The 144,179-nt window shown below is 38.3% G+C and overlaps 6 protein-coding genes across 8 annotated transcripts in view; 3 read left to right on the top strand and 3 right to left on the bottom strand.

Annotated features, from left to right (window-relative positions):
- LOC140231385 (ras-related protein Rab-40C-like) overlaps positions 1 to 38,354 on the bottom strand; it is a 70,600-nt gene extending 32,246 nt beyond the window's left edge. The window contains exons 1-2 of one of the 2 annotated variants that reach the window (XM_072311512.1): positions 38,311 to 38,354; positions 37,711 to 37,790 (exon numbers count right to left, since the gene is read on the bottom strand). In XM_072311512.1, the coding sequence (XP_072167613.1) occupies positions 37,711 to 37,768 (58 nt within the window). In that variant the 5' untranslated portion in view covers positions 37,769 to 37,790; positions 38,311 to 38,354. Of the gene's footprint in view, positions 1 to 37,710; positions 38,025 to 38,310 lie in introns of those variants that run through there. The other variant, XM_072311511.1, reaches the window with a different exon arrangement.
- Positions 38,355 to 43,530: 5,176 nt separating this feature from the next.
- On the top strand, positions 43,531 to 50,343 carry LOC140231545 (cytochrome c oxidase subunit 6B1-like). 2 transcript variants are annotated; one of them, XM_072311679.1, is made up of 3 exons: positions 43,531 to 43,627; positions 47,849 to 48,052; positions 49,633 to 50,343. In XM_072311679.1, exons 2-3 carry the CDS (start codon positions 47,858 to 47,860, stop codon positions 49,684 to 49,686), a joined length of 249 nt encoding a protein of 82 aa, XP_072167780.1. In that variant the 5' UTR covers positions 43,531 to 43,627; positions 47,849 to 47,857; the 3' UTR covers positions 49,687 to 50,343. The 2 variants fall into 2 exon arrangements, with proteins under 2 accessions (XP_072167780.1, XP_072167781.1); XM_072311680.1 differs by having other exon boundaries at positions 43,537 to 43,631.
- A 4,998-nt stretch (positions 50,344 to 55,341) lies between these two features.
- On the bottom strand, positions 55,342 to 92,420 carry LOC140231724 (katanin-interacting protein-like). The gene is made up of 40 exons (XM_072311877.1): positions 92,263 to 92,420; positions 91,857 to 91,927; positions 91,000 to 91,169; positions 90,473 to 90,585; positions 89,200 to 89,263; positions 87,436 to 87,620; positions 85,387 to 85,635; positions 84,781 to 84,837; positions 84,073 to 84,268; positions 83,180 to 83,207; positions 82,753 to 82,856; positions 81,796 to 81,983; positions 81,121 to 81,344; positions 80,618 to 80,774; positions 79,996 to 80,226; positions 79,099 to 79,248; positions 77,502 to 78,372; positions 76,823 to 76,973; positions 74,118 to 74,180; positions 73,014 to 73,063; positions 71,998 to 72,085; positions 71,255 to 71,358; positions 70,358 to 70,606; positions 69,802 to 69,871; positions 68,776 to 68,917; positions 67,791 to 67,988; positions 67,512 to 67,606; positions 66,994 to 67,036; positions 66,171 to 66,317; positions 65,155 to 65,350; positions 64,416 to 64,593; positions 63,246 to 63,411; positions 62,156 to 62,334; positions 60,924 to 60,988; positions 59,960 to 60,070; positions 58,788 to 58,927; positions 57,766 to 57,867; positions 57,016 to 57,176; positions 56,145 to 56,245; positions 55,342 to 55,552 (listed from the first exon to the last, which is right to left on the bottom strand). Exons 1-40 carry the CDS (start codon positions 92,368 to 92,370, stop codon positions 55,500 to 55,502), a joined length of 6,018 nt encoding a protein of 2,005 aa, XP_072167978.1. The 5' UTR covers positions 92,371 to 92,420; the 3' UTR covers positions 55,342 to 55,499.
- A 7,073-nt stretch (positions 92,421 to 99,493) lies between these two features.
- Positions 99,494 to 108,737, top strand: LOC140231723 (cytochrome P450 2J4-like). The gene is made up of 8 exons (XM_072311876.1): positions 99,494 to 99,499; positions 99,967 to 100,130; positions 100,510 to 100,706; positions 102,960 to 103,216; positions 103,999 to 104,238; positions 106,296 to 106,529; positions 107,777 to 108,005; positions 108,553 to 108,737. Exons 1-8 carry the CDS (start codon positions 99,494 to 99,496, stop codon positions 108,735 to 108,737), a joined length of 1,512 nt encoding a protein of 503 aa, XP_072167977.1.
- A 3,769-nt stretch (positions 108,738 to 112,506) lies between these two features.
- LOC140232065 (uncharacterized) lies at positions 112,507 to 117,557 on the top strand. The gene is made up of 3 exons (XM_072312217.1): positions 112,507 to 112,977; positions 116,219 to 116,381; positions 117,088 to 117,557. Exons 1-3 carry the CDS (start codon positions 112,522 to 112,524, stop codon positions 117,282 to 117,284), a joined length of 816 nt encoding a protein of 271 aa, XP_072168318.1. The 5' UTR covers positions 112,507 to 112,521; the 3' UTR covers positions 117,285 to 117,557.
- A 4,909-nt stretch (positions 117,558 to 122,466) lies between these two features.
- Positions 122,467 to 143,916, bottom strand: LOC140231722 (AP-5 complex subunit zeta-1-like). Its single transcript, XM_072311875.1, has 18 exons — positions 143,870 to 143,916; positions 142,603 to 142,740; positions 141,594 to 141,798; positions 140,351 to 140,495; positions 139,318 to 139,424; positions 138,510 to 138,879; positions 137,971 to 138,008; positions 137,061 to 137,211; positions 135,551 to 135,738; positions 134,720 to 134,803; positions 133,388 to 133,593; positions 131,897 to 131,983; positions 130,952 to 131,074; positions 129,190 to 129,322; positions 126,432 to 126,509; positions 125,177 to 125,287; positions 124,161 to 124,315; positions 122,467 to 122,948 (listed from the first exon to the last, which is right to left on the bottom strand). The coding sequence occupies exons 1-18, from the start codon at positions 143,914 to 143,916 to the stop codon at positions 122,822 to 122,824; spliced, it is 2,493 nt and encodes an 830-aa protein (XP_072167976.1). The 3' UTR covers positions 122,467 to 122,821.
- Positions 143,917 to 144,179: the final 263 nt, after the last annotated feature.

Genomic DNA, 144,179 nt, shown 5'->3' with positions numbered 1-144,179 from the left:
GTAAAACATGATATTTTCGCGACATGAAATTTTCGCACGTTGCCTCTAACATTCAATGCATATAATGTAGACAAGAACTTTTGCATGCATTTTAATTTCGGGAATCTTGGCTCTCGCGAAATTCGTGAAATAAAATGCACGCAAACATTCCTCGATTTGCAGTATGCTGTTCTTCAACCCTACTTTGTAAAAATGGGCAGCCTTATCTCCAATATATATTCCTTCCAGTTTCCCTTAAAAAAAAAACGAAGCTAAAGACCCAGTGGCATGGGGGTTCATGTGTGGCTGGATTCCCTCACTGCCCACCAGGGTACATTCGAAAACCTCAAATAGCATCAATCAGAAAATATGGGCATGGAAGCATGTATCAGGATGCTCATCAGTAGAAACAGTCGATTCCAGTCAAGATTCTCTGGCTGTGTGCGTAGTTATATAGAGCTTAGTAATAAAGCTGTACACAATTTGTTACTGGGGTTCTCCAATATATCTGAGCCAGGCCAGCCTTCGCACTTCCGTGGTATCCCCACGTTGCTGCTACCGGGTCTTTAACCTCCACCCCGTCCTGCATACATTTCATCCAAATTCCCATCACTCCCATGCATTGGTCACCTTGAGTCTTCTTGTCTCCCTTTCGGTCGTTTGTGATGCAATAATAAAATCTCATCTCGTCAGTTACATGATAAATCTCACTTTATCCTTCCTCAAGACACATGGCATCACCACTGGCACCCAAGTGGCATTAATGATGTCACCTGACATTTAATGATGTCACCTGACATTTAATGATGTCACCTGGTCTTTCTCCAACCCCCCCCCCCCCCATCCCCCTGTCATGGAGCCATTTCAGATTGGCAAAATATCTTGTTCATGGTTTGAACACATGTTCCACATTAATCTTGTAATTATTGATGGTCTGCATTTTAATAAGCAATGCTTAACAGCATTCTCTCATAACATGTCATTCATAATTGGTAAATCACAGTATGAAAGAAATCCCCGCACAAATTTTTCTTATACTTCTGGGTGTCGAGTTGCAGTCTCAACGAACTGATTTCCAAAACATGATAAAGTTCGATTCCCCTACAATCCGTACATTATAGGTAACAGTGGATCTAGAGTTGTGTATTTGATTGACTGATCATGGACTTTGGGTAAACAGTTGTAGTACAATCTTGTATGTAATGTTGTTTGCAGCAAGTGGGGAAAAGGGGTGGTAGACAAGAAACATGACTAAACCCATTGAGGACAAGTCCCGAGTATACTCGAACAGGGGTCTACTTCTATTGGAAATGCGTGTTGTAGCAAATTCAGTCCGTCCGCAACGGGTTGAAGTACCCGAACATACTATACTGCACTCACATTCAATCTCAGAACACAACCAAAAGCATGTTACTAATACAATCCCTGAGCATAACTTCAAACGAGATCTTTTCGCAAGTGTGAAAACCCCCTCTGCATAGCCAGCACCCCAGTGGCAAAAGATTGTCACCTGTCCTTCCTGTCAAGCATTCTCTTCGTTTTGTCAGACAGGCCCTGTCCAAATTACTGTGTCAATACAATCAATTTGCATTTCTTTTTCCCTCATCCAACTCTCCTTGCTTCTGTTCTCCTTCTCTCCTCTTACGCTCTCTCCCACTCTCTCCCTCTCTTCCTTTCATTAAGCAAGCTCACCTCAGAATGGGATGCACATTAGCCCCTAATGAAGCTGATTGTGTGGGGATAATTAGCACAGCAAAGGATGGCACGCTATTGACAGTATAGTGGTAAAACTTAGAGCACACACAGCATTTAAAAAAAAAAAAAATGAATGGGGGAATAATGTACATTACCAGGAGCCTAATGCATAATATCACATCACATGCTCTTTACTGAAATGCAGTGGTTAATTAATCATAATGCAATCAAATAACTGGATATGTTCAAAGATCAAATCTATTCAAATTTCACACAACATGTTCATGGATGATCTTGCTGACATTGAGAATGATGCTACAGCTATATAAAGTAATGACGAAAGAGAAAACTTCCTGGAAGCTCTGACGACAGGTTTGCCAAAAAGTCAAAATAGAACTGTCTGGGCTTGGAGGAAAATGAAACTACATGTATGATGTGATGTTTAATACTCACGTAGCAGATGGACATGATTTCAAATGCGGATTCAGAGTCTGACTCAAAACTTTTTCTGAATTCAAGACCTTTTACATAGAACATTGTCAGGTGATTGTTGCCTTATGATTTGAATGTGGAGGTCATAGCTAATTAATAAAAAATAAAAATTATGTCAAACCAGGAAGTCATTTCACACATTACTTTGATAATCGTGTGGGCATCCTACTAGCAATTCAATACTTTCATCATCAGCTACAGTTCTGCGCACATGGTTTCACAGCGATATCTCAAATGACAACAATTGCATAGGACAATTCCAATAGTTGAGATTTTGCAACTGGCACCCAATACTTCTCACATCCCTCTAATAATTGAAACATATTGACAATGACTCACAAAATTGAAAGGGAGAGGTACAATTTTATTGCTGTGGATAGCAAATGTGCCAATGACGTGCCAATGACGATATGCCATACACAGATATTTTTAAGTGATGAGAGCATTTCAGTATACTTGGGTGCGGGTGGCTGGGATGCCTCTACCTTCTCACACAATCACACAATCACTACACTCGGCCATGTGGCCCTTCATTTACATTTCAGATTAGTTCACTGATCCTGACCACTGAACTGAGGGTTAACATACTGCTTTCAAATTGATTGTAGTGTGCACCATACAAAATAAAATCATTATCAGAGTTCCTAAATTCATGTTATTTACCTGAAAAATGACAGCTCTAGGTAATTTCAGTAGCCTTTGACCTAGACCTTTTATTTCCACCAGAACCTGACTGAATGATATGAAAACTTAATTGTCCACTGAATGTATTATAGCTTCATTACTTTTATTACATAACACACATACACACACACACACACACACTCACACAAACACAAACACACACAAACACACACATACATACAAACATGTACATTATCATCTATATAGGACGTTTTAGCAGCGCATCAAAAACAGGTATTGTAGTCCGCTCAATTTTTACCGTTCAATATCAGAGCATATTGAACGGAACGCATAGGCCAACGTATTAATTCCCCATAGGCTACCGTTGTTACTTGCCGTTCAAGATCATTACCATATTCAATTCTGTCTCGTCTATTGCGAGAGCGCTTGCTGAATGCGCAAACGTTTGCTACTAGTGCACGTCGTTTTTGTTACAATTCACAAGCACGCAAGCATCTTGCTAATAAAAAATTGTTTGTTTCATGTACGCAGTTTTAGGGGCTTCCCCTTTTCAGCGCTCGGATGATGCGACTGCCGAGTCAACTTCAAAGACGAGTAGAAGCCGGGTAATTTTGTGCAGTTTAAATGCTTGCTCTACTTGATTGTATAGATGATAATAATTATATTGGATGGCCTTGATTCATGGAATACCAGGGAATATTGCACTCGTTAGGGCCAATATTGCACTCATCTTCGATTCGTGCAATATTGGCCCTAACTCGTGCAATATTCCCTGGTATCCCATTCATAGCCATCCAATATAATATAAATACTGCATTACAGCTACGAGTTATGTTCTTGTTATCTTGGGGAGTATTCTTATGGTTTATTTTGACAGCCCAGTGAATTATTGATCGGGAGGCAGAGAGTGAGGGGGAAGAGTGCCTTTTTTTACCCACAATGCATCTCACGTGACAGGAGTAGGGTGTCAAAATCAGTCCGTGCTCTGCGGACAAAAATAGGGTCAATATCCGATCTCCCGGACGTACGGGTGGAATCCGCATGTAATTGGGCAGCGTCCTCACTGCCTGAAAGCCTGGAGGCGATATTGGCTTGTTTGATTAGATTGGGCACGATTTTGGCACGCAAGTCCACAATATACAGCACAAACGAACAAATGGACTTCTATCTGTACTAGTGGTCAAATGGATCTCCTTGTGTAGGACATAATACAAGTACATTGTATATATCTACTATACACTGTACTATGTCTTCCAAATATACACACACACACAAAAATACCATGCCACAGTAACAGAGTACATACAATATACAGCTGTATATGTGTATGAATGTGAAAGCAAAAGTGCCTTGTCTTTTAAAGATATAATGGTATGTTCCACACCATTTAATGTCAACATTAAAGATTGGTATAGTACACCTGATATGAGGAGATATGAGAAAGCTGATTACGGTGTAAATTCGGTACAGTAGAGTACATAGCTCTATGTTTAGGGTGTGTGTTTTGTTTCTTCAATATTCACACATATGTCACCATTTCCCTGATTTATGGGAGAGTGGAACTTACTGATAAAATGTGAATAAACATCACATATCCCCATCACTTCAACCAGGTGCATTTCATTTGCAGCGGATAGAAGATGAAATCAAAAGCATGGTGATTTCCTTTCCATCCCCTTTTCTTCCATTCTTCCAGTCATTCCTTCCTTTCATTCATTCATTCATTCATTCATTCATTCATCTGACTATAATGTTCCTCCTATCTCTGCTGTTGTTTGTTCTGATGGGATCAGGAAAGGGGGAACACATTAATTAGGAGTTATTGACAGAAATGGCGGCCTCTCTTGGCATCTCATCCAAAGCAATCAATGCATTTGAGTGGAAATAACTTCAAAGCAAGTATGAGTATAGTCGACACTGCTCTATTGGGACTGTTACAGGTAACACTGCATCGATGGTGTTACAGGTAACACTGCATCGATGGGGCAATATGTTTGCAAACTTTACAACACGCTGCTCTCATACAGGAACTGTAGCATGTACATGTAATTCGAACAAGACAGGTTTAACGTAACATGCTTTATACAACATACTCAGAGGCAAGGCATTCTATTGGCCCATTCACACACAAGATTTATCTGTTACTGTAAAAGTGGAAATTTTCGCGGTGTTGAAATTTTCGCGCATTTCGCGCAACCAGAAACTAGCGCGAAAATAAAAACACGCGAATATTTTTGCTTACCATACGTTCCTGTGCGTGATGTCTTGATTCCGCGGAATTAAAAACATGCGAAACTCTTCTGACCCGGCCTAGCGCGAAAAATTAGTCGCGCGAAAATATCCACTTTTACAGTATTGCATTGCTATGTGAAAATCAATTTAACACACAAACCGTTCACACATAAATGAAAAAAAAAAAACTTATTGAAATATAAGCGCATCACTTTTAACTGAACCGTGTACATTGTATGCCTAAACAATGACTGGAGGGTGGCCAAAGGCACACTAGCCTTTGGACCAGGTATAACAAGATGCATCATGGGATTGAAAAACTCAAATTTTTAACAACTAATTGCTGTGCATACAAACTGTATATAAAGGCAAATCATCGCGAGGGATAAATAAAATTAATACAAGACTGACTGACACTTTTATTGTGATGTGAATGGAGATAATTAACATTTTTGTGTGCGTGTCCACACATAAAAATTAACTTTATTGTGATCTCATTCAAACCAATGATGGCAAACCAATGATGGGACTAGGCCTGGGATGGGGGTGCATGTATCATGCTCCAATTATCACTTTTTTTAGGCAAGTTTGAGGATTTAAAGTGCTTCATTGAATGATATTTTCGGCCCTGTGCAAACCATTGCAAATTTAAATAAAAAAATGATATACATAAATTCTTGCAGTCATAAAATAAATTCTCAGGCCAGTATGTTCCTAAAATAACTTGGGGTTTATCTACTTCAACACATAATGTCATTTCCTAATCAGGGCATGGGGCTGCATGTTTGAGGTTTTTTTATCTCATGTTCAAGGGGGGGGGGTGGAGGGGCAGGGATGTACTCTCTTCCTCCTACTCTTCCGTCTCCTCCCTCTCCATCATTAGGCAGGCATCAGCGGCGATGCGGTGATCAATCTTGCCACGGGTCCTTGACTGATGCCATGAAGAATGCCAAGCATCTGACTGGCACTGAACCTTGGGGGGTACAACAATTCATTGCTGTGGGACCAAGGGCTTCATCTCCGAACTTCATCCCAATCAGTGAGTGATGGGCACCCCAATGCATGTGTGTGACACCAGCATACACCCCACCCCCCCCCCCCTATATCTTGTCTTCATCTTTGTTTTCGGAGTGGGGTTAGAATCCAGATGTGGGCGGCTCAACCGCATCATCAGTCTCTTTTTGCTTGTCAAGATTGTCATCTCTGCAATGGATAAATGCTTTCTCCTGAAACAATCTTAAAATCTTCACAGTTATGTAGCCTGGCAAGGAACTGATGGTTGTCTAGGTGTGACCTCAAACTGAAATCTTGGGTGTAGTTTACAAGGAAAACTCTAAGAGCTGTCTTCAAGATTATTTGATAGGAATAAAGATAATATAATGGAACTAGCAATGCTTCAATAGAATAGCCCCTTAAAATGTCATGAAGGCATTTCTAAATTCAGCATGTTTCCTTGAAACAGCAATATCTAGAGGGATGGTACTGAAGTTTTTCGAAAAAATTGGAAATCAAAATTTTCAGGTGATTTTGATACATGAAAATAGCAAAATGTGTACAGACTTGAGAGAAAAAAAATCTGAAATCAGATTTAAATCCACAGAATATCACGCCTGTATTTATCATAATCACATGATATGCGATGTGCAAATTAAAGGAAAGTCAATGATGTCACCTCATGACTCACCTACTGTTTGTCCTAAATAATGTCACTTTCCTGAGCTGTCAAATGATTTCACCATACATTTTTTTTTTTTTTTTTTTTTTTTTTTTGGGGGGGGGGGTCATAATCTACTTTATTCTGGAGAGAATCATCACATCAAACTGATCCCACCCTTGAGGCAACTCCAAGTTCAAAAAAAAAAAAAAAACAGATATAATTTCAACAATATTGATAATGTTTACTCAGCAAATCAATCACTACTGACTTTTTAAAGGACAAGTTCACCTTTATTAACATAAGGATTGAGAGAATGTAGCAATATTAGTAGAACACATCATTGAAAGTTTGAGGAAAATCGGACAATACGTTCAAAAGTTATGAATTTTTGAAGTTTTTGTGCAGTTACTGCTGGATGAGAAGACTACTGCAGTGTATGATGTCACATGCGTACAACAATATAAGGAAAATATAAAGAGAATTTCACAAAATTTCATCTTTTGAAAAAAGTACACATTCCGTTGACTCGTTACTGACACATGTTATGGGTAATATTATTCCCATTGTCTTTAGAAAGAGGCAAGTCAAGTGCTCTTTTATTATGCGAAAAAAGTGAAGATATGTTGAATTTTCTTTACATTTTCTTTATACTGTTGTACTCATATGACATCACGAGCCTTAGTAGTCTCCTCATCCAGCGGTTCCAACACAAAAATTTTAAAAATTCATAACTTTTGCATCGATTGTCCAATTTTTCTCAAACTTTCACTGATGTGTTCTACTAATATTGCCGCATTCTCTCAATCCTTATGTTTATGAAGGTGAACTTGTCCTTTAAAGAGAATCTAAACACGCCACGACTGTAACAAGGTGTGATAAAAATGTGTGTAGTGTGTCTGATTAAACTTTCTTCAAGCAGTAAAAACTACAATTCAATACAAATTTATTTACAGGTACACTCTGTACACTTTGTACATGTCATACTTTGAATTAGCAACATGAAACAGCTGGCAAGATTGAATTTCATACCGGTTGAGAGCGACAACTACATACAAACGTAATTAACCTACCATGAGAAAGATTATGAGTTAGAACTGTTAAAAGTGCTTGTAGGGTTTTGGAAATGAACCATATTGAATATCCTCTTGTTATATTTAGCTTTTATGTCATAATAACAGAATGGAAGGCATCATATTTCATATCCGTGCAAAGTAGAGGGAAAACTGGTATTATAAGAAACACTATCATAAACATTTATGTAATGGAAAAAAATTAAAAGAAATAATAATGATAAATATCATGTGTGTATTGTTTGAAAGTTTGCATGATGATATAAATGAGGAGGAGAGGTTTACAGTATTTAAACATTGTGAGTTTGTCGTCCTTGAAAGGACCGCTGTTTGGCAAAAGAAGAACTAAGAATTAAGGAGGAGAAGGAAGAAGGGAAATGACATGAAGAGTGTGTAGGCAAGCTCATTGGTGTAAAGGAAAAAAGATAGAGACAGTGAACAAGCAGCGGTGAGCTGGAAGTTGAGGTTGTAATGAAGGAGACAAGAGGATAGGAGACTAGGCCAATTGTAAGGAAGAATAGAGTGAGAATCAGTTGAGAAGTCAGTGCAGTGAGAATCAGTTGAGAAGTCAGTGCAAGGAGAAAGATGAACCAGAAAGAAATGAAAAGAGAAGGAGGTGAAGGTTGGAAAATCATGGAGATAAAGAGAGAGAAGTGAACATGTGAATTTTTCCAACAATGTTCTATTTACAAAATGAAGCAAAAAAAGGAAGTACATGTAGATTAACAATACGGAACACAGAAATGGAACAAAGTTTCAACATAAAAACAAAAAGTAAAAAGGGGGTAGAACTACAAGGAGGTCAGGAAGTTAGTATTACGTGATAGCTGTCAAACTTAAAGCACTAGAAAATCAACTACACAAAACAAATTTATTACTTTTTTGCTCTTTAATATGAGAATCAAGTGATATAGCTTCATCAGCCTCAATACACTGGGCTTTCACTTCTTGTATAGTGGCTATAAGGGCTCAATGTCTACAACTCAAGCATTACATTGCTGAGGAGGACTACAATCTTTGCTGTAATACATGAAAACATCAACATTGTGGCACCATGTTTACAACAAGCATCTTCTCTACTTTTGATTATAAAATCATTCATTTTTAAGAGAGATAATGGGACATCTAATATTGATTTATATCTCTGCTGGTGATACAAGTACATGAGAAAGTAGAGTGAAGGTAAAAGGAAATGACAGCTTGTGAGTGCAATCATTAGTACTACTGTCAAACAAAAATTACTTGTCATCTTTAACTTGCTTCGCAGGCCCATTTTGGGATTTGTGGTCTGTGGTCAACAAGTTTATTCACATCATGTCATCCCAAATAAGTTTATATTTTGCTCATACACTCTGCACTGTACATCATTATAAAGGGGAAATTAGCATTATAATCAGGAACTAGGCGAAATGAATTTTACAGGTTTTATGTCTGTTGTTTTTGTTTTGTATTTTTGTCTTTTTCTGCAGAGTACACCATTTTATTAGCCGCAACTTGTAATGGGCTTCGCTCGCTAGGTCTCAGCTTATGGACAACTAATTCCCATACCAATTTTAGGTTGCAGTCGCAAGATACTATCGACATCAAGCCTAATGAATCCGTCATTATCGCATAGTCAGCATTACTGGCATCAAATCTAATTGTCTTTGAATGAGCAAAGGATATGATACGTCACTATAGCGTGAAATACATTCTGTGTCTAATGGCAAAAAATATCAAGGGGAAGTTGACGACTAATTTGATCAGTATTGCAGATTCCAACAACAGCAAACAAAATTCTAACTTTTCAATTGTCCTACATCCTACATATCCATGTGTTCGTGCACTAAAAGTGGTTTTCAGTGTGATACAGAAGCCCTTTTCTTTTTCTTCTTGATCAAAGTGACACTTACATTTTAGATTAGAATTTGACAAGCAGTGTATACATGTACTTGCATATCAACGACTGAATAATACCAAAAAATAAAAATAAAAAATCGAGAGAGAGGGAGAGAAAAAACAAAAAACATTATGATTAAAATTTAGTGCCTTGTGAAACAGAAAAATTTTGTAGTGGGGGATGAACTTATACAGTACCTTTTGGCTGCATGGCATTTATAGTTGTTTGTTATGATCAAATAATTGGACAAGAAGCAAAGTCTTTGTTGCTTTGCTTTTAGACACATTATAATGCACTGGGTATTAGCACACAATAAAGAATGATGGACTATCGTACATATTGTACATGTGTGTACATTGTACCTACAATGTAGATAAGATACGATCAAACTGAAAATCATTTGGAACATGATGTCCACTGCACCAATTCTCAAATTCAGAGATTTGAGCCTTATCCCACAAAGTCACTGCTGTAATGTGTCATTCATATTAATGACCATGAAAAATATGACACTGGAGAAATCATAATATTGTGACAGCAGTTGCTAGGCAATTGTACCAAACACCATCAAAAACATCATGCAATAACAAATAATAACGAGACATGAAAACTCGTCACATTGAGGACGAGTTAGGTGATACGCTTGTGGTCATCAGATGACGGTCATCTGTGATCGACAAAGAAAAGAATGTGATATAGGCACCTTGAAGTTATATTGAGCGTGCATGCGAAACCGTTTCTGTAACCACTCGGCCACGGGTCATCCACGGAAATGGTAAGACAAAAAAAACTAGAAATGTCGCTACGGCGACTGATGCCTCCGCCATAATGCATGATTCTCCCAATAGGTGTATAGTACAATGTCTTGACAATGTGTGATGACAGTTTCACATAACTGGCAAAATATCGAAATAACAGGTTTGTCAGAAATATCTTGAATGTTCACTTTCCACGAACTGGGTTTGCTATAATTGTCTATTAAAGAGTGCAGGTACACATATTTGGGGAATTGAAAATTTTTACTTGACTTCTGACCGACCTTATTATAAGTTTATGCATTGAGTATAATTTTCAAGGTATGAAGAAAGAGTGTAATTACAGTACAAAATATTTTTTTTTCATTTAAACCTGACCTTTGACCCTTAACCTTTGACCTTTGACCTTCTGGCTGGAAATTTCCAAGAGAATCTCCATCAAGTAATACATGTAAATATATTAAACACTTTTAAAACAGTGTGTTACTAATAATGCAATCATTGCATATACTAGTATACATGTATGAGGGAAATACAGTAGTAACATTTTGAGGAGTTGACCTTGACCTTTGAACCCCTGACTATTGACCCATGACCCCTAAATTCCCTAGATAATCCCTGCCAGTCAGTACATGCATATGTACCATGTTCCATGAAGATACATTGAACCATTTGCGAGAAAAGTGATATTGCAACATTTTCACCTAACCTTTGACCTTTTGACCTTTGACCTTATGACATGAAACTCTCTCTGGAGAATCCTTGCGCAGTAGTACATGTCTACACTAAGTTTCAAGAAAATAACTGCGGGCATTGCATAGATATGGGGGAAATAGCAACATTTTTAGCATTTGACCTTGACCTTTTGACCTTTGACCTCTTGTCAATGTCACTAGAATCTACTCAACTAATTGTCCCATCATACTGTACATAATCCTTGGACCAAGTTTGGTGAAAGCTGCTTCATCCAGTTTTGAGTTATCACATAAACAGATAAATTTTAGGATTTGACCTTGATCTTTGACCTTTGACCTCTGTCCGATTTCACTGAAAAACTAATCAAGTAATTGTCCCATCATACATCATCCTCCAACAAAGTTTGGTGAAATTTGCTCCATACAGTCTTGAGTTATCGCGTAAACGGATACAATTTCATGATTTGACCTTGACCTTTGACCTTTGACCTTTAGCCGATTTCACCCAAAATCGTATCAAATCGTCGCCCCATCATACTTCATACTTGGACCAAGTTTGGTAAAATTCCAGTGAATATTACTCAAGTTATCGCGTAAACGAAAGCGTACGGACGTACGGACGTACGTACGGACGGACGGACAACCCGAAAACATAATGCCTCCGGCACCACTTCGTGGCGGAGGCATAAAAAAAAAACAATGTATAGATATAACAGGGGGAAAGTCAATGCCCACTCAACTAACGTGGCCTGGTGAACATCTATTGCATTGCTAGACGGAGAAGCGGCCCTGTAACGACTGAGGTCACTATGCCATTTCTGGCAACTTGGGAAAAATACGTCCGGCAGACATAAAACCTATAATCGACTGGTTTTGATACCTTGCCTTTAATCACAATTTTCAGTGTAATGACGTCATCAAATTACAAAACAATGACATCGTCTTGAAAGACAATTGTTCAAAGTACAACACCTCAGTCGTCGTCATTACATACTATGATCGGTTTGACAAAGTCAACCTGCAAAATGTTGCTGCAGTCGAAGCAATGTGGTCTCCAACACACAAAAAAGAGGGATATGGCGTGTGTGTGTGTCTCTGTGTGTGTAAAGATGAGTTTATATACGAACGTGATTTCTACATGGACGAATATGTAATACAAAATTGAAGAAAAAAAGTAAAATAAAAAAAAAATGTTTCGTGATCTTGTGGGGTTCGAACCCGCAATCTCACGTCTCTGAGACGGCGCCTTTAACCACTCGGCCATACGTCTCGACGAGAAAATATGGGGAACGTAAGCTTATGTATGTGAAAGATACATGGGGAATCGTTTTGTCCACATTCCATTTTCATTTTCAGTTTTAAACTGCAAAATTGTCAATCTGATGAGGAGATTTCAAAGAATAAAATGCATGATTACTGCAGCTTATTGTCTCAGCTACAACATATTAAAGTTTCAGAGGAAATGAAGCAAAATCAGCTGAGATAAAGGTGCTTAAACGTTGTTAAGTCAATTGATGCTTTTTTAAAAAATCACCTCCCATAGACAATACACGTAAACTTGTCCGATTTTGCGTCTTTACCTTTAATCACAATTTAAGGTATGATGACGTCATCAAATATCAAAAGCATGACATGGACTTAAAAGGCAAATGTTCAAAGTACAACATATCTGAATTTTGGATAATATTGAGCTTAAACAACAGAGATACGAGCAAATGAATGTCAGAAACAGTACCTTAAAAAATTAATTCCACTTTTTTGATTTCAGATGACGATATGATGACGTCATATTGTAATTATGGAAATAATGATACTTGAAACGTTATTTTCAATTCATATGCTTTTGTAATATGCAATAAAAACATAGGGTCACCTGACGTTTTAAAGAGCTATGGCGAAATAAACAAAGACATGTTTTTTCACTATATTTGCACATAGATGCGCACGCGAAATTTCAACTTTGACGCCAGTGCATTGCTTTGTTATTTGTCAAAATCGATCAGAAATCAATGGATATTGTTACTCAAAGTATCAGGAATCCAGATCAGTCAAAAAATGTGCATTTTCATGTTACTGACGCGCTGTGCGCACGAAAATGCGCGGACGGACGCGCACGCGCAAAATTGTTTGAAACGCTTAAAATTGTCTGAAACTTCGAGATTTCCCATTGGAAAGTTGTTTTGAGCCTTTTAAATGTTTGACGCGCGCTTACGCGTCCTAGATGACGTCCTAGGTAATTAGCATCAGAGAAAGAAAGATAGAGCGTGACCTGAACTTTATGTCCTCAAAAACTGATACAGAAAGGACCTTTAGTTATGAAGTTATGATCGATCATGTAACATGGTCCGAAAATCACAAAATGGCGCCTAGATGACGTCATAGATACGTTACTGTCATGAAAACCTTATTGTGGCTAGATATTGTCATGAGACATGTTGACTGAAAATGTCATGTTACTCCGTAATGTCATTCTTGAGATATTGACGACACAAAATAGGCCAGAAAGAAAGAAGAACGAGACATGAAAACTCGTCACATTGAGGACGAGTTAGGTGATACGCTTGTGGTCATCAGATGGCGGTCATCTGTGATCGACAAGAAACGAATGTGATATAGGCACCTTGAAGTTATATTGAGCGTGCATGCGAAACTGTTTCTGTAACCACTCGGCCACGGGTCATCCACGGAAATGGTAAGACAAAAAACAACAACAATGTATAGATATAACAGGGGGAAAGTCAATGCCCACTCAACACAAAAAAGAGGGATATGGCGTGTGTGTGTGTGTCTGTGTGTGTGTATAGGTGCGTTTATATACGAACGTGATTTTTACATAGACGAATATGTAATACAAAATTGAAGAAAAAAAAAACAGTAAAATAGCTAAGTATATTGTTTCGTGATCTTGTGAGGTTCGAACCCGCAACCTCACGTCTCTGAGACGTCGCCTTTAACCACTCAGCCATACGTCTCGACGAGAAAATATGGGGAACGTTATGGACTTGAAAGACAGTTGTTCAATATATAACACATTCATCGTACGTTGTCAGTTTGCTATTGACATGACGATCTATCGCAAGAGTATGAGGCAGATATTAGTACCTGTATGAAATTATTATAGGCATGGTTATCAAATTCCCCTAAAATTTCCTTATAATTGCCTTATTTTTACACACAGTTATGCTATCCCTTTAAACTCGTCACAGTTTAATTAGAATCATTAACATCATACATCAGTACCATATTCAGTTCCATAGCTGATCACGTTTGCTAATTAATTAAGATTATTTGTCTAGAATGTGTCATATGGCCAACCTGTATACACACGTATATACACACACAATGCTAAATGCATGTATCAAACATCTGTAACACAACTTTGAACTAACTGTAGGAATTATCGCTGCACTTATCATCCATACTTTTTATCACTATCTGAAACTCCACAAAAACCACTAATTGACAAATAATCATCAATACAGAAGACTGACTTAAAGGAACAATGCAAATGCCTTTTTTACAATGTATAGCTTGTTACATGTATAAATCAGCACAAAGTAACCATGACTACATTGTGTTACTGAATTGGTATGAACAAATTTCATTTTGTTACAATATACTATATCAGTTTGAAAAGCCCAGCCTGCAAAATTTTGCAGCAGTCGAAGTAATGCAGTCTCCAACGCAAAACAAAGGTATACTGTGTGAGTGTGTGCGTATAGGTGTGTTTACATGCAAATGTGATTTCTACATGGACGAAAAGCCCAGCCTGCAAAATTTTGCAGCAGTCGAAGTAATGCAGTCTCCAACGCAAAACAAAGGTATACTGTGTGAGTGTGTGCGTATAGGTGTGTTTACATGCAAATGTGATTTCTACATGGACGAAGGTGTAGTACTCCATTGAAGAAAAAAAAAGTAAAAAAAATAATACTTATTTTCTTTCGTGCTCTTGTGAGGATCGAACCCGTACGTGTGCAACCTCACGTTTCTGAGACGACGCCTCTAACCACTCGGCCATATGTCTCGACGAGAAAATTAGAGGAACGTAAACTTATGTACGTGAAAGACGAATCAGGAATCATTTCGTCCGCATTCCATTCTCATTTTCAGTTTTAAATTGCAAAATTGTCAACCTCATGAGGAGATTTCAAAGAATAAAATGCATGATTACTGCAGCTTATTGTCACAGCTACAACATACTTAAGTTTCAGAGGAAATGAAGCAAAATCAGCTGAGATAAAGGTGCTTAAACGTTGTCAAGTCAATGCATGGTTTCTAAAAAAATCACCTCCCATAGACATAACACGTAAACTTGTCCGATTTTGCGTCTTTACATTTAAACACAATTTAAAGCATGATGACGTCATCAAGTTTCAAATCTATGACATGGACTTGAAAGGTAAATGTTCAAAGTACAACATATCTGAATTTGGGATAATATTGAGCTTAAACAACAGAGATACGAGCAAATGAATGTCAGAAACAGTACCTTAAAAAAATCAATTCCACTTTTTTGATTTCAGATGATGATATGATGACGTCATAATGTATTCATGGAGATATTGATACTTGAAACGTTATTTCCAATTCATATGTTTTTGTAATATGCAATAAAAACATAGGGTAACCAGACGTTTTAAAGAGCTATGGCGAAATAAACAAAGACATGTTTTTCGCTATATTTGCACATAGACGCGCACACGAAATTTCAACTTTGACGCCAACGCATTCCTTTGTTATAGATCAAAATTGATCGGAAATCAAAGGATATTATTGCTTAATGTATCAGGAATCCAAATCTGTCAAAAAATGTGCATTTTCATTTTGTCTACGCGCACTACGCGCGAAAATGTGCGGACGGACGCGAACGCGCGAAACGCTTAAAATTGTCTGAAACTTCGAGATTTCCCATTGGTAAGTTGTTTTGAGCCTTTTAAAAGTTTGACGCGCGCGTACGCGCCCGTAATAATGTCCTAGGTAATTAGCATTAAAATGTAAGATAGAGCGTGACCTGAACTTAATGTCCACCGAAAATGATACAGAAATGACCTTTAGTTATGAAGTTATGATCGATCATGTAACATGGTCCGAAAATCACAAAATGGCGCCTAGATGACGTCATAGATATGTTACTGTCATGAAAACCTTATTGTGGCTAGATTTTGTCATGAGACATGTTCCCTGAAAATGTCATGTTATTCCGTAATGTCATTCTTGAGATATTGATGACACAAAATTGTCCAGAAAGAAAGAAGAATAAAAAGAAATAAAGAGAGATTTTGACAATCACAATAGGTGATACGCTGATAGCGTATCACCTAATAATGACTGCATTATGAAGAATTTGATATTTACACCTTTGCATGAACTTTGCTGTGATGATTCTCAATGACAATGTGGTCATGTGACCTCTGACGGATGTTTGGATCCCTCACTGCAGCCACAGACAAAGTTTGCAGCCAGCCAGCCAGGGTCCCATATCATAAAGTTACAATAGTTGTTATAAGCACTGAAAGCTACTGAAATCCCTGCATCTGATTGGTTGAGAGCAAATTTGTCATAAAAATATGGCAGTTGTTATACTGATAACAAGTTTTATGAAACGGGACCCCAGCAATTGTTGACATCGTAGCCACAATTGCGTGCAGCAGACTACCACGCCAACTACAAATGTACGTTGTACACATTACCAGCAGCAAAAACTGGAAGTTTTTCTTGAAGTGCGGTACCACAACTTTGCGATTTTTCATAACAGTGTAAACAGAGAGGTCAAGCACTGAGATTTTGATGGCCATGATACTTCCCAATGAGAACAGGCCTTGTGACAATAATTCTACTGGTCAATATGATTTATTTTGTTTATATTACGTTAGGCAAAACAAACCCATCATGCAAGGAGATTTACAGTTACAAAAACATCAATCATTCTGATCAAATTCTATTGAGTTTGAAAGCCTTCTACTGGAATGTAAAGTTTCATGAAATGTAAAAGTTTATTGGGCTTTAACTGCTAATTCTTAGTTCTAGGGAGACACATCCACTAGCAATTAGAGAGTTACTGTCTCAGGCTAATGTAAACACCAGTCATGTACGGAATCTGTCCATCAATTTTACTTTGACAGAAATTACAGCATCAAAGTTATTTGTAATTCAGCGTGCAAGCAAAGGACAATAATCTCATCGGCACGGCATGCTCTCTCCAGGATTGGGAAGAAGCAAGTGGAAACGGCTGGGCAAATGACGTCAGTGGCACTAATTCTGAGGGCGAACGGAGGCATGGCGGAATGAAATCTGACAGAAGTGATGTCACGCCAGGTATTTCAATCATGTTAAGCCGAAATTAGATGAGGAAGGGGTTAGATTACACCCGGCTGGAGTAGTTCCTTGAACTGCGGAAGGACTGAGACTATTAGCTGGTTTAGAAGGGAGCTGCTTTGGTGCTTAGATGTCAAATCTCTGTTTACTTTAGGGGAACCTTATATGATACTTGTGAGGTGACAACTGTAGTTCTCTTCAAGAACACTCCCCTTGCAACTTTAGCACTAGCAGTATGAGCTCTGATCATGGAGCTACTGTAGCTCCATGCTCTGACAAACCATTTCAAAAAGAAACAAATATAGATCTGCAATTAGTGTCTTTTCATTTCAAATCACAGTCAAAGAATTTTATGACATATAGTAGACATGCAAATGAACATGATACAGATGCACATGTGGAAGCTTGTAACATGACTATTCCTTCTTTTTCTTCACAAACATTGTAATGTTAAAGGGTGTGTACAGTTCTGGTCGAGGTGAGGATTTAGCATTTAACGTTTTGCGAGATATTCATAAACCATTCTATGAGATGTCAAAGAGCATGCAATTCTAAGGGGTATCAAAAGTTTATTTGAATTTGATGAAATTCGGCTTTGGAATGGTTGAGATATCCAAAAACAAAGTGACACAAAGAGATCCTAATAAAAGGCATGGCCTGTCGCCTTTTATCATTATCACTTTTTTGGATATCTCAGCCATTTGAAAACCAACTTTCATCAAATAAACATTGAATCCTTCTTAAAAGTACATGCTCTTTCATACATTTATTTTCATAAGAGGTTTCTCATTATCTCACTTTCGACAAACATAGGAATGTTCAAAACATGAATCCTCACCTCAACCAGTACTGTACAGTCCCTTTAACTCTGACTACGAAAAATGCTACAAAATAAAATGAAACAAAGCAGGTAATGAGTTCATCAATGCAACAAGATACTCCACTCAGGGAAGTGACATCTCACCTCCCTGCTCCACTCAATACTTCATTTTTATTTTTTTAGTCAAAATATTACTATTTGAAGACAAGATTTAAGATGGACAGATACTCCCCCCCCCCCCCCTTCCAAAAAAAAAAAAAAATAGAAAAAATGCCTCTTCTGGCACCTTTCAGGCTGGAGGAACATAAACCTAATGAGCACCAGCAAGTCAAATTCTGCATGAATGACAAAGTGTATATATACAAATGCTTTTGTGAGGCACTGCAGACACATCATTTCATCCATATCCTGCTGAATAGAAGCCTGGCGGGTGCACCGTATACAATACTGTTTCCTCAATGGGAACATAAATACTGGAAATATTTCACCTTTAGCAACTCAGCAATTATCCTCAACAAAGCAGCCACAAGGAATCAAGTCTTAAACCTAATGATTGTATTAAAATGTACGGACGGTGATACACATACTGGCTACCTTGGCTGACTATAGACCTATCAGGGAGATTGACTGACTGACTGACTGACAGAATGAATGAATGAATGAATGAATGAATGATTGAATGAATGAATGAATGAATGAATGAATGAATGAATGAATGAATGAATGAATGAATGAATGAATGGATGGATGGACGGATGGATGGATGGATGATACCAGGAACTCTGGCATTTATGAGCTTTAAAAATATTGTGCCTAAACTTTCTGTTTGCAGTTAGCAGTCCCAAAGCAAGAATGCACATTTCAGTGTATGAACACTTCCGTAATTCTGAACATGATTGTAGAAACAACTTTTACAGGCATTTCAATGATCAGAAATGTGTATCAAAAACGTGACCATAACAAAGAATATTAGATAGTCTGAAACCCCCTCTGACTGTCTGACAGACATGATGTTCCACTCCAGTATTCAGCAGTGCATCCCAGAATAAATGCATCATAATGACTGAGGCTGGTTGAGTAATGGAATATTTGTTTTGAGCATACAAATATTGATGTGTACATACACAGACCGAGCTTTGGGCTACAGCAGTGTACTGTACTGTACTGTAGGCCCTACATGATCTACACTGCACTTGTGTGGGATTATGTCTCGACTTACAATGTGCAATTCAAGTAGAACCAATGACAGATGTGGACCTCAAGTGTACATAGTGCACTTTGTTCATTCATAGTCATTATAAAGCATGGACCATTAGGCTACAAAGCCTTGAATATTTCCATGCAACTCATCCTTTCTGTACACTATTGACAATTCATACTTTAATGGTCTTTGAGAGCACCAATTATACATTTTATTACTATAGCATGTACAACAAGCAACACAAATGGTGCATATCACAGAAATTGCATTGCATTTATAGCCCATTTCAGAGAGTTCTAAATGAAGCCATCATTTCCAAGTCACAAAGGGGGACCTCAAGACAAATAGTTGCTCATTTTAGCTTACAATATTCGTAAACTATAGGCAAAACTGTCATATCCATCATTTCAAGTACAGGATTGACTATGTGGCATATTAATGGGTCCCTGGTGGATAAGTCCACTGTACAATGTATCTATTGAACAATGCCTAAAACCATTACCAAAAGGCAAACCATTATAATTTCAAATAGTTGATGCGTGATATTTTGACATCAAATTTCATCCTCAGATTATAGGCCTACAATGTAGAACCTGGGTTGATTTGACAGATATGTGGAAAAGGTGATTACTTTCAACCTTTCTCTAGTGGTCTGTGGAGGGGATCTGAGCAAATTTCCCACACAATTTAGTCATGCTTGCCATTGTTGATACGAAGGTCATTATCATTAAACACTGACAGAAATAATTCATGCAACCCATCGGTTTTCAAAAGGGAGTGAGCTTCAACTTAAACAACGAGGCTGAAACAGACATTTAAATGCACCTGTACACACATGTGGCAGATTGACACAGTAACTGGGTAGGCCTACCTTGAAGATAGCTTTAGCATGGGAAGAAAAATCTTACTGATGTTTTGATCTTTCTGTTGCACTTTTTTAATTATCTTTCAAAAGTTGTATCATTCTTTGCAATTAAAATATAAATGCCCATCAGAGTTTAAATATCAATTTTTAATCACAATATTTTGTATCTGCTGACATTGGCCCATCAGAAAGATACAAAAAGTGCAAATCATGGTTTACAGTATATATTTGCCTGCTGTAGGCTGTTAATGTTTGCTTATGCTTCACATAATAAAATGCAGATGTCAGTCAGCCCTGACAATTTCTACATGGTACCTTTGAGGTACAAGTGTAACCATAATGAAGTGGTAGAATATGCCTATTTGTTTGCTATAGTATGAGTACTACATGTAATTCGATATGCTTGCTTTGTCTGTTTTTGGTTTTTGGTTTGTTTGTTTGTTTGGGTTTTTTTTTTTTTTTTTTTTGCTCTGTCACCATTCATCATTTTAGACAAATTTGTGTAAGAAGGGCACAAGGTATAGTTACTGAAGCAAGGAGAATTCAACGCAAACAATAGTACTTATTCATGAAACATATAGGCCTACATAGCAGTCATTTGTAGTCACTGACGTGTCTGAACATCACCCTGTGAAAATACTATCCAGAAAATGTGAGAAGTTTCCTGTACAGGCCAAAATGAGATTTGTACAGCAATAGCACCAGCACCTCCTCAAGCCTGTTGCATGTATTGTGTAGTAATGCATTTGTATGATGAAGTTGCTCTCAATTCCTTTGTTCCATGAAAGCATGCCAACTCTCTTATTTTCAACCAATGCTGATGAAGCACCTACTTGTACACTGTACCACATTGCTATTCAAATGTATTCGGTCTACATGACTATGCTCCACTACAGTAAAGTTGCACTAGAAGTGGAATTTGAGTGGCGTTGATCCAAAGTTGTTGTTGTTGTTTTTTTTCTTCTTCTTCTTCTTCTTTCTTTCTTTTTCTAATTTACATTGTACCTGGTATAAATATGTTTTATTGATTTCAAACTACAAGTTGTATTCTCTTAGTTTGTCAGGTTACTGGATACCACTGCTACCAAATGCACTACCTGGTATTTATCCTGTCACCCAGGTCAGCACAGCTGCCAGGCAGCAAAGCATGGATTGATTTTCAGTATGAGTTCACTGATGGAACATACCCATCTTTACCTCTCCCTTCAAATGGAGTAACTTGCATAACATATGGTGCTCCCCCTAACCATCTTGTCATATGTTCACATAAAAAGGGGGCCTTGTTTCGTAAATCTTCAAGTCTTTTCTATCAATACTTAAAAAGCAAAAACACATTTGCTCCAAGAAAGCCATTTGTTATAACTAAAATGTGCCTAATGAACTACATTTGCATTCCAGTAGATAATCATCATCAGTACAGGCACATGATTGTGGGCAGCATGAAGGGATGCTCAGAGAATCTTCCACAATGCATCATTTGTCTGGACCTGTTTTCTTGAGGAAGGGGGGTCCCGTGGAAAAAGGAACTGTGCTGCCTTATTTGCTCATATCATCTCTGTAAGTCAGAACATGTGGGACCTCTGACGCCTGTGCTAGCGTACACTGTATACATAGAGCTGCACCCTAGACCACAGGGGTTGTGGGTTGTTTGACAACTGCCAGGGGAACTGATGGCCAGGGGAACTGATGGCAAAACACATTACATGTATTTACTTCTAATACCCCCAAGACCTCCCCCCCCCCCCCTCCCCCCATTTCCTGTGACATGGGCATGAGGTATTTAAACAAAGCCATGAGAGACAACAATTGCAAATTTCAATATGTTACACTGTAAAACCAGACATATTTGCAGCATGAAATTTTTACAAATTGGAGCAGACGGCCTTTTTCATGGCATGAAATTTTTGTAAATTGCCACTGGCATTCAATGCAGAGTGCAGACAAGAACTTATGCATGCCTTTAAATTTTGTGAATCTTGGCTCCTCACAAAATTTGTGACAATTTCTGATTTTACAGTAGTTAGTAGTCTCTGATGATTGCTATTACCCACAAGAAATGCTACTTGTAACTTATGTACATGTACAATGTATAAATTAGCATACATGTATGTACACGTGAACATATCGATATGGTTTCTTTTGTTTACATTTTCATCATCACTAGTATTATCTTAGTAAAGTATTATCAATAATACATGTACACTGTACAATGTATGTAGTAGTACTACTGTACTTCTGCTAAATAAATGCTAATAATAATGATGAAAATAATCAATTGAAAATGATCACAATAATATACTTCTTCTTAAATTACATGTCGGCCTACTTGATAATGAAGAAACAGGAAACTAGATCGTCTTAAAATGCTTTCACATTAATGTTTCTGCACTTGAAATGGTCTAAAAGTGAGAAATTCACTGCATATTCACTCCTGGCACAGTCTACTGATACGAGACTGCCTATACATGACAGAGCTTCAGTCTGGTGTATTGTAGCCCGCAAACTCACACCGAGTTGAATTGAGTGAGGGGGTACCTTTGTACTTGCAACATGATTGAAATTTTACCCGTCTCTCTGAAATAACAGTCAGCTGTTTGATATTACAGCCTTTTTACTGACTCTCTAGCGAGTGCAAAAGCATTTCAGCCGCTATGCTCACACTCCTCTTTTGTCCAAACCAGCTGTGAAATCTAGAGCAGCAAATGGAATGGGACACATCAGTTTCAGCATTGTAGCACTAACCTAGTTTTGAAATAATCCCATCATCTATGCCACCCACCCCCCCCCCCAAAAAAAAAAGAAAAAAAAAGAAAAGGAATTTGTCATCTTACAATAATGTATCCACTGTACAAACACAAAATCTAATGGTCTCCACATGTTTTTCCGTCTAAAAATAAAAGTAAAGTTTTGTTCTTTGCGCAGGTCATTCAGATTTTACCTTCTTTGGTCTACTTTACATTGTATGCAGGCTCGAAGAAGAATCTTGTGAACCATCAAAAAAAAGCATGTTTACCCATGATGCATTCAAGTGCACTGCTACAATTTATGTCACCTTCAAATCAATATTTGCTTCCTATTAAAAGAGACATGCAAAGAGAAAAAAAGTATACTTCTGGTACTTTGATATAGGATTCTTGAGTTTCAAGTTCTTTCAAGAAAAAGGCATTTGGTGGTAAAGGTGCTGTTGATGTATCACACCTTTTCTGAGTGGTTTGTACACAAAACTAGTATAAATACACTGTAACTACAGCTGTAACCTATTGTTGGTCAAGAACTTTGGAACAACAACCCTGAAAAAAAAAAAAAAAAAAAAAGTTTTTGGTCAGTGACTCCACTTACACAGCATAGGCCCTACATAACAACCACAACTAATACAGCAAAAAAGGCCACTTTTGTTACATTTGTACAGTTTGTTATTTGATGCAAGGAATACACAGTCAATATTTTTTCTATGTACTTTTTATATGTTATTTTAAAAGCTCTTTGTGTTGGTAAAGTGGAGATTGAATATGTACAAGGTGATGTATCACCTCATCTCATCTACATGCTATACTGTAGGTCTACTGTATGTAGGTACCTACAATGTACAATGTACAATGTAGACCCTACAGCGAATGTGCTTGCAACCAATTATCAATGGTTCATAATGGAATATTTTTGAAAATGGTTCAGAATCTCATAAATTTATAGCTGATGTCGCAATTTTCATAGAACCTCTAAAATTCTCGATGTGGATAACACTATTGATCAAATTGTTTACTACTGTACACGAATAACACTTCATTTCAGTGAGGTAAACTCGGTGTGTACAATGTAGCCTGACGATTAATTGAACTTAAAGATATCAGGCATTCTTCTGTGTACCTCGCATTATTTTCTCTCCAGCGAAAGTGTTCACACGTCATTAACATTCGGCTTCCCCTGTCCTTGGGAGAGACAGGAAATTCTCTACATGAGTGATGGGGTCAAAAAACTTTGAACTGCTACATATTGTATCATTATAAGCTACTGCATGTACTGTTCATCACGCACAATGTATCGAAGAGATGCACTCCTCGGTTGCCATGTTCACACGTAGTATGCCGGTACAACCATTTGTATTCCACCTTCTCGTTTCTTCGTTTCTGAATAATGCACACTAAACAGTGTAAGCTGTACAGCTACAAGAGCACACTGTCAACGAACAAGGGTCAAAAATCTTCCTGGGAGATTTCAAGATTATTCGAGGCCAAGTCATAATTCTCTATGTAATGACCATACAATGACCACAATGGAAATTATACAGGTCTGCTTTAATATCATACAGTATAGTGGCTTACTACATTTTGTACAGTGTACTTGCAGCACGCACCAGGGAAAGCCTGACATCTTGTATCCTTGTAGTTTGCTTGTTTTGTCTGTTTATCTGTTCCATTTGTATTGTCTTGCAAATACAGAATATAATGATAAAGTTACATAATAATAATGATAATAATAAAAATAACAATGATGAGGATAATAATAACAATAATAACAATAATGATGCTGATAATAACAATAATAATAATGTTAATAATAATAATAATAATAATAATAATAATAATAATAATAATAATAATAATAATAATAATGATAATAATAACTACAATAATAATAATAAACTAGACTTGGAATTTGTCAAGACTGACAAATTAGGTGATCCGATCTTTTGAAAATCAGTGGTTTGAGTTTTGATCCCAATATAGGCATGACTATACAGGTTTCATCTGTGTTTAGGGATATTGGCTGTGTGATGTTTGGATACTGATTTTGAAAAGGGAGTCAGGTCTGCCATCTATGGTACCAAATTCCGTTCACACTATAACGAGGATACAGAATGAAGTATATTTGATCATTGAGCCCACTTTGCACAGCCAAGATGGGATCTGAACAAAATGTGATTACTTTGTGAAATGATCGATGTGACATGGTCTTTGCGTGTGCAACATATGGGAGAGATACATAGGACATATATTGACTAAAATACAGGATGAAACATTTATGATCTTTGACCCTTATTTACATGTCAAGACGGTGTCTGATCAAGTAGTTGTTATTTTATGAAATAATGTACGTACCATGAACTAAACATGTGCAAAATATGGGGGTGATAGGGGCTATTCTTCTTGAGTTATTGCAAAGAAAATTGGAGAAAGAAAGAAATATGAAAATACATCGAAGATAACCTTTAATTTTAACCACATTTTTGGACGTGATCCCGACACCGTATGAAAAACAAAGGGGACACGTACGATAGCGCAAAGTCTCAGCTACAACATATTAAAATCTGGGAGAAATTCACCCAAGGGTAAGTGAGCTAGTACTCTTTTCGAAAATCAATGATTTGAGTCCTGATCCCAATAGGCATGACCGTAAAGGTTTCATCTGTGGTTATGGACATTGGCCATGTGATATTTGGATTCTCATTCAGAAAAGAGAGTCAGGTTTGCCATCTTTGGTACCAAAGTCGGTATACACTATAACGAAGATACATAATGAAGTATATTTGACCATTGACCCCACTTTGCACAGCTAAAATGGCATCTAAGAAAAAACTGGTTATTTTGTGAAATGATCTTGGTAACGTGGTCTTTGTGTGTGCGAAATATTGGAAAGATAGGACATGTATTCACCAAGATACAGGATGATAAATTTATGACCTTTGACCCTAATTTACCTACCCAAGATGGTGTTCGATCAAGTAGTTGTGACCTTATAAAATAATGCACGTCACATGAACTAAACATGTTCAAAATATGGGGGTACTAGGGAATGTCTTTCATGTGTTATTGCAAAGAAATGTGCAAAAAGAAAGAAATATGAAAATACATCGAAGCTAAGCTTTAATTTAAGCGAAGTTTTTCGACGTGATTTCGACGTCGTATGAAAAAAAAAACAAACGGAGGACACATTACCGATAGCGCAAAGTCTCAGCTAACACATTAAAATCTGGGAGAAATTCACCGTAGGATAAGTTAGATAGTGCTCGATAAAGACAGTCATGTTGATTTTCATTTCAAGAAAAACTGCACTCCTATAGAGATAACTCGCAAATGGATCAAATTTGACGAGGTTACCTTCAATCTATTTTTACGAGGTGAAGACTTCATCCAGCGAAATTTTGGATTGATTAAAACTGATAGAGTATTAAATAAGCTAGAGCATACTGAAATCTGGGTGAAAATTGACTAAGGATAAGTGAGATACGCTCGAGTAAACTTGAAATTTGATGACGTCATTTTGAAAATTTACTTTTTTAACTTTATTAAGAAATTTGATATATTTTAATCATTTTTCCAGCATTGCCAACCCATGAAATGACATGTACAACTCATCAGCTTTCAGAATATGTAAAGAAAATGGGGGGTCACCGTCCATCCTGACGAGTAAAATCGGATTTAAAATTGGCAGTTTTTTGGCATTGTTGCACTGTATATCGCCATTGACGCGCGCGCGGAATTTCAACTTTGACGGACCCGTATGACGTCATTTTGAGTGGGATTGACTTGAAACTTGGTAGAAATATTCCTTGACATTTCAGACATCCGATCAAAGTGAAAAAACGGGAAATTTTCATTGCATATGAGCTGTGCGTGCGTATATGTGCGCGCGCGTACGCGTCCGTCCGATTTTTTCAATTTTTCAAAAAATGCTCCAAATGGTCTGAAACGTGTGCAAAAAAATTTTGAGCTCGATTTGAGCATACAAATATTTCAACGCGCGCGTACGCGCACGTTTGAAGTATATAGATGAATTTTGAAAACATGAGTAGAATCACGTTGACTTGAACTATATGTGACGTAAATTTCATTGAAAAATTCCATTCCATAATTGAGATATAATTGAGAATGTGTTTTCATATAATGACGTCATAGTGACGTCACGGTCAACTGATCACTTTGATTTTAGTTCGATTGTCGTCTTTGGGACACGATACATATATGGTATAAGTTTGACATTCATAGGCAATGCACTCTCTGAGCTAATCTCTACACAACTTTTGTAGAGAAATAAAGAAGAAGAAGAAGAAGAAAAACAAAGAATCAGTACAGATACAGAAGGTGATCCGAGAGGATACTCGGATCACCTAACTAGACTTGGAATTTGTCAACACTGACAAATTAGGTGATCCGATCTGTTCGTAAATCAACGATTTGAGTCTCCTGATCCCAATAGGCATGACCATACCGGTTTCATCTGTGTTTAGTGGACATTGGCCGTGTGATGTTTGGATTCTCATTTAGAAAAGGGAGTCAGACCTGCCATCTATGGTACACAATTCCATATACACTAACGAAGATACAGAATGAAGTATATTTGAACTTTGACCCACTTTGCACAGACAAGATGGCATCTGAGCAAAAAGTGGTTATTTTGTGAAATGATCCTTGTAACATGGTCTTTACGTGTGCAAAATATGGGAAAGATAGGACATGTATTCATTAAGATACAGGATGATACATTTATGACCTTTGACCCTAATTTACCTACCCAAGATGACGTCTGATCAAGTAGTTGTTATTTTATGAAATAATGTACGTGACATGAACTAAACATGTGCAAAATATGGGGGTGATAAGGCCTGTTTGTCTTGAGTTATTGTAAAGAAAGTTGCAGAAAGAAAGAAATATCTCAATACATCGAAGATAAGTTTTAATTTTAACCACGTTTTTTGACGTGATTCCGACATCGTATGAAAAATAGAGGGCACACTTTCGATAGCCCAAAGTCTCAGCTACAACATATTAAAATCTGGGAGAAATTCACCGAAGCATAAGTGACCTAGTGCTCGATAAAGACTATCATGTCAATTTTCACATCTACAAAAATTCCCTCCCATAGAGATAACACGTCATAACGAAGATAAAGAAAGAAGTACATATGACCTTTGACCCCACTTTGCACAGCCAAGATGGCATCTGAGCAAAAAGTGGTTATTTTGTGAAATGATCCTTGTAACATGGTCTTTACGTGTGCAAAATATGGAAAAGATAGGACATGTATTCACCAAGATACAAGATGATACATTTATGACCTTTGACCCTAATTTACATACCCAAGATTACGTCTGATCAAGTAGTTGTTATTTTATGAAATAATGTACGTGACATGAACTAAACATGTGCAAAATATTGGGCTGATAGGGCTTGTTTTTCTTGAGTTTTTGTAAAGAAAGTTGCAAAAAGAAAGGAATATCTCAATACATCGAAGATAAGCTTTAATTTCAACCAAGTTTTTAGACGTGATCCCGACACCGTATGAAAAAACAAAGGGCACACTTACAATAGCCCAAAATGTCAGCTACAACATATTAAAATCTGGGAGAAATTCACCGAAGCATAAGTGAGCTAGTGCTCGATGAAGATAGTCAAGTCAGTTTTCATTTCCAGAAAAACTGCACTCCCATAGAGATAACACGTAAACTGGTCAAATTTGACAATGTTACTTTTAATCCCTTTTTACGAGGTGATGCCGTCGTCCAATCAAACTGTTGTTATTATATGACTGAAAGACCATTAAAAAAGCTACAACATATTGAAATTTGGATGAAAATCAACAAAAGATACGTGAGATACGCTTGAGTGAACTTAAAATTTGATGACGTCATTTTGAAAATTTACTTTTTTAATTTTATTAAGAAATTTGATATCTTTTAATCATTTTTCCGGCATTGCCAACCCATGAATTGACATGTACAACTCATCAGCTTTCAGAATATGTAAAGAAAATGGGGGGTCACCGTCCATCCTGACGAGTAAAATCGGATTAAAAATTGGCAGTTTTTTGGCATTGTTGGACTGTATATCGCCATTGATGCGCGCGCGGAATTTCAACTTTGACGGGTCCGTATGACGTCATATTGAGTCGGATTGACTTGAAACTTGGTAGAAATATTCCTTGATATTTAAAGCATCCGTTAAGTGTGAAAAAACGGGAAATTTCTATTGCGTATGAGCTGTGCGTGCGTATACATGTATGTGCGCGCGCGTACGCGTCCGTCCATTTTTTTCAATTTTTCAAAAAATGCTCCAAATGTTCTGAAACGTGTGCAAAAAAAATTTGAGCTCGATTTGAGCATACAAATATTTCAACGCGCGCGTACGCGCACGTTTTAAGAGAAAATATGAATTGTGATTATATGAGTAGAATGCGCTTGACCTGAAATATATGTGACGTAAATTTCATTGAAAATTTTCATTCCATTAAAGAGATATGATTGAGAATGTGTTTTCATATAATGACGTCATAGTGACGTCACGGTTGAATAATCACTATGATTTTATTATAAGGATCGTCTTTGGGACATGATACATGTATGGTATAATTTTGACATTGATAGGAAGAGGACTTTCCGAGATTAGCGTTACACAACTTTTGCGGAGAAAGAAGAAGAAAAAGAAGAAGAAGAACAAAGAATCAGTACAGATACAGAAGGTGATCCGAGAGGATACTCGGATCACCTAACTAGACTCGGAATTTGTCAAGACTGACAAATTAGGTGATCCGATTTTTTTTTTTAATCAATGATTCGAGTCCTGATCGCAATAGGCATGACCATATAGATTTTATCTGTGTTTAGAGACATTGGCCGTGTGATATTTGGATTCTCATTTAGAAAAGAGAGTGAGGTCTACCATCTTTGGTACCAAATTCGGTATAAACCAGGGAGGTACCTCCCTGGTATAAACTATAACGAAGATACAGAATGAAGTACATTTGACCATTGACCCAACTTTGCACAGCCAAGATGGCATCTGAGCAAAAAGTGGTTATTTTGTGAAATGATCCTTGTAACATGGTCTTTACGTGTGCAAAATATGGGAAAGATAGGACATGTATTCACCAAGATACAGGTTGAAACATTTATGACCTTTGACCCTAATTTACATACCCAAGATGGTGTCTGATCAAGTAGTTGTTATTTTATGAAATAATGTACGTGACATGAACTAAACATGTGCAAAATATGGGCGTGATAGGGGCTGTTTTTCTTGAGTTATTGCAAAGAAAGTTGTAGAAAGAAAGAAATATCTCAATACATCGAAGATAAGTTTGATTTCAACCAAGTTTCTTGACGTGATCTCGGCGTCGTATGAAAAAATGGAGGGTATAGTCACGATAGCCCAAAGTCTGAGCTACAACATATTAAAATCTGGGAGAAATTCACAGAAGAGTAAGTGAGCTAGTGTTCGATAAAGACCGTCATGTCAATTTTCAATTCCAGAAAAATTCCCTCCCATAGAGATAAGGTTACATTATATCTAATTTCACGAGGTGAAGACATCATCCGATTAAAACTTTGATTGAACAAAACTTAAAGAGTATTACATTGGCTACAACATACTAAAATCTGGAAGAAATTCACCAAAGTTAGTCGTCGATAAAGACAATCATGTCAATTTTCACATCTAGAAAAATTCCCTCCCATAGAGATAACACGTGATAATGAAGATAAAGAAAGAAGTACATATGACCTTTGACCCTACTTTGCACAGACAAGATGGCGTCTGAGCAAAAAGTGGTTATTTTGTGAAATGATTCTTGTAACATGTTCTTTACGTATGCAAAATATGGGAAAGATAAGACATGTATTCACCAAGATACAGGATGAAACATTTTTGACCTTTGACCCTAATTTACATACCCAAGAAGGTGTCCGATCAAGTAGTTGTTATTTTATGAAATAATGTACGTGACATAAACTAAACATGTGCAAAATATTGGGCTGATAGGGCTTGTTTTTCTTGAGTTATTGCAAAGAAAGTTGCAGAAAGAAAGGAATATGAAAATACATGGAAGATAAGCTTTAATTTCAACCAAGTTTTTGGGCATGATGCCGACTCCGTATGAAAAAACGAAGGGCACACTTACGATAGCCCAAAGTCTCAGCTACAACATACTAAAATATGGGAGAAATTCACCGAAGCATAAGTGAGCTAGTGCTCGATAAAGATAGTCATGTCAGTTTTCATTTCCAGAAAAACTGCACTCCCATAGAGATAACACGTAAACTGGTCAAATTTAACAATGTTACTTTTAATCCATTTTTACGAGATGATGCCGTCATCCAATCAAAATGTTGTTATTATATTACCGAAAGAGCATTTAATAAGCTACAACATACTGAAATCTAGGTGAAAATTTGCAAAGGATTAGTGAGATACGCTCGAATGAACTTAAAATTTGATGACGTCATTTTGAAAATTTACTTTTTTTACTTTATTAAGAAATTTGATATCTTTTAATCATTTTTTCAGCATCGTCAACCCATGAAATGACATGTACAACTCATCAGCTTTCAGAATATGTAAAGAAAATGGGGGGTCACCGTCCATCCTGACGAGTAAAATCGGATTTGAAATTGGCGGTTTTTTGGCATTGTTGGACTGTATATCGCCATTGACGCGCGCGCGGAATTTCAACTTTGACGGGTCTGTATGACGTCATATTGAGTCGGATTGACTTGAAACTTGGTAGAAATATTCCTTGACATTTCAGGCATCCGATAAGTGTGAAAAAACGGGAAATTTCTATTGCATATGAGCTGTGCGTGCGTATATATGCGCGCGCGTACGCGTCCGTCCGATTTTTTCAATTTTTCAAAAAATGCTCCAAATGGTCTAAAACGTGTGCAAAAAAATTTTGAGCTCGATTTGAGGATACAAATATTTCAACGCGCGCGTACGCGCACGTTTTAAGAGAAAATATGAATTTTGAGAATATGAGTAGAATGCGCATAACTTGAAATATATGTGACGTAAACTTCATTGAAAAACTCTATTCCATTAGTGAGATATGATTGAGAATGTGTTTTCATATAATGACGTCACAGTGACGTCACGGTCGACTGATCACTATTATACATTAGATCTGTCGTCTTTGGGACATGATACATATATGGTATAATTTTGAAATTGATAGGAAGAGGACTTTCTGAGCTAACCTCTACACAAATTTTGTCCAGAAATAAAGAAGAAGAAGAAGAAGAACCAACAAAGAATCCGTACAGATACAGAAGGTGATCCGAGAGGATACTCGGATCACCTAATGAAGCTAAGCTTTGATTACTTAAGCCGAGTTTTTCGACGTGCTTTTGACGTCGTATGAAAAAACGGAGGACACATTACGATAGCGCAAAGTCTCAGCTACAACATATTAAAATCTGGGAGAAATTCATCGAAGGGTGAGTGAGCTAGTGCTCGATAAAGACAATCATGTCAATTTTCACATCTAGAAAAAATCCCTCCCATAGAGATAACACGTCATAATGACGATAAAGAAAGAAGTACATATGACCTTTGACCCCACTTTGCAAAGACAAGATGTCATCTGAGCAAAAAGTGGTTATTTTGTGATATGATCCTTGTCACATGGTCTTTACGTGTGGAAAATATGGGAAAGATAGGAGATGTATTCACCAAGATACAGGATGAAACATTTATGACCTTTGACCCTACTTTACATAACCAAGATGGCATCTGATCAAGTAGTTGTTATTTTATGAAATAATGAACGTGACATGAACTAAGCATGTACAAAATATGGTGTTGATAGGGTATGTTTTTCTTGAGTTATTGCAAAGAAAGTTGCAGAAAGAAAGAAATATTTCAATACAACGAATATAAGCTTTAATTTCAACCACGTTTATTGACGTGATCCCGACATCGTATGAAAAAACAAAATGCACATTAACGATAGCCCAAGGTCTCAGCTACAACATATTAAAATCTGGGAGAAATTCACCGAAGCATAAGTGAGCTAGTGCTCGAAAAAGACAGTCATGTCAATTTTCATTTCCAGAAAAACTGCACTCCCATAGAGATAACACGTAAACTGGTCAAATTCGACAAGGTTACTTTCAATTCATTTTTATGAGGTCATGCTGTCATTCAATCAAAATTGTGTTATTACATAACTGATAGAGTATTAAATAAGCTACAGCATACTGAAATCTGGGTGAAAATTGACTAAGGATAAGTGAGATACGCTCGAGTAAACTTGAAATTTGATGACGTCATTTTGAAAATTTACTTGTTTTGATTTATTAAGAAATTTGATATCTTTTCATCATTTTTCCAGCATTGCCAACCCATGAAATGACATGTACAACTCATCAGCTTTCAGAATATGTAAAGAAAATGGGGGGTCACCGTCCATCCTGACGAGTAAAATCGGATTTAAAATTGGCGGTTTTTTGGCATTGTTGTACTGTATATCGCCATTGACGCGCGCGCGGAATTTCAACTTTGACGGGCCCGTATGACGTCATTTTGAGTGGGATTGACTTGAAACTTGGTAGAAATATTCCTTGACATTTCAGACATCCGATCAAAGTGAAAAAACGGGAAATTTTCATTGCATATGAGCTGTGCGTGCGTATATGTGCGCGCGCGTACGCGTCCGTCCGATTTTTTCAATTTTTCAAAAAATGCTCCAAATGGTCTAAAACGTGTGCAAAAAAATTTTGAGCTCGATTTGAGGATACAAATATTTCAACGCGCGCGTACGCGCACGTTTTAAGAGAAAATATGAATTTTGAGAATATGAGTAGAATGCGCATAACTTGAAATATATGTGACGTAAATTTCATTGAAAAACTCTATTCCATTAGTGAGATATGATTGAGAATGTGTTTTCATATAATGACGTCACAGTGACGTCACGGTCGACTGATCACTATTATACATTAGATCTGTCGTCTTTGGGACATGATACATATATGGTATAATTTTGAAATTGATAGGAAGAGGACTTTCTGAGCTAACCTCTACACAAATTTTGTCCAGAAATAAAGAAGAAGAAGAAGAAGAACCAACAAAGAATCCGTACAGATACAGAAGGTGATCCGAGAGGATACTCGGATCACCTAATAATGTTGATGTGCAACACACATTGTACTTCTTGTGCACTGACATGGTGGGGGATATAGTTGCTCAACATGATACATTGTAATATTAGCATCTTCTCATGTCAACATGTTTATCAAGTTCTTCTATCAAACACTACCCACTTAAAGTCTAAAGAGGTTGGCAAGAAGCCGACATCATTATGAGCTTCAATGAAGTCAAAAGCAATGTGCCCTCTATCAAGGTACAGCACTGTAGGCATGCTGATGACACCACCACCTTGTCTGTAATGAAAGCATATCATTGGAGGCCCCTCTATATTACTGCCATATACATTGTAACAGCATTGTGCCTAGTCTTATGATTACCTCAATATGACAAGCAACCCTATCCCATAGCTTTTCATAGCATGAACACACCGTCCAAGACAGAAAGAATACCATGTTGATTAATTAGCACATGATATAGTTGTAAGTATTAAAAGTTCAAGTCTATTTTAAAGGTGCAAGCTCCCCAAAACAAATGCAACCCACAGCCAGCGGGGGATGCATGTATTTTTGGCCGGACACAACAGGATGTCAACAATCAGACAGAAGAACGGAGGCAGTGCGGAGATTAGCTTTCCCTTGGCACAAAAACGGACATGGCATGAATATCATCACAGAGGACATTGTTTCAGTCATTTGCAAGACCTGTTGATGGCCGATTGTCCAGCCCAACATTGGTGATAGATGACATGAGCCTGTATCAAACACACTCCCGATCCCTTTCAGCTCTTTTCCAGAAAGTGCACAGAAAGCAAAACATGATCCTTCCTGTTAGACATACACTACAAACCATGTCAAAAACTTCTACATGGAATGGACTTCATTTCATGTAAAATGTACATGCACATACAACAGACTACAGAAGAGGTACTCAATTTATTCAAGATATCATATAGACGAGATCCAAGTACATATAAAATTTCAATGCTCATTTCCATCGCCAGATTGGATCTGCAACCTGCAACTTGCAGAAGGCTTGTATCAGAGGGCTAATCACTTTTTGAGAGACAATAAAGTTGGCATTGGCAAGTAACACTCACAAGGGACACTCACAAGTTATTCTAGTCACACTTCTGGAGTGAAACAGGAAATTATTTGATTGCATACAATGTACACAAGCCAGGTACCTAAGGTAGTCGTTTATCACAAACTGACAATAAATATGGGGTGTCCCGTGGTAAAACACAGGTTTATGGTTCTTGTCTATTAAAATGCCCATACTGTATGTACAGTAGTTGCATCAGCTACATTCCACTGGAGATGGTACTACATATGTGACCATGTATCTCAAAACGAACACAAAGTCGCAGCCCTTGATTTTGCGTGAGGACCTCAAAAAGGTGAAACAGGTCAACCAAGTCAATCCTGAGTTTTTTATACTTTCTGAAAGAACTATTCTTTGTCTACATTATTTTTAAGTTTGGAGTCATAAAACGAATTGGAAAGTGTGTTTTCAGCAGTTTTTATACAACCCTTTTTTTATAGAGTACAGATAGTGCGATTAGGTATGTCTTTAGAGGTCCCTTTTCATTTCTTTAAAATCCTTTGCACACCCCTCACTTTCAACTCTAATAACTTTTGAATAGATAGTGCTACCACCTTGAAAGTTGGCATTTATTAATGGAGCATGCTTAATTTCAGCTTAATCTGATAATCTCTTCATCGTCGTTACTACTGTGGTTTACATCTTGTTTTTTGTCCCATTCATCGCGCAGCCAGCAAGATTTCTAAAGATTAAGCGCTTGAATAGACCCGTAACTTCAGAGCCTCTTTTCTCAGTTCACACCTTTATAAAGTGTGTGCTTTCTTTTCAATATTTAGATAGGTTAGGAGAGTCCATTTGAATTGAGTTATACATCATTTTAAAGCTTAGAATCTGCTCTTTCAATATCTGCCTTTAACTAAAAATCCATATCTGGCGACTTTGTTTGGTTTTGTGATGCAGGGTCACATATGGTACTTTGATATCCATGGGATATCAAATATGTACAGACCATTTTCTCTGCAGGTTTATAATTATAAAACACATTTCAGCATCCAATAATGCCTCTGATGCTCCTTTTCTTTTTACTTAATTACTGTACATTAGCTGTTTTTCCAAGCAAATTCCTGATTTACACTGTACACATCAAGTATGATACAATATACGCTATATTACTTTGGCCTGTACTTGAATTTTCACACTAATTTCTGAGACTTTACTGTAACTTCAACTGTTCTTTATCATTTGCAATTTGCTAATCAATCCCTGCCAACTCTTCTTTCATCAATGAAAATATCAGACACCATTTCAGTCTGCTCTGATACAGCTCAGCGAAAGAAAGTCATTGTAATCAAGTAGAAATTGTTTTTTTTTTAATCTCTAAAAACATATCTGTTTAATATGTTGTAGAAAAAAGAAAAGATGTCACATGCTTCTTTCTTTCTTCTTCTTTTTCTTCTTCTTCTTCTTCTTCTTCCTTTTCTTAACCTTAAAGCCTAAAAGTGCCAAGAGGACCTTTCTGATGCATTGTTGCCCTAACATAGAAGTATGTATGTATTATTATTATTATTATTATTATTATTATCATTATTATTACTGTTACTATTACTATTACTATTACTATTACTATTACTATTACTATTACTATTACTATTACTATTACTATTATCATTTGCCCACCCAAATGGCACAAGTGACAAATTCAAAATGTGCAAAAGGTGCATCACAGAGTTTGATACAGCACAAACACAACCTTGGGATAAATGTGCAAATGAAGCTTGACATCTCAACATCCTATTGAACACATTCTTGTTGGAAGCAAAACATGTGAGTATGCAGCGCATATGACTTGTCAACAGAAGTCTACATGTACCTGTTGAATGCAAGTGCAGAATACTGGGGCCTCTAGTTTGCATTCAACCCTTGTACATTGGGACACTGTATCGGCACGTACAGAAATTTTGTTTTTCTTTTGCGTTTTTGAGGATACCATTAAACTCCAAGCTTGCGATAAGCGAAAAATCCCACGAGAGAATGGCGTATTTCTTGATTTTTAGCGCTTTTTCGGCGACCCGTACTCTTAAAACTGGGCCTTATCCGCACGCGCTTTTGGAAAGTAGCGCCGATTCTGCACTTTTGACGGTAAAATTTGGGATTTTGGATGGATTTTTGGAGGGGGCTAAGGGAGTTTCCTGTTGTGAATGAGTGTGCAAGTATGTGAATTAATGTGATTTGCATGTGTTGTGACAGTTGAACTTACTGGCTGGTGACAAGTGATAAGTAACCGAATACCGGGGGCTGACCGAATACTGGTGCCCTTACCCTATAAGGACATGTACAGTTGTATGCATGATGTACAGCTGTACAAGTACATGAGTAAAAGTGTACAGAGTGAGGTAGGGCCTACATACTGTTATTTCTTCCATGCATTACTTCTGACAAAACAATATTATTAATCATTAATGAACAAAACATTACATAAAATTCATGAAAATATATTTGATTTGATTGCTGACCTGTAGCAAGATTGCCATAGTATGGAGATCCTGGCTCACTGTTGTCGAGTCTTCCCATGATTTCCCCTTTGCCGACATCGCTGTCACCGACCAGGAGAAATTTCAGTAGATAATCATACGATCTCGCAGACGGAGAACTTGGTGGACTATCCATTGTAAAACTGGTGTGTCACTGGACTGGTAATTTATCATGCAATGGAGATGCGTATTGCAGCGTAACTGTGTTATGGCAATGCAGCACAGCTGCAATTCCAATATCCAGTACAACAATTTGAATGAAATGAATGCACAATTTGATCAATCCATCTACATGATTGTATCTCTAGTCTCAGTCAAACCGTTTCCACGAAGTACTGCAGGCGAGTGAACTAATAAAGTAAATATTACTAGAAATCTATAACACGTAGTACGTAGCCGTACGCCTTTTTTTTAATTTGGATTAGAAATCCACTCGCAGGTAGCGAGTATGAGAAGTGGTCAAACGAACAGACAAACAGCTAGGGACCTACAGGGTGTTTCACTAGTCAGTCCACTATGATTATTCTGCTGGGTTGATACAGACTGTTGTAATCACAGCAAGAAGTACATGTAGTTTATTACCAGCACCAAGTCTAAAATCGACAGTCGTCGCGTAGATATCCACCATCCTGTCCACAAAGCAGGCAGTCAACAACACGGCCTCTTGACTGTGTGTAGCTGCAGCCTTCCGCAACCGGCCCCTCTCTACTACGTGAGCTGCTGGTGATGTGATGTGACGAGTAATCGCGGTACGGACGGTACAAGTGCCAGTGGCAGTACACACTGCACTGTGTGGTGCGGGTGGCTACAACAGATCAACAAACCACTTATCTGTTTATTCAGTCTTTAACAGGGATCCTTGTAGACGTTAGCTCTTACTAAATCTGCGATATATGGCTTGCGTCACATCTCCTTGAAGAAATAGACGTCCGAAGCTGGCAGATATACGATCAAATTCAGGCATTATAAAGACACTCCATTCATTCTAGCGGATATGTTTCTTCACGAAGCGCAGAATAGCGTAGTCTCTGTCTAGTCTGAGTTGCGCCACCAAGATTGGGTACGATTTCGAGCACATAGGTACAGGTGCAGTGTTACAGTGGCTTGCCGAGCCTCTCACACCCAAATCAAACGTGTTTACGATGACGGGGAACATTCGGCTGTCAAGGAGTCTACTTCTGTGCAGTCTGTTTTCCAGACCTATTTTGACGGGGATGACCAAACAAGGAATGTACAATGTAGTTTGTCATAGCCAGATTGCAATACTTCAGCCTCATGATCTATGACTTGACGCATGATTTGGAAAAATTGTTTATTTCTTCTTCGAAAGAGTGCAATGTCAGCTAGCTTCAGAAAAAAAAATAATAATTGGAGTCTAAAAGTCACTATATCATCCACATCTAAAGCTCCCCTCCCTTTTTCATCCTTCTTCTTCCCCTCTCCCTCCTGTAGAATTACATGTAGGAACCTACATTTCCATTATTTGTCAAAACGATTATTTCCAATTAATACAGCAAAGTCTGTCTTAACGAATCAGTGAACAAAAAAAAAAAGACACAAAATCGGATAATAAACAACCAAGTTGCAGCTTGTTTAGAAAGGAGAGTGAAAATCAAATTTGTAGGACATAAAACTTTGAGTCTTCATCTAAGATTCAATCACATTCTAAGTTTCTTCTGTCTTATCTGTCTCTATGGACCAATGTAAAGGAGACAAATTTTTGTAGTGGTCTATCTTGACTCCAGAAGAGACCGTCGCAAATCACGATAAAAGCTATTAAAAAAAAAAAAAAAAAAAAAAAAAAAAATCTCGGGTTCAAGCCACAGAACTCATGTGGTTCAAGCTTGGCTCAGGTCTGCAATTGGATTGTCGCCCTCTGCTGGTCACCATTATAATCTTTTATTTATCTACTCGGTATAATTTACCAGCAGAGCTTCAACATAACTTGTCCAGTTTTCAAACGTTCATTAAATTTGGTCTTTTAGACTTGATTAATTATTACGAGGGTTTGAATTTTCTCCAAAGTTAATTGTAATGGAATAGAATAAACATCTTTATTCAAAAATAGCAGCATTATAAGTCTAAAAGACATCCGGAGCAATTTTTTTTTTTTTTTTTTTTTTTTTTAGCAAAAGGGTCATCCAGTCATGGCACAGTTTGCTTACATCATTTATGGCATCCACTATAATATAAATTCCTTTACACACGGTTTAGACACGTTTTGACTAACATTTTGAAGTATTGTCTGACATCCACGCCAAGGCCCACGCTTGATATAGACTGTTACCCATGCTACCAAGCGCGAACGACCGGGAGACCGACAGGACCTACCTGCACTCCCGTAGAGATGATGATGATGATGATGATGATGATGATGATGATGATGATGATGATGATGATGATGATGATGGTAATCAAGTCATGATTAAAATTGCACGAAAATTATGGAAAGAAGAAGTCACTATTAACTCAAAATGAGAAAGCATACAATAATTTATTACGTGTACAGCATCACATGAATTTCTTTTTCCAACAGTGTTATCGGCAACTGTGATATATCCACATAAAAAAAAATCGTCATTCTCTCATTAGCGTGACATTAAAAAGAAAAGTTTAATCTAATCAAGAAAGAAGCACCATGTTGTCGAATTATTTTTTTTTTCATGCTCTTCTTTTTCGCTTTTTCTTCTATTCCTTATCACTGTCATTGTTCTGGTAATTGCATGCAGTGTACGACAGCGACGACCACAGGACTACGTTGTACTGGCCTGACTCTCCCGTCTAAAAATGTGGAGGGATATTAGAGGAGCCTTCTCTCTGTTGCGCCACAACTCTCTACCAGTCCGGCTTCGGAATTGCAACAGCCTCAATACCTTCAAGTCTGAACTGAAGACTTATCTTTTCCAGCAACTTTGTGAATGATGGGTGACACTTTGTGGGAGCTCGGCGCCTTTGAATGTTTCTACAGATGAATGGCGTTAACATGCTGTTTCATCATTCATCAGCATGTAGGCCTGTTATCATTAATCATTATGTGGGTCTTTTTCTGTCTTTTTAGTGGGTCTCTCCATTTTTCGCACTTTAAGCAAAGTTATACATGTACTTTATTTCGATCACTTCTGTTTCTTTTTTTTTTTACTACAATGTATAATTACTATAAGGTCCTCCTCAATTGTTTTACATTCTCTTCGATACATAATGTTCTGTTTACCTTATTCTCTGTTGTCAAAAGAAGTGTAACTTATATGTTTTGTCGAAAAATGAAATAAACTTTGAATTGAATTGAAAAAAAAAATTGAATTGAATTATTATTGTTATCATTACTTAGTGTTGACAGTATGATTACCATAAACATGAAAGTTCTACCACGATCATCAAAAATGCAGACATTTCAAGAGCAAAATATTAAAAAGAACGTAGCTAATATAGGAGCACAGAGTATATAAAATCACGTGAAACATGAAATTCCGAACATTGGTTTCCCATTTTGGAGTCTTCTTTATTAAGTTTGATAAGACCGAATACAGCGATATGGATGTTATCGGTTCAGCGTCCTACTGGTACGGAAGTTTAACTAAGAATTCCAGAATGATATATAAAAAAAAAAAATGTGTAAATCAATTTTGAATGAAAGAGAAAGAAAGGGATAATCATGATGAAATTCAAAAGTGACAGGAAAGAAAGCTCGAGAAATTGGCGCTCGGTTACAATGTTCAAATTTGCGTTTAGGTTGTTTGCAACTTCACTGGCCGATCGAATATAATAAAGTACTGGACAGATAGATGTGTAAAATCATTGGGAATACACTTCAGCAAGCATAGTCGAGGTATTATAGAGTTAAATTGGTCGGATGAAAGAGTTTTTAAGATAAAGAGAATCCTATAATCAGAATCATGGAATTAACCGTGCAGACACCTGATGAAATATACATCAGGGGGAAACTATAGGCCTACTTTTAGAAACTTTCATTCCATCAAGACTTGATTATAACATCGCTTAGGTGATAGACCCGGCAAGCGTCTTGAAGAATGTCAGGTGAGTGACTTTCCTTTTCATTTTCAGTTTATTTTATTTTGACACGGTCACTCACTTCAGCCAAAGGCTGTTCTTCAGCGAGTCCGTGAAGTGGTAAAAACAAATCAAAGTAACATAATACAACATTTTATACTTAGTATACATAACATAAGAAAAAAGAAACAAACACAATTATCATACCCTGTAAAATCAACGCCAAATTCAAAATCAATAAACTATGATACAAATTATCGGTTTCATTTTAGCATACACAAATACTAAAGAAAAAAAGTACTACCATTTATACTAAAATAATTCCCTAAGATTACTTATGCATTAAAAGGAAGAAAAATATGCATGTACATGTGATAAATGAAAAAAAAAGAAGAAAAAACAATTTAAAGTGGGACCAATCAAACATAAGACTTAACACACACACACACATACACACATTTATCATAAATAATAATAATAATAATATCAATTTATAAGGCGCAAAACCTATAGACATATATTCTTCTGCGCTGAACTGCAATGAACTGCAATCAATTATCAAATCCTACCTTAATAAAACTTATCTATTGCACTTTTGAATGCAATTAAAGAAGCACAAAATAACATCGCTTGGCAAACTATTCCACATTTGGACACCACGATATGAAAAACTGCGTTTTTTAAAATTTGTGGTTGGTTTGGGTACATATAACTGGAGGGTTGTCTTCCTCAAACCATATAAATATTGTCTATTGACTTTACCAAACGTAATAATATGATACTTGCCTCCTCCCCCCCCCCCCCCCAAAAAAAAGCAACCCTAGTATATGGCTAAATACATTATGTAAGATATACAGAAATTATGTTTAAGAACCAGACCAGAGAGTCAAACATTGTTGGTGATAATGCAACAATGGAATTATCGGAAGCATGTCATTTAGTTAAGAAAAAAAAAATAGTTTAATGGGATGCGGGTAACGTTGGTTGTTTTTTTTTTTTTTTTTCAATTTATATGCTCAATATAGAATTGCCGTGCAAAGGGTCTTTTTACCCCCCCCCCAAAAAAAAAAAAAATGATGAAATATACCCGCCACTAAAAGGAAATCTATGCAGAAATATGCAACTGGAATTCAGCAGAATCAACCATATCATATTGAAAGAAAACATATGAAATGCAAATATAATAACAATAATGATAATTGGTGTAATATTTAGGAATTTAAGTTGAAAAAATAATGTGAAAGTTAATGCCTTTACAACTTCAATTTCAGATTCATAAAAATCTACTTTTTAGTACATTATCTTCCAGTCTTATACGTATCAGAAAGAGACTCTTCATTCCAAACGTTATAAAAACAAATCAATTATCATCATAATAATATTTGGTAGCAAGCGAGTTCATGGATAAAAATATTTGAAGCATTGAAGTTTTTCAGTATTTTGCTCAATGTTATTCATTACATTTTACATATTTTGTTAAATGAAATGGATCTTGTTATGTGTTTATTCCATACGATAGAGTCTTTTCCAAAGAGGCTTATCGTGGATTGATTTGATTTGATTTGATTTGATTTGATGTACTACTATACGCAGTATTAGTGCTATCACCGCACGATAAACCTTTCCTCTTTAGGAGAGATCCACCTCCCTGCATGCTCTTATCTAGCGCTCTCCAACACATTGTGGAAGACGTGAGTTGAACATGAATTGCGACTTACACGACAAATGGCTTGACACTGTCCACTGTGATTGGTTGATATAGCGAGCAATCGAAGAGCGTCGAGCACTGCTGCAAAGTACTCTGACCTTTCGCCATTTTTGCCGTCATCCTGAGCACGTCTTGAGAGGATAACTCTCTGGTTAATTTTGTGAAAATATCAACAAAACACCGGCAAGTATGACTGCATCTGATATTTGAATTTTATGTCATAATTGAAATTCTAGTGAATGAATTGTATTTCAATCCAAATGATATGATTTTGTGCGTTTTTTTAAGTGTTAACGGGAATGCCGGTATGTACGTGGTCTCCCGAGTGCAGTCCCATTCCTTTGATTTGCTGTTTGTGATACTCGTCTGTCCGTAGCGCGTAGCGCGCGTAGCCTAGAAAATCTAGAGTCTAGGGGTGGTATTCTGAAAATCTTCCTAAGTTTCTTCGTAAGTCAGAAACTTAGGAAGTGCCTAGGAAAGACAAAATTGGTATTCTGAAATTTCTTCCTAGGCACTTCTTAATGCAAATTAGGCCATCCTTATCCCCGCCCACGTCCTTTCCTAAGCCAATAATCATGATAATACCATGAATACCAATACGAAAGGTCGAAATGCCGTGGCCCGTATCATAAGGAACTGTAGTCATGGTAGTGTAACCAATGACAATCGCATATTACTATGATGTAGGGTCAAATACACGAGTGCGCGGCATGTCCCCTTTCTCACGCTCATTTCGCGCATCAAAGTACATGTGCGCATAACTGCGACCAGCCCCAACACGCAGTGTTGGGGCTGCGCATTGTAGCAGATATGATCATGACAGGCGAAGTATAGCGCCTAAATATCAATATGAAATCGCAAGAATTCTGTAATATGAAGACTTACAGGTGAAGTTATAATGTTGAAGACTGACTGCGTTCAACTTTTGGTCCTGCCAATATTCCATTTCTGCTCGAATTGATGAGTTAAATACGACTCGGTCGAAAGGAACTTGGGAGAACAACATCTTATACAGTCAATGGATTTGAAACTTGTGCGCATGCGCTGGCCGTCAATTCATCTGTACAGCTGTAGCTTTATGGCAAGGCCGTATCATACTGTTGTGGCAAACCCTCTCGCTGATTGCATTGCTTTCTGGGTGGGTACGCGCGCGCAGGCCTTGTCAGAAGGCTATAAGCATTGCGACTCCGCCCAGCACATGAATATTTACGTGCACAGTGTACTGCATACTGATTTCGAAAATGGTAAATGGGATGGGGAGCTATGAGATGGACCTGTAAAAAAAACGTTTTTTCAAGATCATTGGACCAGTGTGAACAAGAACAAGGTGAACGTATGGTAGGAATTAGATAAGAATCTTATGTTTACTATAAAAGTAAGTTTTTTTCTAGTGAAATTCAAAACTTACGGAGGCGCGAAAATTTGTGACAGACTGTGTATGTTTTTCAAGCTTACCGATATAGCACTCTATTGACTCAGGATGCTCCCACAGTGTGTAACTGTGTACACGGAGCGTCCCGGGGTTAATGTGCGCGCAATGACTGACAGGCGCGCCTATCACGATGCTTGCAGTTTGCTATTCTTAACAACGTACTTAGGACAGGGGTGGGGCTTTCCTAAATATTTTCCTAAAATTCTTTCCTAAGTGCATTCTAGAATACCAACTTCTTCCTAAGTCAGAAATTTGCATATTCCCGCCCCCTTCCTAAGTTTCTTCCTAAGTAGGCCTATACCGGTAGGTCCCTACTTAGGAAGAAACTTAGGAAGATTTTCAGAATACCACTTACGAAAAATCCTGACTTAGGAAGAAATTTCTTCCTAGGAAGGATTTCAGGATACCACCCTAGGGTCTAACTCAGCAAAATCTATTGTCCTTGGATATTTTCCATACCTTGGAAGTGGGTGTAAACTTAAACCAAACTTATTTACCCCTCGGTGTCGTCGTGTTGTGAAACTTTGCCACGTTATCAATTTGGCAAGAGTTCCTTTTTTTAGTTTTGAGACAGCCACCCACGACCCAAGCAAAAGTGAGTGCGTGCATCCATGCGTATCGCAAGCAAGGTTAGGCTAGGTTAAATATAAGTGGAGTTGTATAGTCTTATTAGATCTGCATTGATTTAGTACTATCGTGATTGGGGTGGCTGTCTCAAAAAGGAAGTCTTTCCTTAAATTTTAATGATGCGATTCGAGGCCGAGGCGAGGGTGCGATTTTGCCGGCCGTGGCCGGAAGGCCATGCTATGCAGTATGGCATGCACCACCGTGCATCATTCGGCAATTGTGCACTTTATTACGGCCCAATGTTATTGGTGCGAGATTTTACCCTAATCGAGCAGTATGTGTGAATTCAAGTACCGATCAGCATGATCAGGCACTGTGAGTTCAACAGCGTGTCTTCGGCACTGTACTGTGTGCATCGTGGTGTGCATGTGTGTGAGATTTCGCGTTGGAATGCAGTGTGTGTGAATGTGTCGACGTGTGTGTGCGTGATGAAAGCACTTATACACGGTACACCACATGGTACCCCCGGCGTGATATCTTAAGCAGGGGATCACTAATTAACCTATTGCAGAGGACATATGTCCACTCCCGGCCTTGGAGCTCTGGAGAAATGATTCTGTGAAAGAATAATAAAAAAAACCCCAAAATCTTGTCCCGATTCGTCAGTCTGTTCACGTTTATTTCGTCTACACAGTCACCGTTTAACGAGTCCGACGAGACGCCGTGCGAAGTGTGTATATACCTACCGATTTATGGGCAGCCACTACATGGACACACACACACTCAAGCCTCGCCCGAAAGTAGCTCTTTGGTTTGCGCGATTTGTGATGGGGTCGCGGATGGGGATGCATGAAGGAGACCTAAAAATATTCACGTAACTGTTTTGGCGAGCTGGCGCAAGCTAGGATGTTAAAAAATGGAGTCTATTGTATCGCAGACTACTGCCAACTTTCTCACACTTTGCGCCATGATCATGGCAATTTTATGCGATGTAACATCGTATACAAAAAAGCTCAATAATCCTGCAGCGGAGAGCAAAGGCACGCGAAATCGCGATCGCAGTGCAGTGTTTATGTCCGCTCCGCAGAAGCGCAGTTGAGTGAGGCGGGCTTTTAGTGACCTTATCACTTGTCAAACGGCATTCCATACAGCAAGAGAAGCTTGCCAGCTGCTCAGTGCGTGGTGGTTCACGGGAAATCACCTTGGCATACGACGAATGAGGTACCGATAATATAGGGCCGTAAAGTGCACAATTGCCCATCATTCCTTTTCATGGGCATGGGCATGCGCATGCGGCACCAGCAATAATGGAATGAATAAATGAAACACACCTCGTAAATCAGACATCTTATTAAGCCGACACTGCGCTGACCAGCAGTATTCATCCGCCTGCCAGAATCCATCCAATTATCACTATGCTCATCAGCACTGACAACAGTAAAGCGTGTTGCCCATATTTCGACCGCCTGTGCAAAAAACTGACACCTGACCTAGATTTCGCGCAATAAATTTGTTACTATTACGCCGATAAGAAATGCAGATGAAGTATGTACATACTTACCGATCACCAATGTACACCCTCTATATCACATCATCTTCTGCTGAAATAATTCAGCCACATTTATAGAAAGCAGCTGGCATTTAACACTCCATTGGGCCCACTCATGAATAACTCGAAAAATCAAAGGCAAATCCCACAAATTGTAAGCAACTTTGCATTTAAATGCAAGTCCATTACTGAAAGGATGTTTGATTTTGTACAAATACATCAAGTGCAACTTTGATGAATCACATGCAACTATGCATTTAATTCAGACAAAATGCAAAGTTTTGGGTGATACTTATGTTTTATGTGAAATTCAGCCAGGCCGCCCCCAGCCCATTAAGTATTACAGAATCCAGCATATCCTGACAGCAACAATTCATCACATTTTTGCTTGATTATTTCTGCATGCATTTAGCAATGTTTATTGCAATAATTTCATTACTTATGGCCAAAGTTGCATTGTAATTACATTGTAAAGAAGCTGAAAAGTGAGATTTTAATTCTGTAACCTAAAATATCAATTAGAGTCATTTTGAGGTCAAAACTGAGTGTGGCCCTCAAGCCCCTGGATTGCTCTAGACCCACTACCTAGGGGTCTGGATCTATTCTAGTTAATTCAATAATGCACTAGAACGCTACAGTTCATTGTACAGTTCATGATCGAATCATTTGACAACAACATTTAAAAAACAAAAAAAAAAACCAAAAAACATTTACATAAGGAAAATTCCACAATTTTTTTTTTTTTTTTTCGTGGTGGTAAGTACACATTTCATTGACTTGCACACTGTGACATTTTGGCATTTATTGTAAATGAATGTATGCCTGTAATCCATTCTTTTTTTCTTTTCCTCATTAGACCAGCAGTATGGGTGACATCAAGGAAATTCTAGACAACTACAAGACGGCACCATTTGATGCTCGCTTCCCAAATACAAACCAGACCAAGAACTGCTGGCAGAACTATGTTGACTTCCACCGTTGCCAGAAGATCAAGGGGGAGGATTTTGAGGCATGTGAATACTTCAGGAGAGTCTACAAGTCATTATGTCCCATCCAATGGGTGAGTGCTTTACCATAATAATAATTTTTTAACTTGTACGCTTTGAAAAAGCAATGCTATGATGTTGAGTGTCGAGAAACACTTCCAGGAAACATTTTGCTTTAATGTTCCCATGGAGAATCATGATGAATTGTTTAGGTAGCAGGGTACACCTCCCAAGACTTGTAATGCATGCTCTCGTAATAACTGGATGCTTCCACAGCAAGAAGACAGCATTGACTTAACACAAGTAAGCGAAACACAAATTTGAAGATGAAGACAATGTTCTCGCTGAAGTGCAATCCCACTTTGTACTCACGTTTCAAAAGCTTAGTAAGAAGTGAGTTGAATGATATGATCAAAATCAAAGTAAAATAAACAGACTGATAAAAGTTTCATCAATCAATCAAGAAATGAGAAAGTTACAAGACTGAAAAGTTGTAAGGTTTTATATGAAACAGATATTAGTTGCAGCTGCATAATTTGGAAAAGATGATGTCATTATCCCCGCTGATGTGCACACACAACTTCACTAAGTTTCCATTCCAACACAACATGGAAAAGGAAACCATGCATTATTCACATACAATCACCCTTGCATTAGTCAAATCTATTTCGACTGAAGAAATAGCTTCAACTTACGTAAAATTAAACTTATGAGGGATTAAAATCAGTAGAATATAAAGAGAAGAGGACTTGAAAGACCTTTGACTTTTGTAGGTGATTATTTGACATATGCGAGGTCGAATTAAGCAAGGTTGACTGTAATTTGATTAACCAAGCAATATGAAAAAGGAGTTTTTCTTGCACTTTGAATAATTCTCTTTAATCATTCTAATCAAGAGTGTTGTTATTCCTTCAGTGTCAAGGGAATACAGTATTGGCAATATCCCCTATGTAAGATTAAACAGAGTATAATAGTGTTATACTTTTCTCAAATCCAATAGAAAATTCCACAATGTGCAAATTTAGTTACCTCATTTTTTACTTGAACATAAACTTGTGCACTAAAGAAATATCTCTCCCACATGTTACACAGTGCGATCAATATCCAAAGCATTGATGTGTGCTACAGTGCACTCCCAATATGACGAACATGGTTATAACAAAATTCCGGTTACAACGAAGTAAAAATTAGGGCCGCAACATTATCCACGTTTTTGTTTCTGATATTTTAATGTAGCTTTTGTGGAAATTAAAAAGGATGATGCATTGACATTTGCTGGCATCCCTCTCAGCTGATGATATTCACAGCAATTAATTGAATTTCTGATATTATTCCTATTGAACAGGAGATTGAGTGGACTGTTTGTTGAAATGCCAGACTTTCTGCTTAAATGCACGTTGGTTTCATTTCATAACTGGGTGCTTCAAGCTACAGCATTTTTCTACAGCCGAGATTACAGTAAATTTTTTCTCTTTCTTTGTCCCTCCCTTCCAATCACTAATTTTCTGTTTCCTATTCTCATTCCATTCATTTGTTCTCTGCCTCTCTCTCTGACCTATTCTTTCGTCACCATGGCGACCCGTCTCTTACTCATCTGCTCCAATTATCCTCTCCCCCACTCCCACTTTTACCCACTGCCTCTCATCCCCTGCAGGTGGAGAACTGGGACACCCAGAGAGAAGAGGGCACCTTTGCCTCGAAGATTTGATGTGACGTGGTCCTGTACATACAGATTGTAATAGCCTACTTGATTTTTATCGCCACATCTGTCCATGGAGTCATCACTGGTTCTGTCCCCGAGGTCCCTGTTCCAGACATCGTACCCATCGCCATAAAATGAAACTGGTTTTAAATTCTTGAAGTGTAACATGTGATGCAGATATCTTTGTCAAGATACTTTTTGGGGGCTTTTTTTTTCTTTGATAATTTCTCTGTTCTTGCCCTCTTTCAATCAGAGGTGTGTTGGTGTTCAGATACAAGACATTTCTATATTCCACAAAAGCAAGACCCATTTGTCTACTAAATGGGCACTTTACTTGCTAGAAGGTCTTATCTTTACAAAATGCTGTCTGACAGCTTGAAATAAAGTTTACATCTGGTTTACATCTAACTGCATTTTTCATGAGTAATTGCTTGCAATTGTGCAGTTACTGGAACTAAGCTAAACTGGCAAACAGGATTGGACTTTGTTGCCATATTTTGTAAATATGACAGATTGACCAAACCAGTGTATGACTGGATGGTCTTCTTCAGGTCTTTATGTGCATTTGTCAGATGTCATGAAATTGGATTAATTTATCTGACTCTGTGTGTTTAAAAGAGTTGAAAGTGTATTTGAATAAAGTTTGACTCTTGAAGAAAGAAACTCTGAATGATGTATGAAACATTTTTCCTTTTGCGTGGTATTCATTCGTCAGAATATGTTTGGCATGAAAACACAAAGCACTATCCAGATGAAGCATATTAGCAGTGAACATTTGTAGCTTGTCAGGTACTCTGAAGGGTTTAGACATAAGCCTAATCAAACAAGACATGTCAAGTCACACAATTATGCAGTATGTGTACAAAGGGTGCCATAGTTTTGTTTGTTTGTTTGCTTGTTTGTTTTTATGCAGGATATTGTTTGCATGTACAGGATACAGAATATGTGTCAGTGTGTGCTGCTGGTATTGATAATGCTCTTCCTGCATACAATGATAACACCAATGTCACAGTGGATTGGTCGTACAATATGTTACATGTACGAGTGTATACTCAATTCACAGAGGTGCTCTCCATGCTTTCAAAAGCTTCATTTTAGACTCGCTGTGAATTCAGAATCTGACATTGTTTCATGTTGCTAGTTTGTAACCGTGTCTGTTGAGTGGAGAGTGAGAAAGGAGACACACATGGAATGTGCTGAATTGGTGATTAAAGGGGTCCTTGAGCATTTTATCACATTCTTGAGTGTGTATGTGTGTGTGTGTGTGTGCACTGGCGTGTTTGTATGTGCAATGGCATGTGTGTCGGTAATCAAAGTGTGGCAGGCTTTACTAGAAAGTTGCAAGCGAACAGAGTTGGGGTTTACTCTGGTATATTTACCTTTCTTGTACAGTGCATTTGATTAGGAAAACAACAACTAGTGTACTTTTATCATTCCAGAATCTTCTACAAGAGCTCATTATGAGCACATCAGTTTCTCAGTTTCTTGAACATGTGATGAAAATGGTTTACACATTTCACATCCATTCAGAGGAAAATGATCTTGAATGAACAGGTAACTTGCCTTTTAACAGAGATGACATACATATTGTAAGTTCAGCACAATAATTGGTGAATAATGCGCTACAGTCTTCAAATTATAGCAACATGAAAAATTAAAACCATTTGATTCTCTCCTCCATGTATAGTTCTACACTGGAGACTTGACTGTACATGTAGATTTCAATGTCACCCGATCGCTGGAAGAGAGATGTTTTCACAATATATTGTATCTTAAAGGGAAGGTGTGCAAGCATGTAGCAATTTGTAGGCAGCATGATGGTTCCACTCATAAGTTCATATCATTTGTTTTTAGAATATCCCAATTAATTGTGGCTTCACATCACATCGAGGGTGGGGGGGGGGGGGGGAAGGGAGATGCAAGAACATTAAATTCTACTCGCACGACCATTGTAACATCAAGTTCATGATTGAAATGTTCTGAATGTTACGTTTCTTAAGCAACTTGGGAGAATACACAAGAGAATAATACAGTTTCTATGACTGAAATTGTACCAAAACCATCCTTGGTCAAAGAGGAAACTAGATTGTCTTTTTATCTGGATACTGAATACTGTGCATAATTAGAAATGTTTAAAATCTAAAGAATTTAAAGGCATGGTACAGTATTGGTGGAGATCAGAACTGGGCTTTTAAGTTTTTGCGAGATGCCACAACACTTATGAAATAGTACAGAGCATACCATTTCAAGAGGAATTCAAAGTTTATTTGATGAAAATCGGATTTGGAATGACTGAAACATCCAAAAACAAAGTAAAACAAGTAATCGTAATAAAGTGTGGCCCCCACACTTTATTAGAATCGATCTGTTTTGGATATCTCAGCCATTTCAAAACCAATTTACATCAAATAAACATGAAATTCCTCATGGAATTACATGCTCTTTCATAAGAAGTTTCTCACTATCACCAAAAAATGTTAAGAACTTGAAATTAGGTCTCAACCAAAACTATACGATCCCTTTAACAGAGAAGACTAACATGTTTTCAAGCACTTGAGCCTTCTTCACAACCAAAAGATGTATGGCACTCTAACAAAGTATTTGCAGAATATGATAAAAAGAAAAGAACATCAGCACAGTCTTCATTTTCACATTCCCCATCTAGGAGGCAATTTTAATCTTACATTTGAAATACACTACTGTACTACATGTGTAGGCAAACCTGAATTAGTATGAATGTTGTAGACTACTAATGATATACTGTCCAAGTTTTCAGGCACACACACGCAGAAACACAAACAGTTGCCATTTTCGCAAAAGATAATCGTGCATTGAGCAAATTACAGTGGGCCTTCTGGGCCCCATTTCATAAAAAGTTGATATGATAGCAAGTCTTGCTGGAATGGTAATTGTCATGGTGACACCAAGAATCCAGCCTCCTGATTGGCTGTTGCTATGGGAATTGGCCATTCCAGCAAGAGTTGCCATCCTAACATCTTCTATGAAATGGGGCCCTGGTCTTCTCATCAGAAAAAAAAAAGAAAAAAGAAAAAAAGACGAGTATTTTCATTTAAGTATACTGTTGCAGTCAGTGGCTACCAGTAATTACTGCAGTATACAATATGCTACTGAAATCCTGAGGAAAGATTTGTTGAATACTGTATGACAATTCATCAATACGTATATCATCTGATCCTTATGCTCAGTGATGACCAACAGAGTTGTGAAATTCTCTGAAAATCTTGAATGCTGATTGGTAAGTGGGCTACCCTTCAGAAGTTGTTGCCAGGTCAGGCAATTGTAATAACAGGGTACAGTGGACTCCCGTTATAACGAAGTCCTCGGGACCGGCAGTTTTCTTTCGTTATAACGAAATTTCGTTATAACCGAATGAATAAACAATAAAAATACATAGAGTTGATAATGTTGCGGCCCTAAATTTTATTTCGTTGTAACCGGAATTTCGTTATAACCGTGTTCGTTATAACGGGAGTGCACTGTACTTTCCTTTTGTCATGGATAACCTTTGTGAAAGAAGTCAATGTGATAGCTTGAGCATTGGCGCATTAGTCCAATGTATTTGCATCATGCATAAAATGGACAATTCCTCTAAGAGGATGCTAACAGTGGGATCATGAGTACGCAGGCCAAGTTCTGAACATACACAACTGCCAATACATGCATAGAAGTAGATTTAGGAATACACATGAAATGCACAGTTTGTGTTTGAATAAACAACTCTGATACACGATGATTACAAAAGTCAATCAATTTAAGAATTTGAACATATTTAATTCTTTCACTTTGTTACAATGTCCTTTCAAGAGATATGTCAATATCCATAGCTTGCACTTCTTTAGAGAAGTAATGAAACAGGAGTTATGTGAACTGTACTTGTTAGATACAAGGCACACGCACTGAGAAAGACTAGGTGATGATTACAACACACACACAAAGCAATTCCAAAACACACATACTACCCTATGCTCGACAACTACTAGTTACAGGGTGCATAAAAAATTGACTTTGAATGCACTGTCAAAAAGGCTAATACATCGGACGGACTACACACATTACTGTACATACTGGAAATGTTTTGAATACAAGACATAGCTTTCTTTGAATAAATAACAAAGGTCTATACAGGCATATATATACAAAGTTCAAATAAACTGCTATGAATTAGTAATAATATTGCAAGGTTTAGAGTAAAATATTTACAAATCTGGCATGCAGTGTATTTGCAAAACTTGATGCCAACTTCCCAACTTCATATGATTTTTCAGTGAAGAATTATCAACTACTGGCGATATTAAATCATATACTATCTACTTCTATTCGTTTTCAACTTGGAGGAAATTTCTTTGTGGTTGACCGTCAACCCCTATCTTGTTGAATTTTGCATGGGTTTGATACATTCCAATGAAATGTAAAAACCCATTATATGCCAATTATTTTACTTTTATCCTTTTTTTTTTTTTCATGGAGGTGAAGGAGGAGGGTTATCTTTCCTCAGAATCTGTACTAACCTTGCTGGAACAAATTTCATTTCCACTTTGAAAACGATTGCAGTGAATTCCTTGGTGATCCTTAATCTTTTCCGATCAACCATTGCAGTCTCACACTGATGCTCTCTTCATAGAATCCAAATAGTTAAGTATTAGCCCAGACCAGGATCCGCACCTCATATCCATGTCAAGGTGTATGTTAGCACTCATCCTAAATATTGTTCACCTGTTCCTACACATTAATTTCACTCAACCAGATTGTATTCACAAAAATATGCTGCACCTTCATGTAATCATTCTACAGTTAAACTCGCATAAGTCGATCTTCTCGGGACTGAGCAAAACACATCGACTAAGGCGATTTTCGACTTGTGCGTAAGTCGAAAAAAATCGACTTAGTTTCATCACAGGTACATGTTGTCTACTCTGGAGCCGAGAGCTGGAGCGGTGTGCCGCAGCACGGGTCGCCCAGCAGGGCCGCGGCTAACTTTGCATGGACAGTGCATTAGTATTGGCACAGGTCCGATTACTTTACACCCTTGTTAAACCTTGGGGAAGTGAATATGAACGATATTTGAGCAGTGATTGATTCCAGTTTACCATACCGTGGCTAGAAATGCGTGTAGAGGTGCAATTCTGATTTACCCATGCCCGTAACTTTCCCCCTACTTTCTGCTTTGAAAACTCAGCAGCTTCATCCATTATACCACTCCAATGCACAGCGCTGCAAATGCCAAGCTACATGTACACTGCAAGCTCAATACTGTACATGGAACGCATGTGTACTGTACGAACGCTGTACGTACGTAGCGCGACAGCTGACATGGCTGTACCAGCGGACCCCCAAATACGATCCCATGCGATCGCTTTGAATTTTTATTTTAGATCATTTTTTTTTTGTCACCTCAAACTCATCTGACAAACAAAATAATGATGAGCAATAAATAATGAATAATAAATGACAGTGATTTATTACACGATAAAATCTTATTCGACTTAGGCACAGTGAATTCAATGGTTTTTCTGTGAAAGTGTTCTTGGAATTTCATCGACTTAGGCGAGTATTCGACTTACAAAATTCGACTTGTGAGTGAATTAATACACGTACGTCAATGGGGAAAAATCGGGACTTTTTAAAATAATCAACTTAGGCGATTATTCGACATATGCGACGTCGACTTAGGCGAGTTTAACTGTATTTCAGTACAAGCTACAAATTAATATACGCTTCAATCATATACCATTCATTTCTCACAATAAATGGGATGCATATACGAGAGAGAGTAGCAAAATGGTGGTTGGGAGGCACTATCATCTTCGGCGAGGCGCTGCTTGTGTGTGGACACTGGTTTTCGGCCTCAGCGCTGGAAAGAAAAGATACCACGCAAGATTGGATCAACACACATGTTAAAAGAGACATGCAATACATTCTGTTGTCATTGTACATCTTGTCTCCAGTCTTATCTTTGGTTTTGTCGTGTCTGGGTTTTTGTTGTTTTGATTCTTTTATAGGCATTTGAAAGGTTGGGGTGACACTACATTTGCAATTGACAGTACTGTGAATACAGTGCATTTGATGACTTATCAATTGTGGATTTTCATTCGCATAAAAACTTTGAATTGGGGACAAAAGAAAACATTTCAAATATTATGTTTCATGGTCACTTTGTCACATTTGAATACCAGGCACTTGATACTCATAGGATACAGAATGTTACAATTTTTTTATTCTCCCATCTGGATGGCATCTTGTCTAATTCTTTTGACTAAGTATTACAAGGAAATCAATAGCTCAAAGTGAAAAAAAGCAAGAAAACAATCACAACAAATGAAGAAGTAAAATCCACACATCCCGTTAGAATTTAGTTGGTGAAACAATTCACTGGACTAAAATCAAGGCTGGACTGTAAATACAAGTAAAAATTTCCTTTGCTCTACACTGCGCTAGAACTCTACCTTGATCTACAGTTTTGCTCGATGCTTTCTTGGGGTTCTTGAAGTGTGCCATCACCTGGTGGTCGTCAGTCATTTGAACGTCCTGCTCCTGTTGCTGATTTCTGAAATGGCAATTTGATCCACATATCTTGGAAACTTTCACACAAAGATAACACAAAGTTTAACCAGTGTTATAGGAGCAGGTTCTTCTCAAAATAAGGATATTCTGTTGATCAACAAATTTGCTAACACAGATATCAATGGGCGAGTCTTAATTTACACACATATAGGAACTATACAGGATATTGATTGCCACTGTGTTCATTAAACTATCAGCCAAATAATGAGAGCTTTCCAGTGTGAAGAGATTTACACAAGAGTTGGCATACCTGGCTGGAATGTATGTGATGAACAGTGGTGATAATTCCAGGATATTACCAATGCTTCTAAAGAGACAACTTAAATCATCATAATCATCATTTTCACTTTGATCAATATTCATCATCATTATCATCACTGAAAAAAACAAAACAAATAATAATAATAATCACTCAATAATTGTCTGACATCGTCAGCTCATACATCTCTTATCTGAGAGAGTGCTCACTAGTTGTTGACTGTCCCCCCCGAAAAAAAAAAAACCCAAACAAACAAACAACCCACGATATTTATAAACACATAATCACAGGAATCATGTGCATCTATCCCAAGATAATGATGATGGAGAAATCAAGTAACGTAACAGGTCTAGACATAATCATGGAGGGTTTACGAATGAACTCTGGTGATATTAACATGTTTCTCATTACATGAAAAACAAGCACACATCCCAAGCAAGGCATATCGTTAGTAAAAAGCCTGGAGAGAGGCTATCACTGATTAAAATGCATACTGCAGAATGGTGTGCCGTTCCCTTCTCCTGAGCTCATCATTGTCGGCAAACAGGATGGTGTGGTAAGGAGTGGGGACGTCCAGACTGGGAAGGATCCCCCTGGCGGCACTGGTCACCTGACCCAGAATACCATTGTACACCAGGAGGTCATCAACAAGGAGCTGTCAAAAGAACCATTCCATCAAGTCATGGTAAGTCATCATTCATTTGAATGAAAAAGCACCATTAACTCTTTAAAAAAAGAAGAAGATGTGGAATAACTCTTTTAACAGTGGAATAATTCACATCCTGCTGTGAAAAGGTAAATAGTTGGTTGTGAGTTTGATCAAATACTCTCAGATTATGTACTTATTATATTAAGTACTTATTAATTTCAAAATTGTACCAAATTTATGATAAAAAGTGCAATCAATAAACAAGGTCAATATGAGCAAGGGATGGATGTGTTTAGAAGGGGGGGGGGGGTGGTAGAGATTAAAAAAAAATAAGTTTAAGATTCCCACAACAGACACACTTAGTGGTAGATACACGCTTTGCAAAATACTGCAAGGGAAAAAATAAAGAAAAGGAGAATATGACTCTTGGCAACTTCAACTGATTTTCAGCACTGTCCATGGAAGGCACTTTTCAGAATAGCTCTGGCACTTATAACACATTCAGCATGACGAATATGCATGCGATAAATTGGCATTATTAGTACTGAATAAAGACAAATACCGGTAAAACAATAAACAACAAAAACATTCTCACCCCAAATTCCTTGACCCCTCTGCTGGGTGTTTTGCTATAATTCCACAGTTTGATCATAGAGACAGTGGCAGGCTCATCAAAGATCACATAGACCCGGTTGATCTGAATTGAAAAGACAAAATGAAAGAGAAAAACAGTAGGGAAAAAGGAGAGAATTTCAATTGAAAAGAAATGCAAGCTTTCAAGAATTCATATTCTACATCATAACATGTGAAATGAGGGGGCTCAACTTTATGAAGAAAAAAAAAAAACTTTTTCTACCATGCTTAATGAAGTGGCACAATTTGATAGTCATAAGTCTGTCTGAATGTACTCCCAACACTGGGAAAATTTATTGGGGTAGAACTCTTATATATATGCCACAGATTTGAAGTATCTACTTTGCAATACATGACTTCACAAAATTCATGGTATAAAATATGCCTTTTACTGTATCACATACTAAACATGACTTGGCCTTCACAACATATTAGAACTTTACAGGACTGCAGACAACTAGAGTGGCAAATGAAATACAAGATACTGTTGAATGGCTCTCAGCCAACTGTTACCACGGCAACTTCCATTTATTATGATCGAAGAAAAAAAAAATTAAGTCCTTCAGTTTGGCTCTCTATCGTATTGTGGTGTTAGTGATTTGAAGTATCTACTTTGCAATACATGACTTCACAAAATTCATGGTATAAAATATGCCTTTTACTGTATCACATACTAAACATGACTTGGCCTTCATAACATATTAGAACTTTACAGGACTGCAGACAACTAGAGTGGCAAATGAAATACAAGATACTGTTGAATGGCTCTCAGCCAACTGTTACCACGGCAACTTCCATTTATTATGATCGGGAAAAAAAAATGTCCTTCAGTTTGGCTCTCGATCGGATTGTGGTGTTAGTGATATCAGAGCAAACGATAATTTTGTCTATTATAAGAGATACCAGTCTGAGTGGTCATCATTCACTCATGACACTGTGTAAGTATATCATTGTACCAGGTTTGCTTTCTTTTCCATATCTCACCATAGAGGGCAGTATAGGGGCTAGCCACATGTGGCCACCGTCCGGCTTGTCGTTGACCCCGTCGATCAATTTGTCTGGTGTCCTGGTATCATCCGTGACTCCCTCCAAGACATTCACGCTGGGAGGATAGGCAGCTATGTCTGGGTGGTGGCAAGAGATTCAGGAACTGCTACATTGTCTCTGGAAGCTTGGCTTTTTATCAAAACTTAATATCCCATCATTCATTTCTACAATCCTTCACACATCTTTTCCTATGACTCATAGCCAGTGTGCTGTGTCATTGTATTGACATGTTTTGCCATATTATTTTACAGGAATACTTTGTAAACCCTTATTCTTTCATATTGCTGCAATCTTAAATTTGAGAATTAGGAGGGTTCTTTCAAATATGTATACCAATATGGTGCTGGATCACACTACTTCACTTATACTTGAAACAAACAATACCTCTTAAAGTATATCAGCTTTGTACAAGGTTATATCACAGCTGCCAAAATTCACCCATGAAAATCAGGGAGACTACACAAAGAATCAGGGAGATACATGCACCATATGCATTTCAATGCCCAAAATTAATCCCAAAATTAAGGAGATTGTATATTCTGTTATCAAGACATGAAGAGATATTGAATCCTTCTTCAGAATCAGGGAGACTTGTAGCATACCTGCCAACATTTCAAGATGAAATATCTTACTCATAGATTGCAAAAATCTTATTTTCTATGCAAACTGAAGTTAAAAATCTTACTTTCGGTCAAATCTTCAGAAAATACACATGAAAGGTATATCTAAATATTTTTTAAAAATCTGATTTCTCTGACAGAAAATCTGATTTTGCTATTTTTAACGTAAAAAATCTTACTGAATCTGATAAAATCTTACTAGTTGGCAAGTATGTTGTAGCTCCATTATTTGCTGTGAAGTTCATCCATCAATCAAAATATTTATATTAATACACAACAGATTTAAAAAAAAAGTTGGTAATGATCATAAAGGTAACAAAAAGGCATCTTGCTAATTAAAACACAACAGATTCAAACAAAACACATGGCAGTTGGTCACATTTTTATATGCACATCCTAAGACCCAAACTTAGTAAAGTGTTCAAAATGCTTCTCATTATCATCTCTTATTAGCAGACAGGTCCATTGTCAGGTTGAAAAAAAGGATACTTGATTCTGTGAGTTCCATCTTTTCTCCCTCTGCATCATAGAACTCGAGACCGTTAAGTCCGATGTAGTAGAGATCCCCGTACGTAGACAGCAGCTGGAGCTGGAATACAACTGCGAGCGTTTGCATCCAGTCAAGGTAAAACTGACTCTCACATCAATCATATTTTTTTAAATAGTACACTCTAAATTCCTTCCCATTCAGAGATAACAAATAAAAAGAAAAAAAACAACAACAAAGGTATTAACAATTTAACAATGGAAACATAATAATGGACAAAAGTGGGTTACATCATTGGTTACAAACTTAGTTACATCTTTGGTTACAACGTGGGTTATTAAAAGTGAGCAATTTGTTAGTTGTTCTTGCTGTGCATTAAATAGGCTATGGAAATTGGTGTATGGGAAAAGCTACAGGGTCATGCAAAGCATGATCCAATCCTGTCAGTCACAGCAGGGGACTCCCAGGAGAGTGTCACTGTTTGGCTAACTATTGTCACATGGTACATATGTTTCATCTCTAAGGGCCAAACAGACATACTCACATCTCCGAGTAGATAGGAAAGGGCACGAGGACAGATTTGTATGCAACAGGAAACAAAATCGAACTTTTGTCTTTGAAAATCCTTCATGATAGAGATAATACCTGGCATGTGCCCTGACCACTCAAATGAAATGTACCTGATCAAGACTTTCAAAAAACAATTACATTGTACATCTAAATGAATCCAGAGATTCAGAACTAATAAGGAAATCTCCAAATAACTGTGTATCTAATATCTCTTTGTAGAATTTATACATAAAGCCCGACATAATTTTTTTTTAAAAAATACTACATGGGAAAAGAAGAGGACCCACTGCATGAAGTTATTGCATTTATTTTTGTTCCTTGTGAGGCATTTACAAAACCCACAATCTTAACAAAATTAATTTTCTTTTCTTCACAAAACAATGCTGCAAAGGATACAGCCACAAGGCATGTGCATTGGGATGTATTCCTGGCTTGGAATTTCCATGGCAACCTGGCTCTGTCTGCATTAGGAAAGATGAGAAAAAGGAAACTTGTGTAAATGTCACATCATTTATCTTCAAATGTCACATGATTAGCATTCTCTGGAGGAAAGCAATGTCGCAAGAAAACAAGAACATTGTTGGTATTTCATCTAAATCATTCAGCAGAATACACAAACTTCCCGTCTCCATTCTCTTCATTCATTTCTGCCTATCACAACACACACACACACACACAAGGACAACTTCATAACCAACCAATCTGCATTAGACCCTGTGAAATATAAAGAAATATCAAAAAGGAGATTTCCTGAGGGGCATTCCCATTATGGGACTACTCAAAAATTGCAGGTGCTATTTCAACATATATATCCAACGAACTACAGAGTGCTGTTAGAGTGACTACCATTGAAAAAAATCACAACATTCATATCATTTGTCGGTTTAATCTGAATTTCCCTCCCCCTCCCCCCCCCCCCCCCTTTCACTCATGCTGTTGCTATTTCATTCTTTTCGTATTCTCTATCCTTCTTTTGTTCCTTATCTTGTTCAATGTTGCCTCCCTATTCATCTTTATCCTTCACAGGTTGCCGGCCCTATAAAGATCCTTGTGATCATCACTGGCCCATCTCTGCCTTTTGTCTGTTCACAGCCTTGCTTTAATCCCCCTCCTTTACTTGTTGGGCTCCCTGCTTTTGACTTCTAACCCACCCCTTTTGTTTTCTTTGTTCTGTGTCCCTAACCCTCACCGATTGTGCTTGTTGTGTGTAGTCCTTATAGTTAAGCACCTGCTTTCCCTACTTATTTGTCATTACGCCTCTGACAAAGATTCTGCTAGGATCAAAAGCTCAGGCCCCTTTTGACTCCATTTTACTCCATTGGCCTGCCACTATTGGATAAGCAGTTTTCAGCAGCTTTTTTGCTACATTTATTCATAATTCCATAACACCATACTCTTTCATTACTGTCATTCAGCATAAGTTAATTCTCTGGAATAGGGTTTCCTCCTGCATTATAATCATGTGACTTGCAGACGACTATTAAGTTATAAACTCAAAGATGCAGCAAAAAGGTGTGATGCTGACCCAAATTATGTGTGAGAAATTAATCTCTCCTTGTGGTAGATTGAAAGACAGTGACGGAGATAGCTAACAGAGCATACAATGACAAACAATCCTTGTCACGTACCTGAGAGTATCAGGAATGGCCTTGAGTCTTCTGCTAGCAGCCGTCTGCCAGTTGGTCTGACTGGCAAAGCTCAGGTCCTGCGCAAAGTCAAAGAAGCAGTTCCCGGGGCCTTTTCGGATGAGGAAGCCCTCGCTTGGCGACACTTGCTGACCGTCTAGCCAGACGTGGACGATCTTTGCCTGGATTCATGAAATTTTCAAGCATGCATACATGCTGGATTATCTGAATCTGCTATGAAGGTTGTTGATATGCATAGAGTATCAAAGTGATGATGTCATACAGAGTCTTCTGTTAACCTGTTGAGGACAGGCTAACTTTGCTACATCACGCATTTCCCATAGACACCTGCCCTAGTATACTCTGTACTTGTTCTTATTGGGGCAAAGCTCAGTGCTGCTGCCACACAAAATATAATTGTACATGGTTTGGCGCAGTGGGCTAGGACTGAGTATGAGCATGGTTTGTTAGCAACCGCTGTGTGTTCACAGATGATCAGGCTATGTGAGGTTGCAAAGAACCAGCTTCCATGGTGATGAATGGCTACAAAGTCACACTTCAGTACTCTATAGACAATGCCTTGCTGTGACATCTATGTGACTTTAAACTCAGCAGCTGTGTGATACTTGACAAATATCATAAGATATTTCCTATTGAAAAACTTTACATAAAGAGTTGAATAGTCTTTCGACCTCACACTGCAGAGTAAACTTCAGTGAAGTTTCCACAGTCATCACAATCCATCGAAGGGATCTTCAAACATCACATCAAACCCACCTTATCGTAGCAGATAGAAAACCTGACATTAAATGCAGATCACAAGCCTAGAATTGTTACATCAAACAGACAGAAATGAATGGAGCATTAAGGTATTCCTATCCAATACCATGAATGGCTAAATGATTACAGAATCATGAACTTCAAGACACCTGGGTGTACAGACAAGCATGCGCGAAGGGAAAAAAGTATCCAATGTTCTTATGGGTGAAAAAAAAACCTACTCCTCCCCTTCCCCTCACCCCTTACCCTAAACAGATCATGATCAAAACAAAGGTGATGGAAACATTTTGGAATCACTCCTGTCAACACTCACCCCTCTGTAGGTGTCCTCCTGAGACTTGTTGTAATTCCAGACCCGAAGTCCCGTCATCTGCACCTCCCTGCCGAAGTCTATTGTGAGGACATGGTCACACCCCTCACTGAATGGAATCATCCACATGTGCTCATCTGATGATGTCACATTGGTACCATCTATGAGCCTTTTGTAGAGAGATTAAAAATGATAATAGCAATGATAATCATCATCATCATCATCATCATCATCATCATCATCACCATCATCGTCACCATCATCATCATCACCACCATCATTATCATCGTCATCATCATCATCACCATCATTATCATCATCGTCATCATCATCACCATCATGGTCATCGTCATCGTCATCATCGTCATCATCGTCATCGGCATCGGCATCATTATCATCATCATCGTCATCGTCATCATTATCATCATCATCATCATTAATGAACTAGGCAACGGGAATCTGAGGTCAAACACAATACTGAAAGTATCAATCGATGAATGTATAAATTGGGCTATACTGTAAAAGCTAGTGGGAAACTTGATAATGTATTCCTACTTCTCAAGATACATCTGTATTAATTTCACCACTGTCACGCCTTCTGTAGAAGGTCAGTCAGAGACGGTGGGAATCTGAGCTCAAACTCATCTTTGCAAAGTACTGACAAAAGTACATGTATGCCAAGACTGACCATAGCTACTGGAAAAAAAAATTGATGATTTATGCCTTTCTTCTTTACATACATCTGTTTTTGATAGAGCCATTTGGGAATTTCACATCATTAGCACCATTTATACAGAAAGAAAACCCCCTGTCTGTAATAAACAAAGTGTGGAGTAATAGTCACAATCAAAATTTCCCTTCCCAAAAATCATTTAATGCTACTAAATATCTCAAAACAGAAGTAACATTGCACTTGAACAATGACCCAAAAAAAAAAAAAAAAAAACTTGCCTGAAACAATTGCCCACTGGGACAAGTGTTGATGCACTATGCAAGAGTTGCACATGGAAGAGACATTTTTTTAATACAATTTGAAGATGTGATAATTGATATATATACCAGGTAGATTCAGCCAAATTCTAAAGCTAACAATTAGTTCTTTTCATGGTCTTACTCTATTTGTGTATATCAAGTTCAAAACATCACAAAATACTTTCTCTCATTGGCACTCACTTGTCCAGAGTCCTGTCATCCATGTCATACTCCGGCAGGTCGTTGAGGTCGCGGGGTGAGGCATCGAGCATGTCGAGGGACATCGGTATCCCATCCCCTTCGACGTCGATGACCTCCAACCCAGTCAGACCCAGGTAGTGGAGATCACCCCATGTCACAGTGAAGTTCAGACGCACATCTAATATAATAAGAACAACGACAAAATTAAAAGTGGCATGCACTATTAAACAATGATAAGCACTGAGAGTAGAGGCATGTACAAAAGAGATGTTCAATTACTTCAGTATTAATTCATTAGTAGCAAGAGTACAACAATGTAAAAACACAACGGGGGCTGCACTTTACACGGGACATTTATTGACTGTCTGCGGTCACACAATAGACATAAAAGAATAAAAAAGATAGAACCATTGCGAAAACACTGTTCCAAAAATGTAACCATGGCCTAATAAATTCATCAAGGTAGAATGAGCAGGAGGTGTTACATATGTCAATGTATCTTCTGTTTCATTCACAGCATCCGCTGATATCAAACAGCTCACAAGATCACCTCAACTTAGATCTCAAAAAAGAAAAGAAAATCTGCATCAACCAGTTAGTACAATATAACATTGCAACCCTGTATACTCGAGGAAAATATCTTCACTTTTGTAACATTACAACAGTTCGCATTGAGACCGATCAGTGCACACTTAGAAATGAGGTCTACTTTTCTGGGATGGGTCACATTTGAACTCACGCCTCGCTGTGAACACTGCGCCTTGCTGCTGCAGGGTGGATATTGCTGTGTCGGGCTGACCAGGACTGACCAGGTGGTGACCACCAGCAGACTCCTGAGGAGTGTGCCGGTCATCGTCCACCTGTTCAGCGGCCACCATGGGTTCGGACTTGGCCTGCCTGGCTCGGTTCTGCCGGGCAGTGGTCATCGGTCTCTCCTGGACAGAGATGGACAATGCAGGTATGAAATATTTTTGTTTGCTTCATTTGGAAAGAACATTTTTGCACAACTTTGCGAATTGGGAGAAAATTGTTCAAAGAATAATACAAACATGTAGAAAAGGAATGTACATCTCTTATAATGGCAAGAATACCAGAGATATGATGGAAATATTGTTTGTTGTTTTCACATCACTGCTTTTCATGTCTTGTAACACAGAACAATATTTCTGAAGGTGCAATTACACATAAAGAGTTCGGGTACATACAAAGAAGTTAAAAAGTTTGGGGATGAGTCCAAAAAGCAATAATTTATTGATGGACTTGGAAATAAAATCTTAACTTTGTACTCCAAACTTGTAACTTTGATATAAGATTTTTTTTTTAATGGCTTACTAACAGAAAAAGAGAAGACATTTTAAATATTTTGGCACATGATTTCACATCACTACATTTTTTGCATGTCATCCTTCACTGAGATACTACGGACATTATGGACAGGGTGACTCTTTTCACAGTTTAAATCTGGGAGTGTATGGGGCAAAATATTACAGTGATGGTATCCTTCATCATAAAGATGCAATTCTAAGATTCCCTTCAAAATGAGCAGCCTACTTGCAAGCCCTAAATGACCTAAAACCAGGGTCGCGCCCCAATGTAAATAGACAGATTGTTAGTTTTGCGTAAATCGCTTTTAAATATCACATCAATGTATTTACTTAAACATATTAAAGAATTTTTGTTTAAAGGATGATTGCCAATTTTGCTGCTGGGGCCATCCAGAGAATCTTCAGAGATTTTTAAAAGGGTCATAGGTACCTCTCCGACGTCTGCAGTCCTTGGCCTAGTTGGAGGAGCAGCGTCTTCATCCAGACTGGAGCTGAACCACTCCTCAGCTGCAACAAAGACCTCATCATTCCTGGAGATCAGCTCCAGGATTTCTTCATCTTCTGTGAACAGGATGGTCTGTTTGGACAGAGAACAAATAAATTAATGGATGGATGATGGATAAATGAATGAACAAATGAATGAATTAATGAGTGAGCAAGTGAATGAATGAATGAATGAATGAATGAATGAATGAATGAATGAATGAATGAATGAATGAATGAATGAATAAATGCATAATGCATGCATACATGCATGAACGGAATGGTATAGAATGGAATGAATGAGTGAGTGAATGAATGAATGAACAGATGGATGGATGGATGGAGAGTACAACATAGTGTAGGGTAGACAGAAGGTTAAAGAACAATATCACATACTACATAAAGATGTACAAAAAAACATATCAAGAGCAAAAAGAATGCAAATATGCAATTCAATGTCACAAAGCAGCTAAATAGGTATTCACCTTTTCCATTGCCTTACTTGGTTCTCAATTCACTTGATAGAAGTAAAACACATATAAGAAAATTCATCACATAGTTTCTTCACATGTAGAGTCGAAGTTCAAATTGTGTCCACAGATATGTGACATAGCCCTGGGTATGAAAGTGATATTTCAAGCTATGCTCATGTTATGAAAATGTGAATTACAGTGCTTGGCATGTTATGAAGACTGTAGCCATGACAACATACAGTCAAGCTGTATTGCATCAATAGGTCATTCTTCCATCAGTATGCTGAAAATACTCACATCGCCAAAAGAACTTGGGTCTCCCTGGAGGGCTCCTGATGCTCTGTGAAATGAACAAAGATGGACTTCCCATATTAACCCATTTAATATGAGCTGATTTTGATATAGCAGGCAATTCCTATAGAAATCTACCCAAGTATACTCGGGACTAATCTCCTATGAGTGAACACACATCAGACATAGAGAAAGACACATGGGCATTAAATCACATGACAAAAAAAGACAAGTGCGCCTGCTGGGCTCCGGATCGTAAAGATATCTGCAATTGCCGTAGGTTCAGTCAGGGTTGGCTACTATGGTCACAAATGGAATGCTTGCTGTTGATTGGCTATTGCAGTGCTGCTATCCTTGTGACTGTAATTATGGTAGACAGCTTGTAAAACGATCTGCACTTTAACCCACTGAGGACAGGCTGATTTTGCTACAACATACATTTCCCATAGATGCCTGCCCGAGTATACTCGGGACTAGTCTTTAACGGGCTAAAGCAGAATCCTGGAGTTGGACCAATGACTCACCTGGCTATTTCACCCTTGAAGATGTATGTGTCATCCAGCGAGATCTCAACATCCTTAGCTCCCCGAAAGGAATGGATCCTAGATTTGTTGTAATTCTGTTAAAAGGAACAGAACAATACAACGTGCAATAACAAAATATCCTTAAAAACTGCCCGAACCAGTGAATGATACATTGGTAACAGCTGAAAATTGACAAGGTACAACCCATTACAAGTATTTTTGCCATCTAAAAGCAGACTACAATACAAATCCACATCTTTCTATCCATCTTGCACTCACCCATATCCTGATCATTGCTATCTTGACGGGGTGTTCGAATGTCACAGTGATGAGGTGCATTCTACCAGGTGTGAACGGGGTCAGCCACATGTGTGTGTCATCCCTGGTGCAGTTCACACCATCAATCAGGTTTGTAATCACCCTGGGGTCGTTTGTGTACTCTGGCAGGACGTTCAGGTCCTTTGGCTCTGCAGTGATCTGTGGAACATCAGAAAAAGAGAAAGAGAATGATCAATGTCAACTATCACATGATTATTGAACATTCATTCCACATTTCAATTCATATATTGTATTTCCCATCTTATTCAAGAACCTTTTCACAATATAAAAAGGGTTGACATCAACAACTTGATATCAGCAACTTTGACATTAACCTATCAGGCTATGACCGCCTCTTTGTATTGCATCATACAACAGAAGAAGAATACAAAATATAGAGGTATTAAATGTGATGATAAAATCTGAAACTATACTTTGCATGAACAAAATTCCTCCTGGTACAGATCTAACAGCCTATACAAGCTACAGGTGAGGGCATTACTGTTTTAATCTTAGCATTTCAACAATATCTTGATAGACTAACTGGCATTGCAATACACTTTATGTCACATAAATGACAGAGAAGACGCATAATTTATGAGAAACTCTGATTTGTTCTTACCACATTTACGAAAAGAAATATTTGGACAATAACTCCAGAGGCAAACTTGATCTGTGTGTTGTGCTGCCAATCTAAACGATAAAGTCCATACACAAGTCATAAAGGCCCACTGGATACGCTAAAATGTTATCTGTATCTTTTAAGTCTAAAAGAGAATATGTTGTTAATGAGTTTCGGAATTATTTATCAAGATATACAAGAAATTATTGTGACTTTTTTTTGATTGATCACGGTTTACTATTCTTTGCAGAAGGACTGATATTCAAAATGTATACAAATCAAATACGAGAAAAAAAAAAAGCAAAGATGAATACGCTAACTCACTTTGTTCACTGGAGCATGCTCTCCATTACTCTGAAACACCTCAATGCCGTTAAGTCCAACGTAGTGTCGGTCGCCCCATGTCGTCCTGACGTTGATTGTCATGCACTGCCCAATTGGCATGATGGGAATTTCAAACTCATCACTGGTGTTGAGAAAATAATAATAAAGAAAAAGTTTCAGCTTTTATGGCACAGATGGCAACAAACTAGAGGATGACTCATGACTGGGGTTCATTCTGATTAATGTATCAGGAAATGGACTTATATTCAATTGTCATTCCTCTCATGGAAAATCATCATGCACAATATTAATGAATACAACAAATAGAAATGGCAAACTCTGTAAAATGGTTCTCATCAAAGCAAAACAGTGATCTGAATTTAGCTTTCTGAATAAGCTGTTATTTTCGCGAGGGTTTAAATTTTGTGAATTTAGCAAATCACTGTTGGACGACATGAAAATATCTTGAACTGATGGACATTAGTGCACTTATTATAGCCTCGGTGTCAAAATTGCAAAAACATCTTATGAAAATATCTTTGACGCCCTCATTCGCGAAAAATATCTATAGCTTATACAGTAATTCTTGTGCATCTGTGCTCTTTCTTCACTTCTTAGTTTTTCCCTTTCTCCCTATCTCTGTCTTTTGTCCTCTTTTTAACATGTTCTTTTGCCAACCATTTTCTTTTTTAAATTGCTTCCATGTTAACATAAAATATTTGGGCTGTAGATAACACTTCAGAATATGTAACAGGGCAACAGATGTTAGATATCTGAACTGGAGGCACATGACCTTATAACAAATTCAGTTAGGGCATGATTAAAAACCGGGGTCACTCTTAACTGTTGCAGAAAGAGTGACAGCATGAATAATACAAATTTTCCTATCAAAAAAGTCAATCCAGTGCAAAATTTTCCACACTCTTACTTCAATAAGCTTGAGAGAAAAAAAAAATCAACATTTGTCAAGGTTGCCCTGCCCTTAGAATATTGTGACCATCCAAACGGACTTCTTTCCACCCTCACCTGCTATCATCATCGCCTTCATCCTGCATCTTTGACCGTCTTCCCGACAGGATGGTATCCAGGGCATCACCTGTAATTGGGAGCAGGAAATTTTGTTGTGTCAAAGGTCACGGGTCAAGAGTTTAAGTGCAATTCCACATCTTGCTGAAGTTGGATTTAAAAGAAAAAAAAAATAAAGCAAAACAGAAGAAACCACACATGCAGGAAAGTAGTGGTTCCATCAAAATCAGACTTGAAATGAGAAAGTCATAGAATTTTAAATTTTGCATGTTTTCATGAAAAAGGAATGTCAGTGGTAACCATATTTTCAAATTGGAGGGAATGATGACACAACCTAACATGTTCCCCTCGACCTGTTCAACAAACTTAAAACAAAAGACAATATCTTCACTTCAAATTATCATGGAAAAACAACCTCTCATTGTGAAACTAGGCAGACTTTTGATTTGAATTCAAAACACAATATTCTAAACTCAACTGACCGTCTTTGGACAAGCTTCTGATTGACAGGTATTACATGCACACAAGGGCTTCTACACAAGGAGAAAAATCCAACCTTCAACATCCAAATTGACATTTGGGGCCAGCCTTCCTTTCTGGGATTTGTTGAACATCGAGAGGGACGTCCATGACTCTTCCAGACTGCGGTCTTGGTGGCTCCGCAGCTGGTGGGGGCGCTTCTCGTGAGGACCACCTCCCACCGCGCCTACCCCTAGCTGGCCTGGGGGCGAGAGAGGGTCGTCATCGCTGACAGCCCCCTCTGCTGCCTGTTGACGCCATCGGAGCTCCTCCAAGTCGTCTGCAACTGGTTCAAAAAGCAATGAGGTTGACAGCATGTTTGGTTCATTCACGCAATTAAGTATCAGTCAAATCCACATTACTTGTCATGCAATTCACACATCTTTACAGGTGTTCACTAGATGAGATCATTTAAGGTCGTGAAGTTCTGACTGTAGGATCCACTCTTGGATATTGTCATCAACAATCTTTGCTATCCACTAGGGGTGGAGAAGCAGGACAGCTAACCAATTTACATCTCAACCTACTGCAGACAGATACAGAGAACTGTAAAACTACATGGCTGTAATACATATCACAAGCTTTTGAACAAAATTTCCCCAATGTGATGGATATCAGGTTTAATGCATTTGATTGAGGTAGGTATAAAGGGGAGGGAGGTCTGTGGGCTAAAGCTAATTAAGTGAGCTTTTCTCTAACCCAGGTCCCCTACCTTTGTACGCTACAGCCTACACCTCTTGTGCATACAACCTGTGCAATAGACATATGTAATGAATTAAGGCCATGAATCTCTTTCTCTGCATTTCTTGTGATTATGCTATTTAAGATAATAATAATAATGATAATGATGATGATGATATCATCATCCTCATCATCATCATCACAATGATAATTCTTGTTACCAATATCATCATTATCATTATAATCCTGATACCTGAGATCTTGGATGGGTTTGGGTTTTGGTTCCTGCTTCTTCTCCCAGGGGGGTCCTTGGCAGTCAGAGGGTCATCGTAATCTACACGGTCATCAGAGGATTTCCTGAAAGGGATTTTGAAGACAACTATGAGTCATGTCACATTTCCATCTATTCATGTGATTTATGTCCTTCTGTGATGTGTTGTGGTCTAGTGGTTTCCAGTCTGTGCTTTCAGTGAGGAGGTCCTGGGTTCAAACAATGCCATGGCACTTGGGTCTGTGGACAAAACACTTGATCAGCAACACTCTAATCTACAAAGGGGTACAGATGGGTCCACAGTAGGAAGCAGAACATGATATGCTTGGATTCATCATGTGTGTGTTGGAAAAAGAAAAAATACATAAATGTCTCCACCTTGGAATGCTTCCCTGATGTAGAATATATAATTTACTGCAAACTGTCAGTCAAATACCTTTCTGGTAAACATGACACGTGACTGGCTCAAGTTTCTTAACCACTGAAAAGATCAAAATGAAATCGAGCCACAATAAAATGTCTAAAACCTGATATGAACACTTACATTCAAGATAATAGGGATATGCAGTGATGGAAGGGGGTGTTGGTTTTTGTTGTTGTGTCTTCTTTATCTTTTTTTTTTTTTGGGGGGGGGGAGGGGGAGTATCTCTTTTATTCTATACAATGCTTGTAAAGTTTAAATATAGGTCTATTAACAAAGAAATAGCCATATTGCCTAAACTCACCTGCTTGTTCCAGGCCACGGACTGCCTATATCAAGTGAATCATCAGCTTGATCTATCCTGCTGGAACCTCTTGGATTTTCCTCCTCCCCTGGAAGGAAAACAATTAACTCTTTAAGAACCACTACTGCAGTGTATCACTGAAACAGTGTAAAACTGGTTGCCAGCGGCAATGAAAAACTTAAAGAAAATGTCAGGTGGTGGAGTATTTATTCTCAAATTGCGATGAAAAACTGTAAGTTTCTATCGTGTTGATGATAATGAACGCTGCCCCCTCTCTTTAAAGATGTGATAACAAGTTGATGACCCCGAGTCCCACAATACATACACATACATGAACAGTGAATTTTTTACTACAGTACAGTGAGTTCACATAAATCTAGAACTATGGGAGTACCAGTGTACTTTTGTATGGGGTGAATACGGCAAAGATCCCGGGATCCCGGCCCAAGCACCACACAATACTATTTCGGTGTGGGACAACTCATGACATTGTACAAAAGAAGAAAGTAAAGAATGAATGTAGGGGGGGGGGGGGTAATTCTCTACCACTTTTAGTAAAAATGTTCTCATTGAAAGTGTTTGATGAGTTGCATTTGTTAGTTTTCACAGCTTTGACTTCATCAAGACATGGTGATATGTCTATGATAACCTGTATCCAAGCCAAATCAACTCTTTGTTGTAACAAGATATCTGATTAAAAGTTATAAGTAGGACGTTACATAAGTGGTAGTGAAGATGCTAGGCATTTAATATTCAATTTAATTTTCTTTATTTCAATTCCAGCAGATCCTCAATTTGAAGCAGAGGAAATATATTAGTAATTAAGAAAAAGAACAACCTTATATTTTATGACAGCAATAAAATGTTCCTTTTTTTTTCAATTTACAAATCAAACCCCTTTAATGAGTAGTAGGAATGATTTAAATCAAACCACTATCAACAATTCAAGTAATTCTTAACATGACAATGTGTATTTAAGATATTCACTGAAAACTGAATGATGAAATCAATCTTACCAGTAGTTATGTCCAGCCACGGTGGTCTTTTCTGCTTGGGCTTGGCACCCCTGTATGGAAATGAACCAGAACTTAGGATGAAACTACTGCGGGGTTACTGTGTCAGTCTGATGTTTGGGGTTTCGATTTTTTTCCTTTTTCCTTTTTGTTTCAAGGACCTTTCCTGTACAGCTGATATTCTACTTGCTTTCAGGATGCAAAACAGTTAGATTGATTGATTAAACTCCCGACAGTTTGATTACTGGTGTGCAAGAAAAAACATGCACACACATGAAAATTTCTCATAGCTTCAGTTCACTGTTTCTTTCATGTTGCCATTTTTTTCCACACCCTTTTCCTCTCAACTGCTCTGCACTAAAGATAGTATCAGAGTGCATTGCACTATTACCTACTTTGGCTCACACAATGCCCACTTACATTCTATATCAGTGATCTTGAATGTGAACATGCTCTCTGTCACAAAACATGGCAATAGTGTATTGACTGGACAAAACAAATGAAGAAAATTATATAGAAATATCAAGAATATTCTGCATACAAGTAGCTTTAAAACACGTCAGCAGCTTTAAACTACCTTTAATAGATATGTGTTGAAGTTACATAAATAGAACAAAACTTTTGAATTATTTCAAGACATCTAATTCTATAGACCAGCAATTGTTACAAACTACTTGATATCATGTTCTATTGAATATCACGGATGTTTTTTCTTTTACCCGTTGAGGATGGACTTATTTTGTTACACCGTGCATTTTCCATAGACACCAGCACAAGTATACTCGGGACTCGTCCTCAACGGGTTAAGAATTCTATTCTGCCCTTCATTTTTTTTTTTTTTTTTTTTTTTTTTTGGGGGGGGGGGGAGGGGTAGGGGTCATTGCTGTCTACACACATTATAAGCAGACATCATCATGGATCAAGTGTTATATCATGAGGTATCATGAAGTGCCTAAAAACAGGGTGGGATGGGGGAAAGGGGTCTTAAACTTTACACTTGTTCCGTTTTGAAGTCAAAGGAGGCTGCCCATCATCCTTATACAAATATATACACTAGAAAAGAGGGATCATGCTCATCATTCCCCGGGCAAACTTTTCCAGACTTACGCCCTCTTTCCTTGGGAAGAGTCCTCCGTCAGCCATGGAGGCTTTGAAATAGGAGGACGCCCTCTGGAGGGGGTCAGAGAAGACGACAGGCACCATATTGTAGAAGTCAGATGGTGAAAGTGGAGAAGTAAGGACAGAAAATATAAACAATGAGAGAGAGAAAGGTGAGAGGAAATACTGAGATAGAGCCTTGTTTTCACTGCCTTAGGGTTACTCATTTCTGTCATCAGTTGACAAGCTTGCCTGCACTGCTTCAGCATCAAACTTTGATCTCTACCCAATGTTTGACTAGCTGATTATTCTCTATCAAAGTGGATGGCACTTACCACACAACTAAACACCTTACAAGAAAGAAACTTTCCAGATGACTAGAACTCTAAAAATAGGGCAGAACTTTGAAGTCTTCACTGTTCTTTCACCCTGCAGATCAATGCAGATTTCTTACAAGTTAAAACACAGGAAAATGTGGTATAAAGACATCAGGTCCCACAAACTACGGTAATCTTTTTGCAGTTCTGTGCTTATTTTGATGGTATAATGTCAACTATTCATTACTCATGTTTCACAAAGTAGGGTAAAAAAATACTTTTTCATCTAAAGCCTCTGTTGTTTATACATAATAGTTTGTTCAGCTGCAGAATGTCAAAGGCCTCCTTATTTGCAAAGTTTATAACGCATACTTGAATAAGCAACAAATTTAAAAAGATTTAAGTTCATGGCTTCTTTTTTCTTTTCTTTTTTTTTGAATGGCAATACTATATTATTATTAAGTGATTTTTCCCTGGTTTTTGTGCAAATTTGATTACCAATTAACCAGTAGACCAGTTGATCCTTAAAATGTTGAGGATGGGCTGATTATGTTACAACATGCATTTCCCAAAGACACTTGTCCGGGTATACTCGGGACTCGTCCTCAATGGGTTAAATATAATGTATGCAGTGAAATTCAGAGTTGCCAATTTAATGATGAGAAGATGATCATTTCTGCAGTAAAATGCCTCCAGTACTTCATGGATTAATTCTTCCGTTGGTCAAGAACGTGAAATGTCAACTTCCAGGATATCAGCTCATGGCAAAAGTTTGTTTTAAACAACATTATCTTTCTGCACTCTGCAGTGGAAATGGCTCCTGTGATGTGGATTCCTGATTAAAATTTGATGATTTTGGGAGGACATCACAATTGCGAGGATAAACCTCCAGGGCAGTGAAAACAAAGTCCTGGTTGAGTGTACTACAAGTGAAGGACATTCTACACAATACGTAGTAAACCACCATAGAGATGTTACAAACTTATCACTTGGGTGTAATCTCTGGTTTGAAAAAAAAAAATACAAGTACCATCTATGTGAGCTCCAGAGCAAAGAGATAAAGTGTACCCCAGTAGAAATATCAGCACACAGTAAAATGTCTCTCAATGCAATGTTCCTTTGATGACAGTTAGGATGGATGACTAGTGAGTTATTACTGATTGTGATTAAAGTGAAATGGATTTTTTCATAACATGCTCACATCAACCATCTAAATTTATTTTCTACAACTCCGATTATCAAATCCTGATTTTTAGAAAGACATCAAACACATATTATAATGACCACTAATAGGTATGCAATCTATATAGATCTGTTTAGAGAGCACAAATTACACACAATATATTCAAATACATGTATCATTGGCTAACATCATCTACAGCACAGACATACCATATAAAAATGTTACAAAGATGGACAAAATACACTGTTACTTTCTACTATTGATTAACAGACACTATTGCGTTACTCATGAAATGTGACATCATAAAAATCGTAAGAAGTTAAAACAACACTATCATACAGATTACAATATGTTGAAACACTGAATACAACGTAGCACCCCTCATTTTGTTTGGAACAAGAGTGACTTGAAAACCTATGAACTAGAATAATAACATCTCATCAGGACATCAGCATTTTATGCTTGGCCATGGTTAAATGGTATTTAAGTCATCATGATTTGAAGGGAATTGCCTAATACAAACTTCAAAGATGCTCCTGGAATTAAATGGGGTTCATACATGTATAAACTGAATGATAAAAAAAGGAAAACAACCCCCCCCCCCCCCAAAAAAAAAAAAAAGAAGAAGAATTTACAGGAGCATTTGATTGCCAATGACAATCTGATAAGCAGTCTGCCATATTGGCTTTAATTACAACCACTTGTTTGCAAACTTCCTTGATGTGCATGAGAAATTTGATTGATATTTAGAAAGATACACAAACGAGGGCTACTAGTACTACGCAACAACTACACAGTCCATCTAACACATGCAGGAGGTAAGTATACAGAAAAAAAAACCATTACAAACGGCTGACTGGGAAGACTATGTCATCACATTGTGGTGATGGAGAAAACAAATTCAGAGCCCCATGCCATGAGAGGTAAACACAAAAATACAATATCCAGCAATCAAAAGCTCAACTGCCACACTGCATAGAACATTTGAAGCTGTTGCTGCCAAAGCCACAGTTGACTTACATACAATTGCAGAAAATGTTGCAAATCCTTTCAGTACATAGGGCTCTGATTTTGACTTCTAGTTAGAATGAAATCTATGTCAATAAGTACTACAATGACAAAGCTACATTTCACACAGCAAAGTGGAACAATAGCAACTGATGTCCACAGTTTAAACAAATGGCACCATCAAACTATTCATACATTGTACTTACACGGACAGCTCTTTGAGTTGGTCAAGCATGCACTGGTCATCAGAGTCCACACTGGTGTCCTGGTCACTCACGAGGGAAACTCTTTTTGCACCAGTTGATGTTGTCACGGCAACAGCCCTGGGCGTGGTCTCATCAGTGCACGGAGTCTTATCTGTGTTGAAAGGACATTTTGATATAATGTGACATATTTTGACACTGCCTCATGATACAGTATACTAAATATGCCTTCCAAAAGGTTGACAATATGAAATTTCTGTCTTGAAACTTGATATCTTATGATGTACAATCTGATATAAGTCAGTTAAAGAGGGTGGAACACCATTCTCTTTATTTGATTTCTTGCTCTTTAATACAACAGATATCAAAATGTCTCAAAAGCATTAAAAAGTGATTGCAACACATGTTTAAATAAAAAAGAGATTTAAATTTATCTTTTTTTTTTTAATCCACTGTGCTATTCAGAAAGACAACAACATTCATGTATTGTTATCGAAAGCAATACTGATACAGGAAGCAAATCAATCTAATTTTGATAACACCATATGCACTACTTGAAAAAAGATTCAAAAAATTTATGATGGTTCTTCTCAAGACAGCCATCATCTTCATAACGATAAAACTACTCATTGGGCATTGATGCTGAGCTTTGACACACTTTGAAATGTAAGATTAGTCTCACCTCTGCTTGCGTCAAGAGACGATCTTGGCGTGGCATAAATCTGAATGGAATCATCTACGACGGGGAGATCGAGGTCATCTGTGGATCTCATCAGCACACGGGTCTCGCAGCGGATCGTCTGCCGCGGATCGTCTGGGTTGAAGCTGGCAGACACGATAGACCCAACGTTCAGCTCCTCGGAGAAGTCAACAGACTGTTTCTCCGACTGCAGCGAGGCAGATGAAAAATCATCCCTATCACCTCCTAAGCCTGAATCGGGCATTGTCCGCTTTGGGTCTTTTCTGGGACCACGCCCTGCACTTGTACTTGAACTGTGTCCATCAACTTTGACGGCTGACTGTCTGTTCATCATAACACCTTCAGCAGATTTTTTGTTGGCACTTGTTCTGTTTGGCTTGTCAGTCGTTGCTTTTGATGCTTTGGCAGACTCTGACTTCGAAGGGAGCGGGTCGAAGCTGACTTCGAATGCGATGCTTCGGCGGAGCCCCGCGTCATTTTCGTCCTCAGCTCCATTGCTGTTTGAGTTGCTCTTGTTTGGATTCCCCATCTGAGATGACAACCTCTCTGCCAGCGGCCCTTCCCAATCAAGGCCTTTGCCAGTCTTACTCTGGTGATTGGCCTCATGCAATCTCTGCTCCCGTGGTTTGCTCTCAGCACCCTGTTTCTTGACCAGTCTCTGAGCTGGCAGTGCCTCCTGCACTTTGGATGATTGTTCCGTGCCAGAATAGTCCTCACTTGGCTTGGCTTGGGCAAGGGGGATGGTGGTACTATAGTCAAAGACTTGGTTGCCGCAGCCTTTATCCACTGTCCCTTCCCAGACCAACTCCCCACCAACTAATATCCTGGTTTTCTTGATCCCGATGCTCAGATCCTGTGGATAAAAGGTGACAGCAGATGTCATTGAGTTCATTGTGACAACAGCTCTTTCATCACGTTGCAGACAATTTAAACCTAATTGCCACCCCTAGAAAAAGCCATACACGCACAACAGCTCCGACATCTTGATTTCCTCTGAGAACTACTACCCATGTAAGCAAAGTTTATCAGGGGCATCAGAGAGAAATTAGTTCATTTTCATTCATGATGGAAGCTCGTGAGGTGGATGTGTTGTCAACACAAAATTCACACTAAGAATGTAAAATCTACCTCACATATCAGCAACTTTTCTGCCACGAAATTGTGAAACAAACAAACCCTGAAGTTTTAGCTTGAAATGACATGCATTTAAAGTTCAAACTGCTCGATGAATTCGTTGCTTCAAGGCAGTTTGACACATAAGCCAGTGCTTCATCTTCAAATGAGATTTTGTGGGAAGATAGACCTGTGCAAAAGAATATTGTTGCCTTCAAAGTTATGAAAGTCACAGACACTAAACTTTCAGATGAGTCTGAAGTAAATGGACGTTGATACTCTGAAAACTAAAAAGACTGAAAAACATATTGAAGTCATTTACAGATTCAGGAAAATATCACTCAATACATGACAATGCATACAAAAGATGCGTTTCAAAAGCCTGCCAGTATTCAGTCAGACAAACTAGAATAATTAAACAGGACTGGGGTAGGCAAATGAACAACACACATACACACACACACACCTTTAAGCTCTTGTTGAAGTTCCATATCCTGATCTTAGAGAATGCTGAACAGGGTGACGACAATGAGGCGGATACTGGGACCTGGAAGTGAAGCAGGACTGGTGTTCCTTTCTCGTACTCACAGCTCCACATGTTCCTCTCTTTTGTAGTCTAAAGAAAGGACAACCAAATTGAACTCAGCTGAGAACAATCTCTAAGCAATAAATACAGACTCTTGGGAAGATAATCATGCATGAGAAAATGGCATACTCTATTCTAAAGAGCACAGCAATTCATATAATTCTCCAGCAGACCCTAAACTGAATGGTTTGATCGAGTGAGTCCAGTGAAAAGTAGTCAATTTTTTAAAGGATGGCCCAACAACTATGAACGCATATTTGAACATGCCAGTTTTTTTAATTTCCTGATACTGCAGCTGCTTTGCACCTAGCTTTACGAGTACTCTGTAACTCTTGCCCCAACAAGCTCTTCAACATGTTATATCACTATGACTTTAGGAAGCATTATTCAGGGTTCAAAAAGCCTAGCTTCAGTTAGCATTCTATGCAGTCAATTCCTCTGCCGGTTTCAGGCTCACCTCTAAGAGATTTACAGAAATGAGATTATCCATCTCCAAGTCCAGCTTGAAGTTTGCATGGTGCATATACACCTTGTTTGGCATCAGTCTCAGACTGGACTCAGGTTAGCTTTCATTACAAACAAATGGGAAGAATGAAAATAGCTTCAAAAGCATATTACTCCTTCATCCCTCCAAGTACAAAGTTTGTTGTTCAAGAAGATGTAATAACTCAATGATCATCATCATAAATGGGAACATTATCACCCAAACTGTTTTAGCCTACAACGAGAGCTTACGGCCTCATCGAAACACACAGCCAGTTACTCCGAACAACCTACCTTCATTTTTCCATTCACGATGTTGCCGAGCGACCCAACGTGTTCGTCTCCATTGTGAACTTTGACCTGTGTTGGCTGCAGAGTTATCCTCTGCCCCTCTGCATCAAAGAACTGCACCTCTGTCAGCCCGACTCTCAAAGGATGACCCCAGTTTGAGGCAACTTCTACGATGACCTCCAACAGGTCAGGCGAAGAATCCTCTAGAGAACTAGACTTTGAACTGGCTGCACTCTACGAGAAAGGACGTACAGATTTTCGGGACACTGTAAATATTGCAATTAGCCATAACAGAAAGAAAAATGTATTTCTAACAACAATCATGAAGTGCAATCTAGTCAATTGGCACAAGGTTCATCAACAAGTGCTTAATGAAATATCAAGTTTTTAGATCTAGCATTTTGTGTTAAGAATTATTCAGCATTACAGATGAATGTTTCAGCTAGATAAACATTCAGATCTCAATTACACAGTTCTATCGCACAAGACAACACTTCAACACACATGAAGTCAAAAACAAGAAGTTGAATGACTTTCAGATCCAGTTATCATTCACAGCAGTGATCTAATTCGACACATACATTACACATCATATGCAAGCTTACTTCCCAAACTCCGTGCTCACCTTAGATCGAGGCGCCAACTTGGGTCCTTTGAAGATATCACTGTCTCCTGCGTCGACTCTAGGGGGCGCCTGTCTGCGCTGCGGAGTGGCCTTCCCTGCACGGGGACTGGTGGACTCTTCAAGCCGACCCAGCACTTTCAGAAGTCTCCTCTGTGACCTGATATTTACAAAGCAATGAATCGAATATTTGAGTGATATTAAGCACTTACTGTCATAAAACTAATCATAAACATCAGCCACTCTATCAAATACTTTGCAGTCAACTATCACACATGTATCATTATTCATCACCACCACTATTTAAAGTCAATAGCATCATTGAAATATCAACTCTTCCTTGATGCTTTTGGGTTTCCTTTTCTTCAGGAAATTATCAAAATAATTAAAGTATTCTAGAGACTCATATTGTAATCAATATGGGTGGTCACACCATGCCCATGGTAAATCAAAAGAATGCCATAGGGCCCTACACATTGCTAAAACACCATTTTAGTGCAACTTACTTAGAATCCATATCCTTGACTTTCTCTAGAGCCATGGCCAGCTTGAGGTCATCAAGATTCTGAGAGTTCAAAAGGGGGTCAGTCTCTAAGGGGTCAGAGGTCACTGGCTGGTGGGCAGGTTCTTCTCTGGACACCTCCTCAATGTGTTCCTCACTTTCCGGGGCAGACCGCAGGATGACCGTTGCTGGTCGTTTGGGCATGTCTGCCAGGACTGGTGATTTTGACTGCAGTGAATAAAGACAGAGGTTTTTCCATCAAGTAACATGAGGTTTAACAAGTGGATTTATCTGACATTTTCTATCAGTGGCTAAAGAGCACTTACTAAGTCACAGTTTTTAATTCAGACATGATTGGCCTTTATCACTGTTTCATGATATTAAACAGTGCATCTGTGAATTAGCATTTATTGGTCCCATACAACTGGATACAATGCAAGAAGTTTCACTGATCAAAACAATGTTATATCTAACAGGCACTTGAAATACAAGTCTGGAACATTGTAGAATACTTCGAAATAGCATCAGCAAAGAAGAATGTGAAGTCCAACCTATGCTGTTTGACAAAGCTACAAGAGTAAAAACATGCTAACCCGCCTTTCTTTCAAAAGGTACTGGTAAAAGAAATCACTGCATGCAAGGTATTTTGATAACTGCACAGATTTCTAATGAAGAATACCCTTGTCTCTTCGGCTGGGGCAGTCCTTGCACCACTCTGGCCTCTGGTTGCCGTGGCAACCCTGTTCTCTGCTGCCATGGCTTTCTGGATGGCCGAGATGTTGTCTGCTGGATTGTGGGCCCACTGTGATGAGGTGGCATCCCTCTTCTTCTGCGCAGAGAGGGACGTAGACTTTCTTGGGGTGGGTCCTTCAGGTAGAAGAAACAAGAATGCATCATACCTTGATCACGATGTACTATTTTCACTATGTTTCAAACTCTATTCCCAAGAGTAAACAAAGATTACCTCAAATTTTGCTACAATCAGTTGTCTGACCTAGCAATTACTTGTGTCTACAGTGAGACTAAAGTGAACAGAAGGATATTGTGTAACTGGAAAACAAGACATCAAGTGGTTGGGATTGGCACAATGAAGCACTTCTTAAATTTGTGATACATCATGAACTCATCCAGAGCGCTATTGTCAAAGGAGGTCAAAAGAGATTTAAACATGACAGTAAAAGAATGATTACGATTGAATACACATAGAAAGCTAACTTCTAAAGAATTAGTCATGGGCGAAACAGCCGGGCAAGATTACAGCATTTCTTATGATACAAACCAATTTAAATTATTGGTATTGTCATCCCCGCTACTGGCTAAAATTTCCATCATTCACTACTTGAGTATAGAGGAAGAAATACTTGCTTGACCATTTTTTACCTTGTAGGTAAGTATTCCTCACAGGAAATTGAGCAACACTTTGATGGGGAAAGGAAAATTTATCTGTTATTTTATACTTGATCTGATTCTCCTGTTGATGGAGTTTTCATTTAACTTGGTGTTTTGGTTAGCCTCTTTCATGCTTAGTTTTTGGGTTGTTGTTGTTGTTGTTTTGTTTTGTTTTTTTCACTCTCTTCTTTTAAGGGGGGAGGGCAGCGAGGGGGCAGGGAGTATAGTTTTTTTTTTAAAATGTTACCTGCATCCAGCACAATGTCCTGCTGCTTTCTGGAATCAGCTTTCCTGGGGTTTTCTTGGCTCTGCCTTGGAGGAAAATGGACTTCATCAGCATCATCTTTTCTCCTGAAGTTGAAAAAAAAAAATAACAAGAATACTAACAGCAACTGTAATACACCTCGAATGGGTAACATACATCTTGCCATACAATACAACATGGTAATAGCTCTATGCAATATCTTCCCTGTCACAAACTATCAGAGAAGGAGACCTAAACACAAAAGATAAATTACATAAGGTTAACATTTGTAAAGATTTACAGGAGTATATTGACACACAAAAAAATAAATAAAAAGATTACATCGAGAAAATAATCTCAAATATCTGGGAAATGAATTAGTATAATATTAATCACAAAGGTAAAAACATCAACATTTTGCATCACTTACTTTGCAGCAAGAACTTGTCGTTTTGAAGCTGTAGAAAATAGATAAGTATATAAGACGAGTAATAAGCATGACAGAACATACGCACACAATAATTGTTGTATTCTTCATATGTCCTTCAAATATTTGTCTCCCAAAGTCTTGAATGATATCATAGTAAGAATCACAATCTTTGCATGTATGCAGTTGAGGCACATGGCACATATGTTTGTTTTAGGCTGGTCAAATTAATCCTAATCAAATAAAGAATAAAAATATCACTTCTGATATTATTTAAAACTGGGCACAAGGAGAAGAAAAAAGAAATAACATTGAATATAATGAAACAGCAGTAAATCAAATGGCAATGATAATGGCAATCATAATCATCATCGTCTTCATTATATTGATAATCCTCACCATCGTCAGCATCACTAGACTATCATTACCATCATTACCATCCTGCTCCTCCTCCTCCTCCTCCTCCTCCTAATCATCATCATCATCATCATCATCATCATCATCATCATCACCCTCCTCATCACGGCATCAACTACAACTTTTTTGTCTTCAGTACTTTGATAATCCTCACCATCGTCAGCATCACAAGACTATCATCACCATCATTACCATCCTGCTCCTCCTCCTCCTCCTCATCATCATCATCATCATCATCATCATCACCCTCCTCATCACGACATCAACTACAACTTTTTTGTCTTCAGTATATTGATAATCCTCACCATCGTCAGCATCACTAGACAATCATCACCATCATTACCATCCTGCTCCTCCTCCTCATCGTCATCATCATCATCTTCATCATCATCATCGTCTTCATCATCATCATCATCATCATCATCATCGTCATCATTATCATCATCACCATCCTCAACATGACATCAACAACGACTCACTTTTTACACTGGGGGCAAAGTCCAGAACGATCATGTCACCAGGCTCAATGCTCAGCTTGCCTGCCTGACCATCCTTGCCTTTGGTGCTGCCCTTTTGAACATCACTGGGGACATCAATGTCCTCTTCAATCTCCTCCTCATCTTCCTCCTCAATGTCATCCTCTGAACTGGACGAGTCATCATCTGAATCGGTGCCCTGTACAGCACAGCAAAAAAAAAAAAGAAGAAGAAAAAAAAAAGAGAGTGGCACAGTTAGGTGATATAACATGACATAGGTAAATTCTCTTATGATTCAAGAATATTATTAAGCAAGCATCTAAAAATTGTGACAATAAGACTTATAGCACTGAACTAAAAACATCTAGCCTCTGCAAGTTGATGAGAGGTAAATGGAGTTACATAATACTCAGTTTCTCTAATTCTATTTCATGTCTTTATGAAGCTGCCAAGCTTTAGTCAAGCCCATGAGACCATGCCATTTTGGTGCTCATCTTGTAATGCTTTTCCTACAATCGCCTCCAATAATGGTATTTTATGCTAACAACATTGGAGCTGAGGCTATATTCCGAGGACTGTAATAAGCCCTTGAAGATTAACTACCAAACAGCACAACAACAACATTAACAACAAATCTCAGCTTCAATGGAGGGATGGAAGATTACTGATCATTTTGCAAAGAGACTAGCAACACAATGCAAAATTTTTCACCTTCTTACAAATGCTGCGCCTGATGTGTGGGTTAGCTTCCAGACTCCGTCGTAGTGTCTGCATGCAAGGAGAGTAAAAGAACAAATGTTAGCAGAAATCATTGATATGAATGATGCATGTAGGCTACCCTATGCATTCCATCAACATGTAGAATCATGAAATGTGTTCATTGCCTAATGTGGTGTTGGCCTGTGGTTTCCACTGACTGCAAGAGTTAACTAGGGAGTTACAAACACCATATTTCATGTACGATGCAATTGCACACAGGTTCTGTCATCAGGAAATGTCATCATCACATGGCTGAGATACTGTAAAAGTGGAAATTTTCGAGGTGTTAAAATTTTCGTGCATTTCATGTAGCCAGAAGCTAGTGCAAAAATAAAAGCACGCAAATATTTTTGCTTGCCATCTATTCCAGTAGTTGATGTCTTGTTTCCTTGGAATTAAAAACACGCGAAACTCTTCTTACCCCACCAAGTGCGAAAAATTCGTTGCACAAAAATATCCACTTTTACAGTACTCTATTCTTTGTGCTCATAGAATCCAACATATGTTTTCCATTACTAGAAATCAACACCAAATTTTGTATCGATAAAGGGCCAATACCTTCACATCTTCAATGCTGAGGAGCAGCTGTTGGTTCACTGCATCATCATCCACCTCCTCATCCTCCTCATCGTCATCATTGTCGTCATCATCACCATGAACCCTGTGCCGACCTTTGCCCTTGACCTTCTCCGCCTTCTGCCTGTGCCGCGAAGGCGGTGGCTGCTTGTTGTGCTGGCTGGCATCGATCTCCAGATCGCTGTCCCCGTCGGAGCCCCTCTCCAGGATGACGGTCATCTCTCTGGTCAGCTGTGGGTCATCAGAGGACAGGCAGACACAAATTAATCGTCTTTCATACTGTACATATATCCACACATATAATGTCCCTGGCATGAAAGAACCTTGTACAGGGCTGCATTCCAACCCAATTTTTCTTCTGGTCTGACCTTTCCCTGTTGGACAAGTAGGTACCCAGTTGTTCAGTTGTTTTGGTCCATTCCTGAAAAGGTCACTGGTCCAACAGTGATTTTTACTTGTCTGGACCATCGGGCCAGTGCCAGTGTGCAGCCTTGCCATGTATCTCAAAAATGTAACAATTTCATGAGCAAAAATCCTTTTCATTTTTGAGACACTTTTGCAAAATAACAGAAGTGTTTAAATCAAATAACGTAACACACTGATTTGGATTACAGTGATGTTATAGTGATTGAAAATTTACATCAGTATGTTTGATATTTGAAATTGGGTCACAAGGTTTTAGAACATATGTAAACTGTTTATGTATGTATGTATGACCTTAAGCCCTTATTGCACCTTGTTTGTAGATCAGGAAATTATCTGGCATGCCTTGCATGCTGCTCTGCACTTTTGACCCTGAAAGTACACCCCTCAACAATCATGAAATCTACAAACAGGATGTACTGTGGCATAGACCAGATGGCACTAGCTACATTCTCTGCTTGGTTTGTAGGTAATACATTGTATTATCTGGGTACATGAGGATTGGCATGGGAAGGAATATATAAAACATTCTACATGAAGGATTTCAAATGCTATTGAGGGAGTTTCAAAGTCCCGTGATCATCTCTCATGACTCATAATTTCCTGAAACAGTGTTTGAAACCATGTGGTCGGAACATACTGTATCCCCCTCCCCCCCCCCCCCCCACAACAACAACAAAAGTCAGCATCTGTTTAATATATATGGGTTTAAAGGGACTGTACAGTACTGGTTGAGGTTGGGATTTATGTTTTGAACATTCCTAAGTGAGATAATGAAAAGCCTCTTATGAAATATGAAGGAGCAGGTAATTCTAAGAAGGATTCAACGTTTATTTGATGAAAATTGGTTTTCAAATGGCTGAGATATTCAAAAAAAGTGATAATAATAAAAGGCGACATGCCACAACTTTATTAGGATCTCTTTGTTTCACCTTGATTTTGGATATCTCAGCCATTTCAAAACCGATTTTCATCAAATAAACTTTTGATACCCCTTAGAAGTGCATGCTCTTTGACATCTCATTGAGTGGTTTTTTAATATCTCGCAAAACGTTAAAAGCTAAATCCTCACCTCGACCAGAAATGTACACACCCTTTAAGAGACATAGCGTTCTAAGAGGAATGCACACAGTAAACCTCAAAATCTCCTCGGTAGTCGTTTTCAGAGAATTGCCAACGAGTCCAAAACTGGCTAGAAGCTACGCACCAGTATTTGCAGCTTTAGTGTCTATACATCATATGTGCATGGTGCGCACTTTAACTTTATGCCCCAATTTTATTACACACTGCATTTCTGGCCAATTGCTTACGTACCACCACGTCTCATGCTTACATCTTATTTTGGCAAGTGTTCACTCACCAAAATAATAGGGCACTAAATGTACCTCTGAAAATTCATGGAAGTAGCTATCCCCTACCTAAACAAAAGAGCGATGTTTTACCAGTAGATCTTGGTCTTCTCGATTCAACTCCTCAAGTACATGGGGATATGACCTTCTTTTCATACAATACAGGCACGCCCATGCATACATGAATCAGCAGGGTCTGTCTCCTTTTATAATTTTGGAAAATCAGCCAATGCTCCTACAGAAAGACAACTACACTCACCCTTGCGAAGTCGTCGGGGTTGTGGTCCTCATCACCATCGAGTTCCTCGTCTGCCTCATCTGATTCCTGGACCACCTCTCCTTTATCCTCCTGCCCTTCATCCTCATCATCTCCCTCCCCCTCTCCATCATCCCCTGGGCTCATCATGCTCTCGTAGACTTCAAAGTCGTCCGAGTATTCTGCAGCTGAATAAGAGGTAAAGTCAGAATCATCACACACATACATGTACATACATGTACATATCACACATACACACATACATACGTACTTACATACATACGTGTACATACATACATACATACATACATACACACTTACATACATACATATATACAGGCATGTAGTGTGTATTTTGTTTGTCTGTATATCTGTGTGTAAAATTATACTATGTGTAATATGCATACATAACTGCATGTAGGATTTATTCAATCCAGAGTGCATAAATTGACCATCCCGTGGATACATCATGTTGAACTCTTCAGGCTCAGGATTGGATATGTTGAATGGCTCTATACAAGTCTTTGACTTACTAGGCATCATCATACTCCTGCACACATACAACCATGAGTTCTGATTTCCTGCCTTACACATCAGTCAGATATTTTTCTTTTCAGTCAGCAGAGCAATGAGTGGTTTTACGTCTCTTTTCCCTCGTCTTTTCTTCTTTTTTCTTCTTCTTCTTCTTCTTCTTCTCCTTTGTTGAGAGGTGCAAGGGATATGTCTGAGCTGCAAACTATTGGTGCTGTACTTGTGGAACTCAGGATAAAAAAAATGAAGAGCTTTAAAGCAATGGAAAATCTGTGAATGAAAATCAAACTTTTTCTATCTATCAAACTTTTATATGTAACCGTGCATCACTAAACAAAACAAAAAGTCGCACCCCTTGATTTTATTTGAGGACTCAAAACAGGTGAAACGGGTCAACCAAGTCAATATTCGGTGGTTCATATTTCCTGCAAGAGCTACAGTTCTTCTACATAATTCTTGAAGTTGGGATCACAAAATGAATGTGCATTTTCAGCAGTTTTTCTACAATGCTTTTTTTTTTTGTAGAATAGTGAGATCAGGTATGTCTTAGAGGCCCCTTTTCATTTCTTGATAACTCTTTGCACACTCTTCACTTTCAAGTCTACTAACTTTTGAAGGGATAATGCTATTGCATTGAAAGTTGGCATTAATCATGAACAGAATGTGTCAATAGAGCATGTATAATTTCAGCCTAATCTCATAATCTCTTCATTTTTGTTGCTCCAGTGGTTTACACCCTGTTTTGTTTTTGTCCCATTCATCACATAGCTATCATGGTTTGGTGAAGATTAAGCACTTGAATAGACCCTGTACTTCAGAGCCTCTTTTCTCGGAGCACAGTTTCTGAGAGTGAGTGCTTTCTTTCCAATATTTAGATAGATTAGGAGACTCCATTTCACCTGAGCTATACATCATTTTAAAAGCTTAGAGTCTGCTCTTACAGGATCTGACCTTAACTAAAAATCTGTGTCTGGAGACTTTTTGTTGGTTTCGTGATGTAGGGTCACATATAGTATGTTTGTCTATGTGGGTTTTGCTCCCACAATGTGTGAAACATTAAAGGCTGTAAATCAGTCCAAGAACAGATACTTCACAGATTTTTAACACCAATCACATTGTCTAGTATTGCTGTACTCCCATTTGATTCCTATTTAACATTTTGCAATACTTATAGGCCGAGTCCATTTCATACATAGTTTTTTTTTTCTTTAACACTTGAGAGTCACATGACCTTACCAAGAGCTAGTCTTGACTTCAGCTTCACTCTTTCTCCTCTGTCTGTCTTGATATCCACAGAAGCCTGTGGTCAGGAAAATATGAACAAAAACAACAACAAAATAATAACTAAAACAAATAGTGAGATAAACAGATATATAGCCAGATAGATAAATAGATACTTTGTAGATAAATAGACAGATGAGATAGATACATACATACATAGATAGAAAGATAGATAGATAGATAGATAGATAGATAGATAGATAGATAGAGATAGATGGATAGATAGATAGATAGATAGAAAGATAGATAGATAGATAGATAGATAGATAGACAAATAGATAGATAGATTGCCAGTGTCTGACATACAATTCAGCAGCCACATGCAGAACAATATGAGAGAGAGAAAGAGATGAAAAACTATGCCTACTTTGCCTGTACTTGCACTTCATGTTTTGACCTAAAGTACTGTACGAGCTGAAATTTTCGCGGTGGTTTTATTTTCGCGAATTTCGCGAATCGCCTTTGAATCGCGAAAATAACAACGCGCAAATACCTGCGTTCAGTTAGACCGTCGCAACCGCGAAATTAACAACACGCGCTGATGTCCTCCAAATAGCAATTCGCGAAAATATCTGTACGCTAAAATTTCAGCTTGTACAGTAATATACTGTGTTTTCTGTCTACATGTGTGCCATACTTTCATCACCATGTCTGTCTGTATTCTATGTTTTGTTTTGTTTTTATTTATGAGTTCTGTTTTTCATTTCTGATATTCTACGTTGTATTTTATCCACACAGACCTGCGGAAGAATAGTCTTCAGACTGAAGTTTGTGTCGTGCTTAAATAAAGGAATGAAATGAAAAGAAATGAAAATGAAATCAATACACAGCCCTATTGGGCATTTTGTGATTGCCATCAACACTGACAACAGAACTTACAATGCCCAAAGCAACTCCTGATTTATTGATATCTAATCTTACCAGTAATAGACACACTAAATAATATTACATCACTTGTTCCATTTTCTTCACTATCATCTTTTGCATTTTCTTCCTCCTCGTACTTCTTCTTCCATAATTTTTTTCTTCTCCCTATGATGAAGATGGTTAACAGTTGATACTACGATTACTGTCGTCATCATCATCATCATCATCATCGTTGTTCTCATCATCAACATCTGTGCATTACCTATGATTCTTTTTATAGAATATCTTTATATCTTGATTTTCAAAGTTAATAGTAGTACAGTAGCATTACAAACGTAAGCACTAAGGAAAGGGAACTCGCCTGTGTCCAGTTTTTCCGGTGTACTTTGCCTGGTGCTGTCTTGGCTCGATCTTGGTCAGCGACGCCTTCTTCATTGACATCGAGCTGACCAAGGAGAGCTCTGCGTGGGTAATCTGGTAAATATGTGGAATGGTTAATAGTAAGGTACAATAAGCAATACATAAATACATCATGCATCGGTGACATAGCATACATTCATTGACACAAAACATACACATATACATGCATGCATACATACAAATAGATGCATACGTACATGTATTCACAGTTCATTTACATAATCTCAATTCAAATTCTATGTAGATAGCTTTAAACGCACTGCTTTCTGCTAAAATTATCACTCAGTACGAGTTCACAATAAGAAATTCACTATCAGTTCATAACACTTGAATTGTTGACACAAATTACACAATAGAACATCATAACTTCAAACAAGACTAGCTTATATTTAAAGGCTGTAACAAGAGGCACTACACCTTCTTGTAGTCAGCTTGGAAATCATGCGATATTTGGCAGACTAGTCTTACCTCCAGCTGTTTTGGGTTTCTTTGTGGCTGGTCGTCTGGGAGAATACTTCACACCTGCCCCAACAGCCCCAAGCCCCAGGTTGGCCCCATTGACGTAGAGGGAAAAGCCCTGCTCCTTCCTCTCTAGATCAATCTGCTTCTGATCCTTGGCTTTTAACTGCTTTAGCAACCTGCAACACATTGTGGAATCAGATTGACAGCACAGTTTACCTACCCATGCAAGATTCCCACATACACTTCTCTTCTAATAAAAAGCCAGTATGAAGTGCATACCGTTTACCCAGCATTATTATTATTATACACTTGAATGTTTAGGCAAGTAATTTGTCGTTGCTATTGTTGTGTGTTGTGTGTTGCTGTTGTTGTTTTTGTTGTTGTTGTTGTTGTTGCATGTTGTTGTTGTTGTTATTGTTGCATGTTATTGTTGTCGTCTGTTATTTTTTGTCTCCTGGAAATACTGTTGTTGTAGTTGATTACTTGATGTCTATGAGGCTGCTTTAGTTTGTTAGGCTCATTCAGCAAACTTTGTAGTATCCAGCTTATCTGGAAAATCAAAGGTAGGAAATTCTCCCTCTTGTCCTGTCTAAAGACATGCCTAAAAGTCTGCAGTAGGCATTTTGTATCAACTCTTTCTCTGTGTATTAAATCCTCTGATGGGCATTAGACACAAGTTGATATGTCACAAATAAGTAAAGGGTGGAATAAAAGTAAGATTATCTGTTCCTTTCCTGATTCTATATTTCACAATTTGATATGTACATTTGTATGTAGCATGTTGATGGCCTGAATATATCTACTTGCAAGACACCGTAATTAAAGCCTATTGCATGGATAAATCAACTTTACGACAAGCTTACCTGTTTTTATGCTGCAGATTAATCAAGTATTCATCATACTTGTCAGGCCCATCATATTGTCCCCTTGGAGTCTGTAAAATGACAACACAACACGTATCTCTTGACCTCTTTATCATCAAATATTTTGTTGACAAAACATAAATGCAAGGGGCAAGGTCTCATTTCAAAACATGTATTTGTTTTGTTTCCAGGAGTGATAAAATTAATGCATGACCAATAATTCAAAACAAATTGAGGACTTTTGATTTGCTAATAGATGCATTATTTTTTCTTCTTTTTTTTTTTTCTTCTTGTTAATTTTTTTTTATTTTGCTTTCATCACCACCATACTAGGTTTCATAGAATCGGCCATTATATGTCTCAAGTGGTGTTGATGGTATCCATTAGTAATCCTGACCAAGTTTACCTGACTTGCATCAGCCATCTTTGGGGGACTTGGCGCTCCCTTTTGCCACTGTTTGCGATAGCCCCCAGGTCCTTGAAAGCAGACAAAGAAAGGGAGATCACATGTCATAAATCAATGAATTCTCATTAGTTTTAGATACCTCACTTCTGTTTTCACACAATCTATCTTCCATAGGTTTGTTAACAAAAAAGAAGACTTAGATAATTACCCCCACCCCTTCCCAGCCACTTTCTCCTGATACAGTACCAGGTACTTGTGATAATACCTTAAACTTAAATATACCAAGAGCTAATATTTAGAGTAGAGGTGTGTCCAAATATACCTAACCCATCTCGGCATCACCCTGATGAAGTTGCAAATGAAAGCCATCATGTCTCAAAGCCTACCCTACTCAAAGGGGGCAGGGGAGAACCTCCCCCCCCCCCCCACCTATCCCCTTCAGTTGCTTCCCTAAATTGCAGTTTCTCATCCCCAGTCAGATCAGTGGAGAAACTTGATATCTCTCACCTTTCTCTGTCAGCATTCTCTGTATGCAATGAATGGAATAGGGAATGTAGATCTATTCAAACTTTCAAGCACAGCAGTATTGGTAGACAACATGTTACTGTACGAGCTTAAAATTTCGCGTACAGATATTTTCCCGAATTGCTACTTGGAGGACATTTTCGCATGTTGTTTCGCGGTTGCGAGGGTCTCTCCGCTAACTGAACTTAGTTATTCGCGCGTTGTTATTTTTTGCGTGTTGTTATTTTCGTGGTTCAAAGGCGATTCGCGAAATTTGCGAAAATAAAACCACCGTGAAAATTTCAGCTCATACAGTAAATGGACTGGCAAATTATGAATACTACTAGGTTCTATTGCTCAGCCGAATCATTTCATTCAGGAGTACATTTAGCCCGACCAGACGCTGTTAATACGCTACGCGAATACAGCGTCTGACCAACGAGCGGGCACCTACAAAGTGGGGAACCACAACACAACTACAAAACTTATGAAAATTTATACGTTCTTTATAAACAATGTACACGTTACCAAACGTTACTCACCTTAAGTGCATGCTTGTATTACAGAAGGTTCGTAAGTCCATTGAGAGCCCTCGTGATAAGTCCATGGAACCAAAAAATGATACTTTCTGGCGGATTCCCTAACACCGTCAGGGTTCATCGTTGCAGAATTCAAAATGGCGCCTTGATCTCTGCGGAAATCTTTTGCGTGCGTGCGATGCGCTGCTTGAGTGTTGGTGTATGTAGCAGCACGGTCGACAGCGCGACCTTTTGAAAGGGCATTCAGATCATGTGACCTCCCGGATATTGGAAATGGCCTGGCGTGAAAGACGATGTACCGTTCGTGAACCGTTCACACATGCTGCATATAACCATCATTTTAGGTAAGTTATCAAATCTAAATTTCAATATTCATAGCATAGATATGAAGTCTCATTATCATTTTGTTCGTCAGATGAGTTTGAAGTGACAAAAAAATGATCTAAAGTATCAAAATTCAATCCGATCGCATGCTATCGTTGGACCCTCTTCGTGTTTGGAGCTTCGTTGGTACAGCCCTGTCGCGCTACGTATGTACAGCGGCGACTGGGCTGTGTATAGTTAGAGTACATTAATCGTATAATGATGAGCATCAACACAGTAATGCCAACTCAATGACGATGTCAGTGCCCAACCAAGGAATTGCAAATTACTTGGCATGGACATGGTGATGTCCGGTCCATGACCTCGACATTTGAGTCGACGATGACACTTCCAAGTTCCAATTGAATTAGATTCTAGCACTTGCAGGTGCACTCTCGCACTCACAAATAAAAAAGGTAGAGTCTACCGGGTAAATTAGATCTGCCGTTTCCTACCATTTCTCAGCGTTTTGGCCGCTGACGTTACTTAGCTTTGTAGGCTGGCTCTGGTCATCAAATTTAGTTTATGCGTATGCAGAACCTAATTAGATGCAGAACCTAATTAGAGTCAAATATACCTAATTGAATTGTCTCAAACAATTTGATAGGCATCGCATCGCGCATATCATATCGCATCGCATTTCATTGCACTACCTATGCATAGGAATAGACAACGCAAATTTGAACATGTGGGACTGAAGTATGATCTCGCGCAAATCCGAATTAATTAGCTTAAAATGTGCTAATCTTTTACTTGTAAGAAAATGCAATCACACGGGAAACCCATACGTCGCACATCATATATTTCGTTTTATCTAAACTTACTATCCATAGTGGCTCGGAAGCTTCATTGAAGATGTAAACTGCTATGAAACATGGGTAGATACACGTATTTGCTGCCTCCTGTGTGTAGGGTTTTGTGTGGAATTCGAGCAATGAATTCAAAGCGTCCTCAGCGATGGCCTATAGATACGGGATGAAGGAAAAAGTTAAAAACAACACCATCAACAATGAATATCATTGCTCTTTGGATCAGGCTACGTACGGATGTTGTTATTTTTTACTTCATATCGTTATATCTATGTATGTACAGTTCCAGCGGCGATGGTTCGGTTCAAGGCTCGACAGTGCTTGACATCAAATATTTTTTGTTTGTTTGTTTGTTTGTTTGTTTGTTTTCTTCTTTTTTTTCGGGGGGGGGGGGTATGAGAGAGAGGGGTGACCCATCCGGGCTATTAAAATCTTTGAATTTGCGTGACCCAAAAGAGAAATGTATAGCGACCCGAAATAAGAAGAAAAACCAAATTCTGAATTTTATCATCACATAGAATTTAAGAGGTTATAACATTGTGAAGTTTTCACAAAACAGTTTTTGAGCAGTCAATAAAAATTACGTATGCAAATAGTGAATTGATTAGCTTATATCATTCCTTCACAATTCGCCACACAGTAGGCCTCCAGAAGAGTAAAAGATCATGAAATTTCCCGTTTTTGTGATCAAATACAGTTAGGCCCCGTCTCAAATCCTGATCAGACGTGGGCCTATCTGACGGGTCATTATTTTGAAGTGACAAAAGAATACAAAGAAATACAAAGAATACCTTTCATATGTTTTACATTAGACAAAAAATAACAACAACAACATACATTTTCGCTATTTTCGGTTCATGAACAATGGGAAATCGTAAGGTGATGACATCATCAGCTCATTTATTTACACATATCAAAATTACTGCTCAAGTACTGCTGTACAAAAATTGACAAATCTTTGGAATTTCATAAGTTCCATACTTTTATTACTCCGATACTGATCAAATGTTCATCGTATGGTGTTCGTCATACTAATCTCTTTCTTTTCAGACTGCTTTAAACTGGTCTGAAATTTTCCTTTAGAGGTAATGTTTACCACTGGGAGCAGTGATTTAAAAAGAAATGTTCGAGTTACAGTTATATCACATCCGATGCACATGTGAAGGTCAGTTGTATCACAAAACATCCTACCTTCTAAAGATTTCTCAATACTGTACAATAAAGCCTAAAATATAAGGAGATATCATTATCTTTTTCCTCAATAAACCATAACTGTAAAGGGTTTATTCTAGAAGTAGTTTTATCATAACTATTGCTAACATTCTGTATGTCTAACAATACTTAGATGTAGGCCCTACTATGATTTTCACATTGATTGTTTCAATCCATAGCTGACATTTTAGAACTAATTTGACGCATTAAAGCGGGGTTTTTGTTTCATCTGCAAAATAATGATAAATCATGCCTTTGAGGGAAAGCAGTATCGAGGTGTAAAGCCGTATAAATAAGGTTAAAAAAATAACCAACAAACACTATGTGGTTAGGTAATTCATTCTCTACAGCGATCATGTAAACTATACTAGAGTACATCCCTTTGAGAAAAAAAAAATGTAATGAGAGGGAAGATACCCGGGAAGATACGAGTAAAAAACAGTTCATGGAAATAAGTTCGTCACAGCGACGTCACCAAAAGTTTGATAACTGCCTAAAAGTGAATATCTGTACAAAGTTCACTCATGTGTCCTTGAGCTCACCTCACTGATCTACCAACATCTCTTGGCTTATCTATCGTTTTGACACCTCTCTTCCTGGGCGAACGAAAGAACATAAAAGTGAATAAAAAAACTCACTTTTTTTTTTTTTTTTTACATCGACTTCTGTTTTCCTTGATTGGAGCCAATCATAATAACGAGCACGATTGCTGTGTACAATAAAAGTGCAATAGTTCTTGGCCCTCACAGGCACTGTGACGGAGTCCCCCCCCCCCCCCCCCCTAGCTCTTGATGATAAATATAGGTGATAAAAGCCTCCCAGTCTGTTCCCAGTCTGTGTGACTTCAGTTGATTGCGTCCAGCTTTGTTTCGGAGAGTTCCCGTCAGTTCGTCGTCATCAATCGTAAGTAACTGGCTTCTTTTATCAATTGATTCGGTAACTCAAAGTCAAACATCTTTTCTTTTGTCTTCCAGTAGCACCTCAAACAAATCTATGTTAAAGAGCGCTGTAGAGATTTTGCTTACATGTTGATAATTGAGTGAAAAAAATATTCTCTGAGTGAGGTCAATGTGAGGTTTCTGATTGATTCTAAACCTGCCAGAGATATTATAGGCAGTGTTTGCGTATGAAAAAAAAAGAAGAATATATTTATATATTAACTGTTCCTCGTGATCTCTCCATCAAGCTAAATTACGATTACGTTTCGTGGAGACATTGAATCCGAAGAGTCTTGCGCGGATCACTTTTTGAAACGCATATTATAGCATGTATAGGAAAAGGACAAAATTAGTTATTTTGGGTGTTTCTTCTCGTCATTGATATACCCGTAAAGAAAATTTGATTTCTGAATCAATAATGAATTGAGCTTTCAAGTTTTACCAGTTACTCAAATATTCTTCAACCGACAAAATAATGAACAATAAAACACATTTGATTTCTGTATGCAATAAGAACTTTGGGACCAGAAGGGGTGGTGGTGGAATTGTTTTTGTAGTATACCAGACTGCACCTTTTTACACTCGGGATATATCATGCTCTCTGAACTAGGGCAAAACAGTATAGTATGGCCTTATTGCACACGTCAGGAAAAGTAGTTGCAGCTGATATGAGAAAGGAAATTGCGAAAGTAACAGCTCTCAGTAGTCACTGATGATAATAATTCATTCTCATATTCGTTAGCTCGTGAAAGATGTCGATACCCAAACAAGTGATAAACCTTCATACTGTTTCTAAATTTCTTTTCGTTTTCCGTGTTTATGTGTTTTTGTGTTGTGCTTTGTTTTGTTTTATATTTGTTGTAGTCAGTTTCTCTTTTATCAGTTTGAGTGGTGGGCAGGAAAGTGTGAAATGGAAGACAGGCCTACCATAAAAGCATGGTGAACAATTTTTGGCCAAGAACACAATTTCCTCGTGTTGTATAACGTTCATGACTGCATGGAGTCGATGTGGGCAAATGGCATGATTAATAAGACAAAGCAAAATGTGTATGACGTCACTGATTGGTGCCTCAGCTTGTCGTGGGAAGAGGCTTCTGTTGTAGCACGTGGTAATTTCGTTTAAAGGAAACCCAAACCCAAGAGCAGTTTGGATTGAGTGAAAGCAGCAATATTAGTAGAACACATCGGTGAAAGTCTGAGGAAAATCAGACAATCGATGCAAAAGTCATTATTTTTTAAGTTTTGGTGTTGTAATCACTGGATAAAGAGACTGCTATAGAGTCCATGAGGTCATGTGTGGACAACAATATAAAGAAAGTAATTTCTCATGAAAATTACACATTCCATCAACTTGATACTGACAAAATGTTAAGGGTAGTAATAATGACATTCCCCATGCTTTCTGAAAGCTGTTGGTCAAGTGCTCTTTCACTATGCAAAAAGTGAAAGCATGTTGAATTTCTTTATGTTTTCTTTATATTATTGTCCACACATGATGTCATTAACTCAAGTAGTCTCCTTATAAAGCGGTTCCAACACCAAAACTTTAAATTTGCACTGATGTGTTCTACTATCTCTAATGTTGCTGCTTTCACTCAATTCTCATTTATCTTTGGGTTTTGTTTTCCTTTAAGTCAAGACGTAGAATGCATTCACCATCACTTTTTAAGAAATCAACGAATGCGAGCAATGATACGCATTTCATCTTTTTAAAATGGTGTGCTTGTACATTTAAAATGTGGCCGCAGTGTGGAGAAATTCAGAATGGAAAAATACGTTCGGGTTGTATATACTGACACACCTATATATACCGTATTCACCGGCGATAAGACCGCACTATTTTAACAAAAATAAAGCAGTAAAGTCAAGGTGAGGCCTACACGCCAGAATAAGCAAATTACTGTATTGTCTTTCGAACTCAGAGAATCACCTATATTGATCTGCTAAATTAGTAAACGGAAATTTTGCTGTGTGAGTTTCGGGTTGGAAGGCATGGTAACCATTATAGGCATATAGGGGGTCACTTGTGTTAGGAAAAAGAAACACTAGTAACAGTGTCAATAAAAACAAAACGGTTGAAGGTCACTTAGGCCTACAAATACTGTAGGAAAAAAAATCACTAACATAATTCATATACAAGTTTAGATGAAAATGTTAAGCATTCTGTCCACAAACAGGTCACTAAACATTAAAGTCCGTGCGTAAGATAATCAAGAAAGGCATGGGGAGAAAAGATGGTGGTTAACCGATAACGCCACCAACTTTTCCTTTTTCTTTGATTCCTTGATTGAAATTAATAAAACAATGTGATATTTTTACGCATGCTTTATACCATAGCGCATTATATCATATTTTGTTTCACTCTTTGTTGCATGAAAAATAAAAACTGAATTGAATTGAAAAAAAAAAAACATTTTCAGCCTCAGGGAATGGTGTAGCTGCCAAGAAGGGCAAATGATCGTGTTATTCGTTTTACTTTTATCAAAGCAGCACTATCTATATATGCAGTTCTCAGGAAAAGCCTTATACAGGGTAGCCTTTCCGGTCATGTTTGTGACCATGTCGTTCCTTTTGCCTCACTTCTGTCTTCGTGCACAAAGTCGATCACCAACATAACTTTCTTTATACACTCGACTCCTGTATGAAGAAATACATTTCAGACCAACACACACACAAACAAAAGCGTGGATGGCTCTTAAGGGGCACTTAATGCATATTTTGATAGATAATATCTGATTGCAGTTTTCCTTGTCATAACATGTGAAACGAATGCATAAATTTCACTTTGCTTTGATGTATGACAACAAAACAAAAGGTTATAGTTCACTCCCTGAAAATAAAAGAGAACGTTTCTTTACGCGACACGATGACGGTGGTGTCATTTCACGAACGAAACAAAATGAGGCGTACAAATTCTATACACACAGAGAAGTTCAAGGATATTACTTTCGATGTCAATAAAACCACGACAACTTCCGTTACCTGACTTGGAAGTTTAAAGGTATCCCCGATATAATTTGATCGGTAGTCGCATTCACGAGTCAATTACATAGGTGTTATGTTCTTTCCTTGTGCAGGGGCGGATCCAGGAATTCCGTAAAGGGGAGGCGCTTTTACAAAATTAAAGTGGGTCGCACGCCCCTCCCCCATTTTTTCTTTTTTATTTCTTTTCTTTTAACAAAACATAAAGAGGGGCACGCGCCCGGTGCGCCCCGCCTGGATCCGCCACTGTTATGTACGATCAGGTGACCTCTTCTATGACAAATCAATTTCCTTTAAATGATATAGGGCAAGCTGTTAAATGTGATTTCCATCGTTGTTTTATTCTTTTTCTGTCAGATGTACCTGATAGCCTCGGCTAGCCTATTTCACACGCTGACGACCTCAGCAGTGGTGCTGTTTGTAGCTTGGGTTGTGAAGCTGTGCGTGAAGCGAACTACCAAGAGCCTTCCTCCCGGCCCGCTGGGGCTACCCTTCCTTGGTGTCGCATGGGAACTCTTCAGGTACGAAAGATGTGTCCTAATGACGAACATCCCATCAGTCCATACCTCCAATAAATCAATCACCCCATAGTTTTGGTCAGGACTTTTTTCCCCCATAAATCAACTGAGAAACGATACCAACTTTACTGTTTTATGTTCTAACGTGTTGTACCACAAACGATCTGCAAGTCTAAGATTGCACTGTGAATAGTAAAATATATCATTCATTATTGATTGAAGTGTTTTTCCCTAATTACAATGACAAGATAAACGCATTAAGTACCAAGACTATCATTTTTCTTATACTAGTAAAAAGTTTGAACGAAGCCAAGTTGTATTTTGGCATTATTTATTCATCGCTTGTTGTTGTAATTATTGCTGTTGTTGTTGTATACACCAGGTCAAGAAAGGATGTACTCACGTTGTTTGATTCGTGGGCCCACAAGTACGGGCCCATTGTTCACTTCCGTTTCGGTCCTACCAACATCATGTTGCTTAACACGAGTGACGCCATGAAAGAAGCGTTTAAAAACCCACTCCTGAACAACCGACAGAACAGCGGGCTGCGTCGAGATGTCGTGGGAGCTACCAATCACGGTATGGCATCTGTCGCACCCCATCCCTATATCCAGCCTATCCTATCCTATTTCATCTTATCTCATCCTATCCTATCCTAGCCTAGCCTATCCTATCCTGTCCTATCCTATCCTATCCTATCCTATCCTATCCTATCCTATCCTATCCTATCCTATCCTATCCTATCCTATCCTATATCCTATCCTATCCTATCTTATCCTATCCTATCCTATCCTATACGTGGCTATCCTATCCTATATCCTATCCTATATCCTATCCTATCCTATCCTATCCTATCCTATCCTATCCTATCCTATCCTATCCTATCCTATCCTATCCTACCCTATCCTTTCCTATCCTATCCTATCTTATCCTATCATATATCCTCTCCTATATACGTAATCCTTCGCACCCCATACAGCCTGTCTAATCCTATCCTATCATAATAATCTTATTCTCTCTTATTGTTATCAGTCTTATCGCATCCTATTTTATCTTATCCTATAATCATCCTACCCTAGTCTTTTTCATCTTATTTGATATTCTATATAACCGACTGTAGTATCCTATTTCATTCTTTCCTATGTTGTAATCATGTCTTTATTGGTAAACGAAACAAAACAAAACAAAGAACGTGCTGATATGTACCAGGTCCAGGGTCCTATTCTAGACACATGGCAGGAAATGACACTCTTACATACGAGTAATTATACTGACAGTGAACATTAGTGTAGATGTACTGTTTTACAACAAATTTTGGTGATTGACAAAACCATCACACGAAAATCGAATTGATCACCGTATACATTATCCTACCCTACCCTGCATGTTCTATCTCACTCTTTGATATAATGTCTCATCCTGTCCTATCCCATCGTGCCCCATACTATCCCCTCTTATTCTAACTCATCGTATCCTTAATGTTACACAAGCGAAGAGAGAGAGAGAGAGAGAGAATCTAATCCAATATGTCCCACTTATCTACACTAAAATGACCACAAAATGTCTTCCCATGGTACAACAGGGTAGATTATGATATATCCAAATCTATCTATAACGATCTGACTGATTCCCACTAGACATCTAGCCTTTTAATATGCCAAGGGGTGGGGGGTGGGGTTGACCCATTGACGATGGACCACGATAAGCATATATATATATATATATATATAATATTGCTGCCACTTCTCTCCCCCAATTCTCTGAAGAAAAAAGAGGAAAAGTAGATAGTAATAGATCAATGAAGAAAAACAAAGGGGGTTAAACCCGTAAACCACAACAAAGAAAACAAAAACAAAAACAGCGAGCGGGGGGGGGGGTTAATTTGTCTGTGAATTAACGCTTTTATAGCTTTCCTTGTTTTGTTTTCTTTTGATATAGTATTGTGTTCGTTTACATCAATCAATACGGAGATATATCCACAATAGCTATATGTTTGATTTTTCTCCATGTTGGGTTGACGATATCATGAACGTCATACAAGCACATGACGATGGTCATACTAAATCTTTTAATCTAACTGTGCTTCAATGAAACACCTATATCGGGTATCTTGTAATATGCTCAGGTATTGATGGTTGGCCTACTCAGTTTTCAATGATGTCTTAAAGGGACTGTACAGTACTGGTTGAGGTAGGGATTCATGTTTTGAACATTCCTAAGTGAGATAATGAAAAGCCTCTTATGAAATATGAAAGACAATGTAATTTTAAGAAGGATTCAACGTTTATTTGATGAAAATTGGTTTTCAAATGGCTGAGATATCCCAAAAAGTGCTAATAATAAAGGGCGACATGCCACAACTTTATTAGGATCTCTTTGTTTCACCTTGTTTTTGGATATCTCAGCCATTTCAGAACCAATTTTCATCGAATAAACTTTTGATTCCCCTTAGAACTGCATTCCCCTTTACATCTCATAGAGTGGTTTCTGAATATCTCGCAAAATTTTAAAAGCTAAATCTACACCTCGACCAGAACTGTACACACCCTTTAAGTACCTGTAACATTATGCAATCATGTTCATTTAATGTATCTATTTTCCTTGATGGGGGCAACGACGAACTCGAGAGAGGGATGGGAATGTAAAGAAAATTGTAGGTATTCGGTGGGATTGTGTGCTGCTTCTTTTCTTTATTTTCATTTTTTTTTATTGTTGTTATGTTGTATGCAAAATGCGTTATTTTCTTCTAGTTGCCAAAACGTTTCGCCTCCCACGACATGAAGTGCATGCTTATCACTCAAATCGTTTTCTCTATCTCTCTCTGTCTCTCAGGTGTGCTGTTTTCATGGGGAAATACATGGCGAGACGAGCGGCAATTCGTGCACTCCGTGTTCCGCAGACTCGGCGTAGGGAAGAAAACTTACGAAGATATCATAGCGGCAGAGAACTCGCAATTGGCTGCGGCGATGAAGGAACTTCGGGGACGCCCCTTCGACCCCCATGCGCTCCTAAACAGCGCCGTGTCCAACATAATATGCTCTGTGGTCTTTGGAACGCAGTACACATATTCGGACCGAGAATTCTGTCAGGTTATTCAAGATTTCTCTTTGCTATTGCAGTTTATATATAAAGGTTGTGACATGATGATGATGGTGGTGATGGTGGTGATGGTGGTGATGGTGGTGATGGTGGTGATGGTGGTGATGGTGGTGATGGTGGTGATGGTGGTGATGGTGGTGATGATGGTGATGATGGTGATGATGGTGATGATGGTGATGATGATGATGATGTTAATAATGATGATGGTGTTGATGGTGATGATGATGATGATGATGACGACGATGATGATGGCGACGACGACGACACAACGATGATGATTATGATGATTATGATGATGATAATGATACTGATTATGATAAAGATAATGATAATGATGACAATGACGATGATGATGATTATGACGTGGTGATTATTATCATCATTAACACAATCCCAATGAGTATTTCGTCGTGCGCATGGCAGATTGTCGTTAGCGCGCTTCCGTGCGCATGGCAGATTGTTGTTAGAGCACTTCCGTGCGCATGGCAGAATGTTGTTAACCCTACGCGCACTCCCACACCCTAACGACAATCTGCCATGCGCACTCCCACGCTGTAACGACAATCTGCCAGGCGCAGGGAAGCGCGCTAACGACAATCTGCCATGCGCACGACGATTTATTCTTGCCTTTTTCATTTCAATGTAGTACTTGGATTACAAACTCTTTATTATCTGTAACGTGCTCATGGCAATGTGAATCAATGAAAGTAAGGGCAAATGGACTAATGACAAAATACTTACTATAATAAATATTGTTGGTAATCAAATGCAGATCCTGAATAGTCTCACGGATCTAATGGAGCTGGTCGGCACCGGAGGCACAACCTCGCAGATCCCACTCGTATCCTTGGTGGCGAAGCTCCCCGTGGGTCCCTTCCGACAGTTGGCGAGGTGCATGAGAGATATAGACAGGTTTGTCGGGCAGATGATTCGGTCGCATCAGAAGACATTCGATCGAGACGATACTCGCGATTTCATCGATCTCTACCTCCATAGGATGAACGAACTGCCGGTGAGTATTTGATGACGTCACTCCCAGCAGTTGAGCTCCTTCCTCTTCTCTTATCCTATTGGTCTTTCTGTCATGACGTGAATGGTTATACGTGATTTTTTTTTTGAATACTTATGATCATAATCATACTTTTTCCTTTCGTACACCTATTCTCCATAATTTCTTCTTGAAGAAAGACAAAGGATGATACTAAACACAACAATTTGAATTAGCTACACGTGAATGAAAATGATATAGGGCTTCAATCAGTAGGGAATTATCAATCATCACAATTGAAGAATTCGTCAAGAAGTGAGCAATATATAAAATTTCTAATTTCAAATAGTTGATAAACATTCACGGGAGGAAGCATGTAGGAAATGGTTGAAGGCGTAACACGGCTAGAGAAAGCCATATTTTATGTTCTCAAAAACTTGATCTGCTCTCTTGATTGGATATTTGCAGAGGCCGGTGGACTCCTGGAATGGGGGAGGAAGGGGTTGCTATTTCAGGCACAACAACATTTCTACGTTTTCAATTTGAATGTCAATTAGAACTTGCTCGATTAAATTGAATTGATAAAAGAAAGGTCCATGCGGGGAAGTATAAAGGCACCGCGTGAATCCGCCGTGATAAACAAACAAAGGGAAGGATCTTGAATCAATTTATAAATCAGTGACCATGTAACCCACTGTATCTTTCGCAATGCCGCCCTTTGTCTGGGCTATAGCGTTGTAGTCATAATTCTTTTCCCAGCTGTCCTTGTTACCTTGCATAAACGTCCTCTTTTTCTTTTTCTTTTTTGCAATGAAGATTGAAACCAGTTAAGCGTTGTCGATCGATTACGACATGCATGTACGATTGTGTCAATATCGCATCATACCGCAGGAAAGCATATAATGTTGACATTCTTTGACATCAGTGGCGGATCCAGGGGAGCTCATCGGGCGCCTCCCCCTTTATTTTTGTTGAAAGAAAAGAAATAAAAAGGAAAAATGGGGCTTGTGGCCCCCTTTAATTTTGTAAAGGGGCCCCTCTTTACGGAATTTCTGAATCCACCCCTGGACATGCAGATGGTAGAGTGAATACAGATCTAGTTTATTGTAAGAAGGCCCGTGAACAAACAAACTAGGTATTTAAGTAGGCCTATATCAGGCCACGTGACACAAGAGATTTGGTTTAAAATCAAAAGTTCAGCTAGAGTGAGATAAAAGAGAGAGAGAGACACCCTAACCTTGCATGAATTTGAACTATATAATGCAAGTCAGACATTATGGGTGTTATGCTTTTTTATCGATAAGAATTTTTACATGGAAGCTCAGAGTGAGCCTACAGTCACATCAACAAAGCAATTGAATTAGATATATTGCCTGGCGTCATACAGCCCACGAGTTCGACATTGAAAACAGGTCCATGAGTCATACAGCTCACCAGTAATACAGCCCATGAGTCCGATACTAGGTAAAAACAGCCCACGAGTTAGACAAATACAACACGAGGTTTAATGTGTCGGTCTCGTTGTCCTTAATTGTTAGCTTAGTGTCGAATTAATGGGCTGCATGACTCTTGGGCTGTATGACTTGTGAGCTCTGTGACTCGTGGGTGTCGGTCTCGTGACGTGCACCCTCATTCGTGGGTTTCGGGTTTGTGGGATGACCCCATTGCTGCAAGAATGTTAATAATGTCAGGACTCTCAGGCCGAATAGTCCAAATACCAAAGGGTCGTTATGGTTGCAAAGATTCTCTTTGTTATCATATCACACCCGTTAATGTTATAATCACTTTTCGTCTCTTCTTCTCTCATCATTTTTGTTATTGTTATAATTATGATTAGAATATCATTTTGTTTATTAGATTTTTATCATTATTGTCCTTACCAACGCAGCATGAGACAGAAGGGAATCGAATGTATACTGAAGGGTGAATGAGTAGTTTGAACGAAACTACTGACTAATATTTGTCTTTATCGGCCTCATGTACTTCTTGATGAATCAGGGTATTCCTTCATTCATTCATCAGCACAATAATTCAAACAACCACGTCCATCTAAACATTTTCTCTTTCGACCCCTAATGTAGGAGAGCCAAGCGTCGAATGCGCTATTGAATCTGAAGGCCGCAGTCAATGATCTCTTCTTGGCTGGTACGGAGACTACCACGACCACGCTGAAGTGGTCGATGATCTACATGATGGAGAACCCCGACGTCCAGTCTAAGGTGCAGAGCGAGCTCGACCTCGTTGTGGGAAGAGATCGCCTACCGACCTTGCAGGACAGAAAGACTTCACCTTACACAAACGCAGTCATACTGGAGGCAAGTTTCAAAGAGATGTTTTAACTTTTTTATATATATATATTTAGGTATATTCAGCACAAAATCATTATTCTCGGGATCCTGTGATTACACACAAACTAACCAACTTACTAAGAAACAAACAACAATAATACAGCGTTTTTAAGCGTGATAAAATATAACATGCCGTACATCTTATTAAGGACCACGCGGGCACTGATGTTGTCAAAAATAAGAAATTAGAAATTTCCAGGGATGAAAACAGAAGCATTAGATTTCCTTGACACCGTGAAAAGAACAGAGCAAAAAAATACGTGCGACGCGCAGCAAACAAAATAAACAAAGTAGATACAAAGCAAACGATGATGTATTATTCTTACCGTAATGAATTCGAGTGCGAATACAGGAAGATTTGGGAAGTATCTCATTTAACATTCAAGTTGTCTTGTCACATTGAAAATAAAGAAGATGAATCAATCGGAAAGGGCATGGAGCTCGCAACCAGTAACAAAACCTAATCAAGGAGGGACATTACATTAATCTCACTGAGAAATGAAGAATTCAGAAAACCGTCGATAGATAAAGCAATAACCAGAGCAGCATTTTACTAACAATGAATGTCATATCACTTTTTCCTTTTTCTCTCTCCGTTAACATCGTTTAGATTGCCATGCTATATATATATATATATATATATATATATATATATATATATATATATATATATATATATATATATATATAAGCAGGTGTAATAATCCGTAGAAGACCAGCTTTAATGATCATGATGTTAAGGAAAATGATATTAATGATGATGTTGACGATGATAATGATGATGATGATGATGATGATGATAGTGAAGAAGTTATTGAATTGGTAATCGTGACAGTGATGATAATATCTGTAAATGTTGGTGGTTATGTTGTCCTCGTATGTTTTTTATTTCATTTCATTTCAATTTATTTTCATATTTTCTCACATATATCACAATATAAAGTAAATTGATGCGAAATTTATACAGAACATAATTCAAAATAGAACTTCACCGGAATGTTCAAAAGTTTGTCTTGGTATACACAAGGTCTGTATACATGCGAGTTAAACTGAGATCATAATGCGAAAAAATATGATGGGGCCTGCGTAAAAGCAAGCTTGTATAGAGCCGCAGGTCCCGTGATAAAATCAGATTTCGAATTTGGTGGCCTGTAAATTTCCCCGACAATTACATTTCCTTTATGTCTATTTCCTTTATTATATGTCTATCATAGTGCATGAGATTCAGCAGCGTGGTGCCCCTGGGTGTGGCGCACAAGGCCGCCGCCGACACCACCCTGGCCGGCTACCACGTCCCGAAGGGCACCGTTCTCTATGCAAACATCCGGCACGTTCTCCACGACGAGAGGTGTTGGGATAACCCCGAGACATTTGATCCCGATCGGTTCCTGGGACCAGACGGGCGTGTCCTGAAACCAGATGACTTTGTTCCCTTCAGCACAGGTGAGAAAAATCTTTTTTTTTTTTTAATATACTTTCTTTCCATTTGTTTTCAACATGAAACCCCATTATTACCTTCTCAGTTCTCACAATGTCATGAATGTCTGCAGTCGGGTTGCAAAAGATTGCTTTCAGGATAACTGAAGTCAAAGATTTATTAATTGTTGTTTAACTCTGTGATTCAATTTCAGTTTGACCAATAACGGAAAGATTGAATCCATCATGATGAATGAGGTGATCGCTCTAAAGCCCTGCAAAGGTGCAATCACGTGTAAAATGCACAGTAATGTATAGATAGTTGCTTTCAAACTTTGAATGAAGCTCATATTTAGTCGAGTCTTAATTTGTTTAATCTTGAGAGACGGATAGATGTAGGCATTGACCAGAGTATCCAGAGATTGCCACGTATGAAACCGGTGTCCTCGGATCTTGAATATTAGCAAGTGTGAGAAGTACATGTAAAACGCCCTCTTCGATAGATAGGGAAATGAGTTTGATGCTTATGCTGAACTTCATGCCATTTTTGGCTTAATCTTCTCTTTTACTACAGGACGACGTGTATGTCTGGGCGAGCAGCTGGCACGGATGGAAATATTTCTGTTCTTCTCCAGTCTTCTCCACCAATTCACCATCAGGAAACCGGACCACTCGCCCCCGATCTCTCACCGAGGAGTTCTGGGTGCAACCCTCAACACGGAGCCCTTCCAAGCTTGTGTCATCGCCAGACAAAATTAAACCAGATGGCAGTGTGGCGGATAAACCACTCTATACGTCAATAATGAACTTGGACTATCATTGTATGGACGATCACCATCTGGACAACTGGTCAGTCCAGTCTTACAAATACAGTTAGAACTAACGTACATATTACACTGCATAATGATGACTTACAAAATACAACAGTGTAGGAGAGTCGTGACGAATGTATCTAATTTCAAAGAAAGTGTAATGTCATGGCGTGGAGGTGTTCCTAATAAGGAAGGTATAGTTTTGATTGAGATGGGGCTTCAAGTTTCTAACGTTTCTTTATTTTTTTTATGATGACTTTTTGAGATGATGAAAAACCTCGTATGAAATATCGAAAACCATATAATTCTAAGAGGAATTCAAAGTTTATTTGATGAAAATTGGTTTTGAAATTACTGAGAAATCCGAAAGAAAGCGGTCCTAATAAAAGGCGGGAGCCGTCTTTTATTAGGATCGCTTTGTTTTACCTTTTTTATATCTCGGTCATTTCACACCCGATTTCCATCAAATTAACTTTGATTTCCTCTTAGTTTCTATGCTCTTTGATAGTTCGTTAAGTGCAATGGTTTCTAAGTATTAGTATCTCGCAGAAAGTTAAATGCCGCAATCCTCACCTCAACCAGTGCTATCCCTCTAATAGTTATAGTCATTACAGACCAGTTTAACAAGCATTTCAGATAAACCTGATAGTCTTTTTGCCTTCTAGCGATTATTAATTTCAAAAAGCATTGAAGAAACTTCGATTCGAATGTGATTATCGGCTGAAACTCTATGTAGTGCATTGTGTGAATACAAGAGATATTGTAGAGTATATTATCTGTTGATATACCATGTTAATGATTCTCTTACTCTATGATGACAGTTTATTACTGTCGTTTGAATTTTAGAGTCTTTTTTTCCCCTACCGTTTGCCATTACATTTGCAATTAGGCCTGCTCAAAATTACAACGACTGAAACAAAATCTTATTATATGACAATCCATGTACCAAGCTGATTTCGAGTATGTTTATGAAATCAATAATTTACTTCATTATACTCCCTCTGTCATCTTTTTGTACCAACTGATATCTGACCGGAGCATCGGAGGCTGATTTTACAACCACATTTGATTCGATGATTGGAGCAAAGATTTCAACGATAACGTTTAGTTCTTCTCATGCTTCAAATTAGATATCCGGCTACCATGACATTGATCAGTTGATATTGTGAGTTTGCTTACAGTTTTTAAACAGCGCGGGACTGTTGTTTACATTCACATGTATTTACATATCGTATGTAAATTTCATCCCTCTCAACTTCTCATCAAATGGATTTTTTTTTTCAATTGAAATATTCCAGACTTAGTGTTGTTAACGAACACTCACATTACAGTGCCACAAAGTGAAGTTATAAAACGAGTATGTCTATTTACATATAGGATAAAGTGTTATACATAGACATACAAACACACACACAATTTAAGTACATTTATGCATGTATTGGGCTAACTCATATACTTTACAAATATGGTACATGTAAATTACCAAAATGAATACTAATATTTGCAAATAAATGGGGTCATGGAAGGGGGGCTGCATCCCCCACCCTCATATTTTTTTTTTCAAAACTTAGAAAATGCAATCACACACACACACACACACACACACACACACACACACACACACACAAACCCATGACTTTCGATGGTTCTGTCTTAATATTCTTGCCGTGGAATTGGGGGCACGCAGCAAAGAGTATAGAAGTGCTAGCTTCTATACTCTGTGGTTCGTAGCTTTATCACAAATTTTAGAGACAATTATTCGATCACTGAGAGGGATAAAAGTGTTTTAGAAAGGATCGAGTATGGAGCCTGAAATATATTAATGTTATACGAAATTAAACACGTTGGAATATGCAACCGTTTCTGTGCTGGTTATAATTTCACGAGGTTTCGACTCTAAAAGTGTGGTGATATGGACAATATTATGATATCAAAATGATAATGCAATCGACCCACCTGTTCAGCGATAGTCAGCAGACGGTATCAGATCTAGAACATTGAACGAATGCGTATTCGTGTGTGTGCGTGTGTGTATGTGTGTGTGTGTATGTGTATAAAGAGGGAGAGGGAGGAGAGAATAGAGAGGGGAAGAGTATAAGAGAAAGAAAACTGCAATGGTAGACAGGATATGCATTGCTAAAAAATATAAGAAGGAATGAGATTGAAAGTTATCAAAACAATTGGAGAAGGTGATGGTGATGAGAAAAGATGATCCTTCCTTTGATGGTTATTACACAGAACTTCAGAGGCAGAGTTATATCAGTCAAAATATGATATACAATCGTTCTCAAGATCTCTCATATCACGTGTCATCCTAATCCACTTCCCTGCCTCTACACCAGATTCGAGTTTCACAATTTGACCCTCCGACCCCAGCCAATTCTACTTTCAGGCGCTCTATTGACTTCGTACGTGGTCGTACGCGCTATCAGAACTGAAGCTGCGGCGTTCGGAGTCTTTTCTCCGTATTTTGAATGAGAAGCCCCCCTGAGTTCATCTCCATGGCAACGTGACCAAACATTCTCGACGGAGCATTCGCAAGCAAAATTCAACATGTAGGGGTTCTGTTTTGGCTTCATCAGTGCACTCGACAGGTTTCGTCTATAAATGTCCTATGAGCATAATCGGATTCATCCGTAACTGAGACTACTATAATTGTCGGTTGGTAGGTGAAACCACCGCAACAGCTCTAATGCAGATGATCATGCTTAAATACGGATAGAAATATTTAAACCGTAATGACTCGCCACATCTCTTTCTTATCTGTAAATCATGTTTGTCTCTCCTCCCCCTCTCTCTCTCTTTATGCCCTTTTCTGACCTTCTCTCATTGATAACTGGATAAATGTTGCATCTCCTTTGTCATGTACGCATTTTATCTATCACGCAACAACGTAAATTGCCACCCGTCTTCAATTAGTGCTCGAGGTCACAACTGCCTCTCTATGGACGTAAAAACCGACTATCATGTACACAGTCTGGTTATTCTTTTTTCCGTTATTCATTTTATCCACCAAAACTAACACTAAACAATGAGAGCGTGTCAGCACTGTGGGGAAATTTTCATTGAAGTGTGAGAGTACACCTTAAGTTATTCGCCAGCCAATCGATATAATTAAGGTTGAATTACAAAAATGAAGAAACGACGTTCACTGTTTCGACTTGTCAGCTACACGAATGCCCTTTGATACCGTTTGTTCTCGGGAGGCAAAATTATTGACGTTTGGTATTCGGGCGCTCACGGAGGCACTGAAATTCTTTTGTGTTATTCCTTTTGTAAATTGCCCCTGCCGAGGAGGACTGGGGCTATTGTTGCGACTCGTCCTGTGAGAAACAGAGAAGGAGTTAAAATGATGGTTACAGCGCTCGCTCGATTCTCTCGTGATACATGCAGACTGCTAGACCGTGTCAATAAGCCATTGTTGCAGGAGGAGCGCTACGCCTGAAAGATTAATGAGTGTGATCAGAGATCCCGTGGCGTCATTGTACCAGGGCAACGGGATACCGATGTACCTACACACAGGCCGGGGGATCTCTTCACCAAACTATCAACACGAGAGGGGAGTAAATTTGTCTCTCCGTCTCAAAGTTTAGCGGTGTCATCAAGTTTTCTATTTGTCACTCACATAGGAATTCTGAAAGTTGTGAGAACAACTTCGTGACTCCGATTGAGAACTTGGAAGTTTGACAGCATGGAAAGAGTGACGACGGAATAAGGCGGGGAGATTCGCCATGGATGGATCGAGTATGAGGCACACCATACGCGTCACAGTCCCATCTATGCAGAGTCCCCGCGCCGCCGTGGCGCGGCAGAGCCTCCAGACGGCATTGAACAGGTCCATTCCCGCTCAGGGACAAGGTGTCGAGGATTTCACCAAATATGGCAAGTACAATTCCCGCAAGGACAGAGCCCCGTCACCGAGAATTGTGAGGACTGCGCCAAGTGGCAGCAGCGGGGCTGTCACCAACGAGTTCGTCGGTCGGACGAGAACGGGTCCAAGCCGACAGCCCGCAAAGACTAACATCGTCGATTTTGGGGATGTCCCTCTCCACCCGCGGGAAAGGATGCATGTCCGCGGGATTGATGGATTTTTCCCGCCCCTCAAGATGAAGTCGGGCGGTGGAGCGGGAAAATTTGTTATAGCAGAACCGATGTCCAACGCATGGATGACGAAGCCAGGGACACAGGTGGGTATGTTTGTAACAAACAGGATCCGTTCAGATACCCGAAATCAAAAAAAGTAAACCACCATCTATATCGTATACACTTATCACTTCATAACTATGATCACTAATAATCTGTATGTCACACATATCATTTTAAAACAATGTAAGATAGGATGTAGTTGTTTCACATAGTATTTAAAGGGAAGATAAACCCCAAGAACAATGTGGATTGAGTGAAAGCAGCAACATTAATAGAAGACATCAGTGAAAGTTTGAAGAAAATCGGACAATCGATGCAAAAGTTATGAATTTTTAAAGTTTTGATGTTGGAATCGCTGGATGAGGAGACTACTAGAGGTTATGACGTATGAGTGGACAACAATACCAAGAAAATATAAAGAAAATTCTGCAAAAATCCATTTTTCATGAAAATTACAAATTCCATCAACTTGATATTGATATATGTTAAGGGTAGCAATTATTCCCCCTGCTTTCTGAAAGCGGTTGGTCCATTGTTTTTTCATAATTCTAGAAAAGTGAATTTTTGTTGAATTTCCTTTATATTTTCTTTGTATTGTTGTCCACTCATACGTCATATCCTCTAGTAGTCTCCTCATCCAGCGGTTCCAACACCAAAACTTTAAAAATTCATAACTTTTGCATCGATTGTCCGATTTTCCTCAAACTTTCACTGATGTGTTCTACTAATGTTGCTGCTTTCACTCAATCCACATTGTTCTTTGGGTTTACCTTCCCTTTAAGCGCCGTTTGCACGTACAAGTACTTTGTCTTGTATCGTTACTTGACTATCCAAAGAGGTATACATCATGTATTATGTAAACCAAGCTTTATACTCCCTACTCTTTCTCACTATAGTCATAATTATATGAGAAGCTTTACATCTTAAGTAATACAGTGCTGCTTCCTGATGCTCTCTGTTACACGCATCTTCTCCGTAACAGCTGTAAACAGAAACAAGATGCGTTTTAAATCTTCATGATGTTTGCGGAAGTGTACGGTGGATATGTTGTTTGGCCATGTCAAACTTGCGTTCGGTTCCCCAAATCGGCGGTAATGTACCAAGTGGGATGTTGTACACACAGACTGTGCAGTTAACACACTTGTACATCCGTCCCTATAGTCGTTGACAACGCTATTAACATCACACCAAAAGACAGTTAAAAAAAGAGTAGGTACCCTATACATGAAAACTCTTAAAACAGACGCATACGATCATGCATACGCATTGATTCTGATTTCTGTAGACGCGGTGAAGTTTAACCCGCATGGTTTATGATTGATGCCTATTAATGATAATAGTATCATCCATTGATGTGCTGAAATGGTTTGAGGACTTTATTCATGACGACTGAACCATAAAATCGATTGCGACTTTGATATCATGAAACGATCATAACCAGGAGCAACGTGCAAAATAGAGCCGAGGCAGAGGTGAATGAATCCCTTCTACATTTTGAAATGCCGATGTGGATATGATCTTTGAAATGTTCCTTTGGTCGTTTCCATTGTATCGTACTCCGTTATGAACTGGAGGTTACACGTTTGTTTGCTTGTTTTTTTAATGGTGGAGTGCTGTAGCAATTGGCTTCAGCTGTACCTGGAGAAAGTCCATATAGACGATCCGAGTGTGTTGAATCAAGTCATAAATGTATATGGAAGGTTTGCCATGTGAGATCTTTATTGGAAAAACCACAATGTAACTAACAGGAAAGCCGGAACCACGGATGTGAATGAGTAATAAACAATACATTTGATGTGATAGGAAGAGGTTACAAACGACATCGGAATGGATGTAGGCATGTCTGATGCGTAAGAAAATGTGAAAACATAAAGGGTGTTAAATCACCATGGCGATTTGATATGGCATAGAGTACGTGTAGGATTTAACGAAGCCGGATCTAGTAAGTAATGAGGAGGGTATTGGGAATCTGCAGATCGGGGGGGGGGGGGAGGAGGTTGAAGTTTATGGTAGATATCTTAATAGTGGAAAATGCAGCCCTTGAAATCGTGCGGGGATTCGAGGCGTTGAGATTCATTAGTCATTGGGCGGTGGAGCGAGTGTTTAATCATTCTTTTTTTTTTCTTCATTAGAACTTTAATTATCTTCAAGAAATTTGAAATCATAGATTTAGATCATAAAGTACTGAAAGACCATGCATAATCGTATTTGTAAATTCATCTAAAAGGTGAAGCGTACGTTAACCCCAAAGGCTCGACGCCTAGCTGGATGGGTTCACTTGGTTCGCCAAAATAACCAGATAAATCGATTATGAGTCCGTTGAGATCTCCACATTTAGACCATTGTTCAAGGGGCGTTGAAAAGGTCGATGAGCTCAGAAAAAAATGGAATTTACAAAAAGAGAAACACAACGTTCGAGTCTAGCTTTTATTCCTATGTCACTATTATAAAAGAAGAAAAGAATTGAACCACTTCTGATTTCTTCTAACTCAACGCCAGGACCGTCATTCTTTTTTTTTTTTTTAATGCACATGTCACTGAAAAATGTGAATATGGTTTCATTTATCACAGACAACAATGTGGGGGAACTGAAGTAAGTAGTAGTCAACTTTACATTAAACACACACACACACACACACACACACACACACGTGATTTGAAACTGAAACTTTTCCTCGGCCTTACCATCATGGAAAACATCTGAATATTACATTTTTGTTCTTGCCATTTTTCATAAAGCTCCGTCGTATCGACAGAAACGAGAGCGCATTGATGGTAATCTAATGTGTGATACTATCAAAAGTTAAAACAGTTTTGAAAATCGTAACATCTAAGCATGAATGTTGCCATAATGTGTGTGCCACGGACCGAATCTAAGTGAGAAGGGACTGAATGAAATTAGCCAAATGGAAAATAGGATTATCAAATCTGCAAGTTGCCATTCATCTCCCATATTTTACCCAGACAAAATAAAGATGTAATCATATAATATAACAAATATATCAGTCTTCGCCGTTAACTCGGTGTCAAGTATAATATAAACAGTATATCTATATCCAATTATATTATAACACAGAACACACACGAATGCAACATGGATAAAACAGTATCCACTATTACCGATATACCGTAACATTGCTAACACTGTTTCGTTGTGGACATAATTTTCATCTACTCGTGTATAGAATGCTATTTTGTTGTTGTGTAAGTGTTCTGATTATCAACACTTTTAAAGTTATGATTGAATTATGTGGTGTCCCCATTCTCTCTCTCCGAAATCAGGAGCCGGATGCCTCGTCGTCTCAGTTTAGCGTGGAGCTAGCGCCGTACCAGTCCGAGTTAGGCCCGGACAGCGTACCGAGCAGTCAGCCAAGCCTGGACTGGCTCCACAGGCGGAACAACAACCAGCCAGATAGCCTCAGCATCAACAACTCCCCACCTCAAGGTGATCTGAGGGGCACCATCCTTTTCTTACATTTGAATAGAAAAATGAAAGGCCACGAACAGATTGTAGAGGGCATAGATATAGTGTAAGATATATGTCATTGAAATTTGAGAACATTAAGGCAGCTTTAGATATAGGACGCCCATCCTCTCACTTGGACGATGGAAGTTCTGATATCGGGAACATCTGCGTCGCGCGCGCATGGCATGTTTTGCCTCGAAGGCGTGTCGCGGATCTAAAGCTGAGCAATATTAGTTAATTGTAACACTAAAACCAGATATATACTCTATTTTTATAATGAAATGACAAGAGTTCACCGAAACTTAATCGAAGAATACGGTGTATTTGTTCATAGCAAGGTTGAATCATCACCTACAAATAAGCATTTCTTCGACGCCAAATCATCATTTCAAAAAGTTGAATTCTTAACATGTCAGAAGTCCAAGCTACGATGAACATGGGGCCTACACGTTGTATGCTACAGATGGGGACATTCACACGAACTATAATTACGGATTTATCTCATTTGGGGACCCATAGGCAGAAATGTGGAGATTTCAGGGCGACATGTCAGGGCGACAGTTAAATCGAAATCGAATCGAATCGACTAATCAAAACGTTAGAAAAGATGAACAGTTTGATAAAGAAAATATTTGTTGACATCCCCTTCCGTTATGTATACTGTCAAACTTCTTTATCTTTCTAGACGCCGTGCGTCACTCCCCTCGGACTTCCCACCGCTCTCCGCCCGCCCCGGAGGTGACGGGACTCCAGCGTAAGAGGGACGCCCCGTGGGTGCGCGCCTTCAAGGTCAAGCAGAATCGAAACAATCGCTACAAGGACATGGAACTGGGAAGCAAGTCGATGAGCAACCTCGACGATGGAAGCATCAGTAGAAGATAGGGATCCTTAGGTCAACCCCATTATCGGTCTTACCGCTCCTACCGCTTTCACTGATAACAGAATGGATGCATCGTATCGCAACTTACCGCGTTGAACCGCAAAGTACCGCGTGTCCTGCGGAATCTTAGTAGGGCCTACATTTTGCACTTCTGATTGCGGTCAAACCGTAGTAGGCCTACTTTGTGATAGGCAGCTGTGATACTTCTCATACTGCAAACGATACCGAAAATCCGTCCAATGCCCCTCTATTTACAGCAAACTCGGAAGACAGTTTGTAATGATGAACTCCATGCAGTCCTGTGATGCTGTGCTGTATAACGCATCCATCGATCCGAGATCGCGAAGCCGATTGGTGAACAAGTTTCGATCATTTCACAATATTTCACCAAACGTGTTGCTATGTGCATATCATGGACAAATTTGATTGGGACTCATCCAGCTGAGTTACGCTATCTGTCAGATTCATAGAATTCATTAGAAAAGTTCGATTTGTGTTTGACATAATAATTCGTTCACGTTTGACTTAACATGTTTGAGGCTTATATCATAATTTGGTAACCAATATTTTTCACGCTTGTGGAAATTGCAATGTATCAGACATAAAAAGGCAAACATATGCATAGTACATGTACTTATCACTGTATCACTCTATCTCCATCCATCCATCTATCTATCTATCTATCTATCAATCAATCTATCTATCTATCTATCTATCAATCTATCTATTTATCTATCCATCTATCTACAGTACACTCACTGACGGAGTAAGGCTGCAAGGTAAACTGCAATAATCGAATGACTGCCATATAATTACAGTGAAAAGGTGACCCCCTGTTAACTCGTATTTATTTGTATTCTTCAGTCATCCGTATCAACTATTCATCTCTCACTTCTATGTTCCCTCCATTCTTTATCTCTCTCTCTTTTTCTGTTCATTTTCATGTCTTTCTCCTCCTTACAGTGCCATCATCAATGCTGTAATACCTTTGACTTTTTGATGATACAAATATTCATTAATATATTGCCTCAAAATTATCTACTTTGTCTCATAAGACTTGAATATGATGAAAATATCCCTAACTAGACTAATGGAAACCTCCAGAGAATTAAGCATTAAAAGGATGGTAGAGTTTGGTTGAGATGGGGGCTTCAGGTTTCAAACTTTTTTTGTGTGAGAGATAATGAGAAACCTCTTATGACATATGAAAAAGCATGTAATTCTACGAGGGATTCAAAGTTAATTTGATGAAAATTGGTTCTGAAATCCTAATAAAAGGTAGGAGCCACCTTTTATTAGAGTTGCTTTGTTATACTTTGTTTTTGGATATCTCAGCAATTTCAAAACAGATTTTCATCAAATGAACTTTGAATTCCTCTCATAATTGTATGCTCTGTAGCATCTCATAAGTGGTTTCTTAATTAGTATCTCACAAAAAGTTACTCCTCATCTTCGCCAATACTATACCATCCCTTGTGTGGAGTTAAATATAATTGTAAATCACAGAGATATATACCACTAGGTTCATTTAGGAACCAAGTCCGGTGGTTATAAACTGTAATTAAAAGAAACTAAATGCTACTGAGTGCTTTTTGCTTGTTATTTGGAAAAAGAAAGAAGAAGAAGATTGTGAATGATGTGTTTTGATTGTGGCATACCATTTTGCAGTTTGCATGAATTTCACAAGAAAAAAAAGGAAAAGAAAAGAAAAGAATTTTGAATGATTAACTGTTGTGAGCACTGCATATCATAATGCCCACAGATTCTCACAGATTGTCACAACACCCAGCAGAGCAATTAAATTGTACTCTTTGATAGCCAACACACAGAATCACTACTTTTGATCATACATTCACCTTTTCATGCCTTTGGATTGAAGTTCTCATACACAGATTACACGACACATTTTACTCTATCATTTCCACGGGAATGTTTAATATTGTTGCTTAACATGAACATGAAAAAAAAATGAATGAATAGCTGAAATTTAAATGTGGAAAGTTACAATTTATTCCACACAAGATCCTCTGAAGAGGAAGAGCAGTAGCAAGAATTACAGTAATAATGGCAGTATGTTTAATACTGAAATATACACTTAATACTTCTTCAATAAATGAAACTTGTCTGCGAGTGAGCTTGTTCTGAATGGCCATATGAGCAAAGTGAAACAAAAGGAATACACTCCAACGTACTGTTAGTACAAAGTATGCCACGATGGATATGGAAGGGTTTTCAATATCAATGATATAAAAACCAATGGAAACAACACATTCTTCCTCAACATTAATCTCTATATAGTACAATGCACGTACATCCGGTGGCTATAACTGACAGACAATTTATGACCAATAGCCTTAATCTGGAACATGAATAGAGATGGAAACTGTCTTTGTTAATCTGTACTGGCCACAAGCTCAGAAGTAGAATGGTCTTCCCTGCATCAATGTGCATGACACCAAGGAGGTTCAAGAGAATGGAGTCACAACTGTCGTATTTCCTTTGAAGTCACGTTTGATGCCGCCACTCGAAAGTATTTGAAGCATGTGGCAAACTGGATCTGCCGCGCAGATAGGAAGACAATTGACTCATGTCTCATTGCATAATCATCAGCCACTTTCTAACGAAAATATGTCTTTGTGATGGTAATTACTTTTCGCCATCCCTACTTATAAAAGATAGGTGGTATATAATGGTAAAGACACAGGGATGCGGGAATAGAAATTGCGCAAAAAATGATGAAATGAAAATGAAAATTACTCGACTGGCCGTGCCCGGCCACTAATCTGAAATATCTATTAATATAGAATTATACTCGAAGATTATTCCATATCAGTTTTATTTGGAGGAATTAAGTGGAAAAGTGATAAAACCGGCTTTCCGGGAGGGTACAGTTTTAAACACTTTCACATGATACAGCTCTGATTTACACTTTTGCACATATTTCTTGAAGGGATTGACCTTTGTTTAATGAGCTTTATCATTAAGTGAGATTTCGTTTCATTTAATAGATAAACAAGCAAAATAAAGCCAACATTAAGTTCACGTTCAAAATGAATCTTCAGATTGCTCAGCAAGACGGCGGCATCAAACCCCGCCACCAAAGGCACAGATGCACCTGGGGAATTCTTTTGTACATCAATAGAAAAGTGACAACTGTTTGAATAATTACAGCCAGTTGGAACTCCATCTCTTAAACCTCCTTGATGACACAAAGGATATTTCAGTTTGCAGTCGGCAAATTCTTACCTTGGAGCTACTAAAGAGTTAGTAGCTCAATTCCCTCACTGCCAAATGTAGCCGCTAACTTTGCCTTAACACAACAAGCATTTTAATAGTCAGCTGTTTAAAATGGTTACCATGAAAAATGGAAACATAGGAACAATTTTAGGCAGTAGACTTTGACTGATAGATTGATGTGTAATAAAAATATTTGCTTGCATTGAAAAGCTTTGTTTGCCACTTCACAGCTGGCTGCTTTCAATGACAGGCAAAAGGTGGTTGCTATGGCAAGTTTTACTCTACTTTAGGTTGTTTGTCTGCATTAAGGATTGCAAACACATTCCATGGCACCCGAAACGTTGCCTACACCCAGGCTTCACTCACTTCAGGTATTCTGAATCGAGTGCTTGACCCTGCTCTCGTGTGTTAATTGATTTTGTTTAAATCAATACTTCCATTGCCACAAGAAAGCAGCAACTATGTCTTCTCCATAATGTGAATGTACATCAGCCGATGAGAATTATATATTTTTAGTCATTTTTAATGTGAATCTTGCATTCTTTTTATAAAATGAAATGTGTTTGTTGTATGTTGAGTTCAGTATGTGAAAAAAATACACCAAGTCAATGCCATATTTCATTCTGCATGTGTTTCATTCTTGTATTTTCCCTTTGCATGTTTGCACGAAATGCTACTTTGTGAAAACTGGAAGGAAATATATTGAATGATTATAATGCTTTCATGCTAATTTGAGCTTCATAACCCATTATGGACTTTATATCATGAACAATGAAATTCAGTTGAATATCAAAATACAGCATGCAAAGATCGCTGGAGATATAAATGACAAGTCTATGAAAAAAGTATTTCATGATAAAATGACCTCTACGCCAGCAGCTCTAAACAATACTCAGTACTATACATATATCTCAACTAGAAAACCATACAAAAATATCTTATCTCTTATATATTTGATATACATTCATATACCCTCTATACATATCACATTCTGTAGTAATTGCACCCTAATGAATAGGATATATGGCATATTCAAGACTATAAGAACATGAGTACACACACTTGCAAAAAAAAAAAAAAAAAATCGTTAGGAGACTACATGTACCTGGTAATAGATTTTGCACATTTACCTTATTGCAATGAACATTATGTATGTCCTTGTCCTTCCTCTGTCTTCAAAGAAGCATACCTTGACATCGATAATTCCTTGAGACGAACACACTAGGAGACAAACTACTTCCTTGTAGTCAGTTCAATAAGGTAATCCAGAGAGATTGGGCAGTGAGGATATTGTTGCACATGTCTGGCATTAATAGACTCTCCACTGGAACGAGGCTGTTTGAGGGCTTGAACATCAGATAAATGGCAGTGTGGTCTCAAGCATTTGGAAAATCATACAAGCAATACAACCAAGATGGCCATGCAAAAAATGAAATTTAAATTTCGTGCAAAATTCATCCCAAACTTGGTGAAAAGCCAATCAATTACAATATTTTGTTGGCAGCCAGAGAAACTCCACCGGTGGTTATGCAGTGGCTTATAATGCCCTCACAAATTGTTATGTTTGCACAATCAGAACCAAATTTGCATATTTTCTTCAGCGTGAGTCCATCTCTGTTCAATTTCAGGACAGGATGATGCCTGCGTAAGGATGCATCAAGCTAAATTTTGCAAGGTGCCTTGTTAAGGTTGTAAAGGCCACTTATCTAGCCACATCAAGGCAACCTGTTCAGGAAAAATTCAAGACAAGATATTCAGTAATAAAATAAAATATAGATTTTGAACATACTGTAGTATAAATCTCAACTCATAAGGTCTTTAAGCCACAGCACAATGACCAGTTGAGGTACCAAACACTGGTACAGATGATTTTATTTGGTCCTCTCTCAAGATTGTTTTAGCTGCATGAGTTGACAGGAAGCCTTGGGGAAAATTGGGATTATGTGTTCTTGGAACTGAGGACACCGATCCTGTTCCTTGTGAGGTTTCTGGCTGTAAGCATGGCTTAGCACATAACTTAACAGGAAGAGGGATGGGGCAATAACCTGATGAACAACTCTGAGTCCTGAAGGGAATGGGGACGGGGCTATGTTCTTGAAATAGACCACAGTTCTGGGTACTAACAGGGGATTAGGATTGGCCTTTGTTCTTTGAAAAGAAAATAGCCTCTGGTTCATTTGTCACTATAAAAAGACTTGAGATTGAGCTATACTTCTGGAATGGCCAACTGGTCCTAGTTCAACATCTCACTGTCGAGGGAACTGGGATCATGTTTTCTCCAATGAAGACGAGCTCCTGGTCCTCATGCAGTCTCTGGTTGGATGAGCTGACTAGCAGCTTTCAGTAGGAGTGGGACTGAGGTGTTGACGTCAGAATGCCACCTACCGTCTACAATGGATGACGGAGGACTCAGTATGGCTGATGCCACACTGTAGGGAGACAGGCAAAAATCAAGAAAGGGAATCATTTAGAAAGAAAAGTGATTCAAATTGACTTGACCATGCTAAATCTGCTGTACAATCTCATTACACTTGGACTGAAAAGGAAGATTATGATCTACATCAGTAAATCTAGTCTACTGGACTTACTTGTATTTTGGAGTAGCGACGTTTCACATTCTCTCTGGGACACTTCATCAGGCCGACTGATCTTTGGTGGTAATTGGTTGTTGACACATGACAGGGTCGGGAAATTTCAGAAAGCGCCGAGGAATCTTCCGAACTGCCGGGTTGTAGGCTCCGGCAAGGTTGTGTCGCAGGCCCCCTCCTCGGTTCCCCTAAACCAAGGAGGGGGCCTGTGACACAACCTAGACATAACCTCGGAAGATTTCCCGGTGCTTTCCGAAATTCCCTGACCCTGTTACGGGTCAACAACCAATTGCCGCCAAAGATCAGTCGGCCTGATGAAGCATCCCGGAGAGGATGTGAAACGTCGCAACTCCAAAATACAAGTAAGTCCAGTAGACTAGATTTACTGATATAGTTCATGATCTACTTTAGCTGGATGACTGAAAACATTCACAGACATTGAAGAGGAAGAGAAAAGTTTTACCCACTTCTAAGCATATTCTTAAGTGTCTGTTTCATCTCAGAAATATATTTTGATTTCAGTGCACTTTCACACTTCTATATTTCATAGACTGCCACTGGCAAAAGAGAATGTGACATATTTCCTTTTTCCTCTTAAAAGGTCAATCTTGACAAATTATACATACGAGACATAAATACACGTAGAAATTATACACGTTGTACATATAATACATATACACTCATAAAAACATACAGCATACACAAAAATCTCACTCCCAGAACTTATATTTTTTATATCCACAACCCTGATAACAAACAATGCATTTTAGGATAAATAACCACACAGTGCAGGGGAAGCAGAAAGTTTTTCAGGGTGGGGGGGGGGGGGATGTCAAGGTCAATGGTCCCAGTCCTCCCAGCTCCTTATGACCCTTACAGTAGAAAAGAGCAAAGGCACATGTGTACAAGGAGTGAAAGGGAAGAGGATGAATGGGGTGAGGGGGATGGTGGAGGGAAGAAGAGGAGTGGATCGTTGGTAGTGGTGGTGGGTGTGGCTGGCTGGAGGTTGAGGGGAAAAATTGCAGGAGGAGAAGAGAAAGGGGAGAAACTTACTCAGGCAGCTTGAGGAGGTTGACCAGCTCCCGGGCTCGGCCGAGGAGGACCGCCTTGTCGTCCTCGGGAAACTTGCCCTTGGCCTGCTGCTGCTGGGAGATTTTGGTCAGGCAGAGGATGACCCGTGGAATCAGGTCCTGGCACCGGGAGGCCAGCTAGAATCAAGCCCAGGGCGGAGAGGGGAAAATTTAGTGTTCACTCATGTGGAAGTCATTCATTCACAGACACACATGAAAAGCATTAGCTTCACGTTCTGTAGCTAATGTGCCATATATATTTTTGGTATGACTTGCCTTAAGACAACAACAACAACAAAACAAGCATAGGAGTGGACAAAAGCAAGACAACTTTGTGTAAATACATGCCTTTTTTTTTACTTTCTTTCAAAAGTTACTCACACAGTTTCAAGTACAGCATGATGCGACGAGAAGTTAAGGTGAATATATTCTTGCAAAAATGTCAAGTTGTGTGTTACTCTGTGTCCACACAGCACTAGTTTTGTCTTTTCTCTGCAGTCATATAAATTCACTTTCATAATAACTCTCAAGATGAGGGCATTTTGCTAAAATATTGATAAAAGCTGTCATGAACACACTTTGACACTTTTGTGACTTTCTCCGGATATGTCTTGGAAGCATGTCATACAATTAGCTGTTTTCACTATTCACTTCAGTCTAGCATGAAAATACAGCAAATACAACATACTGCATGAAAATGCAAAGTGAAGTATCTAAAATACTGCACATTTCTGCATGCATCAGCTTGCAACTAAAGTTTTTGCATAGTATACTATACATACTATTTTTTTCTTTAAAATACACTGCAAAAGTTGCCCTTTTGCTTTTATTTTCTGTTCTCATTTACATGATGGAAATAAATACTAAAATGTGTCAAGACGTCTTAGACACAGCATTAATAACTTAGAATAGAAGGTAGGGGGAGCTGAAAAAACTGGCACCACAATTTATGATGATTAGAAATCCTTTACTCTGCCTGACCATGGGTCATCCGCTCACCTTGGCAAGAGTGGTCATCATGATGGCCATTAGCCTGACCGAATAGGGGGGCTTGCCTTCCGATGAGGCTAGGACCAAGACTGAAACCTCATAGAGCAGGGTCTCCAGTGACTGTGAATCAAGATATCATCACAATAAGTATATTACCTGCTTACTTCTCTGAGGGAAAATTCCTTTATCAACAAGGTTGATATATGTGATGAGCAGCTATAAGAGAAATTCACTGAAAAACACAAACAAACCAACCAACCCCCAAAGAGTTGATTACAGACCAATGATAGCAAGCTTCAAAAGATGAGCCAAGTGCCTGCTTTACTATGCATTATTACAGAGACAAAATTCTCGATCAGTACTCATCTGAATTATCAGATACTAAATCCATCAAGAAAAGTCAATCATATATCATGTACAATCAAAGTGTCCATGTCAGAACAGCATTTTCATACATAATTCTACACATGAAAAGTGATAGAGATGGCTGTTATGGTGAATAGTTTAAGAATGGTATGGGCCATACATTATGTTAAAGTGATTCTAAATACATATGTAAACCTGCTACTCCTGTTTTCAAGAGAGAGGTAGGCAGGGCGAGATTGAGATTGGGATCCATTACTACGGCTTTGCTCTACTCCATGGGTAATAAAAGTTGGACAATCAGTCTATCAATTTCATCAGCTGACAAGGTTGACCCAGTTATAGAGAGAAAAAATTCCTTATAATACTGGGGAACAGCAGCACAATGCAGTTTGATGTAAAGCTATTTCTCCCCCCCCCCCCCATGCTCCCTGTGAAATCAAATTATTTTGTATACTACTGAATTACATTATTGATAATGTTGAAATCAATGACACAAATGTGTATGTGTTCTTTCTATTCCGTGGCATTTCTATAATCCAGTTAAACCCTATGATTGTGTTGCTGCTCCAGTGAACGTAACTTGGTGGGTTCAAGTCACCTTGGATAAAATGCTTCCCACCTGTGAAAGTAACAGATCATCAGTAATAGTGCATCCATCTCAATCTTTTTCAACAAGAGGCCGACTTTGACTTTTGGGAGGCCCAGCAAGATTGAATATGAATCTTGTTTATTTCATTTTTGGCCAACGTCACAGCACACCTGCTAGAGATTTGTGGCCCACTGGTTGAGAAGTGCAGCTATAGAGCATCTCTATGACAAAGGAAACACAATAAAAACATGGAAGATAAGACAGGCCCCTTCTCTTGTAGTATTTTTTCAGTAAAGTTGCATCACTCACCTCACAGTAGATGATGATAAGCTCCATAGTGCAACGTCTGTCATACATGGATGCTGTGTACTGGCCTATTATCCACACCTGCATGTGTATGAGGGAAGCAATGACAGTGAATTTGATTCAAAACTCTGATTTGAATCAAAAAACATTGATCAATGGGAGATGCAGAGAGAAAGAAAGAGAGAGAAAAAGATATACATTATACACATGCAGAGAGAGAGACAGCAGAAATAGAGATAGATAGACAAACAAATAGACAGACAGACAGATAGATAGATACCAACAGATAGATAAATTGCTAGTTTGATAGACCGATTGATAGATAGATAAATAGTTAGACAGAGAGACAGACAGATAGATAGATAGATAGATATATAAATAAATGATTAAATGAATAAATAAGTGAATAAATGAATAAATAAATAAATAAATAAATAAATTTATTAATCTATTTATTAATAAATAGACTGATACAACCAGCAGATAGAAATTGGTACACGTAGAGACAGAAAGACAAAGAGAGAGAATGAAAAATTACAGATCATTTCTGCCAGTAGCAAATTACACAATAAAAAGAAATTATTGTGATATCCAAAGAGAGGAGAGCAGTGGCAGTAAGAATATCATCAACTCTGCCTTCTCAATTATAGGCAAATTATCAAAACTAGAAAAGCACTCTGACAGCGCAGACCTCCGCCAAGCAGCTACTTTCCACCGATGATCTTGCTCTTCCATAGAGATCAATGATTTCCACCCACACGTATGCATGCTGAAAAATCGCCCGATTTCCCAATATAGAAAACTTTGTTATGTCATAAACTTTTGGCTGCATGGCGTACCTCGCCCTAGCAGAAACTAGAGCACGCACTTCAGTGCACATATGAAAACCTCAAAAATGTGCAGCTTGAACTCCCAAGTTCATTGACTCTACCTGCCAAAATATCGAAAATCCTTCACAAAATCCACAAAAATTTCCGGATCACTACCAAAATTTGATCATCTGTTTCTTGTGTCATTCTCAACCTTTCCTGCAAGTTTCATCCAACTCCGTTCACAACTTTTTGAGTTATTTTGCACGAGGACAAACAAACCAACGGTAATGAAAACATAACCTCCTCCCTTGGCGGAGGTAATAATGTATCTGGCAGTGATCATCCTTATGTGTTACTGAAACTCATTCATCATTGTGCATCTAGACTGACTATTGACTAATGAGTTGTTAAGACAAGGCCGAATGGATATACCAGTCACATAAAATACCTTACCTCTGTGGATGTGAATTCAAGAACTTCGTCTGGATTTGGAATAGTATGTTATTTCCTTAACATATCGGATCAGTTGGATGAAGAGCCTGCTACTGAGTACATTATGACTGCTCATGATCTAAGGAATGCTCTTCCCTTTAGTGATTGTCAGCTACACAGTCCATAGACTCATTTATGAGTCATACTTGGTTGAAACAAATATTAACGAACAATCATGCCTTGGAAATTTGCTTTGGTGAATTGATTCCTCTGATGTTTTGCAAGAACACATGACTCATAATAGTTTTCCTACAGTGTGGCTGATTATGATGGTGCTGTCGTGGTTTAGTGGTGAGACACACTACTGTCAATCATAAGGTGCCTGGTTCAAATCCTCAGCAGCAGCCCTTAGTACAGGCCACCTCATCCTCACTGCGGAGTCCTTTGGAGGGGACTTACAGCCATGCAATGATCCCATGGCAGCTCTGCTTAAGAATAGCTATTGATTGCGTAGCTGCCACATAGAACAAATAATAATTAAATTCAAATTCACTTCAAAACTGCTCCTTGACAGACCTTGTATTTGTCTTTGTCATAAAAGACATAACACGTATTGCATTTCAATTTTTATTATTTCAATTGATTACAATTTTGTATTGATTTTGTGCATTTTTTGCATATTCAAATGACAATTTGCAACTGCACTGGAAATGACATACTGTAAAAGTGGAAAATTTCGCAGTGTTGAAATTTTCATGCATTTCACGCAGCCAGAAATGAGCGCAAAAGAAGTTCATGTCTTGATTTTGCAGTATTAAAAACATGTGAACTCATCTTCAGTGGTAGAGCACAAAAAATGACTCACACAAAAATATCCCCTTTTAAAGGCATTATTTATCATTTGCAGATGAAGCAAAAACCCAGCTTTAATACTTCAAAATAGTTCTAAAATGTGAGTTAGGGATAGAAACAACCGGTGTATAAAAAGTTACTCAGCATAATCAATGTTAAGTATTGTTAAATATACAAAATGTGAACAATAAGCATAATAACCGTCCTTAGTTATGGTTTAGTGAGAAATAGAGTGATATCTCCTTATATTTCAGCTTTATTGCAAAATTTTTATATGGCAGGATGTTTTGCGATACAACTGACCTACACTTAGGCATCAAATGTGATAACCCAAACATTTTTCAAATCACTGCTCCCTATGGTAAATAGTACCTTCAAGTTACAAGTTGTTTCAAGTTGATTTATTTCATTTCCAACAAACAAAATAATTGGAAGTACAATGAAACATTCATATACACAGATGTCAGAAAATCAGTACCACAATGCTATAAACAGAAATAACATTGTAAAAAGATACAGGTAAATTATCAACAGAAATAAAAAAAAAATAACTGTTATATCACTGTGGTAAGTGCATAAGCAATATTGCTGGAAATGGAGGGGACTGCTAAAAAAAAAAGATAGATTAATGAAATGAAATGTGAATAAGAAAAAAAATATCATACCACATGTGCAAAGAAATCCTCTTTGCCTTTGATGTGTCCCAGAGCACCGATAAAGTCCAGCAGCTCGGTCTTCTGGTCCACCACTAGACTGGGATAGAGACGGAAGATCTCCAACAGCTCTCTACTCAGAACCCTGCCAAAAAAACAACAAAACAAAACAAAACCCAGCATATGCATAACTGTATAATGCATACAGCACAATATTTTGCAGGCATGATATTTCGCAGTATTGGGACTTGCAAGACTATTTTGCAAGAGGTCAAATTTGCAATCAAGAACCGCAGTAACAGAGTGATATACAATGCATTTGTATTTGTTAGGGGTGTTGTTGATGTCTACCATCTAAAAAAACCAAAAAAACTAAATAAAATGCCTCCACCCCCCCCCCCAAAAAAAAAAATGTATATACACCTATCAGCACCAAAAATATAAGTGGATATAGTAAAACTGTATCACTGACTGTGGGTCACAAACATGAATATCATATGTTTGAATGGTAGGTTTATTTGACCTTCGCACCTCAAATATACTGTACGTACAATTAGACTACCGTCGCTGTAATATCTTTAAAAAAGAAATTTTCACCTTAAAAACCTTTCCAACATTCAGTTACACTATATCATGATACCATCAGTCCATTTGTCATGCTACTATTTCTAAGATGGAAAGGAGAAAGGACTCTTTGAGCTGATAGCTGTAAACAAAAACTCCTCCTATCAATCAATAATTGACCTTTTCTTGTCCAACACAAAGAGGTCTTCAATACCTTGAAAAGTGCATTGCTAACAAGCAATAGACAGTGAAAAGCCCCTAAACTCACCCTGTGTGATTCTACGGAGCAGAACAGCTAAACAATGACACAAATTAAAGCAGCCCCTCCACTGTGCTTCTATCAATAGCATCATCAAAAAAAGGTGGCAACTATTTTATTACAGCTCACACTTTACTCCAAGCATATTGTTTGTTCACTTTGGCTTGCAGATATAGCAAGAGAGAAACAGGACAAAGCTTTCTTGACATGCTGACAATTCAAAATAATTCCAATTACAAACCAAACATAATTATTACAGCGTGGGATTGAGATTGCTATGAATTAAGTTATCACAAAACAAAAAAGATAAACAAAATAAAACAACAAAAACAGTAAACTTGACCAGTATAAATAATAGTCTGTAAAGCGCATTGAGATATTTAACAAGTGTGAAATGCGGTATATAAAAACCAGCTATCATTATTATTATTAATTTTATAAATCATAGTGCAACAAAACATGCATTCTAACTGACTTATTATGACTATAGCTTGGCTGCATCTTTCTGGCACATTCTAAAAGATAGCAATCCCATCTTTTTTTTTTTGGTCAATTTGCAGCGTCTTTCTGATTCACAATGAGAATGACAAGATGCAAGATTTCTGCAGTTCACATGCATGTCTGGTTTAATGTACCTGTATATTAACCTTGCAGGCAGTTGTTAACTCTTTTACATTTAGATCATGCAAAATGGCAATATACATATTTTATGTAATGCCTATACATAACAAATGAAAGTGAGTCCAGTCCAACACAATCCATTTAAATGTAATCCAATCCATTTCAATCCAATGCAATTCATTTCAATTTAATCGAAACAATATCACAGTATATTTTGCTACAGTCTGCTGCGATGACCTGATGCGATTCAATCCTATCGAGTATGGGGTATATTTGAACAAGACGTATCTAACAATAACATAATGCAATCATATCACACATAAGACTTACTCTCTAACCTCCTTGGAGAATGCAGGTATCGGGTATATGATGGCTGATCGTTCCAGGATGATGGGAACAAGCTGTGACACGAGATCATAATCTGCATGTTGCAGCACAGTCTTGAAGTACAACCTGAAATAAGGATTAACAAAGGGAAGAGAAATTGCATTGATTGCAAACACACACAAACAAACAGACACACACAATACTATACATTGAGAATACTGACATAGATTCACAAGGACAACATTTTACATGAAATTCAATCAAAACTCAAGCAGCAATCTTTTAATGTTCCTTTCACGGGAAAAGTCCTCATTAAGTGCCATACTCTGCCATATTGTTGACCACTTTGCCCTATAGTAATTTGCTGGTTAACAGCTTTTGTCTCCTTTGTCCACCCCCTCCCCCCTTTTTAACATTGTCCACCCAAGCATGTGGCAATATAACTCTCAAACGGATTTGCTTGCAGTAGACCCTTGCCTCAGCACTAGGGGCTACTGATAAGATATAGGTATTGCCCATGATCCAATTAAGCAGCTCCCCTGAACTGCTAAATTAATATCATTTTAGCTGTGCTACTGGTGACCATATTTAAAGTAGCTGATGTTGACCAAACTCCAACCCAAAACCCCACAATTCTCAAATCACTGGTAACCCCAAGAATTTAAAGAACCAAGAACTTCACAGAACAAGAATTTACAGAACTTTCTTTCTTGCTCTGACTTCCCTTTCCCTGCCAAAACAAAAAATGATTTAATATCTTGGGAAACCTCTATCCCTTTGCCTCAGCTGCACTGCCATTAAATTAATTCAATTCACTTTGGGGGGGGGGGGGGGGGGGTGGGGGAACTTCCCCAATTTTTTTCTTGATTGAATATCTACAGCCAAAGGCAAATTTATCATACATGTAAAAAGACACTGACCATGAAAGCTTTCAACAGAGCTACATACCTGATGAGTGAGGGGACAGCTTGTGTACAGATGACCACTCGAGGATGGGTAGATAGTCCTTCTATCAACTTATAGAAGAACTCCAACCTGCAATGATGGAAGCGGACAGCTAAGCTGACACTAGAGTTTTCTGTTGGCTTAAACTTCCCTCCAGTTTCAGTTTGGTATCTAATTCAGTTTGTATATAGGTCTTTATGTTGTCATCCATTTTCATTGACCTCTCCTTCATTCCATTCATTTTCTTCTTTCCATTCCTATTCGGTATGTGTCCATTCATTACCTCCCTACATCTGATTCTCTTGTTCAACATTTTGTGATAGGTATTCATCTCCATTAGTTACAATCTTCATCCTACCTGCTTTCATTGGTAGTTTTTGTGATCTCTTCCATCTTGTTTAACTCTGTTGGTTCTCATAGTAAATGTGAATATGCAAAGTGCAAAATGTACTTCATGCAAATTATGTACATAGTGGTGAACTTTTCTGAAAGCAAGCAGCCCTAGCACATATTAGAGCACCTTAGGACTTCAAGTCTGCAAGGCTCATTCTATACATGTTTCCAGCACCATTTAGCACCTTTACAACAATAACCACAATTATTATATAAAAACATGTACATGTATTTTTTAATGCTTTGTTACAAGTCTAACTGAAAAGTAAATGAGAAAAAACATGCAAAGTATATGTGTCTTTGTGTTCTCTTTATTCATTATACTGAAATGAAATGGGACTGGGTGCTTGATGACAAAAGAGAGAAGAACATGGCCAGCTAGGAAGGAGAAAGAGGGAAAGACATAGAAAGATAGAAAGATAGATAGATAGATAGATAGATAGATAGATAGATAGATAGATAGATAGATAGATAGATATATAGATAGATAGATAGATAGATAGATAGATAGATAGACAGATACAGGCTGTAGTTAGATAGACAGATAGATAGATATATAGATCTTGATATACAAATAGATATATATAGATAGAGAGATAGATAGATGGATAGATGGACAGATAGATAGATAGATAGATAGACAGACAGACAGACAGATACAGGCTGTAGTTAGATAGACAGATAGATATATTGATAGACAGATAGATGGATAGACAGATAGACAGATAGATAGATAAACAGATATATAGATCTTGATATACAAATAGATATATATAGATAGAGAGATAGATAGATGGATAGATGGACAGATACATGTAGATAGATAGATAGACAGACAGACAGACAGACAGATACAGGCTGTAGTTAGATAGACAGATAGATATATTGATAGACAGATAAATAGATGGATAGACAGATAGACAGATAGATAGATAGATAGAGCTCGATATACAAATAGATATATATAGATAGAGAGATAGATAGATAGATAGATAGATAGATAGATAGATAGATAGATAGACAGATAGATAGATAGATAGATAGATAGACAGATAGACAGACTGATAGCTTGTCACAGTTATATCACATGCCATGACTCACTTTGTCACAGTATCTCCTGCCCCAGACCTGGATCTCAGCACAAAGTTGAACCAGGGCTGGTGGGCCTGCTCCCTTAGGATACCGATGGAGGGCAGCCATGACGGCTGGCGCTCCCCTAGGAACGGGTTAAGCCGAAGCTGCCTCTCCCGGTGGCACAGGATCAGGGCTGCTGTGGTGCAGGGCAGGTCAAGCAAGGTGTGCAGCATCTGAACAGAGTTATTAGCGCATTCATATGCTAGTGAACATGAACTACACATGCGCTTGCTCGCTCATTTACTTCTGCCACTTTTAATGTAAGGTGTTATATTTTCTATTACATTGATTTGTTGTAATCATTGCATTTGAAAAAATAATATAATACGGACTGACCTTGAGGGGGATACAACATTTATTGCCTGAATTAGAATTGTACTGCCCGAGTCGAAGACGAGGGCAATACTATTCTAGTGAGGGCAATAAATGTTGTATCCCCCGAAAGTAGACAGTCCATATTATTATCATTACCCATTTCAGGCAATTCAGGCATCTTCGAGCAGTAACTTACATTTGTAAATCATTAAAATGTAAACTTCCCAATTTACGGTAACAAAATCCACTCGGCGTCAGGTCAAACCCTACAGCACTGTGCTCAACTACACCAACATGCTTGCACACAACCCCTATGCACAATTCAGGTGCACGGCGCGCTCACACAGTCGCAGCGATCATCCTCTATTTTTACGTGCTAACGTATGGGAATTTGTCCTCTGTCGCGAAACTCAGGTATAGGATCTTTGGTCAGCGAGTAACAGCCAGTACGCACAGTCAGACACACGCACACATACGGTGCAGCGACCGTCCTCTAATTTAATGTGTTAACATATGGGAATTTGCTCTTCATCACACAACCTCTCCGCTAGAAACTCTCACAACAGTAAATTTTCATCACCAGGAGCTCAAGTGCCCAGATGCAAACGGTTTTCGATATTTTCTCTAGGTGATTGACTGGAGTGTTTACGTGTTAAGTCAATGGCCAAACCCGGAAGAAGGAAAATACCAACTAATATTGCCTGCTGGAAACTGGTGATTTGCCGACCAATCAAAATAACAACTACAATTGCCCTGACCCCAACCTTAATCCTAACTCTGAAACTAATCCTAACCCTAACCCAAAACTCTGAAACCCTAAACCTAACTCTAACCCTAATCTTTACTCTAACCTTATCACTAACCAGTATTTGAGGGGGGGGGGGGGGGGTAATTGCCCTGATACGCATTACCACATGGTTCTCTTCACATAATGTCACACCTTCAGTCATATGCTAAACATGATCTACTTCACTTCTTTCGTACCTCTTTGGCACTTGTTGGTGATATCAAGGCTGGCAATATCTCCACAAAGTCGGACAGGAATGTGCGAGGATTCCACGCCAGGATCTAAAGTGTGAAGAAATACCCCAAAATAAAGCCAACAAAAACATCTATTGTTTATGAAGAATTTCTTATGAATCTGCTCACATTTCCTTATACATTAATCCTAATACTTTTGCATTGAAGGCAGCATGAAGAACCAACTGAAATGCTCCAAGACTCACTAAATTCACACAAATAAGAGTATGTATAAAGGAGGCATATTATTCATTATTACACTTATTCTATAGAGGTATGTTCTATTTGCAAAGGGAAATGCCTTGATTCTGATAGTAAAAACACAATGGTGGAATATGAGAAGAAAGCCTTTCTAAAACATTAAGGAGAAGGCTATAACTCCATTGTCTATATACAAGTACACAGCCATTTTACTCCAACAGTAAAAAAACAAACAAACAAAAAACAAAGCAAAAACAAAAACAAAAACAAAAACAATAAAAGGGTCAGCTGCTTGCTCTTTGTTGACAATTTAACCCTTGACCTAAAATCCTCTGTACTAAAAACAAACAAAAATTGCCAACAACGCTGAAATACAAGTCTAATCTTTTTTCTTTTCTGACTGCAGTTCGTTAGCCCTCATATACCTAGAATTCAGCATTTGAGGAGACATCTTATGACCTTATTATCATCCATGCAAAGTTGACTAAAAGTAATTTTTTTTTTTACTCTTGGCAATGTTCCTTTGTTCTGATGTGGAAAAAAACAATCTTACCAACCACTGTGTCTGCTTTTAATTTTTGACCTTAAACTCACCCTGAGGATGCTGGGAAAGAACCTTTCCAGAAGCTCTGTCTCTAGGCAGAGTTTTGTCAGGTTCTTGAGAAGAAAGGTCACGATGTCAAAGGTCACAGTGTCGTCATACATGCGCTTTGTTATGACTTCTTCGAAGAGGTCGGCCGAAGTCGTTTCCTTGGGATTCAGGGCAACGTGCAGGGCTTCATCTGGAGATTGGTGGAAACAGAACATGGAATGGAGTGGTGTGGACCAACCAAAACTACACTGCATGAATGGAAAGCCTTGACATTTTTAAGGCACAGGTTAATTGGAATATCTGACAGACATAATACACAATCAGCCTTACATACTCTTTACCAAATACCCATTGAAATGGTGTGTGCCATGTACTGAATCTAAGGGAAATTACTAGATCTAGGAAAAACATTAAGTTGCGAAAAGGGTTCATTAAAACCCACTCATGAACATCAACCTTGCATATCAAGACATTGCAATCACAGCCAGTGAGTAGAGTTCAGTCTGTTGTGGGCAACTTGTTTCGTTTTGAAAATAAAGGAAGAGTTTGAATGTAATAACAGATAAACATAAATTTTTAAGTTTTTCTTATTATAAATAAGGTCATTGTCAAAGAGAGAAAAAAAATAAATCTTGTCAATGATACTGCATTCATTACAAAACAATAAATATTTTGGAAGATATCATCAGAATTATGAAATATATTCTAATTATTTTCTTAATTTTTCACAAATCTAAAATATCTCAAGTTATTAAGAAAGGATATATCAGTTTTGGCAATTGTAATCTTCAAATATATCACAAGCACTCAATCTCATCTTTTGAGTTGCACCAAATGAGATGATATTGAACACTGAAAGTCAGACTTCAGCTATAGTTGGTATTATACAGGCTCAGTGTCTGATTTTCAATTAGGAAGAGACACAAAATCAAATTGGGTAGTGAAAATAGCTACAGAGATATTGTGAAGACTTTTTTGAGGGGATGGAGTTGATGTAAGAAACAACAGAACTTTCAAACATTTCTCCAGCACTTGTTGCGCTACTGAGAAATTTCTGGCAAGGCTCCATTGCTGTCAGCAGATTTGAGCATTTGTGAAACAAATTAAAATGGCCAGCAAATAGCAGCATGTTAAAACCACTATGGTTGTTCAACAGCTGTGGAATAGAACTGCAATCTCACATGCAGAGAACATGAAGTAGATATGGGACTACTTTAAGGGAAGAAATTTTGCACATTTGGCACATCATATACAAGTGCCCTCAATTAATCTACATGACATTGAAAAAGAAAAGAAAAAAAAAAAGTAAAGTATTAACCCAATGAGGATGAGCTGATTTTGCTATAATATGCATTTCCCATAGACACCTGCCCAAGTATACTTGGGACTGGTCTTCAACGGGTTAAAGTGTAAGTATTGAAAAAAAAAACAACAACAAAAAACAATCAAATCTTGACTTGATTGAACAAATTCACAAAATGCCAGTTGTTAGCTTTGCATGAACTGACGTACTGTAGTCAAGGAAGAACTGGAGGATGACTAGCTGCACCCTGGGCCACTTAAGGTTGGCTTGGGCCTGCTTGATGGCTGGGTAGAGTTTGGAGACAAGGGAGGTATCAAGCCGACAGATGACTATCAGGGTTTCTATAGCCTCCACCAGACACTGAGGGACAACATGAAATAAAACCGAGCATTTCCAGTTCTGCTTCACATGATGTATGTTATATCTATGTCATACACAACAAAACTTCATTGTAAGATAAGGGCAAGAACTATTACTTTGTTGCTACTTTGGAAACAGTTTGTTTGCTTGGTGTTTGCTTAAATGATAGCAAAATCACTTCTCAAGCCCCCCCCCCCCCCCCCAAATAAAAATGATAAAACATGAATATGTTTTGAAATCTATCATTGGTTTGATGAATTAAAGCAATATATCTTTGGGCACTTCATAATGATTTTACAAGCAGTTGATAAACTGGCAATACATGACAATGCCTGATATCTCTGACATGAATAAAACAGGATCTTAAATAAATGATAACATGACATCCACATTTCTATGAGCAGATATATCTAGTGGATGTTGATCTTGAACTGCTTGATTATACTAATTTGCAGTTGCATTTTAATTGTTATATCCCTAGGCAGCTCTATTTCAGGCGAGAAGCAATAGAGGACCCCTAATGCAGTTCAGAGAAGTCAGTTTCTTGTTTTGATTGACAAAAATAAAATCAAAGTTTTACAGCAAAAATATGTGAGAGAGATAAATACATCTTCTACATTAAAAGACGTGAACAGAAAACTGGGTGAGAAAAAGAAAAAGAAACCTGTAAGAGCTGATATAAAGTGACCGGTAAGAAATGAATATCAAAAACAAGTCAAGTACAATAGAACACATCTCTTCCACACTAAAAACACTCACGGCTTGAATCAGGCTTTGATCTTGGCTCTTGACAGGTTCTGTGCATGAAAAGTTGGAACAAATAAAATAGCAAATAAAAATTTGATTCATCTTCCAAATGATACATTTTAAGTCTGTATGTATTGAGGATAATTCTAAGCATGGCCAACATGATTACAGAGAAAAACATGAGCTCACAACATACAAAATTAAAAAAGTCTCAACTGTGATAAAGGCTTTAAAACTGAGCATTTTCTGCGAGGCAATGCATAATCACATAAAAGTCACATTCAAGTAACTACTGTAACCTTCCTTCTTCAAAAAGTGTTGATGTGTTTCTTTACTTCACTGCGCACTCCTTCAAAAAATAGATGTAAATTTATGTCTTCAGTTGCATAATGCATCTGGTTTTCCGCAAATACCTTGAGTCAAACATTCTATGTAGAGTGAGCTTAGCTGGAACACTGGAATAAAATTCCAGTTGTTGTAATAGACTAACTGGTTTGATAAAAGAGACCAAAGGACTTGAATTACTAAAAAAAAATAATGGGTTTACTCACTTCTGTGGCAAAGGTCAATGACCCTTAGGCAGTATTCACATGCTTTCTCGATCAGTGCCCTCCTGGCTTTGTTGGCAAACTTTCCTCCTCTTCCTCCTCCTTCTGGCGAAGTTGAGGCCGCACCTCCCTCACTGACTCTTCTCCTCTCTCCTAGATTGGGCAGGCCCCGCCCACCCACTTCCAGACTCCGCCCAGGTCCCTGCAGAGCTGCCCCGCCCATCTGACCGGGGCCGGTGGCCGTTGTGGCGAGGAGCCAGGATCGGAGGCAGGAGAAGGTGTGGATGTTGAGTCGCTGGTCGGGGCCGTAGTAAGGGGCGAGGCTGAGGAGCGTGAAGAAGTCCTGGCAGTCTTTGCCGTCAATCTCTGTCACCTAACAAACCAAGCAAAATTCAACATCTCACAGTCAATAGGATTGGCTACATGGTATCATATATTGCTGAAATCAAAAGCCTGCAAAACCTATGGTTTTTATTTTGTATTTCTTGTAATAACACTGTCAGATTCCAAAAAACTTCCCTTTTATGGGAGAAATATAAACAAAGAAATATATTGGAGATGTAAAGCACTTTGGAAAGTATACAACCTAAAAGACCACCAAAAAAAAAAAAAAATGTGACACAGTGTGTAGTAAACTTTTCCACATACATTGGCAGTGATAACTGCTAGCTTCAAATGAGAATACTTATAGAATAAATGACTGGGCATGATGAATAAGAAGGGTGCCTCACACAGAGACACTGCCACCCAAACAATGAGATAGCATGCAACAACTTCAGAGAGAAAAAAGGCAGTTAGGAGGTAGGCTTACACTATCTTGTCTGCTCGACCTCTGCTTGCTGTAGGGACTGGGAGCTTGGAGAGTACTGGCATTGGACAACCAGTCACTCAGCTGGGATCCTACCACATAGACTTGCTCTAATGAATAGAGAAAGAAGCAAGATGCGGTGGTATATATATTTCATAGAAAACTAAACAAAGCAATATATATGTCTACATACCAGAGTATTGTATGCATTAACAGAGACATTCATATCCCATTTATACATAGCCTATGATTTAGGCAGAGGATGCAGCTATAGTCTTCTACTGCTATGCTAAACATCTGATGCGGCAAGACTATTGTCTTTGCTAAGTGATACATTTGGTGCAGCAAGATTACGAACAGTAGATGCGTGCGAAGCATCCCCAGCCTACAAACTGTATATTCACTTCTAGTCATTGTTTTCTTATTATCAACTGAAGCAAGATGAGTGGATATAGATGGTGGATGCTTCCACTGTTGGTAGTCTTGCCATATCAGACATACTACTTAGCAAAGACAATAATCTCGCCACCTCATACATTTACCCAGCACAGAGAATAGCTCCATCTTCTGCCTAGATTATAGGCTAATTTAAACAGAGCATGTAGAGCCTTCCAAGAGCACTCCCGAAGCATTCTGAATTCTGTCTAAACAGACAATGCGGCTCTGAAGCACTCCAAAGTTTGAATGTCCCTCTTATTGGTAGGTTCCAGAACATTCCTGAAGCACTCTAACTTCTGTATACATGGGCACCAACATTTACAGTGCTCTGGAAGTGAGATGCAGCACAATGTGCCCAAGTTTGAAGTTTCTGCATGCAAAAGTTACCATGACAGTTATGCCTCAGTCAGCCACTCCGTGTCCAGTCTCAACTGGTGCTGACTCTCACTCTCTCTCTCTCTCTTTCTCACATATAAACATTCTTCTGAAATGTGTTAAGCTGTACAAAGAAGGGATACCATCTTGCATTCAATCATTTGCCTGACGTAACCATGTTATAAAGCAAAGCGTGAACACAAGACTTTGAAACTTTGCTTACCACTTGACAGAAGATCTCTTTGATGGGTTGCTATGGTGACCAGACCAGCCAGAGCCCTGCTCTGTATTTCCACATCAAATCCCACAGTAGACACCCACTTGACCATCTGAGAGACGAGCCTGTCTAGCTTGCTGTAGTTCCTCCCCTGGTAGAAGATGGATAAGAGCATTAACAATAAAAGAATTTAAGCTATACTCTCATGACAGCAAAGTCCCGTAGACTGACTTTGAAATATTTTGTCTTTGTCTTTCAGTTCATGTATTTCTGCATCACATTATTAAATTTACTTGAGTAAAATTCAAAATCTGCTATATACAAATTAATCTCTTATTACTTTTGCTGTCATGTTTGAGATTAGCCACAGCTATTATTATTCTCATTCATTCTTAACTGACGGACATGAAGACATAATGGTTTTCACATTGTCCTAGTAGAACAGTGTTCCATCCAATAGTTTGCAGTGGTCAGTAATTGTAAAATGGCCTTGAGACTCATGCATAACTTCATCACTGCAGATAGATTGCTTTAAACACTAATTGAATCACTTCCAAAAGCAGACATATTGCAAATTTGGATAAGAAAAAAAATGAGGCTGTTTTCAGAGCATTTATGTTTTATCTTTTCTATATGTGACAGTTTCTTTCTTCTCATGGGTAGTAAACTGACTAGTAAACAAAACCAGGGAGGTCATCTTTTAAAGGTACATTAAAAGCTGTTTTCTTTCTTCACATTTACTTGGTGCAGATATCATTATTTTTCTTGTCCCAATGAATCATTATTAGAATTGAAATTAAAATAGTTTATAGATAGATAGGATTGAGAACACACAAATCACATTACATCTATTTTGCTATGAGATCAAATCTCCCACAGTCTCAAATATGTTTAAGGTAACGGTCTTTGAATCTATGGTTCAACTTTTTTTTTTTTTTTTTTTTTTGCTTTGTCTTTGTTTTTTAATCCTTCACATTTTGGGTATTCTGTTGCCATTTACATATTCTTTTTCATATATTGGATTTATCACACTTTTATAAACATTTCTTTCATTTGTACAGTAGGATGTTATCATTTACCATGGCAGAGAACCAACAGAATCACAATGCCAATTGTTGCAACACACAAAACAGCAATAAATCAACTGAACCCAAATTTCCTCTACTCACTGTCCGCAGATAAGCACATCCAAGAATACGCAAATTGATGTTTTCATTTTTTTTTTTTTTGCTAGTGTGGGACATCTCACCTGGGCCAGGATGACTGGAAGTAAATATGGTACATGGCGGAGGTCACTGGCCTGCCCTGCCCCCAGCTCAACATCCAGCTGGGGGCTGGGGCCGTACTCCTGCAGAGCTGCACTGCACAGCAGACTCACTGGCTCCAGCTGGGAAAGGCTCGTGTTGGTGCCAAGAACAACGATGCACAAGACACGCAGGAGATTCTTGGGCAATCTGGAGCAAGAAATCAGATGGAAAATGAAAACAAAACAACAAACAATGACAAACAATCAAGCATTTTCATTTCATTTGAAGTTTCAATATCATTCAACGATTCATATTGTTCAATATACCACAGGTGTAAAATGAAAGTTTTTAGCAATCTAATGTGGTATATGGAAACATCATACAAGCTCCTTTTATATGAATTAAGATTTTAACACCATACAGTGTTTGATAATATTTTCATATTTCTTGTTTCATATCACAGTAGCAGCACAAATTGTAGGATAAAAATATGAGTTTGCATAACACTTGCACTCAGTGAAGAGAGAATTCTTAAAAAAAAAATTAAAATAAAAATCTCTAATGATATTATGACAATTTATTCCATAATCAACAGATCTTAATAATAGCTTACATTAAATTCACAGCAACCTCATTTACATTGAACAGGTAAAAATTGAACATCATTTCAATATCAACACTATCAACATCTGCAGTATTCATGACATGATGTGGCCATAGTGATAGCAAACAGATCTGGATGATGCCTTATATAGTGTACATGCAAAGTAAATGACGGTGTAACAGAGCACTGAAGTGATGATGCTTCAGTCTTTTGTTTGAGTGTGGTTAGCAACCAAGGTGTTGAAAGATATTCAGGCTACGCTAAAAGATTGTCTTGAACCAGTTTTCATGGCAATGGATGGCTATGATGTCACACTTCAATTATCTACATACAGTGCAAACAGTTTTAGATACACCTGTAAATATGTTTATTTTTTTACAAGCATGAAGACACAGGACTCTTCGTACTCTCTGTGATGTTTTGTGCATGAGATTGTCAGGAGAAGTCTTCTCAAGCTCTGGATGCATTGGGCAGCTGGGGTACCTGGCAGTAAGGCACGGTGAGCTTCAGAGTAAATGTTATCTAGCTCCCTCTTTGTCAAACCTCTGAAAAAAGGAAAGAGTGACAACAGAGCATACCGGTAACGTACTATTTTTGTGAATTGTACTGGACATGAAATTCAATCAAAACCTTCAGTGAATATTAGTAACTACAAACTGAGAATGACTACAAGTACATGTACATTAAAGTAAAACAGAAATACACATGCTTGTGCCTAGTAAGTAAAAATAGGTCTATCGTAATGCACTAAATTTGCTAAATTTTACTAGACCATCTAAGTTTAGTTCTACTTCTTGTCATCTCAATGATGGCCAATCTCATGATCTTGAAGTAGAAATCTGAGTCTATTCTAGAATAGATCCAGACCGGCTTCACGGAATCCCCTCCTGGATAGGCTACACGGAGGCGGAGGAGTACAAGAGGCGATAAAGTAAAAAGAAAACAAAACTTAAGAAGACTCCTCTGGACAAACGGATATTTCTTGTAATAGAGACCCTATCATGCCTATGGCCTATTCTATAAATTTACTCTAGTTTTTAACTTTAGGACATTAGGTCTACGTTACATCAGAAGCAATTAGACCATAATGTTAGAAGTCTACGTAGATTCTATATGCTTATTTTCTAATTTATTAGGACCAGGCATTTGTTGGATTCATGAGATCAGCCGAGATAAAGTTTAAATTAAATTTAATTCAGTTCATCAGTTGTACGACACGACAACCATGTAAACTTATTATGTAGGCCTATGCTAATCCCGGGGTGCTCCTTATACACAGTTACACTGTGGGACTACGTTTGGGCTGGTCGCAGTTATATTCCCACAGTAGGCTATAACTATAAGTTTATAACTGTGTACAAGGAGCGCCCCAGGGGCGTTTTTTTTTTTTTTTAGACGGCACAGATTGGGGCATGGCGCGTATTAGCCCGACCAGACCCCGTGCGCTAAGCTACACTTGTGTACAGCGACAGGGCTGTGTATAGTTAGGAGCGTATTAGCCCGACCAGATGCCGGGCGCTAGCGCTCGCGACTTGTTTACACTTGTGTACAGCGCGACAGGGCTGTGTATAGACTAGTTAGGCGCGTATTAAACCTATGGGAAACACGTTGGGTTAGGGTTAGTTAGGGTTTAGGATTAGGGTTAGGTTATAACAGCTTTCATATGATGCGTACGTGTGGCAGTGGTAGCGCGGCGTATTGAGTCTGCAGAACGCGCGCATGTTTAGTAGTACAGTGTACAATACGTATAGCAGTTGAGTGCGCACATGTCTCTTGACAATACGCGTATACGCGCTGCCTTGCCAAACTAGTGTGTAGTGTGATTGTATCGTGATGACTTGTGTCGAAAAGAGATGAAGGGAAAAGGGCTGCCAGCTATGATGACGTCATCACGATTAAAATAGTTCCGTCAAAATCGGCTCGATTTTCTTTATCGTCGATTTACTCGAGTTATCTCGATTTAGAGCAGTTTTCGGCATACTCG

The sequence above is a fragment of the Diadema setosum genome, chromosome 8, assembly GCF_964275005.1.
Source record: "Diadema setosum chromosome 8, eeDiaSeto1, whole genome shotgun sequence".
Classification (NCBI taxonomy): domain Eukaryota; kingdom Metazoa; phylum Echinodermata; class Echinoidea; order Diadematoida; family Diadematidae; genus Diadema; species Diadema setosum.
Note: the sequence above shows the minus strand (reverse complement) of the source record. Positions and strands in the feature narration are given on the sequence as shown.

Excerpts from the sequence above, each read along its gene's own strand:
- LOC140231723 (XM_072311876.1), top strand. Across the intron at positions 103,217-103,998 it reads CGGACCGAGAATTCTGTCAG|ATCCTGAATAGTCTCACGGA; the intron begins GTTATTCAAGAT and ends AATCAAATGCAG. Across the intron at positions 108,006-108,552 it reads CTTTGTTCCCTTCAGCACAG|GACGACGTGTATGTCTGGGC; the intron begins GTGAGAAAAATC and ends CTTTTACTACAG.
- LOC140231724 (XM_072311877.1), bottom strand. The coding sequence starts at position 92,370 with ATGACATGTGATCTCCCTTTCTTTGTCTGCTTTCAAGGACCTGGGGGC. Across the intron at positions 67,607-67,790 it reads TAGCAATGATCAGGATATGG|AATTACAACAAATCTAGGAT; the intron begins GTGAGTGCAAGA and ends TCCTTTTAACAG. Across the intron at positions 65,351-66,170 it reads GGACTGCAGACGTCGGAGAG|GAGAGACCGATGACCACTGC; the intron begins GTACCTATGACC and ends ATCTCTGTCCAG.
- LOC140231722 (XM_072311875.1), bottom strand. The coding sequence starts at position 143,916 with ATGCGCGCGTTCTGCAGACTCAATACGCCGCGCTACCACTGCCACAC. Across the intron at positions 134,804-135,550 it reads TCTTTCCCAGCATCCTCAGG|ATCCTGGCGTGGAATCCTCG; the intron begins GTGAGTTTAAGG and ends TTCACACTTTAG. Across the intron at positions 131,075-131,896 it reads GCTGTCCCCTCACTCATCAG|GTTGTACTTCAAGACTGTGC; the intron begins GTATGTAGCTCT and ends TCCTTATTTCAG.
- LOC140231545 (XM_072311679.1), top strand. The coding sequence starts at position 47,858 with ATGGGTGACATCAAGGAAATTCTAGACAACTACAAGACGGCACCATTT. Across the intron at positions 48,053-49,632 it reads CATTATGTCCCATCCAATGG|GTGGAGAACTGGGACACCCA; the intron begins GTGAGTGCTTTA and ends CATCCCCTGCAG.
- LOC140232065 (XM_072312217.1), top strand. The coding sequence starts at position 112,522 with ATGGATGGATCGAGTATGAGGCACACCATACGCGTCACAGTCCCATCT. Across the intron at positions 112,978-116,218 it reads TGACGAAGCCAGGGACACAG|GAGCCGGATGCCTCGTCGTC; the intron begins GTGGGTATGTTT and ends CTCCGAAATCAG. Across the intron at positions 116,382-117,087 it reads CAACAACTCCCCACCTCAAG|ACGCCGTGCGTCACTCCCCT; the intron begins GTGATCTGAGGG and ends TTATCTTTCTAG.